This window comes from Equus quagga, chromosome 3 (assembly GCF_021613505.1).
Source record: "Equus quagga isolate Etosha38 chromosome 3, UCLA_HA_Equagga_1.0, whole genome shotgun sequence".
NCBI classification, from domain to species: domain Eukaryota; kingdom Metazoa; phylum Chordata; class Mammalia; order Perissodactyla; family Equidae; genus Equus; species Equus quagga.
The window spans coordinates 33,269,383-33,389,523 of NC_060269.1; the positions used below are offsets into that span (position 1 = coordinate 33,269,383).

The 120,141-nt window shown below is 35.7% G+C and overlaps 2 protein-coding genes across 3 annotated transcripts; one reads left to right on the top strand and one right to left on the bottom strand.

Moving 5' to 3' along the window:
- Window positions 1–7,397: 7,397 nt before the first annotated feature.
- Window positions 7,398–90,441, bottom strand: ANAPC10 (anaphase promoting complex subunit 10). Of its 2 annotated transcripts, none has more exons than XM_046655657.1 (5): window positions 90,296–90,441; window positions 88,766–88,892; window positions 75,111–75,201; window positions 48,123–48,243; window positions 7,398–8,099 (listed from the first exon to the last, which is right to left on the bottom strand). In XM_046655657.1, the coding sequence occupies exons 2-5, from the start codon at window positions 88,878–88,880 to the stop codon at window positions 7,869–7,871; spliced, it is 558 nt and encodes a 185-aa protein (XP_046511613.1). In that variant the 5' UTR covers window positions 88,881–88,892; window positions 90,296–90,441; the 3' UTR covers window positions 7,398–7,868. The 2 variants fall into 2 exon arrangements, with proteins under 2 accessions (XP_046511613.1, XP_046511614.1); XM_046655658.1 differs by having other exon boundaries at window positions 90,339–90,353.
- Window positions 90,442–90,540: 99 nt separating this feature from the next.
- ABCE1 (ATP binding cassette subfamily E member 1) lies at window positions 90,541–119,128 on the top strand. Its single transcript, XM_046656946.1, has 18 exons — window positions 90,541–90,678; window positions 96,936–97,069; window positions 98,174–98,259; window positions 100,698–100,795; window positions 101,792–101,909; window positions 102,275–102,412; window positions 102,575–102,644; window positions 102,887–102,983; window positions 103,917–104,006; window positions 108,951–109,072; window positions 110,950–111,171; window positions 113,789–113,848; window positions 113,947–114,005; window positions 114,822–114,932; window positions 115,011–115,153; window positions 115,282–115,404; window positions 116,850–116,961; window positions 118,604–119,128. The coding sequence occupies exons 2-18, from the start codon at window positions 96,967–96,969 to the stop codon at window positions 118,649–118,651; spliced, it is 1,800 nt and encodes a 599-aa protein (XP_046512902.1). The 5' UTR covers window positions 90,541–90,678; window positions 96,936–96,966; the 3' UTR covers window positions 118,652–119,128.
- Window positions 119,129–120,141: the final 1,013 nt, after the last annotated feature.

A 120,141-nucleotide genomic window follows, 5' to 3' on the forward strand; every position in this document is an offset into this window, starting at 1 on the left:
TCAGCAGATCAAAATAGAGAAAACGTACCCAAAGTGGCCTGAGAGAAGACAAGTTTAGAGTCGGAAAAATAGTGCTTATCATGAAATTCCAAAGGGCCAAGAAAAGACAGAAACAAGAAGTGGCCACTGGCAGCTAAAGGACTTCAGAAGTAGAATCAGGAGTAAGAATGGGTCTAGCAGACCAGCTGAGACCCAGTTACATACGCAACACTGCGCTGGAGCTTCTCTTTTACTAGGATGCTCATGTCCTACTTCTGGGAATGAGCACGTGTCTTAAAGAACTGACAAGGTTGTTCAGCATCTATTTCAGCTTACCACATTAGAAAGTTTTATCAGATATCTTTTCCTCTTTGATAAGATTGAAAAACACAAGAAATAGAGTTTGGATATCTTCCACGGGCTCAAAAGGACAAACAGTGTAGTTAATCTAGCTAAAAAGGTTGTGTTAGCCCCCATCCCTTGTAACAGAATTTGTGGAATTTAGAAATTCCTAGTGCTATGTGAGGTAAAATTCCATATAGCTGCTATTACAGTAAGGTGTTAGTACATAGAGGATAAAATACAAGGCTGAAAACGGGATTCTTTAGAACTTTGGTAACTTTAGTTACCGGACATGAAGTGCTGCAGAACTGGCGGATCTCTTCCCAAGTCCAGCAGAATTCACAGGGAAGAGAGAAAAACAGCCGTTCCTCTCCCATAGATTTCTCAGATCAAACCATATGAACCGAAGACAAAATAATAACACTAATACCGCTCCTTTTTATTGAATATTTGCCAGGCAGCGTGCTAAGCGCTGACATTTCTTATCTCACCTTGTCCTCTGAGGTGTACTGCTATTATTTTCAGTCTGCAGAGGAGGATGCCGAGGCTTAGGAAGGCTGTGTGTGGCAGATACCATTCACTGTCTATCTAAAAGACACTCTTCTTCCACGCATAGAAAATAGTTTTTTTATTTTTTTCAGGGAGAATGTGTTTAGCCCTAGAAAATATTCATTTGCCTAAGTCAACGAGGACAATCCTGCTCCCCGCTTTCCCAGACAAACTTGCCTCCCTTTCAGATAGAGGTGGCCACGTGACCCAGTTCTGACCAATGAGATACAAGAAGTATGCTGGAGATTTCTGGCGAACTTTTTCCTTCCTGATAGATGATGGATATGGCCAGTGCTGCTCTTCTCCCTTCTCTCTCAAGTGCTAATGGGATAGCTAGGACTATGGCAACTATCTTTCGACCATGAGAGAATGATCTAAAAATTCTCAGAAAGCCTCTGTTATTAAGCTGTTAGACCAATGAAGCAACCATGGATCTCCAGACTTTTTTTTTTTAAAGATTGGCACTTGAGCTAACAACTGTTGCCAATCTTTTTTTTTTCTGCTTTTTCTCCCCAACCCCCCCCTCCCCCGCCCCCCGCCCCAGTACATAGTTGTATATTTTAGTTGTGGGTCCTTCTAGTTATGGCATGTGGGACGCTGCCTCAGTGTGGTCTGATGAGCCGTGACATGTCCGCGCCCAGGATCCAAACCAGCAAAATCCTTAGCTGCTGAAGCGGAGAGCATGAACTTAACCTCTAGGCCACGGGGACGGCCCCTCCGGACTTTTTAATGCACAAGAAATATAAAAACTTAGTCCCTGTGGTAGGGATTTCTGTAATTCATAGTTAAATATAATCCAGACAGTCATTTTATGAAAATGAGATATAAGATGTGAAAGTATGTGAATGCATGATCTTATAACAAAATAATGCATATTTACTGCATGCCTACTATGTCGAGAATTGTAATAACGCAAATATAGAAGACTGATCCCTTGTCTTCAAGAATTACTAATATACACAGTATAACATTCATATGCTAACGTAGTTTTGGCAGATTACATAAATGCTGAGGGAATTTAGAATAAAAGAATGAACAAAAATATACAGGATTAAAATCAGAGAAGTAAAGGCATTCAAGGGAGTCACTTTTGAACCAGTTTCTGTTCAGGTAAGTGGGATCAATTGGTAGAATAGTGACAAGATTGAAGGTCATTAGATGCTACATATGAAAGAGTAAAAGTAAGAATGAGAGAGTTGTGTGCATAAAACAGACAAGAATATCTGCTTGGCTAGAGCAAAAAGTCTGAGAACAATGAAAATAAAGTTATCAGAGGCAAGGAAGATGCATGGTGTTGACAGGACGCCAGAGGACTTCAGGTCTATTTATGTAGGTAAATTTGTACAGGTAATGTGGAATTAGTATAGATATTTACAAAAAGCCATGTGATGGAATATTGTCAATATTTTTATCTTAGAATAAACTAAAGACCAAATGGTCCAGCTGGGAGCTTCCTGAAACTGGCCTAGACTGATTTGAACGGGGTGAAACTACAAGTGATAATTGATGTGGAGAAAGAAGATGTAAGACTTAGGGTTATTGAGTATGGAAAGATGAAGGAGAGGAGTCAAAATTAGACCAGATTACCAATCTAACAATTGACAATTTCAAGAAAGAAATGAGGAATTCTATTGTAAACAGCCTGATGACTCAGAAAAAAATCCCTGAAGAACAGGTTCCTTGTACCTTCTATTAGCTACTGAATCCTACCTTAAAAATAGGCACTATTTTAAAATAAATAGTAAAGTTCTTTTCCTTTGTCTACAGTAAACACCTGAGTGTGTTATAACTCAATAGCTGGATGGCTCATTCTCGCTTTACTGAAGCTACTCTCCATTTCATTTTGTCACCATATCTATGTAACACGTGATTCTTATAAATTTTAACAGTTGAAAAACAAACAGCTGGCTGAACTCTCTGCTTCAGTCTTTTGGATACTTTGCTTCTTGGTAAGTGATCAGTATTTTGATACTGCTGTAGTAACAACAGGAAATGATCTGTTAAAATCTGGATCTCCAGCTATAGATGAATGCCAGGGTAAAGAGGAGAGCTAGTCTCAGAATAAAATCTATAAAAACAGTTTGGGGAGTTATTTCCAGGACCACAGGGAGAGAAGTGTAATTTGCTCTCAACATCGGAAAAGTAAATGCATAGTGGAAGAACATCTTATGGTGATCATTGTACTGCATCAGTGGAAAGCTTACAGCCACAAATGTAGTAATTAAAATGATTGAAATGGTACATGCTAGAGCTTCAATTATACATGATGTGAAATACCATTTCCTGAAATAATTCACTTGGAAAAAGTTTCATAAGCAGGTAGAGCACTTCTAAATTGGTCCAACTGTAATTTCGCTTATGTTTGCAAAATACAAAGTTGGTTCCATTCATTAGAAAAGACAAGAGAAGACAAACAATGGTGGTGGGATTAGCCATAGATAAAGGAAGGACACTTTCACATAAAATTGAAAAACAGACTGGTTAATAGTACTAAAAAAATCATTTTAACTTCTCATATAAAATTGCCACGGATTATAGATATTTTCTTAGATTTATATTGGGAGGTTTTCTAAGTAATTAGCCTAAAGATTTGTCCTGTTAATAGAATTAATCATTATCATGATAATTAATAAACTAATCCCTAAGGCCTTCTTCTTCCTCTCTCTAAGGCTTTCTGGACACCACTGCACAGAAACAGAACCAACCAAATGGCAGACTATGAAGCACAGAGAGCTTCCTGTAGCAGGCTGGTAAAGGGAGCTTTGTACAGCAAACATGTCCGAACACCATACTTTAGGGAGTCATAGTAGAAGTGGGGAAAGCCAGAACAATGTGGACAAAGGAAGATAATCTTGGTTTAAAGATCCACAAAGCAAAAGTGTCCACATACAATCACAACTACAAAGTTATTATTTTCCCTAATGCTTTAATGTAACATATTTTGAAAATTTTGTCATACTAAAAAGGTAGTTAATGAAATAAACTAATAACCAAGAGTTCAATTAAAAATAAGATTTTATTAAGAATTTTTTAACTCTAACAATTAAGAATTGTTAGAGCAGTAACAATTTTCTAGAACACTAGAAACATAAATATTTGTATTTGATTTGTAAAATTTTATACTCACGAAGATTTATTCTGTAGTGTTTTAATCTGTACTAAATTAGTAGTCATAATGGCTAAAAGAACAGAAGGCATGGTGTCTAAAATTAGTTTTCAAGATTGTCTGTGTTTTAATCATTGAAACCTTCCAAACAAAAGTAATATACAAAACATCACTTGATTCTGAATACACAAATCATCTGTTTCAAATTAATTTTTGTTACTCATATAAAAGAAATGATAATCCAGATTCAAGAATAGTCTTGAAAAGTGAAGAACTAGCTGATATTACAAATAGTCTTTCTTTCCAAAACTCCACGTCCCCCACAATGTCTTCTTTGGCTTCACCTCTATCTTCCTGAACAGGAAGTCAACTCTCTCTTCTCCTCTACACTACATCAATCAATGAAGAGATCTTAGCACTTTAATTTCTGATTTGGTTGGTTAGAGACCTATTATTTCCCCTAGTAGGCTATAAGCAACTGAAAAACGAGGTCCGCATCAGATTTATCTTTGTTTCCTTATTATATCTAATTCAACACCCAATATCTATTAGTCTTTTTAGAGTTGTGTATTTATGAGTGTTCAATGATCTGCTGTATTTTTAAGTTCCAGTCCTATAAGTTTCTTGTGACAATACTTCCTCAGCAAATAAACTAATTTTGAAAGTCTCATACTTAGATTACATGTGAGATTTAAAAATTTAAATCTTTTAACTGCACAGTTTGTCCAATACTCAAAAACATAAACTAGATTACAAGTGAATTAGTGAATTTGCTGTCATTTTTTTAACTGTTAAAGGCTTTTCAATCTCAATTTTTTATTCTCAGATCCGATACAGTAAGACTTATAACTACTTCATATCTAGCATCTTTGGGTAATTCCTATGTGAAACAGGGAGAATAAGTTATTTTAAAATTAGCTATACTGAGATATAATTTACATGCAATAACTGCACATATTTAAAGTGTATAACTTGATAAGTTTTGGCATACATATATACCTGTGAAACCAGTACCCCAATCAGGATAATGAACATTTCTATCATCCTCCAAAATAGCCCATCCTTTCTTACTTCTCCCCACTCCCTATCCTAAACAACCACTGATCTGCTTTCTGTCAATTAGTTTCCACTTTCTAGAATTTTTAAAAAAATAGAATCTTATAGCATGTACTCTTTTTGTACAACTTCTTTCTCCCAGCATAATTATTTTGGAAATTTATCCATGTTGTTGCGTGTATTAATCGTTCATTCATTTTTACTGCTGAGTAGTATTCTGTTATATGGATATACTACAATTTGTTTATACATTCTCCTGTTGATCAACATTTGGGTTGTTTCCAGTTTTGAGGTATTACACATCCAGCTACTAAGAATATTCATGTACAAGTCTTTGTAGGAACAAATGCTTTCTTTTCTCTTGGGTAAATACCTAGGAGGAGAACGGCTGGGTCACATAATAGGTGTATGTTTAACTTTTTCAGAAATTACCAAACTGTTTTCCAAAGTGGTTATACATTAATTATACCCTCACCAGGAGTGTGTGCTCCAGTTCCTCCATATCTTTGTCAACACTTGGAGCCATCTTTTTAATTGAAGCCATTCTAGTGGCTGTGAAATGGTATCACACTGTGGTTTTTAATTTGCATTTCACTAATGTCCAAGGAAGTTGAGCATCTTTTCATAAGCTCATTTGCCAGTCGGATGTTTTCCTTGAAGTGACTGTTCATCTTTTGCTCACTTTCAACTGGACTGTTTGTCTTCTTACTGTTGAGTTCTAAGAGTTATTTAAATATTATAGATACAAATCCTTTGTAGGATATATAATTTGCACTTTTAAAAGAGAAATGCAACTGCTTTAGCAAATTACGCTTTGTTAATGTAATGCATGGTGTACCTGTTTTAAATAATCCTTATAATACGGGGAAGCACTATCTCCGTAATGTTCAGCTACCAAATTTCCCCATGCCTTTAAGATGGTCAGCCAGCTAGCATAAGAAAAATAGGGGAAGAGAGTAGAAGTACAAAATATACTGATTTTCTCAACATTCTTCTTCATCTCTCCTGATGGTAGGAGTCTCTTAGCAAACTATTAGTAGTAGGAGATAACAGCCAGGATCGCGCAAATGATAATTAGTCCTCTTCCTTTTTTTCTTTTAAGCAAACTTTTAAAAAGCAGTTAGCAAATAGTAACATTATTACTAATAAAACTTTCTGTACTTATTAGATTTCTCTGTGACTTAGACTAAAACTCTGTTGTTTACATGAATGTTTTCCTTATCAGACTAAAGAAAAACATCTAATACAGTGCCTAGTACATACTGCTATTACTTTTTTGATTCTTTCCTTTTAATTCCTATCCATGTGTTTTCCTTCAATCTTCTCTTCTACCCTTCCGAGAATCTCACGTTTATACTCGAATTAATTTGCTGATCCCAAGTGATTTTTGGTTATTGACTTTTGGGTAACCCTATAGATCACCTACCACGTTTCTTACTTCAAAAGACAATAAAATGAAAATGACAAAAAAAACCTCTTTGTGGAATTCATAGGAAGAACAGCAGAGGTTCTGTTGAGTCAAAAAGTGAAACCTTTTTTTAATAGTATCCACATAAGTTAGTACTCTCTGCTAGAATAAAACAAACACATAATTATTTTTTAAACTTTGCCATTTAAGACTTCAGTCTACCCAGTAATGCAAGAACCACCAAAGAATCTTTCCCAAACAAGAGCCAATCTGGGAAAGTTCTGTGGCTAAATAATCATCCTCCCAAAAAGTAACAGATATAGGGAAAAAGAAAAAAGTATACAGAATCAAATCTACTCATTTTAAACCATGGAAAGAAAACACATGTAAGCTTGTTTAAAATCTTTTTATATATAAAGAACAATTTCATACATTTTAAAAATTTTCATGAGACCTATTATCCCTCAAGGAATGCTTCAGTGTCAGACACAAATTTGAAACTAATTGTTCTATAAGCTGCACTAGAATTAGGATACACAGCAGATTATACTGGCAATCTCGGATATAGTATCAGGATATAGATAAGTATATTTCATGGAACTAATTACAACACGATTAACTATATTCCCCAAATTAGAATGGTTCTCATCAGACACCTAATACTAAGCTTATTTTGACACAGTTTCTAAAAAGGCCAAGTATTAAAAGAATAAACTTCCTCTGGATAGAAAAAAAAGAAGAAGAATTTTGACCTATTAAAGATAATATCTGTTGATAAAACAGTTTTGTTCCCAAACAGGGGCCAGCCTGGTGGCATAGTGGTTAAGTTTGTGTACTCCGCTTCAGCAGCCTGGGGTCTGCAGTGGATCCTGGGTGCAGACCTACACACTGCTCATCAGGCCATGCTGTGGCAGTATCCCACATACAAAAAACAGAGGAAGACTGGCACACACATTAGCTCAGGGACAATCTTCCTCAAGCAAAAAGAGGAAGACTGGCAACAGATGTTAGCTCGGGGCCAATCTTCCTCACCAAAAAACAAACAAACAAAACCATAGTTTGTTCCCAAACATGCAGTAAATCATTACTCTAATGCATGATCACTATATGAAATAATCACCTGGTTAGTAAAAAATCAGGTATATCTTGAAATTTTCAGTTCAACTGGTTTTCTTTTGATATAAGAAAAAATTTAATGACTGGCTTCAAATCCACTTCTGATAATGTAAAATATGTGGGCTTTATTATGTTAAAGAAAACAAAGATAATATAACCCAAAATTTCTTTATTAAAGTTACAAAAAAATACTTTTCAATGCATACAAAATTGTAAAATAACTGATGCTTTTTTCAATAAAGATAACAGATATAATATTTACTGAAAAGATAAAACAAAGATATGTTTAATGACTTTTGTTCTGTTTTAAGGTCACCTTATTGAACGATACATCATGAAATCAATAGTTGTACATCTAGGAAATTTACCAATGGAGCTCTCTTCCACTGGTGTGTATATTTTAATTTGTCTCATGTGGGTGTCTCTTCCATTTTGGTGATTGGCTAGAACAGCAATCTGTATCATGAATGTACGAGTTGGCTTCTTATGATTATCAGTTAAGGGAACGTGAATCCAGCCACTTGGTTCCACCAATTCCAGTTGCTGCCAAGAAAAGAAAATCAGATTATGTTTTCACCCAATGAATATAACTTATTATAATGAATGCATTCTAAAGTTAACTTATAATTAACATTTTGCTCACTGTGATAATAACCATTATCAGTTACCAGGCACTATTACCATGGTCCCTTTTTACATTTGCTTAAGCATTTTACAGGTACCATCTTAGTAGACAAAATAAAAATAGATGTATGCAGTCTTAGTGTTTATAGAAACTTAAAACATAAACAACATACAACAAACTTATAACATACCAGTAGAGTCAGACATGTATAAATGTATACAGCCAATGGAAGACCTCACTGATACAAGTAGGAAAAGAATCTAACACTAAGCTTCTGGTATATTTTATTTCAAGAACCATGCCTAAGACATCTAATATATAACAATATATCACATTCTATATAAATTACAAGAATATTAACAAAAGAAAATCAGTCATTAAATAAGCATCAGGCAAAGCTTTGTTCTTGGAAAATAGTGATTTATCTCATCTGGATGATAATCTAAACCTAAGATCTAGATTTTTAATTTTTTTCAATAAGAAATGCCAGATACATTTTTTTAATTTTTAATTTTATTTTAATCAAGAGTCCAAACTGTCCTTCCTTAACAAAGGAAGGAAAATTATAAGTCAGAAAGTAAACCTAAGTTTCTAAATATTTTCCTAAAGTTATGAAGTAGTTCCTAAAAGATAAATATTGATTTTTAAATTTTCTTAATTATTGAACACATATGAACTATACGCATCACAGGAAATATAGGCTTATCTTATCAACACAGCCAAACGGCAAAGAGTGTCAAAGAATCTGAATCTGGATTCCATCAGTCACTCTAGCAAAACAATTAAGTGAACACTGCTGTACCTTCTTCTTTTCCTCTTCCCCCCTCCTTCCTTTTCTTTATTTTCTTCTTTCTTTCTCCTTTTTCTTCCTTTCATTCTTTTTCATTCTTTCCTTCTTTATCTTTTATTTCTTTCTTTTCATTTTATGGAGAAGGAGGGTAGGTAGAAAAAAGCAAAGATAGTGCAAGAGAAAGAGAACCGGAATCTTTAAAAAAAGGTAGTTATTTCTAAGATTGAATGATTTCCTCCTTTTAATTACAAAACGTAAGAATAAATGATTCTCTATCACTCATGGTACTTTTAGTAAGTGGCTTTTTATCAAATTCCATTAGCACTAACTTAAAATGAACAAGGCAGAGACCAGATATATCTGGTTTCTATCACTAACCTTTTATTCATTCAGGCAACAAATAGTTACTGATACTTAAAATGTTCAAGGTATTGTTCTAAGTATAGTTAAGCATACAAAACATTAATAAGGCCTTGTTCCTAACCTTAAAAAAAGCTTAGAGGCAGACAAACAACTTCTCTGGCTTCATTCAGTTTCTTCATGTATAAAATAAAGGGATTGGACAAGTTGCCACCCAAGATCCCTTCCAGCTCTGACATTCAATGATTCTAAATAAAAGAAGACAGATGTGGTAGGTAGAATAATGGACCCCCAACGATGTTCCTGTCCTTCCCCAAAATCTGTGACTATGTTAATTTACATGGCAAATGGGGCTTTGCAGGTGTGATTAAGTTAAGGATGGGAAAATTATCCCAGATTACCTGGGTGGGCCCAATGTAATCACAAGGGTCCTTATAAGAGGAAGGCAGGAAGACAGAGGAGGAGATGTGATGACGGAAGCAAAGGTTGGAGTAATGTGACCATAGACAAAGAATGTCAGCAGCTTCTAGAATCTGGAAAAGGCAAGAAATAGTTCTCCCCTGAAAATCTCTAGAAAAGAATGCAGCTTGCTGACACCCTGATTTTAATCCATAAGGCCCATTTTGGACTTCTGTCCTCCAGAACTGCAAGATAATACATTTGCGTTGCTTTAAGCTACTAAGTGTGTGGTAATTTGTTATAGCAGAAATAGGAAACTATTACAATAAATACATGTGGGAGTTCAGAGAAGGGAGAAAGTACTTCTGGTTGGAATAATATATTCTCCAGGTAAATGTACTATAATGAACCTCAATGATGAATAAAAAGTAAAACTAAGATTCTAAATTCAATTCCTTACTAATAGAGAATGTTTTTGACAAATTTAACCATTATTTCTGATAGACTCAATGTTATTTTCATAGCATATCTTAAATGCTTCAGTGTACTAAAAGTTATATTAAGATTTTTATAGCACATATGCTTTTTTGGAATGATATGTGAAGAATTATAAATGTAAATTATTCAATAAATACTATTAGTAAACTACTTCTTTAGAACATATCATAAGATTTATTTATCACAATCACTAAAACTACATTACAAAGTATGTATAATTATTAACATCTCTCAAATGCCTTCACAATCAACTATACTGCCTATACATAAACACCAACTCATGTGTCTATTTCAGTTCTGTTGTGCCCAGTTTAAAATTCTCAGTCATCTCTAAAGTTATTATTCTAATATTGCCATAACTTAACTTATTTCATAGATTCCAAAAACTCAAGTATATGTAACATATATAATTTTTATGATTTGTAAATGTTTGATTAGAAGGTTAATATATTTTAAGCAAAAAAATTATTTATAATATTTTTATATTTTAAACAGAAAATTAATGAAAAGTAATATTTTGCCAATTTAACTTTCTTTTTCCCCGCATTTCTGGTTTGGACCTCAATAAACAAAATTGGCATCACCATTAATATGTAAATTTTTCTATATTCTTTTTTGTTCTTTTTTTCTACCATCTCCCTTTTTGGCTCTTTTCTCCATAGATTTACTCAATTAACATTTTTTATTGGCATGTCTACTATATGGAAAAAATTCTGCTAGCCGTAGACGAGGGCATGTGTTGGCAAACTTTTTCTGTAAGGGACCAGACAGTAAACATTTTAGGTGTTGTGGGCCATGTGATCTCTATTATGACTACTCAACTCTGTCTTTGCAACGTGAACACAGTTATAGACAATGTGAAAGTGAATGGGTGTGGCTATGTTCCGATAAAACTTTATTTACAAAAGCAAGCCACAGGCAAGAGTTGATCCATGGGCTTCATTTTGCTGACCCTTGACACAGGGAGTAGTTATTGACGGAGCCTACCCTCAGAAAGGTGAGATAAGTTTGTGAAATAGATAAGCTGTCTCAGTCAGGAGACATACAAGTTATTTTTAGAGAGAAATCACTAAGTAAGAATCAAGTTGTTAACAGGAGAAATGAAGAGGCCAAGGAGAACACTAAGGTCTCATGGAGGGAACAAGTACAAGAAGTGCAGTTCTAAGGCTGGGGGAACAAAGGAAAGAGGCTGAGATTATTAAAACTGGGAAGTTTAGAAAAGGGGTCCAGTGGAACTGAAACTCAGATCTCTGAAATGGGAGCTATTTGGCTGGTGTTACTGTCTCTGGAAGAAGACCTTTGTGAGGGTGGTATATAGACCTCTGAGGAATGGGTGCCGACTGGCTAGCGGTGCTAGTATTTCTGATGCGGGGCTTCATGAGGCTGGTACTGTGAGCGTTATAAAAACTACAAACTGGACTCAGGGATTGCTGTGGGAAGGAACTGCTGCCATGAAGAAACAATGCTAGAATGACGGGAAGCAAAGAGGATACAAACAGAAAGAAGGAAGTCCCTTTTTCCTCTTCCTGCCTTGCAGTCTCCCTCGAGTGCCCCCTTTTGTCAGAGCCTAACAGATATGCAAGGGCTCCATGCATATCACATCTCTACTGGCAACTATTATGTGCCAAACAATGTTCTAAGGACTGAAAATACAGTGGTAAATAAGACAAATCATACCTGAAAGAACTACTCAAAGAGGTACAAATAGAATTTAAAGATGATAATAAGACCTTATGAAAGAAGTCATAATGAAAATACTAGCAGTGAGGAAGAAACCCAAAAAAAACAGTTAACCAAAAAGAATAAATTAATATGTTTATAAGATAAAATGTAAAGGTCAATAATAATTCCTTGAAAAGAATGCTAGGATAATAACAACAGCAAGCTCTTATATAGCACATACTATGTGCCAGGTACTGCTCTAAGTGCATTACATAAATTAATCTATTTAATCCTAGCAACGATGCAGGTAATATTATTATCCTGATGTTACAAATGAGACAACTGAGACACAGAATGGTTAAGTAACTTTGCTGAATCACAAAGCTGGTAAGTGGCAGAACTGTGATTCAAATGGGCAGTGTGATTCCAGAGACTATACTTTTAAACACAGAATGTGTTTTACACAATGTACAGATAATAACTTAGTAGTAATAATTTTATCTGAAATCCTATACTATACAAATAAAACATGAAGCAAAGGAAATATGGGCAAGAGAAAATTGGCTGAACTCATCACAATGCAGTTTCCTTTATGTCACACATAACTATACATATACACATATGACATAAAGGGAACTACAAAAGGGAACAATAATAGAATTAAAAGTGGAATGCCAATTTCAAAATCTCTAGAGAGGAAGAAATAATATTATTTATTGTAAAAGAAGTTTTAAAAAAGGACATGGCAGCACGATATATAAAGAGCATAAAATAAGTTGGGAAAAGATGCGTACATCAAACACTGCTTTAAAAAAGTTCAGGTTCTGGGGCCGGCCCCATGGCCGAGTAGTTAAGTTTGCCGGCTCCGCTTCGGCGGCCCAGGGTTTCGCCAGTTCAAATCCTGGGTGTGGACACAGCACCACTCATCAAGCTATGCTGAGGCGGCATCCCACAGGCCACAACTAGAAGGACCCACAACTAAAAAAAAAGAAAAAGAAAATGCACAACTATGTACTGGGGTGCTTTGGGGAGAAAATGAAAAATAAAATCTTTAAAAAAAAAATTCTAAAAAAATAAAAAAGTTCACGTTCTCTTAAAGATATGCTAGTGAAATGTGCCAGTCACAAAAGAACAAATACTGTATGATTCCATTCATACGAGGTATTTAGAACAGTCAAATTCATAGAGACAGAAAGTAGAATGGTGGTTGCCAGGGGCTGCAGGGAGGGAGGAAAAAGGGGAGTTATTGTTTAAGGTGTATAGAGTTTCAGTTAGGGAAGATAAAAAAACCTCTGGAGATGGATAGTGGTGATGGTTGCACAAGAACATGAATATACTTAACGCCACAGAACTGTACTTATCAACGATTAAAATGGCAAGTTTTATCTTATGTATATTTTACCACATAAAAAAAAAAAAAACTCAGGTTCTCTGTTCAAAGTCAAAAAAAACTCAAACCATGTGGAAATACTGGAATCCTAAAACACTGCTGGTAGAAATGTAAAATGGTGCAGCCACTTTGGAAAATCACTCACAGTTCCTCAAAAGATTAAACATAGAGTTACCAGAACCCAGTAATTCCACCCTTAGGTATATCCAAGAGAAATGAAAACATAAGTTCATGCAAAAATGTGCACACAAATGTTTGTAACAGCATTATTCATAATAGCTAAAAGATGGCAACAACCCAAATGTTCATAAACTGATGAATGGCTAAACAAAATGGGATAGATCCATACAATGGAATGTTACTTGGCAATAAAAGGAAACGAAGCACTGATATATGCACAACATGGATGAACCTTGAAAATAGGTGAAATAAGCCACTCACAAAAGACTGCATTCTGGATGATTCCATTTATATGAACATCCAGAGTAGGTAAATCCATACAGACAGAAAGTAAATTGGTAGTGGGTTAGGGCTGGGTAGTGGGGAGGAGGTTGGGAAGTGACTACTAACTGGTACAGACTTTTTGGGGGGGGGGGGGCGATAAAAATGTTCTAAAATTGATGTGGTGGTGGTGGCACAACTCTGTGAATACACTAAAAACCACTGATTATACATCTTAAATCAGTGAATTGTATTGTATGTGAATAAAGCTGTTATTTTAAAAAACTCAAAATGTAACTACATATCATCTAAAAAAGCGCAAATCTGTGTTTTAACACAGGAATTAACAAATATTCTAAATACAAGCAAATGGTATAAATATATTTGACAGATGAAACCAAAAAGAAAGCAGAGCTAAATATTAATTAGATTCTAAAGTTTTTCTGGGGGAAAAAAAGGAGGGGTTTGAAGAGTTAAAATCTGAAAAAGAAAAATGGGGGTAAGGAATAGGGCTGATAATTCTAGACAGCAAAACCTAATATAAAGCTACATTCAATAAATGGTATGGTACTGCATTTCAAATCAGTAGGTGGTATCAGTGAGGATACATCTGACTGTAGGTAACACAAATCTAACTCAGTGAGGCTTAAACAATGAGGAAATTTATCATCTCACACAATAGGAATGCCTGAGTTAACACAGTAACAGAGTAGGTCAAGGATGCTATCTAGGACTCAGGTCCTTTCATCTTTTCATTCTTCCAACGTGGGTGGGTTAGTATTGTCCCCAAGCTAGCTTCCCTTACAGTCACTAGATGGCTGCAGCACTCTTCCAGAGGCAGAAATCAAGTACTATTCCTCTCTTGGATCCCTTTTGAAGAGCAAGCACACCTTTGCAGAAGCTCTTATTAAATATCCATCCCTAAGTCAATCATCAGCAGAGAAGCAGGACCACCATGATTGGTTTGGCTCAATTAGGATTCACTCCCTGGGGTTGGAGATGGTGGCAGTACATGGTTACTCTCTGGAGGAAATAGAGTAAAATTGGAATTCTATCAGAAAAAGAGTTAGAGAGAACAGTAATTGAGTAGAAAACCAACAGCTACAGCGAAGAAAGAATGGCTTAATCAAAAAATAGTACTGCAACAACTGGTTGCTTAAATAAAAAGTTTAGATTTCAACTTTATACCAAATACAAAAGTAGACTCCTAAAGAATTAAATATCTATACATACAAACAATCATAACAACATAAGTACAACAGCATTAGGAAAAATATATAGGAGTATGTTTATAATCTTTTGGTAGGGTTCACCATCCAAAGCAATTCACAAACCCAAATATGATGAAGGAAAAAAAACCAACAAATTTGACTACAGGAATATCAAAAAATTTTTATAAGACTAAAAACAAAGTAAAAACAAATAGTAAACTGGGGGAAAAAATTTGTAAATTTCACAACAAAGGATTGATATTTTAGTAACAATTATAAGAAAAAATAAACACTATTAAAAAAATCGACATATATCATGTACAGACCATTCACAAAAATAAAAGAGAAATGCAATGGGCCAACAAACACCAGAAAATTGTTCAATCAATCTCACTAATAATTAAATAGATACAAGTTATACACATAAAACACATATCAGATTCGCAAAGATTAAAATAATTAGGAACACTTGAGTATTGGTGAGGGAAATATATACTCTCATAGACTGATATGGAAATTAAATAGGTATAACCTTTCAGAAGAGTACTTTGGTTAACACCTATCAAAATTTTTAGAGTAACTCCACTTCTAGAACCATAGGAAAATACTTAAGACAAGGGCACAAGGATTACATGGATAACAATATTCAGAATTGGAAATAAGTTAAATGACCACCAATAGCTGGGTAACTGTGGTAGCCAGACCCCGAGATGACCCCTGGTAATTCAGGCTCTTGTGAAGTACCCTTCCACAATGGATTAGGGCTGGCTTTGTGCAACCAACAGAATATGTCACAAGTGACGATGTGTGACTTCTGCAGATAAGTCACAAAAGGCATTGCAGCTTTTGCCTAAGTCTACTAGATCACTTTCTGGGTCAAGCCAGCTACCATGACATGAAGACGCTCAAGAAGCCCCTTGGAGAGGTCCATGAGGAGAGAAACCTAGGTCCCCAGCCGAAAAGTAGCACCAATCCGCCATCCATCTGAATGAACCACTTTAGAAGTGGATCCTCTCATCCCAGTCAGTCTAGGTGACATACGACACTAACGGCATGAGAGACTCCAAGAGAGAAATGTCCAGTGAAGCTCCTTCCAAATTCCTGAACAGAAACCATGAAAGGTAATAAATGATTACTATTATTTAATACTACTAAGTTTTAATGTGATTTCTTATACAGCAAAAATGAAATATAGAGTGGTTAAATAAATTATGGTCCATCCATATCCTGGAATATCTTGTAGCAATTTAAAATGATGTATCTCTACATATATTTGCAGCTATTTACAGCTATATCTGGGTAATTTTAAAAAGCAAACTACTAAATAACATGCTTTGCATGATTTTATATATATATTTTTAAAGATTATTTTTGTAAGGATAAAGTCAAAATATAAATAGGCAATATCTAGAACAGTGAGAATACAGATCATTTTCATTTTATTCTAACTCTATGTATTATCTATGTTTTTCTCAATAAATATGTATTTATCTTATTAAAAAAATCTATTTTTAATTTGGTGGTGGTTGGCAGAGGGACTCAAAAGAGGAAAAGTTTTCAGAAAGTTTCAGTATCTAATTTTAACAACTCATTGATAGCATTCCTTTACTCCACCAATAGAATCATCCTTCTTGGTGTTTTCAACATCCACAGAGATAATCCATTTAATGATCCGGATTCTCCTTTCCTCAACTTCTTCACTTCCAACAATTTTTATCTCCACTCCACCTCAGTTATCCTTCCCACAGTTATATTCTACAGTTGAAATCTTGACTTCAAGCATCCCCATCTCTATAGCCTCCTAAGTCACCAGCTTTCTCTAGTGACCCCACTGCAATAGCATTAACCCTAGCAAAACAGCTAGACTATTGATTCCACCTACTTTTTTGCTGTTCATTAACCCACACAGTATCTTCAGTTCCCACTTTACCTCAACAACATCCTATAGTTAATCATGATTATCAACTCCTGTACACACTTTATTCAAATGTCCCTCTCTCATTGGTTCATATTTTTTGAGGAAAAAAACAACAATCCTGGTTAAACCCAACTCTCTGCCTATTGGAAAAAAATAACCAACTGTGCTGACTGGTTCCCACTTTAAATTCAAGACGACAAGTCTATATTCAAGTGTACATTTCTTTAGAAAATTTGCTTTCACTGTCTCTGGGATGGCTGTTTCTGAGCTGTTCCCTCAAATCCTAACACTTGGTCTAACCTTCTCTCTCTAAGTTAATATCTTCTTTCACTAAGAAAATAGAGCAATTAGAAAAAAAATACTATCTTCTCATCAACTGTTATACAGTAGTTAAACCGCTACTGCACCTTTTTGAGGCCAGTTCTTCTATTTACTCAACAGATCCCATCCTTTCTTTCCCAACCAAAGACTCCGCTCCCACAATAAACATCTCTCCAAATCATTTTCTCTTCCCGCTGGATCACTGTCATCAGCATACAAACATTCCATAATACTTATTATCTTAAAAAATTAAAAATAAAACCCTTTCTTAGTCCTATGTCCTCTTCCACCTACTGTCCCAATTTTCTGATTCCTTTCACAGCAAACCCCTTAAAAAGTTGGTTTTAATTTTTCACTTGCTAGTTATCTTTATCCCACTCCAATGTGAATCTTGTCCCTATCGCTGAAACCAATCTTGTCAAATCAATTCCCTCTCAGAACATGTCTTTGATACAGTTTATCATTATATTCTGGATTTTATCTAATGATGTGCTTGACTAAGACCTATTTATATTTTAAATTTTAAGGCTTTTAAAGCTTTACATATCATAGTTTAAACACAGTTTTGTATACAAAATATGTAACATGATTTACTAAAGATAGTAAGAAATGTTGTAAATGACAGAGAAAATAACTGGCAATTCAGTAAAGACAGATAAAATTAAAGATTAATAAAGTTAAAACTTATTAATGCTAAGCTAAATAGGATACTTGAAATTATGTGCTTAAAAATACATCTACCTGAATGAGCTTAGAAGTGGATCCTTCCCCAGTGGAGCCTGTGATGAGACTGCAGCCCTGAACAATATCTTAACTGCAGCCTTGTAAGATCCTAAGCAGAGGATGCAGCTAAGCTATGCCCAGACTCCTAACTCACAGAAACTGGGAGATAACAAATACGTATTGTTTTCAGCCACTAAGTTTGTAGTAATTTGTTAGACAGCAATAGAAAACTAATACACAAGGGCAACAGATGAATACTGAATATTGAAAAATTTATATAACACTGGTGAAAATTCTACAATAAAAAATATCTAGTGCTTTACAAGTGTTTATAACTAACCCAAATAGATAAAACAAACTGAGACCATTCCTAGTATTAATTTGAAATAAATATTTCTTCAATATTTCATTTCATTTCATTACTTGACCATGATCCTGTTTAGTCAACTTAATTTTACTTGTAAAATACATGTTTTAGGGGCAATGTGCATAGCAGGTATTCCACTGAGTGGCAGGAGAAGCCACATAATAGACCACAACTTCAGTACTGTCAGCCCAAAGCTTACCAAGTCACTTCTGAATGGGAGCTATCACCTTTCCTCAATATTCCTTCCTTGACATCAGCTGCTATGGTACAAAGCCCATGATGGTGAAAACTGTACGTAAATACAATCCATTAGTTTCTCCATGAAGGTTTCTCTCAGTCCGTCCCTGGGATCTTCTACTTCCTATCAGCAACCTCTAAGTCACTACCTGTACTCCAGCTGTGATTTATTTAAGAGCAGGTGTACCCCTCCAAGGATACACTGATTAAAAATACTAAGTCCACAACAAGCAAAGCTTACATTAAAACAGAAGTTATTCATCAATAAAAGTCATGTCAAATATTAAATACAAAGTTGTTTACATGTACTTTCTTACTGCTAATCACAGAGCCCTGGAAAATAAATGAAAGAAGAAACAACTACTTGATAGCTGATTCAAGAAAGTTATCCTCTGCTCCCCACTCTCACAACCTTCTCCTCCTTCATTAACCATAGCTGTGACTTGATGAAATTCTATAGAATCTCAGTATCAGAACTTTCAACACGTGAAGCAGAAGATTCTGGAATTTTAACCATTCTTTCACTTAAGAAGGAACACAACCAGTTAACAGCAATGATGACCTACTTGTAGAGAAAGGAAATCTAATATGATCCTAAAGAAACTTCAAAAGTTCCAAATGTGTTAAAAGTAAAGATATCACAAAAGCAGCTTAAAAAAGACAGAATCCGACTCAAAGAGCTCAGTATAGAAAGCAAGGTCTTTTGCCCTAGTGAAGAAGGCGACCGCCTAAGAAGGTGAGTTTGAGGTCAAAATCAGTCACCCTGCTATAGATGGTCAAGACATTTATTTTGGACTAGAAACTGTCACAAAAAGTTTCTATACAGAGAAATTTACTCCCAAAAGAGATCCTGGAGAGTTAAGACTATGTAGCTTACCTGTTTTAAAGAAAGAAGAACAAAAAAGAGAAGAACTAGAAAGAATGTTCTACTAATCTACATGAACAATTCTGAATAAATCTGAAGTCAATATCAACTAAAATTAAACAATAATTTCATCAAAAGCCCAAAATAGTAAAGAAATGTTAAAAAATTGCAGAAAATTTTTGAACAGCAACAACAAAATACTACTTCCCAAGTTAACTAGATTTAACTATCATTAAAAAGAAAACCAGTAAATATAAACACATGCATAAATACATAATAAAATTTCACCTTAGTTCTTTTACAAAAGCAAGGCTAAAAGTCTTATCTAAGTAATGAATAATCAAGAAATGATAGAAATAGATAAAAATACATAGTACGGTGGAAAGAACATCAGACCAGATGTCAAAAGAAGACCAAGATTTGAATTCACTTCTAGTCTTGAGTTTAAGTAAATTACTTCTCCTTCCTAGACTTTTACTTCTCCATCTATTAGGTTCAACCATCTAAAATTGTCATTTTTGTAGATCAAAAATAAAATTAGGGGTCCAGCCTGGTGGGACAACGGTTAAGTGCACACGTTCTGCTCTGGCAGCCCGGGGTTCGCCAGTTGGGATCCCGGGTGCGGACATGGCACTGATTGACAAGCCATGCTGTGGCAGGCGTCCCATATATAAAGTAGAGGAAGATGGGCACAGATGTTGGCCCAGGGCCAGTCTTCCTCAGCAAAAAGAGGAGAATTGGCAGCAGATGTTAGCTCAGGGCTAATCTTCCTCAAAAAAACAAAAAAATAATAATAAAATAAAATAAAATTAGGATTTTATTCCCTTTTTTTTTTTTTTTTTTTGCTGAGGAAGATTCACCCTGAGCTAACATCTGTTGCCAATCTTCCTCTTTTTTTTTTAAAGATTTTATTTTTCCTTTTTCTCCCCCAAACCCCCCAGTACATAGATGTATATTCTTTGTTGTGGGTCCTTCTAGTTGTGGCATGTGGGACGCTGCCTCAGCATGGCTTGATGAGCAGTGCCATGTCCGCACCCAGGATTCGAACCAATGAAACACTGGACCGCCTGCAGTGGAACGTGAGAACTTAACCACTCAGCCATGGGGCCGGCCCCCCTTTTTTTTTTTAATGTGAGCCACCACCACAGCATGGCCACTGACAGACAAGTGGTGTGGTTCTGTGCCTGGGAATAGAACCCAAGCTGCCGAAGCGGAGCAGGACGAACTTTAACTAGCAGGCCACTGGGGCTGGCCCTGTACAATTTTTACGCTTTCCTCATAGGAATGTTGTAAGATAATAAGTTTCATTATTGCTAAATCCATGGGATCCTTTTCAGCGCAAACCTTCTTATCCTTTCCATATAACTTGATGCAACCTCTTTATTGAAATGTTCTCTTCTTGTAGAATCCGTGATTTCACCTTCTTCAGGTATTCCCCCTACTTTCTTCTGTGTCTCTCTGGAGACCCCTCTGCCTGTTCCTTAAGTGTTACATTCCTCACAGTTCTGTCCGAAAACTAGTCTCACAATACAGTTTAATCCACACAACTGTCCTATACAATCGTATCCAGATCCATGACTTTCAGGTACCTCAAGTGGCTATATGCTGATGTTCAAAATTCACATGGAAAAGTCTGGACTTTAAAAGTGTCTCTTTTTAAATTCAAGACAATGGAGTAGTTTGTGGCATACCAATGTTCCTGCTGAAAATAACTACAGGTAAAATTCAAAAATCATCATTTTACAGTTATCAAAAGAGTTGCTAAAGCAAAAAGGACTAGACAGGGTCAGGATTCCAAGGAGGAGAAACCTCAGACAGGTTGCTGGTCTTTCTGCACCCACTTTAACCACAGGGCAGGGGCATTTATTCACTCTGGGATGAGGCAAGATGTGGAGAACTGTTGTTTTGCCCAGGTAGAGAGTTGCTTCTTGAAGCCAGAGAAACATGCAGAGCTAATACTAGCAGTCTTTCAGAAAAGACACAATTAGAGACTTCAAGAGCTTCAAGCACACAGTCTATTTTCCCCTCAAAATATCTGCCACAATGAAGTTGCCTGGAATTGGAGGCTGAAGGAATAACCAAGGGGTCTCTGAGAAGCACAGTAGAGTTTCTGACAATCTGTCAGGGCTGAGGAAACAAATACTAGAGTCTAGAACCTGCCAGGGGGAAGGACCCCAGCAAACACACCAGGTCCCTAAATGAAAGGCCTGCGTGCTATGAGGTAAGAGTATTAAAGAACAGAGATAGACGCAACCTTACCAAAACTGCAACACAGCCTTAACTCAACTGAGAGACTGAGAGCAAAGCTTCTCAATCTGTCTGCCTAGCACAAGAAAAAGCAAACTCTCTCTAGAGAAAAAGCAATGAGAATGAACAATCTATAACTATCCAACTAAATAGATGGCTCTCACAAATATGCTGAGTAAAAGAAGCCAGACACAAAAGAGTATATGCACAACATGATTCCATCTTTACAAAGTAAAAAATAAAAAAACAAAAACAAAAAGATTAAAAAAAAAAACCAAGTGAAGGTAACCTATACTATTAGAAGTTAGAATAACGGGTAGCCTTGAGGGAGCATAAGGAAACATAAAGAGGTTTCTGGATTCTTATCTGGTTACTGGTTACATAGGTGTCTTCAGTTTATGAAAATTCAGTGAGCAGTTCACTTATTATATGTAGACTTTTTTGTATCAATATGAAAATTAAAAATTAAAAAAAAAGACCCAGATCTTTCTGTTCTGTCATACTCTGTGTGTCTGTGACGTCTGCAGCAGCTGCAAGCATCATGTTCTCACACAAAAATGTTCAAAAAGGTTTTTTCCTCTTTTAATTACAGAGGAAAATATTTTCCAGAAGCTATCAGATCTCTCATTGGCCATGGTTGGATCACATGTCTATGTACTAGATGAAAGGGAAGTTGGAAATGGAGTATCAGGCACTTTCTGTTTTAACGGTGGAAAGTGGTCTCTGTTGGCAAGGAAGAAAGATGGAAGAATGTTGCATAGGTAATCAACACTATCTGCTACTCAGGATTATTATTAATAGCCACTTAACTAGTCTTGCTGTACTTTTGTTCTCCTCTAGTCTAAACTTGGATTAGCAACAGTCATTTGATAAAAATGTAAACTTGAAAAACTTTTCACTAGCTTCTCATGATAATAAGAATAAATCCATGATTCTTAACACAGATTGACAAGGCCCTTCATGATCTGGCCTCTACGTACCTCTTCAGCCTTAACTTGAATGGATGTTCACCTACATTTTAGCCATCTAATCCGAAATAAGGCAATAATTATACTGTGTAAGAAACTGACTCTAAAACTATCCCAAAGATCAAGAGATGGCAAAGAGGGATTAATTGTATGTCATTTAAAATGGGTCATCTTACACCATTCACAAGAATTAACTCAAAATGGATTAAAGACTTGAATGTAAGACCTGAAACCATAAAACTCCTAGAAGAAAACATAGGCAGCATGCTCTTTGACATTGACCTTAGCAGTATCTTTTTGAATGTCATGTTTCCCCAGGCAAGGGAAACAAAAGAAAAAGTAAACAAATGGGACTGCATCACACTAAAAAGCTTCTGCACAACAAAGGAAACCATCAACAAAATGAAAAGACAACCTAACAATTGGGAGAAGATATTTGCAAATCACATATCTGATAAGGTATTAATATCCAAAATACATAAAGAACTCATTCAACTCAATAACAAAAAAACAAACGACCCAATTACACAATTAAAAAATAGGCAAAGGATCTAAACAGACATCTTCCCAAAAAATATATATAGATGGCCAACAGACACGTCAGATGTTCAACATCACTAATTATTAGGGAAACGCAAATCAAAACCACAATGAGATATCACCTCATGCCCGTCAGAATGGCTATTATTAAAAGAAACAAGAAATAATAAATGTTGGAGAGGATGTGGAGAAAAAGGAACCCTCATCCACTGCTGGTGGGAATGTCAACTGGTGCAGACACTATGGAAAACAGTATGGAGATAGTCTTGAAAAAATTAAGAATAGAACTACCATATGATCCAGGTATTCCACTTCTGGGTATTTATCCAAAAAACATGAAAACACGACTTTGAAAAGATATTTGCACCCCGACGTTCACTGCAGCATTATTCACAATAGCCAAGACTTGGAAACACCCTAAGTGCACATCAATGGATAAATGGATAGAGAAGATGTGCTATATATGTATGTGTGTGTGTGTGTATATATATATATGTATGTATATACACATGCACACACACATACATAGAATGCAATACTACTCAGCCATAAAAAAAAAAGATGAAATCCTGCCATTTGCAACAACATGGGTGGACCTTGAGAGTTATGCTAAGTGAAATAAGTCAGATGGAGAAAGCCAGACACTGTATGATTTCACTCATATGTGCAGGATAAACAACAACAATAACAAACAAACAAACCACATACAGAGAATAGATTGGTGGTTACCAGAGGGGAAGGGGCAGGGAGGAGGGCTAAAGGGGTGATAGGGCACATGTGCACGGGATGGATGGTAATCAGTCTTTGGGTGGTGACCATGATGTAGTCTACACAGAAATCAAAATATAATGATGTACAACTGAAATTTATATAATGTTATAAACCAATGTTACTTTGATAAAAAAAATAAACTTTCAAAAAAAATAAAACAAAATGGGTCAAGTGTCATAAAGATAGATATTTATCCATATCCATATATATATATATACATATGTATACACACACACACATATGGAGATAGATATATGAGAGCAAAAATTTTAAAAATTAACCAAATTTAAATGAATTTCTTGGAAGACAAAAAAACAGAAGGGAGAAAAAATGAAAAAATCTGTGGCTCAATACAGGAGGTATCACAGCTAACAAATGTGGATTCAGAAAGAGAAAACAGAGAGGAAAAGTATGAAAGAGCATAAGAGCACTTCCCAGAACTGAAGGACAGGTGTCTCCTCCCTGATGGGATCCACTGACCACCTAGGGCAATGAAAGAAACACACACACACACACACACACACACGCATGGTATAGCATCCTGAAGTTTCTTAACATCAAGGATAAGGAGATTATAAAAGCTTCTACAGAGAAAAATAGGTCACATGCAAACAATCAGAAATCAAAAGTGGCAGTGAATTCCTCAACGTTTACACTGAAAACTATGAGGCAATGGAGAATGTGCTTCAAATTCTGATGAAAAATTATTTCCAAACTAGAATTCCATACCCAGCCAAATCATCCCTCGAGGGTGAGATTAAAATAAAGTTTTCAGTCATGCAAGGTTTTAACAATTTTACCTCCCACGTGGAGGATGCATTCCACCAAAAAGAAAGTAAATCAAGAAAGATGAAGATGGGATCCAGGAAACAAGGGATCTACCAAAAGAGAAGGTGAAGGAAATTCCCAGGATGATGTTGAAGGGATGTCTTAAGAAAACAACTGTTAGTCTGGGTGCTCGGAGAAACAGGCACCAAGACACGAAGAGATGTACCAGAAATTTATTACAGGAAACATCTGTGAGAGAAAGTGGGGGGAGCTGGGGAGGCTGGAAGAGCTGTCAGACAGCGATGCAGGTCTGACCCCAGGGGAAGGAGACAGGGAAGGAAGGTTGAATGGCTATGTGTTAGATTGCAGTGCAGTTCTAGGTAAAGTTCAGTAAGACCATCAGGGACTCCTTGCGCCAAGGCTGCCTGTCAGAAGGGGCCAGAGTCCCCAGGAATGAGCCTGCTTTAGCGCCTCTGTTGTACTCAGTCACTGGTTGGGGACAGATTGTGGGAGACAGGGCCTCGGCACACACCTGTTGATGGATTTCAGAGAGCAGCAGCTGGGACCATCAGTCAGCTACTCCCCACAGTCAGAGATCTGACAGGAATATTCTCATGGCTACCTGTGGTAGCTCGGTAATGTGTCACCTTGGCTGGCCTAAACTACAATTCCCAGGATCTCCTTTCCCACATGTTTCTGGTTAGAGGGACACAAGAGATACTTTCATGTAAGATTTGGAGGGTAGAAGAGAAGCAGCAGCCACTTTGTTTTTTACATCCAAGTTGAGGTAAGCACTCCTGCAGATCACACATGTTGTCACTATCTGCTGGCTCATCTCACTGTCATGGAGCAGTAGCCAGGCCTGTAACTGCTCCACCTTCCCCTGGATCCTCCTGGGGCTTCTCTAACTCCTGGGACAGATGTATGTCTGCTCTATGATAAAGGGCAACAGCTTCTTCTGCAGGACACTCACATCACAAGGTTAGAGGCAGTGAGAACTGCCATGGATTACAGTTCATCTTGTTTGTGCTTATGGGTTCCAGTTTGTCCTTGCTCTCTACCATTTTACATCTATCTTTACTTTTGAATTCCTGCCCTGTTGATTTCAAGCTCCAGCATCAGATATGAAAACAACAGCCTTACAGAATTGATTTAACCAACTCCTACTTGTCTAAGCTAACACCCCTGTTATGAATCCCTTATTATATACTGCCACCCACCCTCCCATACATGTATACATATGTACACACACATAAATGCTATAGACATCCCCCCTCACCAGTGCTCTGCTTCCCTGATTGAATTTCCACTGACACACTGACACAGTATCTGAGCTGGAGGTCCAGGAGGGGTATTGCCAAGAAAAAAGTAGGGAACTAAGAGAGCAATTGTGACTGTTTCAAGAAGTATTTTATAGATCTGTAAGAGAATTTAGGGATATATTAATAACTGGTAACATTTTAAAAATTAAGGAAACAATGCACAACTATTGATTCCAGGACAATAAAATTATGCCTAAAAAGGAAATTTAAGCATAAGACATGACATCAATCAGGTATAAACAATACTTAAGTCATCATAATAATGGAAATGTACATAACGATTTCAGCAAATACCATGAAAAACCATACTAGGAAGATGAAGAGAAGTATACGAGAGAAGAAATGGGATTATAGAGCTAAATCCTGGTGTTTCATAGGAAGACATCATTAGATCATGTCTTTAAATATGGATACGTACACACACATCACTTAGAATTGTAATATCTATTACAAGTATCTATGTACATATGTTATTTAGAAATATGAAAGCAAATACCAAAAAAAAAAAAAAAAAACAAGGCTAAAAGAACTAAGAGGATTGCTCCCAAGGAGTGAGATGGGCTGTGGGATAGGGAGAGAAGTACTGGTGTTCTAAATGCCACTGCAGTCCTTTCAGACTTCTAACCTATGTACATGTTTTACCATAGTAAAAATAAACTTTAAAAATTCCAAGTTAGTATAACTGAAAATTAAAGACTCATAAGCCTCATCAAGTTCACAAAAACAAACAAAGAGAGGCAGAAATACGATAACAACAAGTTTAAACCACTTAGAGTTCAAAAACAGGCACTAAACTATTGGCTTAGAGACACATACAGAGGTGGTAAAAGTATAAAGTAAGCTAAGGAAATTATTATAAAAAGTTAGAATAGAGGTTACTTCTAAAGGGTAAGGAAAGGATTGTGATAGGGAAGGGAAGAGGGTACACTGCCAGCTTCTGGGATGCTCATAACGTTCTGTTTCTTACATTAAACAGGTTACATGTAAACTGTATTTGTGTGTTTTACAGACTTTGGGGATGAGCGAACACTAAGCACACAACAAAAACGGTTGCAGAAACTCTAGCACACAGTTGAAGAACTTCTCGTGCCTTGTAGGAGGTTCAGCTTTTTCCTAGTCCTTGATATTCCAGGTAAATTATGATTTGCTGTTAAATGAGCTCTAAAGTAAATGAATGTATATTTAATTTATACTTTATATTAATCTTTTATCCCAAAGCAAAAATGAAACAGAATTTGTATGTATAATAGACATGAGAAAACCTTATGCAAATACACACAAATTTAGACTTTTCACATGCATGAGTAATTTTTAAGGTACAGCAAATTAAGTAGACTGTCATTCTATCACCTTAAATCTTAATAATAAATAAATACTCAAAACAAGAAAAGTTAAAGATAGCCTTTAAGTACACATGTCAGTAATATATCTACGGAAACAGGCTGTTTGATGGTCTACCATAGGATTATAAAGCTCTGAAAAATAGATGGGGAAATCAGGAATTTAAGATCCCAAAGAATCACAATAAAATATTTTTTATATAAATCACTTAACCACCAAGTAAGTAATTGCTTATTTAAAAAATCCAGTTGAAGCAGAAGGATACAGGGAGATCCAATTACCTTTTTAAAAAATGTTCAGTATAGCAATGAAGCCTTTGAAAGATTTTTTCACAATCAAACTATCTTCAAAACAACTGTTAAAAAGCTAAGGCAAGACCTATGGGAAGCATGTGACAAACATGACAGATACATCTGATTAAGAGACATCTAGAGATTTTTACTGCAAGGATATCTCAATTCTATGGAGATAATGAGTAAAAAGCAGAATTCTAACTGCAATATAGTCCTAAATACACTTTAAGGAGATGTGGAACTCTGAAGGGGACTGGAAAGAAAGGTAATGGAAATTACTTAGGAGTGAATGAAAGAGACATCCATTAATTAAGGCTGACTCCATTTGAGTTTTCTGGCTTTATGATTTTTTCTTTTCTATGAGACAATAAGTTAGTAACAACTAACATGTTTGGAGCACTTACTCTTTGCCAGGCATTGTTTTAAGAGTTTTACGTGTACTAATTTATTCGAGCCTTGCAACAGCCCTATGAGGTACACTATTTTCATCTTCATTTTATACACAAGAAATCTGAGGCACAGAGAAGCTAACTTTCCAAGGTTCATAGTTAAGTGGCAGAACAGGAACTCAGACCCCAGCAGATGACTCCAAAGCCCATGCTCTTGGATCTTTATCAACTCAAAGATATAAATGTATATCCAATAGTTTTGTGGAGCTAAAACTCAATTTCATGAGATTATATAGAAAGGCATATTGTGGATGCTTTTACAGCCTATAAAAACATTACCAATTTTCAAGGCTTTGCTCCTTTCTGCTACCATATATTGAGCTGCTACCATGTGCCAGGCACTTAACATATATTTGTTTTAATCATCCCAACACCACATTCCTAATTTATAGCTGAGGAACCTGAAGTTCATAGAGAGGTTATACAATGTGCCAAGGGTCACCTAGCTGGTGAAGGATGAAGCCAGGATTTGAAAGTCATTTCCCTGCCAAAGCTCTGAACATCACAGTAATAAAGCAGTCTTAAAGTATGTCTCTCTAGAATAAAAATAAGAGAAGAACATATATTCTGAGATGAGTACAAGTGAATAAATACTGGCAATTCAAAAATCTATATATGCTTTAAAGAGATGTGGAATTCTGAAGGAGATTGGGAAGAAAAGAAGAAAGTAACGCAACTGTGTCAAAGTCCCACAATACTCATTGTTTCCTATTAGTCATGGTACCTAGAAGTAAAGTATGACAATGGGAACAGATGAAGTTCTTGTTAGACGTCTAGGCAGAGGTGAAAACCCAATATATATCTCTATTTATATTAAAAGTTAAAATGCAAACATCTCTAGTATTCACAATAACAGCTTTTCAAAACAGCTGAAGTAGTCCCCCCACACACACTTTGCTTGCAAGATCTGTGATTTCCATTGGTCCCATAATTCATATATATAACATGTTTTGTTTATAAAAGTACAAAAAACTCGACCTCATAATTTACTTTCAGAAGTATTTATCCAAATCTAGAACTTCTGTCTAGAATAGGTATGGTAGAATTATAAAAATGAATATTTTGGAATACGAAGTAATGAATTTTATATTATATAAATTTTAAAAGCAGTGAACTAACTCTACTACTTATTGCTTAGATATTAGGAAGTTTGACTTCATTTTGATGTGAATTACTATCATTTTGAGAAAAATGTTAACTTGTTTCCTAAAACTGCAATCAGTGACAACTGAGTAAAAAAGCAAAGACATTTTTGTTCTATTCACAAGCACCAACAAACAGCTCAGTGGGGAAATGGCAGTGTGCCAGGTTGCCCTGTGAGCAATTAGGCTTCGTGGCAATCAGGAGACTCAGGCGTCTTAGGCCCTTAGAAAACGAGCATGTTAAGGACTTGGTGCTTTCACTTCCCTTTCCAAGAGGCACACGTGAGATATATCTTGTTTAGATGACCACCTCTCCCATCTATGGGACTGAAAGAAAGGTTAAGACAACTAAGAAGAAGCAAATTGAGGAGAACATGTGAGAGACTGGCAAGCATCATTGTCCACTAGACCTGCTAACTATATGTAATAACTGCTCTCAGATAAGACAGTAAACTCATTCTAATAATCAGAAGAAACAATAATTAAAAGATTCATACAATTATGAAATGCAAAAGTGCATTTTAATTGATCAAGAAAATCAGAGTGAAATTCAGAGGCAAACAAACCTGAAATTATCTCTCAATGAACAAACCTGAAATTATCTCTCAACGAAAAATAGTTGAAATGGGTAAAACCCAGTTTCAGCAAGGAATTTGTGTATTTACTCTTTTATTAACTTCTGCATGGAAAGTTTCTAAGAAAAAAAACAATGCTGAATGATTCAAATAAACCTTATGGGAGACTGTGGGTATCAATTTCATTTCGCTAAATTTAAACCTGAAGTTCCCTATTATCTGGTAAATGCTTTTTCTTTCTGATGTTTTATGAGTCTGAGTGAAAGGTTAAGACTGCCAACACACTGGACTACATTTTGCAAATTTGCTGTCTGTCTAATATGATACCCAGTAGCGTAAGAAGAATAAAAATGAAAGAAGTAAATAAGATTAAAAATTTTTAAAAATTAATCTAAGGATCCATAAATATACTTTCTAATACATTCCTTAGTTAGAATAATGTAGGATCAGTTGAAAAATTTTACTAACTCAATATTGTCAAGAAGCCACCATATTTATCTGAATTTCAAATGAAACATAGGACAAATTTATGATATTTTTATATTCATCTAGCCAAGATACACTTCACTTTATAAATAAAATAGATTTTAAAGGGCAAAAGTCAATATTTAAATCAATCCTTCTTCATATGTATCTTCAACAAAAGCTCATTATTTCTCCCTTTCAATACTGTCTCATTTCATTTAAAGTTTTTCATTATTTATAGTGCATAAACAGACATGCCTTTTCTCTACTTCTTGATGTGCCAGGGACAATCATGTAATATACATATATGACAACTTACCCTACAAACAGAAATCCTCACAAATTTAAAATATATGGACCAACAAAACGTTTCACTACACTCAGAAAACACAGAGTCTTTATTCCAAGAGGAACTTTCAGTAAAAAAAAAAATGATGTGTGAACAGCAGACACTGATGTTCACACAAGCATATTGCAGACAACCCAGCAGGCGGTTTTCTGTTTTTTTTGGATTATGCTCTGGAGGTGCTGGCACAATGGAATTTCAATACCATAATTGCTTATTTCGCTGTGTATCTTTAAAATAACAGGTAAAGGAAAAAAATCAACTACAAAAATAACAAAATGTTTTTAATTCTTCTTTTCAAAGGGTGCAATTTATAACCATTACACAAATAGAGAAGAAGCACAAAAGGGGGGGAGAAAGAAATAAAGTAATGTTCCAAAGGTTCAGTTTACAAGGACCTCACACTAAGTTTTTTTTCTCTGCAACTCTTACTAGAAACAGTATTATTTGTTAAAAATGCGCTAGCTGCCAAGAGCCATGGTCCATCTAAAGCAAAATGCTTAAGATGGAAATAGAGTGTTAATACAGAAAAAAGGGCAAGATTCGGTATACAAATTTCTGTAAAACCTATTTTTAAAAAGAATAATAAGGGGAAGTTTTGATTTGATATCTTTTTGACTGAAAAATAATTGCAATAACAGATAAAATACTAAAATATATAACACTGTGTTAAAACAATAAGATGTAATCAAATTTCAAACTTTCTAATTAAACCTTTTCTTTGTAAGTTATTGGGAATTCAACACTAGTCTTGGTTCACATGATAGAACAATGGGAAAATTTTCCGAATGGTTGAACACTAACTCTGACAAGTGTGGAGAGCCAACTACAATACATTATATGGTAGCATAACCTGCCACCCACGTTGCTGAGAGAACAGCTTTCAAACACATGCACTGAGCTGTAAAACCACAAAATCCCTTATTACACATTGTCTTTCTTACTCTAGGTGAAATATACCATCAATTCTTTCCATTATAAATCTTTTTTTATTACTATTTTTGAAGCCTATTTAACAATTTGACTGTCTTTTTCTTACATTGTAAAAGATGCCTTTTTAAAAAAGAAAATGCAACAGGAATGTTATCATCCTCCTATGGTATTATGATGAAGGCTGATATCTGCTGCAGTTTCTTACAGCTTATTTTGGGGACCCATATTACCTAAAATGAGTTGTAAGCTAAAGTTCTCTCTCTTTTTAATTTAAAGACCGAGCCCTGATATTAGTTCACCAAGTTTCTTAAAGTATTTGAAAACATTTGCTTTCTTTAAGAAAGACTGATACATTGCTTTGGCGGCTTTAAAAAAATACATGAGTTTCATCATCAGCAAAAGAAGAGAGAAAAACAGATTGTCAAAATTCATCACGGAGTGAGTGTTCTCTCTCTTTTTGTGTCTCTTCCCAACATTCCTCCCTTCCTTGGCACAAATCCAAACCTATACCAACCAACCAACAAACAAAAACAAAAAGTTATTCTAGATTCAAAGATACAATGGTATCCTAGACAGTGTTTGTCTTATATTGGTAAAACATGTAAATGAAGTAAGCCTGCAGGATGACAAACCCACGTCATCCTCAGTACAGCACTGTGCTTTGTCAAAGATGCCTTCTTATCTTGCAGCAAAGAGCTCACTGCAATAATGACTGTACAGATCTGTACAAAAGGGCTTGAGATACAGAACAATAAGGGTGAAAAAATAAAAAACTTAAAGACACTACTTTTACAGAGATTCCAGGACACTACTTTTTGAATATTCAAGATAGTTAAAGTCATTTCTAATATTGTGTTTCTCTGTACCATTTTGCCTGATTAATTTCTCTCCAAAATTCTCCCTCCTGTCCTTTACATTTCCCTCCCCACAACTCCAGCCCACCATGACCCACCTCCACTCACAGTCTGCTAAGTGAATCACAGCATTCCAGGACATAATAGTTTCTTCTGGGGTTTTCATTTGCAATGTTGTTCAAAGTGAATTTTATTTGTAAGTGTTTCTACTATACTGACAAGGTCAATTAGTCCTGTGAACTATTGGTCTTTCTGCCTGATAGCTTGGTGGATTATTCAAGTGGGACCATTCATAACCTATAACTGAATATGCTGCCAATTAACCTCAGAAACATGACAATACCGATATCTAATGGGATTTTAAGTTTACTTAATAACATACTATGGTAATGTCATTTTCCCCAAATTGGTGGTATATTATTTGATAGAAACACTACATTTTTGATGAAACTCTACATTCAAATTATTCAACTTGTAAGTTATGGTGTAAAAATTACATAGAGTTATTTCTATTTTAGGGAAGTTCAATATAAAAATGTTGGAGCTTTTTAAAAACAATAGTTATTATTAATATCAGCATGCCTACATTTGCTTATATAATTTATACAACTAAATAAAGAATAAGAGAATCCTTTAATATGCAATATCCAGTGCTCTTATCAAGATTTCTCTTAAGGTACAGAAAGCACTACTACTCTCTCAGTAGCTAATGTGGAAATTAATTTGTATTTTACTTCAAATATTCAAAAAAACAAGTTTTCAAATATTATTTTTTAAAAACACTAAAGACAAGAGAATTTGCATTAATTGAATGTTTACTATGTGACAGGCAACATGAATAAGTACTTTCCAAACTTTATCTTACTTAATCATCTCAGGAATCCAGTGAAACTGATACTGTTATCCCTATTTTATGCATGAGGAAACTGAGGTTTCAGAGGGGCTCAGTATGTCCCCAAGTTTCTCACAGTCAATAAACGGCAAAACTGAGACTTGACACCAGATCTGTCCAGTTTGTCAAAATGTGGTCTTTCAACATCACTCGGCCTAAAAAAATATGAGATAATCCCCAGTCATCTCCCAGTATCATCTTATAATAATTGGACCACAGAATACTGCCAAGCTTCAAAACCATTATATAAAAGAATGATATCCAATTACTACTGAGCAACAACTAGAAGGAGATGAAAGAATGAAGAAGGGTGTTTTGATATCCAGATAATTACATCAACACGAAAAGTTTTATTAACAGTAAGACAATACTCCAGTTTTTTTCATATCATTTCCAACGCAAAGGCACTCTCATATAAACGAATGTACATGCGGTCTACACGCGGCCCTGTACCCACACATTACCTGCTCACATACACACAAACTCATCCAAACTGTTAGACCCACTACTCCCAGTTTCTAAGCCAAAAGTATCGTCTATTATGTCAGGCCACAAAGAAGTGAAAAGCTATCTTAACACCACAGGTATCAAGGTATCAATTTCTTTGCTGAGAAGGATTTTTAAAACAAGTTGAATAACTTTTTCATGTAGTAATTTTTTTTTAAACTATCTGATCAAGTGAGCCAACTTAACATATATTCTAGCAAAATATGTATTGTGATACCTCTGTTTTTGCTTTACAAATTTCAAACAGAAGCAATTTGTTCAACTGTTAGGTCAAACTGCCCTAAAGGCAAATGCCTATTAACAGTAGCACGCCCTGTGCATTTCTAAAACTCAGTTACTACTCCCAACTTCCCAAATCAGGGAGGCTTCAGATTGGCTAAAGTAACTCTCAGGGCTTCAATCACTGCTATTCGTAAAACCATTTGTGCAACTAGGATAGACAGAGCTTATTTGAAAATATTGGCTTGGGTAAAAGTCATGACAGTCAAAATATGCATAAGTAATAAATTTTTAATGCCCATTTATACCCCCCAATTCTATAAATTTATTACTATAAATATTGTATTAACTTAAAAGAACACATCCTGGAGAGAAAGTATAAGGGATAAGAAGTAGACTTCAGAGTCATCAATGTTCAGTCAGCTTTGCTTATTTTTTAAATAAATTAAATCAAATCCCATAAGCATTTCAAGAGAGTACAAAATCAAAGGAAGTATCCAAGTGAGTAAACTATTACCTTAGTAAAGAAAAATCTAATATTTTGACAGAATGGATCAACATGTGATCCAACAGATTTTATGCTATTAACTGGTTCATATCAAAAAGATTAAAACTGCCAAATTATTCCTTTATAAAAGCCATAAAATAATAAAGCCAGTGATGCTATAGTTTCAAAGGATTAAGTCTATATATTCAACCCAATGCCAATGGAAATTTCATTAAAATAAAAAACAAAAAACTAGAAAACCTGCATGGGATGTATGCTCTGTCCAACTTTGGACAATTGATATTGAAATGCCAAATATGAACATCAAAAAATTTTTTAAAAAACCACTTTATACTTACATCTGGCAGTAAGGAATTGAATCCAAGACAACTTATCTACTCTCCATTACTAGAACATGCCGTAAGAATGATAACACATTTATCTAGCACTTTCCGACCTGTGCAGTCAAGTGTAAGGATAAGGCAAGCAGCCACTACAAAACTAAAGGAAAAAAGAAATCTGGAAGGATATAAACTTACATTGATTGAGAAACCTATTATTTATTTGATACATCGCAGATGTTTTTACACAACTTATTTAATCTTCACAATCACCCAAACAAGATAGGTATTGTGATTCTTCTTTTTTAAATAAACACATGCTCAGAAAGGACAGAGAAAGTGCCCTATATCACAAAATAAAGAAGTGATAGTACCAAGATTCCAGTCTGATCTGACAGACTCCAAAACCCACAACTAAAGGACCATATGGCAAAGACAATCTAGAAACATGTTCCTTCCTCTGGCTTAGGTCTCATCCTTCTGTCCTACTTTAAATACAATATTTAAAACCCAGATTGCAGATTATGAAACAGACTGGGTTTCTGCCCCTGGAAGCCAAGGTTAGAGAACTCCATGTTCAGTGGCAAGTACAATATGACTCTGGGGGAATAGCAGCAAGTTTCAAATGACTACAACTTCAGGTTAAACGGAGTTCAGTGAGTCATGATAACTCCGTGCTTCTGATAATCCTGATCTTAGTCAACAGAAAGGTTTCAAATTTGAATTCCATATCTGCCTTAGACAATTCTTGCTCAACACAAGGCAAGTCTTCATACAAAATAAGTATTTTAAAGCCAGGAACACCTCTCAATGCCTTCACTAATTTTCCTCAGAGAAATGATAAAATTTTAAAATGGATAAAGCTAATGTTTAAAAACAAGATTTTATAAATTAGATGAGGATAATTTTGATTTTTTATCCTTTTATTACCATAAATGTAATGCCGCTCTATTTTATTTTATTAGCTTTTTTTAAGGAAAATCAGCACTGAGCTAACATCTGCTGCCAATCCTCCTCTTTTTGCTGAGGAAGACTGGCCCTGAGCTAACATCCGTGCCCATCTTCCTCTACTTTATATGTGGGACACCTGCCACAGCATGGCTTGCCAAGAGGTGCCATATCCGCACCTGGGATCTGAACCAGTGAACCCCAGGCCGCCGAAGCAGAACATGCGAACTTAACCCTGCGTCGCCAGTCCAGCTCCCTACTTTAACACGGATTTTTTAAATTAGAGTAAAATAACACTATTTAGTCTAACATTTTAGAGAGTCAGAATGTCTATATTTTCAAAGTTGCTATCTAAATACAGATAAAATAGATATACTAATATACTAAAATCGTATATTAGTAGTTATGGCCATAAGTTTCTGTTATTATTATTTTATTGATTTCTATTATAAAACTGGAGATGTTTTCCTATAGAAGAAAATATTGGGGGACTCATTATTATGAAATCTCATTTGCTTAGAAGCAAGTATGTAGTCTCAAGGAAGAAGTAGGAAAAACAGAAGTTGCCAGCATACTATAATTATCATTTTATATGAGCTCAATATGCCAGTCAAATCCTAAGAAAACTTCTTATCCTGAGTGGTGGGGAGAGAGATGGACAGTATATTATATACTTTCTTTTTTGTTTTGTTTTGTTTTGTTTTGTTTGAGGAAGATTAGCCCTGAGCTACCTACTGCCAGTCCTCCTCATTTTTTGCTGAGGAAGCCTGGCCCTGAGCTAACATCCATGCCCATCTTCTTCTACTTTATATGTGGGACGCCTACCACAGCATGGCGTGCCAAGCGGTGCCATGTCCGCACCCAGGATCCGAACTGGCGAACCTGGAGCCACCGAGAAGCAGAACGTGCAAACTTAACTGCTGCACCATCACGCCAGCCCCCTCTTTTTTTTTTAAAGACTTTATTTTTTTTTAGAGCAGTTTTAGAGTCACAGCAAATTGAGAGGAAGGCACAGAGATTGCCCATATACCTCCTGCCCCCTCACATGCAGTACCTCCCGTTATCAACATCCCCCACCAGATTGGTACATTTGTTACAACTGATGAACCTACGCTGACTGACACATAATCACCCAAAATCCAGAATTTACATTAGGGTTCACTCATGGTGTTGTACATTCTATGGGTGTAGACAAATATATAATGACATGTATCCATCATTATAGTATCATACAGAGTATTTCACTGCCCTAAAAATCCTCTGTGCTCTGCCTACTCATCCCTCCACCACCCCTAACTCATGGTAACTCCTGATCTTTTTACTCTCTTCATAGTTTTGCCTTTTCCAGAATGTCACACAGTGAGAATTATACAGTATATTGCCTTTTCAGATGGCTTCTGTCACTTAGTAATATGCATTTAAGGTTCCTCCATGTCTTTTCATGGCTTGACAGCTCATTTCTTTTTTAGTGCTAAATAAATTGTGTGTACCACAATTTATTAATAATTTTCTATATCACAATTTATTAATCCACTCACCTACTGAAGGACGTCTTGGTTGTTTCCAAGTTTTGGCAATTATGAATAAAGTTTCTATAAACATGCATGTGCAGGATTTTGTGTGGATATGTTTTCAACTCCTCCTCTGAGTAAATACCAAGGAGCACAACCGCTGAATCACATGGTAAGAGTATGTTTAGTTTTGTAAGAAATCACTAAACTGTCTTCCAAAGTGGCTGTACCATTTTGAATTCCCAACAGCAATGAACGAGAGCTCACGTTGCTCTACCTCCTCACCAGCATTCGGTACTGTAAGTGTTCCAGATTTTAGCCACTCTAATATGTATGTGATGGTACCTTGTTTTAATTTACATTTCCCTGATGACATACGATGTGGAGCATCTTTTCATATGCTTATTTGCCATCTGTACATCTTCTTTAGTGAAGTGTCTATTAAGGTCTTTGGTCTATTTTTTAATCAGGTTGTTTGGTTTCTTATTGTTGAGTTTTTAAAAGTTCTTTGTATATTTTGGATAACATTCCCTTATCAGACATGTCTTTTGCAAGTATCTTCTTTCAGTCTATGGCTTGTCTTCTCCTTCTCTTGATATTATATATAGTCAATCCAAGGTATTTGTCACTATGTGATGTTTGTTTATATGGTGGCAAAAAATGGGAGCCTATGGAATACGTAAGACCCAGAGCAAGAATTTATACATTTCACTATCAAAAATAAGTAACAGAAAATTTACATAGCTACTTAGGAAACACCATATTAATTTAGAACAAGATAAAAGACTGACTCAATAAAAGTTGATAGCTTACATATTATCTGAACAATTTCCCTACTATTGTTTCAAAGTTATGGTACCACTTAGTTTGAATCTAGATCTTCTTCTCTCATCAGAATTTCCTTGAGGGTCTCCTCTGCCTAGTGCTTCTGTCCTACTTAATTAAGCCCCAGAGATCAAGACAAGCTGTGCACCATTCAGTTAGCTAAGTATCACTCTTAAGAATCACGAAGTAGAGGGGCTGCCCAGTGGCCGAGTGGTTAAGTTCGAGCACTCTGCTTCAGTGGCCCAGGGTTTCAACGGTTTTAATCCTGGGCGCGGACATGGCACCACTCGTCAAGCCATGCTGAGGTGGCATCCCACATGCCACAACTAGAAGGACCCACAACTAAAAAAAAAAAAAAAAACACAACTATATACTGGGGGGCTTTGGGAGAAAAAGGAAAAATAAAAAAAAGTAATAAAAAAATAAAAAAGAATTACAAAGTAGACAATTTGCTCTGAAAATGATGCTGAGATAGCTGGGCTACTGTTTTTGTTTTCTACCATCACCTATAATTGCAAACACGAGGAAAGCTCCCCTAAAACCTACAAACCCTTGTACGATGATTTTTCTTAATTTCCTTATAAAGGTAAAAATGGCCACAGGAGAAAGTATCGTCTTGTATTCCCAGAGTTTCTATTCTAATATTCTCACTCTTTTATTCTGAGATTCGAAATTTTTTTTTCTTAGAAATTTTATTCTCCAAATAACACTGTAAAGCTCTTTATAAAATCATTAAGCAAAATCAATCAGCAGGAAAAAAAGCAAATATTTACCCCAAAAGCATTAGCGTTAAAAGTATCAATCAAGGAAGTAAACAATTTTTAAATACATTTCAAAAACCTATAGTCAATCTATCCCCTGTCACTCACTAGTCATTTCCTCAGCTACACACTTCAATTTTTCTGAAAAACTTAAAGAAACATTTTGCTAATTTGTAATCTAATGTGATTGTAAGGAAAAAAAATGGAAGGAATATGTATTGTATATTGATTCCTAGCTATACCACTGACTTGCTGTGTGACATTGGGCAGCTCACTTCACCTCTCTGTGTCTCATTTGTAAAATAATGGGATTGTACTTGGCTAGGAGCTGCTAACTGGTGGCCCTTTGGCCACATCCAGCCTGTGGGCTTACCTTGTTTACCCAGCATGGGTTTTTCGTTTGTTTGTTTTTTGGTGAGGAAAATTCACTCTTAGCTAATATCTGTTGCCAATCTGCCTCTTTTTTTTTTTTTTTTTGCTTGAGGAAGATTAGCTCTGAGCTAACATCTGTATCAATCTTCCTCTATTTTGTATGTGGGACGCCACCACAACACGGCTTGTGGTATGGTGTAGGTCCGCACCTGGGATCCAAACCCACGAACCTGGGCCACCAAATTGGAGCACACTGGACTTAATCACTATGACACAGGACTGGCCCCTCCCAGCATGTCTTAAAAATTGGGAAATTTCACCTTCAAATCCAGATTTCTGATTTTTCTTTCAAAACTGTAAGATTGGCAACACTAGGCCTACATTCCCATGTGTCCCACAAAGGCTGAAACTGAAGAGCAGCTGTCCCCTTTGGATAAGGCACGGACTTTTGGTGTTATGTTACCTGCCTGATTTCTTAGCATCTAAGTTTTTCGAAGAAATAGATTACCTCTAGAGTTTCTTTCAGCTCTAACATTCTCACATTTAGAGTGAGCCATATAGCAAAAGGTCCATTTATTCCAAGTCCTAGCTTTATTTGAATAAAGGGATAATAATAACGTCTGACCACCACTTGAGCTTTGGAGAGACAAAATGAAATAGTGAGTAGAGACTGCTTAGCACAGTGACATGCATGTGTAAAGTGCTTAATAAATAACAGAGGTAACAGTAAACAAATTACAGTGAACATAATGACTCAAAAACAATTCTATGATGGTCAATTCAATCTAAATCAAAACTGATGTCCTGATTTTTCTCTTCTGAATGCAACACTGCTCCCACCAAAAATATCAACTGCAAGATTTGCTGCAGCTCTTTCTGCTGTACTACTGTTCTAATTAGGGCCATTTTAGTTGCCAAGAATAAAGATTAACTCAAAAGTTTATACAGGAAGAGGGGGCTTTCTGAGAAGTTTACATATCCATGGGAAGCCAGGAAAACACCAACAACCAGGTATCAGGTCAGTAAACGAAGAATATTGGGGGCACCAGCCACTTGTTCAACTCTATTTTTCTCTCTCCCGGTTATCTGTCTCCGTCCTTGCATCCACTCTATTCATTCCACACCATCCTAACTCCTTCCATGTCTTACATATTCTTCTCACTTTAAAACTTCAGTTTGCACATGGCCCTTCACCTTACTCACCCTCTCCATGTCACTATCTCTGTGCATCAAGTCTTGCTGCTAAGCTGCCTGTTTCATTTGAGTCATATTTTTGAGAGAGGCAAAAAATTAAAACAGAACTACCATATGACCCCCAAATCCCACTTCTGGGTATACACCCCAAAAACTGAAAGCAGGATCTCAAAGAGATATTTGCACATCTGTGTTCACAGCAGCATTATTCACAATAGTTAAGAGGTGGAAGCAACTCAAGTGTCCATCAACAGACAGATAACCATAATGTGGTATATACATACAATGGGGTAGTACTTAGCCTTAAAAAAAAAAGAGAAAATTCTGTCGCATGCTACAACCTAAATGAACCTTAAGGACACTGTGCTAAGTGAAATAAGTCTGCCACAAAAAAGACAAATACTGCATGAGTCCACTTATGAGGTATGTAACGTTGTCAAATTCATAGAAATAAAAAGTAGAATGGTTACCAGGGGCCGAAGAGAGGGGAAAATGAGGAGGAGTTGTTTAATGGATATAGATTCCTAGTTTTGCAAGATGAAAAAGTTCTGGAGATCTGCTATACAACAATGTGAAAACACCTATCACTAGCAACCTGTACACTTAAAAATGTTAAGATGGTAAATTTTGTGTTTTTTATCACAATTAAAAATTTTTTTTTTAATTTTCTGAAAGAAGGAATTGGATTTTCCCCAATAATCTTTTTGAAGCAAACTTCACAAGCATGGGTCACTGGCAAGCCCGTGAACTGACTGCTGGTATATTTATTTGACAACTTTTTATTAAATGCCTACTGCTTCTGAAACTGTGCTAGATTCTCAGCCAGGTGCCCACCCTTGCCCTGTTCAGCTGGCCATCCACGCTCAGTAGGCTTTCCTCATATAAAAGGGGTTGATAATCTCTATCTCTAAAACCATGTCATTTTCACTTTTATATTTCTATTATACCGTATTCTGCCATAGGGTTAAAAAAGGGTTTTTTAATTTTGTTTTTTGTTTTCTTTGCCCTTGGCTGTTACTACTGTCACTCTGCCTAAAAGAAACAGTGCAGCTCTTCCATAACTGATGCGAAAGAGCACTTGAAAAAAGCGACCTTACATACAGCACAATGAATGCTCTTGAAAGGAACCTCATCAACTTTGAAGTTTACTTTAAGTACGCATCAGCAGGACCAAACCTTCCAATGCAAAGCATTACGAAACAAAAGAATCCCCTTCAGAATCTTCTTACTTGGCACAAATACTATGGTAGGAAAAGATGGAATTCTCCTATTAACAAAAATAATTTCATTAGTCTCAAATCTAAATTTAGAAACTATTACTCCAAAGAGTGATTAAAATACTTGCAAGAACTGCCTTAATTCAGAATTGCATTAAATAAATTGCAATGAAACAATGTAACACATGCTTGATATGAAAACATGTAACACACGCTCGTGAAGGAAACTTTTCAGTCCCTATCTAACTGGATACTTCTGATCATTCTCAGCTCCTATGACAACATATTCTCTTGATTTTCTTCTCATCTCTGGCAGTTCCTCTCAGCCTTTTTCATTGGATAATATTTTTCTACCCAATACTTGAATGCTAGCATTTCCCGAGTTGCAGCCCTGGCACTCTTCTTTTCTACTATACACACTCCCTCAATGAATCAAAACTCACACTGAAGCTTCTACTTACACACTGATGGTTCCCAAATCCACACTCTTAACCTAGACTTGTGTCTTCAGGTTCAGACCCATATACCCCACTACCCACTGTGAAGCCCTCCACCTGAAAACACCAGAAATCAGTGACAAAACTTAATCTCACGAGCTTAACCTTTCTCTCTATCCCCAGTCTCAGTGTTCCTTGACAAGGTATTCCATTTCTGATTAACGGCAACATTCAACCAGTTGCCAAACCTGAGAATTCTAAATGCCTTCTTCTACCTACTTAAACCCCCTACACATACTCCTGGTATAACCCAGGTGGCAATCAGTCACAAGTCCTTTTGATTCCACTTCAAATACATCCCTTCCTCTTGAACTTCCCTGCCACAGCCCTAGTTAATTCCTCATAATCTTCACCTGGATACTACCTGGTCTTCACATTGCTCCAACTCCAGCATTCCCAAGATTAGACTTTATTGATGTTTCCTCATTTAAAGTCTAAACTCCCTATAAGTCTGACGGTAAGCACAATCTAACTTTTGCTTACATATTTTCACTGTAGCAATTATATATTTATTCCCTACAAGAACGTAAACTCCTTATGTACAGAGGCCATATTACCATCACAATAAATGTGTTGAATGAATAAATACTTCTCCAGTCTTTCTTGTCATTCTCTTACACCTACCCAGCTTGCAGGCATACTAAACTACTTGCAGTTCTGCCATTATGCCATGCCCTCACTCTTTCACACCTTTGTGCATGCTGTGCCCCCTTTCAGAATGCCTCTACTTTCTTCTTCAGTTGAACAATCATCTCTTTCAGAAAAACTTTTTAAACCACTGCTTCGAATATTCCATTGTGTTCCCACAGCCTCCTAAATGCATCTACTAGACTATATTGTAACTGTTGATTTATTTCCCTGTTTCTTCCACTAGACCATGACGTGCTTAAGGGCAGAAAAAGTGACTATCTTTGCTGTATCTCCAGTACCTAACACAGTGCCTGGCACTTAGCAGGCCCCTAAATAAATATTCACTAAATAAAGCATGAATCTATCTTTTATGGGAATGTCAGACTATATCTCTTAAAAAATGTAAAATCCAAGGGGCTGGCCCCGTGGCCGAGTGGTTAAGTTCGCGCGCTCCGCTGCAGGCGGCCCAGTGTTTCGTTGGTTCGAATCCTGGGCGCGGACATGGCACTGCTCATCAAACCATGCTGAGGCAGCGTCCCACATGCCACAACTAGAAGGACCCACAACGAAAAATATACAACTATGTACCGGGGGGCTTTGGGGAGAAAAAGGAAAAAAAATAAATAAAATCTTTAAAAAAAAAATGTAAAATCCAAGTTTATGGTCAAACAAAAAACAAGAAGTAAAGGAATGTTTCTCTCTTAAAGATATGATATTCTACTGTGCAACATATTTCAGTTCCAAAAGGAGACATATCCCAAATGAATAGTTACATCAACTCCATTTTGGAAATAAGTAATGTATATAATCATGAATAATTTTTTAATTGCATATTTTACTTTTAAAGAGGGATAAGAGAGGACAATACTTCTGGCCTAAAAACTGTGTATCACATCAAAACATTATACACTCATTTCAAAGATTCCTAAAAACTAATTTAAAAAAATATATTGTCTTTTAGCTAAATTCAATAAAAACTTTTTTTCCAAAGGCTCAATAAATTAAACATTCTGTCTTACCAGACCAATTTATGTTTGTAGATATTACCTAAGTCATTCCACTTTATATCAAGTTGTTTAACATAGGCCCCTCATAAGAAAGTAAATACAAGTCGATTTTAAGATCAATGGATAGAATCAGAGCCTTTGTCTGCATCTTCTTACTCTACCCCACACATTAACGGAGCTCAAATTATAATAGTAAATGTTATTTTAACAGAAGAGCTGACTTATTAACCACTTCTGTCAAAGGACCATATATGGACTCCCACAGCCATGCCACTGATTTAAGACACAAGGTAGAGCCAAAAGGCTCGCCCACATGGAAGAAAGGCAAAATATCATTACAGCTTAACACTGAAGACTTGTTTCAAGCCTCCTCTTAAAAAAAAAATCACTTGGTAACAGCTTTATTATCTGAAGACAAAAACAAGGCTTAAAATTCACTTAAGTGCTCAAACTTGTGCTCCATCAATATTTTATCCTTTTGTGGCCACAAATTTTAGAAGCAGAATACTAACAATGAACGAAAGGACAACTTTCACATACGCTAAAAATATCTGCTTAACCTTAAGTTAACAAGTTGTTTTTTGTAGAACTGTACAGAAATAATCTTGAGAGTAGTCACTATACGTCTAATAAATCACATCAGTCTCAGATTTAAGTACAAAAATTTCTACAATAGTTTTTAAAAAGAGAAATAACTAGTTAGCAAATTGAAAAGTATTTTAGGTTTTCTTAAATTTCAGCTGGAGATGTTTTCTAAAATGTTAAAATGGTCATATGTAAGATATACTAGTATTCTTTGGTTCCTTGCTCTAGATGACAAAAAATTGCCTACACACATATTCTCCCCTCTGAGAGCAAAGAAAAAGAACATTAAACCAAAATATAAAGCTAACATACAAAGGATTTAAAAATTTAAAAAGCACTGTATCTTTATTTGAAAACTTCTCTTAAATAACTTCCTGAACATGAACAAAACTTCCTGCATAAAAGTAACACAATTGAGATGAAGTATTTGAAAAGATAATGCAATAAAGATTCTGAAATGCTAAATTCTCATTTCTATATAGAAATAGTCTCTTGTGGAGAAGCAATAAATTATAAATATCTTATAAAGTGTTCTTAGGTTGTTGGTTTCTGATTTGTGTAGGATGGATAATTTTGAAAACAAGAAAGTAGAATGAGCAGCAGAAATAAATTCAACTTTGGTGTCAAAGATGTTCTATGTGGTCAAAACCAGTTTTAGTATCTTGAAACCAGTAAGCAGAAAGTGTAAACTTCATTTCCATTTTAAGTCCCTCCTCAGGTATAGAGGCTAAAATATGCATTCTAGAACAGTAAAGGAAGGGCCTAATCTCTTTGTAGAGATTTTTGAACAGAGGTAACAAAATCTAGACATAACATCATGCTTCGTAACTGAACTGAAGGAAAACATATGATAGAAAAAAATGACTTTGGGATAAATAGGGTAGCCATTACGTTTTCTCACCCTGAACTACAATTTTCTAAAAGTTACACTAGAAATCAATAATAAAATTACAGAAAATAGGTTTTTAGAATGTTTCAAGTAAACAAATCCATAATTTCTAGTAAAAAAGGAAAACCCATTAAAACACTCCAATACACACTACACCCTCCAGTGGGCAAACATCCATGGAAAAATATAAAAAGATTTAGTTGGATTTTCCACTCAGTTAAATCAGTCCTATAACTAATGAAATGATGGTTCTAAAACCTCATAAAAGTTCACACTATTTTCATCACTTGTCTTAGTATCCGAATTAGAAGCAAAGATTTTTTTTAAATAACAATTTAAATCTTATAAAGGACTAATGTAAAAAAATAAAATCATGATCTGCTTATCTTTCCTTAAAAAACAAAGTGCTATCAGATTCTTATTTCTTTAACTTAGAAAAAGGTAAACAGAATAAATCACATATAAAAACGTACAATTAAAAGATAAAGTATCCTTTATATCACGAGCTGCAAAGGCCGGCACTAATATTTTAAAGCAAAATCCAAAAATTATGGTTCCTTAGTGAGAACTGTGGCAGAAAAGCAGTATGTTCATTAAGTTTTTCAGGAAAACAACTTACATTATCACCTGGTAATATTCAGTATTACTGGTCTCATGAGGCTATGTGGTCACTACACAGAAATATAAACACACTTAGAATAAAATTAAGAGACTACCTAAAAGAGCCCTTATTCTATATGGGAATGTTTCAGCATTTAAATGATATAATAGTAGCAAAGACTAGATTAAAAGTATTCCACAATGGTCCAATACCATTTCAAGTTTCTCCAATTTACAACACAATACAAAATACATATTTAATACATAAATCTAGAAATCATGTATGAAGATGTACATTTCCCAAAATGCATCAAAGAATTTTTGAATATATATACTCTAGGAAAAACTAGCACAACTAAGACTCCCTGAGGTCTTGAACTTAGTACAACTAGGATACGAGACTAGCAATTAAAGGATAACAGTGACATCTAGTGGACATTTCAAATATATACCACACGTATGTTGGATGAAAACATTTTATTTTCAGCGTTTCACATATTTCAACCTGCCTGAGGAATTACATGACAAATCTTTAGTTTTAAACCAAAACAAGATGACTTTGCTCCCAAAAGGTTTCTCAATATGAGTTACCCAATCATGTGATAAATACAAAATATTTAAGAATTAAAGTATAAGAAGTGAATATCTCATCTTTAAAGCATTAAACACTAATTACATGTATTAGATAGATGACTCAACGAAGGGTTAGCAAAAGGTCCAATATAATCATCATAATAAAAAGAACTTTAAGATTCTGAATGAAAAAAGCACTGGGGTGAATGAGGAAACTTACAAAGAAAATTAAGAGCTTATCTATTTATGCATTTATTCAAATATGGGAAGTATGTATTAACCAGTATGGGATCTCAGATGAAATAGGAAATGTGTCTAAACTGAAAGAAGAATATCTTATCTACAACAATTTTTCAAAAACAAATTAGTTCTCAAGAAAATTTATAGGATTGTTTTTTAAAAGTAAATGAAGATAACTTTATGAAACAAGACCAGGCAGTCATCTCAAAAAGTGACAAACTTACCTCAAAGAAGGATGAAAAAACAAGCCAAAAACAACATCTGTGGAGAATGTCCTTACTCTTATTTGTCAATACATAAGCAAATTTCACAAGAGAACAACACTGTGCTTAATGAGAAAATAATGAAAGTATACATGATTTTTATTAAGTATTTTATTACTAACTCAGGGAAGAAATATAAATGCAGAGACAGGATCTTAATATAAACAGTAAGTCAAATAAGAGTCCAGGCCACAAAGTAAGTGGAAGTCTTTCAGAAATCACAAGTGCTTCCCAGACCTCTCAAAACCACCTAACTCAAAAGATTTGAATGATTATTTGAGCTCAACGATTTTCTGACAAGAAAAAATGCTAACGCCAGAACTTAACAAGTATACAGTTCAAAATCATTGAAAATATCTCTGAAATATAAGTATTAGGGGACTAATAAAATTCAGGTCACAAAAGCCCTGTCCTAATAACTTCAAAAAGTTATAGAGAGGATAAATAAATTGTGGTATATTCAAACAATGGGCTACAACTCCATAAAATCAGCCAAACTGATCTATGGGATAAATGAATGAATGAATACATAAACAAACAAAATCACAACAACAGTTACCTCTGAGGGTAGGATGGAAATGGAGATAGACTGGGAAAAGGGATATGAGGGAATTTTCTGGGGTGATGGAAATGTTCTATATCTTAATAGGAGCTGGAGTTAAACAAATGCATTTGCCAAAGCTCACCAAATAACATACTTAAGATCTCTGCAAAATTTATATAAATTTTACCTTAAAAAATGAACGTTAAGCAAATATTAATAGCTCCAGTTATCATACACCATGCTGAAGTATTTGGGGTGATATGTACAGATATCTGCAACTTATTTTGAAATGCATGTAAAAATTACACGGATTGATGGACAGATTATAATAAAGTAAATATAACAAAATATCAACAATTAGAGAATCTAGGAGGTAAGTATATGAGGCTCACTATATAATTCTTTCAGCTTTTCTGTATGTCTGAACATTTCCATATTAAAATATTGGAAGAAAATAAAGATGACAATCAGAATTCAAAAGAAAATTAAAAATATTAAAAAGAATTAAAAATGTTTTCTTAAATATTAACAATTTTCCCTTTATATATTAACATTTAACCTGCTAATCTAATGTCAAATGAGATTATCCTCTAAAGAGCAACAGTTACAGGATAACATATTTTTAAAAACGTGAAAGACATACCCGAATTTCTTGAAGGTTGTGAAAATTATTTCCTACTCTGACTGAGATCTTGCTTGGAGTATAGCTTTCATCAGATTTGTAGTCCGCATAAATACATAATGTCTTCACAGTTGTTTTTCTTCTAAAAGCAATTAAGGTAAAAACAACATGCCCTTTATCATGTGGAAAGATTATATCCAAAACACCTTCTGATTTTAAAAATCACAGTTTGCTAAAACAAGTATTTGAATCAACAACTTCCAAATCCTTTAATTTTAACAGGATGAAAATGAAGAACATGTAAAAATACAGATACATATTTACTTATATAGACGTCTCTTATCTAGAACATGGTCAAGAACCAGATGTGAGCAAAGAAGGAAGAGTTAAGCCAAAATAGGTACCTTAGAGTGCAAACAACATAAAGGATTTCAGTCCTCTTGATTTGTATTTCAGGCAAAGAAATTATTCTAATAAGCTTGGGGTCTTTTACTAGTTAATTACTTAATTTCCTATGTTAATACTTGAAAATAACTACCTAAGTGAGAAATTAAGTCAAGCAAAGAGAAAAGTACTTTTTTAAAAACAGGAAGTATAATCTATTACTTAATGCAAAAAACAGAATTCTGTTGTTTTTAAAATACATATCTTAGGAAGATAAGCAAAGACTATATAACAGAAAATTAATCTCGGAAAAAATCCAAGTGGCCAAAAACCATGAAAATGTGTTCAATCTCTAATAATCAAAGCAACAGAAATTAAAAGACACATAGACATTAGTTTTATCATACTGGAAAATATCAAAATGACTGATAATACACAAATTTAATTAGAAAAGGTACTTTCATAGCCAGTTGAAAGCTGGCTGTACTTTCACAGCCTTTGACCCACAAATTCAACCTCTAAGAATACACTAAAAGATAATAAAACAACTACTCAGAAATGGATCAGATAAATGTTTATTGTCCTGCAGTTAAATTACTAAAAAATTATAAACAACCTAAATATCCATTTCAATAGGGAATTAAATAAATTATAATATATCCATTTGATAAAATACTATACAACTGTTTAAAATAATCATGCAGATATATAATTACAGTAGGAAAAAAGCAGACTATAAAACAGTATATACAAAGGAGTATATTTTGGGGAAAACTAAAAAATTTTTAAAGAAATATAAACCTATATGTATGTATGGAAAAAGACATAGAATCATACAAAAACAGAAAAAGTGGCTACTTTAGTGGGGTGCAACTATGGGAAATCTTTATTTTCTTCTTTATGATTTCTATAATTTCTGAATCATTTTTACAATAAGCAAGTGCTATTCTGTTGATTAGAGAAAAAAACAGATAATTTTAAACATCAACCAAAAAAACCATTAAGAAGTCTATTTAAATGTGCTTTAAAAGTTAAGTCTGGTATAAACTGGCACTAACTTAATAACAATGAGCTCCTTGAACAGAAGCAGTCTGTGTCAAGTCAGCCTATAAAAACAGCAGGGGATCTGCGGCTCTTAGCGAGGGGACCAAACTTCTGTAGACTGAGGTATTCATCAGAAAGGAATGGGGAAAGTTAAGGACTTTTCCTCAAATAATAAAGGCAGATCAAGATGTAAAATGCTAAATACCGAGGAACTGCTGACAGGATAAATACCATTACCAGGTTTTCAAAAGAGGCCAGAGGTATCAAACTGACATCTTTCTCCTTCTGCTGGGCCAGGAAGGAGGCATGAGTGGGAGCAAAGGAAGAAGGAGAAATTCTGGAGTGCATACCAAAGATCTCTTCCCTGAAGAGCCCTGAGCGGGCACTGAAAGGTCTTTCTTATTTTGGAGAGATCAAAGATCATGAAGATTACTCCTGAGGACTTTTTTTCTCTTTTTTTTAACAGAAGCAGATCTAAAGGACCAAGCTTTTTGCTCAGAACAATTTTATTTCCAAGTTATTAAACCCAATAACTTAGTCATTGGAAACTACAAGATGATCAGGGTGAGGTTAGAAAGGCAAAGAATAATAACACTAATGATTATAAAAACAATAGCAAAAGAGGCAAATAGCAGGTGAATATTCTGTATCTGGCCCAGAAGTAATGCTTAAATATATTATCCCATTTACTCCCCAATCTTGTGACACAGGAACTATTACCACCTCCATTTTACTGATTTTCTTTTTCTTTGGAGGAAGATTAGCCCTGAGCTAACATCCACCACATCCTCCTCATTTCTGCTGAGGAAGATTGGCCGTGAGCTAACATCCATGCCTATCTTCCACTACCTGTGGGACACCTGCCACAGCATAGCTTGATAAGTAGTGCATAGGTCTATGCCCAGGATCCAAACCAGCAAATCCCAGGCCCCTGAAGCGGAGCACCTGAACTTAACTGCTACGCTACCAGGCTGGCCCCTGATTTTTTTTTTTTTTTAAATAATAATGCTCAGTGGTTAATAACTGGCTTAAGGTCAAAAAGCTAGCAGGTGGACACAGTCAAAGTTCAAAGGTGTGCTTGTCTGCTTCACGTGATCTTAACCACTATCCCCTTCCTATTAATTAACTGTACTTAGCTTATTCAACAGTCAGTGACACCAGTTTACAGTAAGATGCATAGTTCTTTAAATGTTATCTACACCATGGGTTCTCATTCTAAGGTCCACATATCCCCAGAAATCATATATAATTTATGATACATACATAGTTTTATTATATTTGCAAAAGAAACTGTAACCAAACCAAAAGTTTAAAATTATTCCTCTAAAAGGTACCCATAAAGCCTTTTAAAATGATTTATCAATTTTATCTCACAGTAAATTTATAAAAGAATATTACATAGAAAATCACGCTGTTTGTCAGTAGCAATGCACATGGGAAGATGGAATGCATGGATTATGACACAGCAGAAGCTACTCAAATTATCATAATAATAATAATCACCATACTCTGAACGCTTACTACATGCCAGGCATCACGCTGAACTCTTAGAATGAGGAATAGCATAGGAAGGGAGAAGGAAGAGGATAATACTGCCCCATTTCTGATGACATAAGGAACACTCCCAGCCTCTCTCTATCCCCTCCCCCACTACTCCCTTTCTGCTGAGAAAGAGCTGCTGGCAGGAAGCAAACATTTGCTTTGATCCTTCATGTCACAGATTTAATAGGGACAGGCTCTACTTGGTCCAGCACTTTCATAACTGGATGGGTAAGTCTGTTTAATTCTAGAGTTCAATATTAGGAAACACACTTGACTGCAGACACAAGCCCCTTTCTCAAAGATCGTCTTTGTCAGTTTTATAAGGGTCTTATTTTGTTCTCCACCTGCTGATTTGGAACCCATGAAATTGCAACAGAAGACATTAGCAGCAGATACTCCTAGGTGCCAACAACCTAACAGCCCTTTTTTCTTTCTTCATAACATCCAGCTGAAAGACTATATTCCCCAGCTTCCCTTAAGGCTGGGTATGACCATGTGACTAATTTATGGCCAGTAATATTTAAACCAAATGGCTGTGTGTTATAAAGAAAGTTTCTTTAAAAGGAAGACATGTCCCTTTTACCTTTCCTACCTACTCCTTCCTGCTGCCTGGGATATGGACATGATGCGTGGAATTCCATTAGGCATCATGGATCATGAGATAATCTTAAGAATAGAACCCATGAGGTGGAATGGAAAGAGAAGAAATGTGGGTCCCAATACACTAAGAGGCTACCATACCACTCCTGGACTGCCAGGCTCCTCTTATAGGAAGAGGTAGAAGAAATAAATTTCCACTTCGTTTAAAACACTGTTATTAGAAGCTCTATTACTGCAAGTTCTCACTCCCATTTAAAGTAACATTCTTATGTCCACATTACAGATGAGGAAACTGAGGCTCAGATCAGGTTAAGCAAGTAGTTCTTATTTACATATCTAATAAAGCACAGAGCCAGAATTTGAATCTAGGTTTGCATGACTACACTTACATAAAAGTAACTACTAATTCCTGAGGTACAAGACTTAAAACTAAAAATAAAATAGTCATAAAATTCTGTTTATCATTTCATGTTAACATGCTAGATACATTCTTACCAAAAAACTGTGACATAAAAGAAACATAAAGAGTCCACATATTTGCCTAAAACAAAAAGCAAACAAATCATTTAATATATAAATGACTGAATTCTCCTTTGTTTCTGGTACATTGATGGAAAATGCCCTCTTTGTGTAAAAGTATGTTTCTAATCAATGTTAATAAGATGCTAAAATGAAAGTTTTCACTGAAGATTAACACAACAAAGACCTATTTTAATAGGACCTATTTTCATAGGACATATAAGAGTTTAATGTAAAACTTTCAGCAGATATAAACAAACAGACAAAAAGTCAGGGATGTCTGCCCATGAAGGAATAACTGTCACAGGACTTGCCCTCCCACCATAAACAAATAGAATACTAGACAACAGATACAAAGCACTGTCTGTAGACACTGAACGACAGGCAGCACAGGGCTATGAGGCCTGAGAGAAAGCAAACGGATGAGGTGAACCCTATGAACAAACGGGCTTTCTGACTGATGGCAATTTCTGGACTGCAGTGCAGGGAGGGAAAAGTCTAACAGAACCTTCAGTGTCACCAAGTTGAGAAAGGAGCTATACTGAAAAAAAACTCCAGCAATCTGCACAGAGTCCCTTGAGCCTTTGACTGAATACCAACCAGCACACACATAAGGTGAAACCTGACAAAGACATGCAAAGAACAGCAGTTGCTGGGGAAAGAACAATTACTGGAAGCAGTAAGCCAAACAATTCCCGGAGGTCACATAGGGTAGAGAATCATTAGGGGTCCCAAGAACCAAAGTGGAGAGTCCAAATATCTCTTCAAATATCTAGGACATTCATTTGAGATCCCCGAAGGGTCAAGCCCTAGTATACCATGAGGCTAATTTTGCCCAAGAGAAGTGATCTTAAAAAGTGGTCGAGGGACCTAAGGGGGACCTCAAGACCCTTTCAGGAGATCAACAAGGTCACAACTATTTTCCTAATAATACTAAGATGTTATTTGCCTTTTTCAGAATCATTCTGAGTACAGAGTGAAGTTTTCCAGATGCTATTTGGCACAGGATGTTGCAAAAGATTTAATGAAGAAGCATATATGAGACTCCAGCCATCTTCTCTTAAGCCAGACACTAAAAAGATTCACAAAGTAAAATAACACTCTTCTCACTATTTTTGTTTGCTTTGGAAGAGACAGTTATTTTTTCCTTAAAGAAAGTTATTTATGTTAACATATAATAGGTTAATTACCTAATTTTGATGAATAAATAAATACTTTAAAATTCCTCAGCTAGAATTTCTAATATGGTAAATACTGATAGATATAAAAAATAAAAGATCTTCAGGGGCCAGCCTGGTGGCACAGCAGTTAAGTTCACACATTCTGCTTTGGCGGCTCAGGGTTCGCCAGTTTGGATCCTGGGTGCGGACCCATGCACCACTTATAAGCCATGCTGTGATAGGCGTCCTGCATATAAAGTAGAGGAAGATGGGCATAGATGTTAGCTCAGGGCCAAACTTCCTCAGCAAAAAGGGGAGGATTGTTGGTGGATGGTTAGCTCAGAGCTAATCTTCCTCAAAATAAATAAATAAATAAATAAATAAAAATAAAAGATCTTTGGAGAACTCAATAAAAGTTTAAAGTGGTACTGAAACCAAAAACTTGCAGAACTGCTGCCCTAAAGCAGGGATCAGCAAACCACAACTCACAGGCCAAATGCGGCCTGCCATTTATTGTTGTAAAAAAACTTTTATTAAAACAAAGCAATACTCATTCACTTACATACTATCTACAGCTGCTTTTGCACCACAATGACCAAGTTGAGTGGTTGCAACAGGCTAAAACATGGTTTGCAAGGCCTAGAATATTTACCATCTATCCTGTTACAAAAAGTTTGCTGACCCCTGCCCTAGAGTAAAGGGTATTCTAGACCCACCATAAAAAGCCTTAAAATCAAGCCTCAAAAAGGTCAAGTTGATTCTTAAGTAACTTAACTGTCTGCCAGAACAAAGTCTAAGCCTCTTTAAAGAAAAACTCCAGCACTCAACAAGGTAAAATTTACTATATCCAGTATCCAGTCAAAAATTACTATGAAGAATCAGAAAAATATGACCCATAATGAGGAAAAATAAGTCAATAAAGACAGATATAGAAAAGACAAGAGATGATGAAATTAAAAGATAAGGACTTAAATAGAGAAAACATAAATATCTACCTATAGGTGTATATAACAAACCACTTTAAAACTTAGCGGCTTAAAAAAATCATTATTTTGTTTAGGAATCTTGAATTTGGGCAGGCCTCAGAAGGGAAGGCTCCTTCACAGTGTCAGGTGTGAAGGATCTACTTCCAAGATGGGTCACTAATATGGCTGGCAAGTTGGTGCTGGTTGTCAGCTGGGAGCTTAGCTGAGGCCTTGGGCTCTGGTTCATTTCTTTGTGGGCTTCTTCATTTGATGTAGGTTTTCTTACAGCATGGTAGATGAGTATCAAGGGAGAGAATCACATAAAAAGAGAGTGAACAAGGCAGAAGTTGTATCGCGTTTTATGACCCAGTCTTAGAAATAAGTGTTATAACATCAAAACTCTATTAGGCAAGAAATTCACAAAGACTTGACAATTTCAAGGGGGAAGATAGATGTCCTCTCTTGATTAGGTTGTAGGAGAGCACGTGTAACTGGAAATAATGTGAGCACGCTGGAAAATATGTCATAAATATGCTCAAATAATTAAAAGAAAACATGAACGCAATTAGAGATGAAAGATTTAAAAAAACAAATAGGATTTCTGGGCATGAAAAAGAAATCTGAAATAAGAAATTCACTAGATGAGATTAATAGTAGTTTAAACATTGCAGAAGACAGTGAATATAATGATATAGCTATAGAAACTCTGCAAAATGAAGCATAGAAAACAAAACACTCTCATCCCTCATTAAAATGAATAGAATATCAGTGGTCTGTGAGACAGTATAAAACAGAATATGTAATTAGAATCCCAGGGAAAAGGTGAATGAAAGCATTTCAAAGAATTATAGCCAAAATTTTTCCAAATTTGATGAAAACTATATACTCACAGATTCGAGATCAGTGAACTATAAGAAGGATAAACACAAAGAAATCCACACCAAGATAAGTCATAATTAAGCTGCTTAAAAAAAAATAATGATTAAGAAAATCTTAAAAGCAGTGGTGGAGGGTTGAAGGAACACACTATATAACGAGAAACAAAATAAGAATGACAACAGACTTCACACTATGATGGGACAGTGTCTTTAAAGTGTTAAAAGAAAAAAACAAATAACCTAGAAATCTGTACCCAGTGAAATATATTTCAAAAATGAAGGCAAAATAAAGACATTTTCAAAGAAACAAAAGCTATGAGAATTTATCACCAGCAAACCTGCACTATGAGTAACATTAAAGGAAGTTCTTCAGGAGGAAGGAAAACACCAGATAGAAAGGGAATCTATGAAAAGAAATAAAGAGCAATGGAAATGATAAATATAAAACATTTTTCACATTTTACAATTTTTCTAAAAGATAAATATTTAAATGAAAAATAATTACTATATACTGTAGGCTTTACAACAAATGTAGAAATAAATTACACAACAACAACAGCATAAAAGACAGTGTGGGAATGGAAGTAAATAGTTGTAAGATTTTTGTATTATATGTGAAATGCTATAATATCATTTGAAGGTAAAGTACGATAAGTTAAAGATGCATATTGTAAATCTTAGAGCAACCACTAACATTGTTAAAATAAACATTAAATAAATTTTTTAAAAGTATACTTAATAAGCTAATAGTAAAGATCAACAAAATTGATAAATCTCTAGCTAGTCTGACCAGGGAAACAAACAAACAAAAAGAAGACATGAATTACCAACACCAGGTATAAAAGAGAAGATATTACTACAGTTCCAACAGAAATGAAAGGTTAATAACTGAATATCAGAAATACCTTTAGGTCAACAAATCAGACAATTTAGATAAAATGGACAAATTCTTTGAGAAACACAAATTATCAAAATTGATTCAAGAAGAAATAGAAAATCAATTAAAGAAATAAGACTTTGTATGTAACAAACACTCCACACAAGAAAACTCTGGGAACAGACAGCTTCAATGTCAAATACTTCAAACATCTAAGGAAGAAATATCAATTCTAAATGAACTCTTTATAGAGGAAGAAACACTTCCCAACTCATTTTATGGGTCCAGTATTACCCAAAAATAAAAATAGACTAGGATATTATAATAAATGGAAACGATAAATCAATGTCCCTCCTGAATATAAACATAAAATTCTTCAACAAAATATTAATAACTCAAAACCAGTAGCATATAATAAAGGATTCAAAAACCAATCAATGAAATATGTCACCAAAGGCACAAAGCAACATAAAAAATAGACAAATTGGACTTTATCAAAGTTAAAAACTTGTAGAAAGGCAACCATGGGAGAAAATATTTGGAAATCACATATCTGATAAGGGATTCATATCCAGAATATATAAAGAACCCCTAAAACTCAACAACAAGAAAATAAAACAAACAAAAAAAAATTCAAAAATGGGCAAAGAACTTCAATAGCTATTTCTCCAAAGAATATATCAAATGGCCAATAAGCACATGAAAAGAGGCTCAACATCACTCACTAATCATTAGAGAAATTCAAATCAAAAACATAATGAGATACCACTTTGTACCCATTAGGATGGCTATTATCAAAAATATAGAAAAAAAATGTTGGCATGGATACGGAGAAATTGGAAATCTTGTATATTGCTGGTGGCAATGTAAAATGGTGCATCTGCTATGGAAACAGTATAACGATACCTCAAAAGATTAAACATAGAATTACCACTTGATCCAGCAATTGCACTTCTGGGTATATGTATAAAAGAATCGAAAGTCAGGACTCAAATAGATATTTGTATATTCAAGTACATAGCATTACTCACAATAGCCATAAGGTGGGAACAACCCAAACGCTCATCGACAGATGAATGGATAAACAAAATGTGGTATATACATATAACAGAATGTTATTCGCACTTAAAAAGGAATGAAATTCTGATACATGCTACCACATGGATGAACCTTGAAAACATTATGTACGCTAAGTTAAGCTAGACACAAAAAGACAAACATTATATGATTCCATTTATATGAGATACCTAGAACAGGTAAATACATAGAAACGGAAAAGTAGAACAGTGGTGACCAGCGGCTGGGGAAAGGAGGGGTGGGGAGTTATTGTTTAATGGGTATAGAGTTTCAGTTTGGTATGATAAAAAGCTCTGGAGATGGACAGTGGTGATAGTTGTACAACAAAGTGAATGTACTTAATGCCACTGAACTGAAGATTTAAAAATAGTAAATGTTATGTATATTTTACAATAAAAAAGCAATCAAATTCACTATCTCAACAGACTAAAAAAGAAAAATCACATGATGATATAAATAGATGCAGAAATGGCATTTGAGAAAATCCAACACCTATTCATTAAAAAAGTCTGAGCACACTTATAGAAGGGAACTTCATCAACCTGATAAGCTGAAAGGTTATATTAGTTTCTGCCTATTAAGGATGAACAATCCTCCGCAGGAAGCTGGATGTATCACCAGAGGCCTAGGATTTGAGGAAGGAATAAATGATAAAGGACCCTCATCAACAGAACTGCAGGTGAATCATCCATAGCATCAAGTGATTGCAGAAGTAGATTGTCTCAACCCACAAAAGCATCTATAAGACAGAGTCAGCTTTAAACACAGAGCCAAGTAGAGAACACCAATGCTAGACCACCAAGATAGAATTGGCAATTATGAATTTTTCTTCTCCATTCCCATACTAGCAAGCCTGGAAGCTCAGAAACTAGTAAAAAAAGATGGGAGGAAACAAATAAAAGGTAGGGAAAGAGAAGCAAACCACACCTTTCTTCTTCCACTTGCAAGAGATTCAAACTTAAGGAGAGGAAGAAACTTCACAAGTCTGAGGCTTTCACTATTAGCTAGAATTACTCATTAACTTCATTATTCACTGAGACTGAATGTTTTCATTTCTAATCTGTTTTGCTATTTGAAATGCACAGAGATCAGAAGTGGGTGGAGCAAAATGGGGGGTGAGCTGACCCGGGATTCTCTCCCCTCCAAAATACAACAAAAGATTGGAAGAACTGGATTTTAGAGAATAAACATAATGCCAGCTCGTTAGAGACCTACAATACCAAGAAGGCAGAGATCATAAACCCTACTTATAGCCTCGGAGGTGCTGGAACGGTAAGAGAGAATGTCGCTCCCTCCCCTACAGTCTGCGATTGCTGTGGCGCCGGTGGGGAAGGAGTGGGGGAGGGGCCGCGTGACCGGGGGATCATCCAGGACTCCTGCCGCTGATTCAGTGGAGACCTGCTGACAGGGGGGAAAGCTTCCGTCCGCGGGGACCCCATAAATCAAGGGCCTTGGGAGACCAGAAAACAGAACTGATCTGAACCCAGACCGGCGCGTGTGAGTAACAGCCCCTCCCCCAGGCAAAGCCAGTGGGCGCAGCCATCTTGCCCCAAGGCGGAGAGTTCATAACATGCGGCTCTTGACCCCCATCTAGTGGCGACAGGCTGTAACTGCAACCGAATTCTACCACCATGAGAAAAAACCGCTCCTCTACCATCCAGCAATTTATAAAAGCCCCAGACCAGAAGGAAAACAATAAAAACACAGAATTAAGTCCTGAGGACTTGGAATTAGGTAAACTAAGTGATAATGAATTCAGAGCAGCTATAATCAAAAAACTCAATGAGGTAGAGAGAAAGATAGAGAAACAAGCCGAGTTCTGGAGTTACTTCACAAAAGAGATTGAAATCATAAAGAAGAATCAAACAGAATTACTTGAGATGAAAAACACAATGGACCAGATAAAACAGAATACAGATTCCCTGAATGCCCGTGTAGACAACATAGAGGAGAAAATTAGCATAATCGAAGATAGACAGGCTGAATGGCACCAGACAGAGGAAGAAAGAGAACTAAGAATTAAAAAGAATGAGGAAAATCTCCGAGAGATAATGGATTCAATGAGGAGTAAGAACTTAAGGATCATAGGAATTCCCGAGAATATGAAAAAGGAAAATGGAGCAGAAAGGGTGCTTAACGAAATTATTGAAGAGAACTTCCCAAATCTAGGGATCAACGGAGAAATGTGTGTAGAGAAGGGTTTTAGATCTCCTAGATTTGTCAATGTAAAAAGACCTACTGCAAGGCACATAGTAGTAAAGTTGGCAAATAGGAAAGATAAGGAGAGAATACTCAGGGAAGTAAGGAAAAAAAAGAGAATAACCTATAAAGGAGCCCCTATCAGACTGTCAGCGGATTTCTCTACAGAAACCCTACAAGCTAGGAGAGAATGGAGTGATATATTCAAAGCTTTAAAGGATAAAAATCTTCAGCCAAGAATACTCTATCCAGCAAGAATTTCCTTCAGATACGAGGGAGAAACTAAATCTTTTCCAGACAAACAAAAGTTAAGGGAATTTGTAACTAAAAGCCCTCCATTACAAGAAATCCTCAAGAAGGCTCTCATACCTGAAAAAAGAAAAAAGGGAGAAAGGGGACACAATCCACAGACTAGGGAGACCGATGGATAGAACCAGAACAGGATAGCAAATATTCTATTATAGCATTAGGGTAAAGGTAAGGAAACTACCAAAACAAGGACGATCTTAGCACTCTAACTACAAATTAATAAGACAAGTTGGAATAAAAAATGAAAATAATTATTTAGGAGGGGAAGAGCAAAGGGTCTAAATCAGTATTGGTGAAGTAGGTAAGAGACCACCAGAGAACAGACTATATTATACACGAGATTCTAAATACAAACTTCAGGGTAGACACTAAAATAAAGTACAGAACAGAGTCACAAATCATAAATAAGGAAAAATCTAAGAAACCCAGCATAAGAAATTGCAGTATTAAATGGGTAGTCTAAAGCAAACAGGAAAGGAAACACAGGAAAACAAGATAATGAGGGACAGATTAACAGCATTAAGTCCACATGCATAAATAATCACTCTCAATGTGAACGGATTGAACTCTCCAATAAAAAGACACAGAGTGGCAAAATGGATTAAAGAACAAGATCCAACAATTTGTTGCCTCCAGGAAACACACCTCAGCCCCAAGGACAAACACAGACTTGGGGTGAAGGGGTGGAGGACAATACTTCAAGCAAATAGCAAGGAAAAAAAGGCAGGTGTTGCAATTCTTATATCAGACCAAGTGGATTTCAAAATAAGACAGGTAAAGAGAGACACAGAGGGACAATATATAATGATCAAAGGGACACTTCATCAAGAAGAAATAACGCTTATAAATATCTATGCACCCAACACAGGAGCACCAAGATTCATAAAGCAACTATTAACAGACCTAAAGGAAGATGTTAAAAACAACACAATAATAGTAGGGGACCTCAACACCCCACTCACATCAATGGACAGATCATCCAGACAGAAAATCAACAAGGAATAGTGGAGCTAAATGAAAAACTAAAACTATTGGACTTAATAGACATATATAGATCACTCCACCCTGAAAGAGCTGAATACACGTTCTTCTCAAGTGCACATGGAACATTCTCTAGGATAGACCATATGTTGGGAAACAAGGCAAGCCTCTACAAATTTAAAAAAATTGAAATAATAACAAGCATATTCTCAGATCATAGTGCTATAAGGCTAGAAATTAATTACAAGAAAAAAGCTGAGAAAGGCACAAAGATGTGGAGACTAAACAACACACTACTGAACAAGCAATGGATCATTGAAGAAATTAAAGAAGAAATCAAAAAATACCTGGAAACAAATGAAAATGATAGCATGCCATACCAACTCATAGGGGATACAGCAAAAGCTGTATTAAGAGGAAAATTCATCACAACACAGGCACATCTTAGCAAACAAGAAAAATCCCAAATAAGCAACCTTAAAGCACACCTAACTGAACTAGAGAAAAAAGAACAAATGAAGCCCAAAGTCAGCAGAAGGAGAGAAATAATGAAAATCAGAGCAGAAATAAATACTATTGAAACAAAAAAGGCAGTAGAAAGGATCAATGATACAAAGAGCTGGTTTTTTGAGAAGATAAATAAAATTGACAAACCACTAGCCAGACTTACAAAGAAAAAAAGGGAGAAAGCTCAAATAAACAAAATCAGAAATGAGCGAGGAGAAATAACAACAGACTCTGCAGAAATACAACAGATTATAAGAGAATACTACAAAAAACTATATGCCAACAGAATGGATAACCTAGAGGAAATGGATAAATTCTTGGACTCCTACAATCTCCCAAAGCTCACTCAAGAAGAGGCAGACAATTTGAACACACCAATCACAAGGAAAGAGATTGAAAGAGCAATCAAAAACATCCCAAAGAATAAAACCCCAGGACCAGATGGCTTTCCTGGGGAATTCTACCAAACTTTCAGAGAGGATTTAATACCTATCCTTTTCAAGCTATTCCAAAAAATTAGGGAAGATGGAACACTTCCTAACACATTCTATGAGGCCAACATCACGCTGATACCAAAACCTGACAAGGACACCACGAAAAAAGAGAACTAGAGGCCAATATCACTGATGAACATAGATGCAAAAATTCTAAACAAAATTTTGGCAACCAGAATTCTGCAATTCATCAAAAGAATCATACATCATGATCAGGTGGGATTCATACCAGGGACACAGGGATGGTTCAACATCCGCAAATCAATCAACGTGATACACCACATCAACAAACTGAGGAATAAAAACCACATGATCATCTCAATAGATGCAGAGAAGGCATTTGACAAGATCCAACAGCCATTTATGATAAAAACTCTGAACAAAATGGGCATAGAAGGAAACTACCTCAACATAATAAAGGCCATATACGACAAACCAATAGCCAACATCATAGTCAATGGGCAAAAACTGAACGCCATCCCCCTGAAAACAGGAATGAGACAAGGATGCCCTCTATCACCACTCTTATTTAACATAGTACTGGAGGTTTTGGCCAGAGCAATCAGGCAAGAAAAAGGAATAAAAGGAGTCCAAATAGGGAGGGAAGAAGTGAAACTCTTGCTGTTTGCAGACGACATGATCTTATATATAGAAAACCCCAAAGAATCCATTGGAAAACTGTTAGAAGTAATCAACAACTACAGCAAAGTTGCAGGGTATAAAATCAATTTGCATAAATCAGTAGCATTTCTATACTCCAGTAATGAACCAACAGAAAAAGAACTCAAGAATACAATACCATTCACAATCGCAACAAAAAGAATAAAATATCTTGGGGTAAATTTAACTAAGGAAGTGAAGGACCTATATAATGAAAATTACAAGGCCTTTCTGAGAGAATTGGATGACGACATAAGGAGATGGAAAGACATTCCATGTACATGGATTGGAAGAATAAACATAGTTAAAATGTCCGTTCTACCTAAAGCAATCTACAGATTCAACGCCATCCCAATCAGAATCCCAATGACATTCTTTACAGAATTAGAACAAAGAATCCTAAAATTCATATGGGGCAACAAAAGACCCCGAATTGCTAAAGCAATCCTGAGAAAAAAGAACAAAACGGGAGGCATCACAATCCCTGACTTCAAAACATACTACAAAGCTACAGTAATCAAAACAGCATGGTACTGGTACAAAAACAGGTGCACAGATCAATGGAACAGAATTGAAAGCCCAGAAATAAAACCACACATCTATGGACAGCTTATCTTTGACAAAGGAGCTGAGGGCATACAATGGAGAAAAGAAAGTCTTTTCAACAAATGGTGCTGGGAAAAATGGAAAGCCACATGTAAAAGAATGAAAATTGACCATTCTTTTTCACCATTCACCAAAATAAACTCAAAATGGATCAAAGACCTAAAAGTGAGACCTGAAACCATAAGGCTTCTGGAAGAAAATGTAGGCGGTACATTCTTTGACATCAGTATTAAAAGGATCTTTTTGGACACCATGCCTTCTCAGAGAAGGGAAACAATAGAAAGAATAAACAAATGGGACTTCATCAGACTAAAGAGCTTCTTCAAGGCAAATGAAAACAGGATTGAAACAAAAAAACAACCCACTAACTGGGAAAAAATATTTGCAAGTCATATATCTGACAAAGGCTTAATATCCATAATATATAAAGAACTCTCACAACTCAACAACAAAACATCAAACAACCCCATCAAAAAATGGGCTGGAGACATGAACAGACATTTCTCCAAAGAAGATATATTGATGGCCAATAGCCACATGAAAAGATGCTCATCATCGCTGATCATCAGGGAAATGCAAATCAAAACTACACTAAGATATCGCCTTACACCCGTTAGAATGACAAAAATATCTAAAACTAATAGCAACAAATGTTGGAGAGGTTGGGGAGAAAAAGGAACCCTCATACACTGCTGGTGGGAATGCAAATTGGTGCAGCCACTATGGAAAACAGTACGGAGATTCCTCAAAAAATTAAAAATAGAACTACCATACGATCCAGCCATCCCACTACTGGGTATTTATCCAAAGAGCTTGAAGTCAGCAATCCCAAAAGTCCTATGCACCCCAATGTTTATTGCAGCACTGTTTACAATAGCCAAGACGTGGAAGCAACCTAAGTGCCCATCAACAGATGAATGGATAAAGAAGATGTGGTACATATATACAATGGAATACTACTCAGCTGCAAAACAGAACAAAATCATTCCATTTGCAATAACACGGATGGACCTTGAGGGAATTATGTTAAGTGAAATAAGCCAGCGAGAGAAGGATAATCTGTGTATGACTCCACTCATATGAGGAATTTAAAAATGTGGACTAAGAACAGTTTAGTGGATACCAGGGGAAAGGTGGGGTGGGGGGTGGGGAAAAAGGGTGAAGTGGTGCACCTACAACATGACTGACAAACATTAATGTACAACTGAAATTTCACAAGATTGTAACCTATCAATAACTCAATAAAAAAAAAAAAAAAAGAAATGCACAGAGAGAGAACTATATATATTACTCAAAAATGTAATGGCTGTCCCCACCAAGTTCTCACCCAGGGCAAGGAAAGAACTTGCCCCTGATTCAAAAGAACAACGAGGTATAAAAGTAAATGCTACTTTGTAATTGTGCACTACAAGTCTACCTTGATACATCAACAACATAAACCAACTGTTTCTAAAATCTATGCACTCACCTAGTTGAGAAATTGTGACAAGAATTAAGAGTTGCTTATTTTCTCTGCGAAAAAGAAGATCTAAGAAGTCAAATATTGTGTTTCATCTTAACAAAATATGAAGTCCAAAGTGAATCTTTTTCTAGCTTACTTGTAATATAATTTTTTTCAACACAGAAAGTCCTTTCTTTAATACATAATGTATTTATCATAACACATACGAAAATCAAATGGAAGAAAGTTGAACACTGGGCTTACATAATGGAGGTATGGAAGTTGGTTCCTAAGACCTAAAAAATTTACCCAATCCTAAATTACACCACGTGTTTTAGTTATAATCTTTGACAATAAATTCCTAACATTTCCTTTAATTTTTTTTCTTTTTTGTTCATAATTCAATGTGCAGTTGACTGCTAAAGTCCAATGAATATCTGGTTGAGGTTAATAATTTCTAATGTAGTCATAATTGTCTTAAGTTACTAAGCTTAGTACCTATTATTTCTAAAATACCTAAAATTTCTAAAAGTGCTGGCATCAGCACTTTGATTTTTCCATTTTTGCTCTACTTTTTAAAAATAAGGGAGAAATGCAATAAACTATTCAATAACTGCACAAATACTCTTTTACAAAGATGTCTAAATGCTGGAACTGTACTGCTACCATGCAATAGATCCTAGTGTTCATCTGTTAACTGATATTCTTTAAAAACCCACAACTAATCAAAAGAGATGACTGAGTAAAAAGTATAGTCTTTACAAAATTATAAAGTATAAAAGTTATGGACAGTCTACAATTTGGAGGGGAGAGGAAATTAATTTGTAGGATTTGGCTTAAGCAATTCAGTCATCCATGTGTTGGTATTTATGTGCGTATATGCTATTATTAAATGTATAAAGTACTTTTTGTTCAAAGTGTTTTAAATGATAATGGAATTTGTGGCTACAACATTCCCATTCAATTAGATTCTAGGAAATATGGATTTCTTTTTTTGAAATTTATAATTTATCTCCACCATTAAACTGTGAACCTTTCTCTTCAAAACAAAGCAAGTTAGTAGAACTTCTCAGTATTTTTCATAACATTTTTCCGTTCTTCACTATTTCAATAAATTTCTTTATGACATAAAAATCATTATGAGTGGCGTATATTTCTTATTACTATGATAAAGATGACAGTCAAGATCACATTCAATAAAACTTGCAGGAATTTTGATGGAGGCAGACCAAACACAAGTAGAAAGTTTATTCTGTTCCTGCTCAGCTTAGTATTTCAGTATTTACTCTTCTAAACTGTCAAGTAAGTACTTAAATGTTCCATATTGACATAAATCACACTCCAGGTTTTCTTTAGGAATTATTAACAAATTTCAAAACTGTTCCCAAGAGTACCACCCCTTTACAAATAGAAAATAATTCACTATATCTTTCATAAAGGCAAAAAGCTTCCCTATTTTCCATTTAATTACAGTATTATCCACTCAAAGAACATTTCATTTTCTTATGATATTTGACCCTTCCCCATCTTTGCCTTAGCATTTTTTTTCTAATTGCCAAGCTGAGATTATTTCTTTTTAGAGGGAAGTCATTTCCCTTCATTTATTTATTTAATAGATAATAGTTTCAAATTTATGCTATTCAAATTTTTATAAAGATCATTTCTTTGCAAATTTTCTGCTTGGCTGACAGAACAGTATATTCCTCTTAAGAAAAGGAGAGAAGTATCAAAGTTTTCCAAATAAAAGTGGATATTCAATGCATGAGCCCTACATGATATTTCAATTGCTAGTGTGTCTATTCTTGAGTTTAGAGATATTTAAATTATGTTGATATTCTAACATTCAAAGCTATTTTACAAAGAAGCACAGTAAACACACAGCAAAGTGAAATATAATGTACTTTAACTAGACATAATCAGAATCATAAGCCTATAGAGCTAAAAATAAGCTTAGAGAGTTGTGTGATCTAACCACCACTTGTACCAGGTAGACACCCAGGTACAAAATTTTCTTGACAGGTAACTCATTACATTATCTTCGATCAGTTCTAATTTTTAAAAGCTCTCCTTATACTAAGCCATAACTGGTCTCTGTGTAACTCTCATCTTTTGGACAAAGCTTTTTCTTATGAGGTCACACAAAAGAAATCTAATCTTCCACAAAGTGGAAATCCTTCAAATCCAACTTTTTTATTATGTGGTTTAGTTTCAACTCCCTAATCATTCTACACACTTTCTTCTGAGCACACTCTAGCTTTCTTTATCAGTGTTAGAGGGGCAAGTCAAAAGGAACACACACCAGGAGGTCTTCCTAGGCACTATGCTTCTGTTACTGCATCCTAAGATCATATTAGCTCTTGTGGCAGCCACATCACACTGCTAACTGAGATTAAACTTACTGTCAATTAAAATTACTAAGCACTTCGCACTTCTTAGTTTGTGTTCCTTTCACATTTTGAGGTGCGTTTTTTTTGGGGGGGGGCAAGGGGATGCAAATTAAATGTAGAATTATAGCTTAACATTATATTTCACCTATTTGGAATATAATAGTTTATTAGCCACTAATATAAGAACTAGTATCTAATGTTTTGATTTTAGAAACCATTTTAAGAAATACAATAAAACTTTTATTTAAAAAGAACTTCAGTGCTTTCCCTTTCTGAAATAGCTTTCCTAAAGCTATTAGAAGAGACCAAGCAAGACAGGCACCTGCACAAAAAGGGGATACTGGAGCCTGTTCAGAGCGAAGAGTGCGTTCACACGAGGGAGGGGGAGCAGCGTAGTACAGTGTCAGAGCCCATGTGAACTGAGCAGAGATTCTGAAGAAGAGAGCAGTCAAGTATGAGTGTCAGAGCCCAAGTGGGGCGATAAGGGCATGCACACCACGAAGTGGCCCAATGCAGAGTGTAAGAGCCTGTGGGAGGTGAGAAGTCATCCATGTTGTGGGGCAGCCTATCGTGGAGTGTCAGACCCCGAAGAGGGAAAGAGAGTATCCATATCAGGCAGTGAGGTTCTGGAGCCAAGAGAGTGAAGAAGGTGGGCTGGCATGCAGCATCAGAGCCCAAGCGGGCTGAGGAGAACATCTACACGAGGGAGTAACCGATGTAAGGTGTCAGAGCCTGGGCCAGGTGGAGGGTATCTATAAGTGGGGAGGAGCAGAGAGAGCGAAATGACAACAGCACAGGGCAAGTTGAGAGCATAGGTGGCGTGAAGGGGCATCTGTGTGGGGGAGGGAATAATGAGAAAACTGCAAAACTGGTTACCATACAGCAGATTAATGAAATAATACAATAGGAAGGACAGGAGAACCAGGTTCTCATTATTGAAAAAGGAACTTAAGAGGAATAGAAAGGGAGAAAACTAGAATAAACCCTGTTTATTCTTGATTGGAATTGGAATTGGAAGTGTTGGTATGAATTTATGGTGTTCTATGTGTGTGTGTGTGTGTGTATGTGTGTGTAGGTAGACAGAGAAATAAATACAGATGTAAATATGTTTATGCATGTATATGTGTTACATACATATATTCCCTTACTCTGTCCACTGAGAAGGCTCAGGAACAGCAACTCCAATAACCATGAGCCCATCCAACACCAGAAGTGGTTTCTAAGTACTATTCTCTACTAAAATACACCAGATCTCCTTGGAGAAATGGCTGATTCCAGGACTGGGGCAGGGAATCTTTGTGCCAGAACATAAGAAAGTGCTCAAGTAATCACGCGGACATGTCAAAAAGCAGTAAGTCAACTTGAGGGAAAAAGAAATGAAAGGTATCCAAATTGGAAAGGAAGAAGTGAAACTCACACTGTGGATGACACGATTCTATATATAGAAAACCCTAAAGAATCCACCAGAATACTATCAGAAATAATCAACAACTACAGCAAAGTTGCAGGATACAAAAGCAACTTACAGAAATCAGTTGCATTTCTGTACACTAATAACTAGCAGAAGGAGAAGTTAAAAATACAATCCAATTTATAAGCACAACAAAAAGAATAAAATACCTAGGAATACAGTTAACCAAGGTGAAAGACCTATACACTGAAAACTATAAGAAATTATAGAAAGAAATTGAAGACGACATAAAGAAATGGAAAGATATCCCATGCACATGATTGGAAAGAATAAACATAGTTAAAATGTCCATATTACTTGAAGCAATCCTCAGATTCAATGCAATCTCAATCAGAATCCCAATGACATTCTTCATGGAAACAGAAAAAGAATCCTAAAACTTATACGGAACAACAAAAGACCTCAAATAGCCAAAGCAATCCTAAGGAAAAAAAGAACAAAGCTGAAGGTATCATACTCCCTGACTTCAAAATATACTATAAAGCTATAGTAATCAAACCAGCATAGTACTGGCACAAAAACAGACACAGAGATCAATGGAATAGAATTGAAAGCCCAGAAATAAAACCACATATCTATGGATAGCTAATCTTTGACAAAGGAGCCAAGAACATACAATGGTGAAAGGAAAGTCTCTTCAGTAAATGGTGTTGGGAAAACTGAACAGCCACGTGCAAAAGAATAAATGTAGACTATTATCTTATGCCATACACAAAAATTAACCCAAAATGGATTAACGAGTTGAATGTAAGACCGGAAACCATAAAAATCCTAGAAGAAAATACAAGCAGTACAGTCTTTGACATTGGTCTTAGCAGCATCTTTTTGAATGCCATGTCTACTCAAACAAGGGAAACAAAAGAAATAATAATAAAAAACGGGACTACATCACACTAAAAAGCTTCTGCAAGGCAAAGGAAACCATGAATAAAACGAAAAGCAACCCGTCAACTGGGAGAAAATATTTGCAAATTATACATCCAACAAGGGGTTAATTTCCAAAATATATAAAGAACTCATACAATTCAACAACAAAAAAACAAACAACCCAATCAAAAAATGGGCAGAGGATGTGAACAGACATTTTACCAAAGAAGATTTACTTATGGCCAACAGGCACATGAAAAGATGTTCAACATCACTAATTATTAGGGAAACGAAAATCAAAACTACAATGAGATATCACCTTACACCTATCACAATGGCCATAATTACTAAGACAAAAAATAACAAATGTTGGTGAGGATGTGGAGAAAAGGGAACCCTCATACTCTGCTGGTGGGAATGCAAACTAGCACAGCCACTATGGAAAACAGTATGGAAATTTCTCAAAATATTAAGAATAGAAGTACCATATGATCCAGCTATCCCACTAATGCGTATTTATCCAAAGAACTTGAAATCAACAATTCAAAGAAATTCATGCACCCCTATGTTCACTGCAGCATTATTCACAACAGCCAAGACATGGAAGCAACGCAAGCGCCCAGCAGCTGATGAATGGATAAAGAAGATGTAGTATATATATATACGTGTATATATATATACATACACCATATACATACAATGGAATACTACTCAGCCATAAAAAAAGACAAAATCGTCCCATTTGCAACAACATGGATGGACCTTGAGGGCATGATGTTAAACAAAATAAGCAAGACAGAGAAAGACAAACACTGCATGATTTCACTTATACGTGGAAGATAAACAAACACATGGATAAAGAGAACAGATCAGTGGTTACCAGAGGGGAAGTGGCGGGTAGGCAAAAGGGGTAAAGGGACACACATGTATGGTGACAGACAAAAACTAGACTATTGGTGGTGAGCATGATGCAGTCTATACAGAAACTGGTATACAATAATGTACATCAGAAATTACACAATGTTATAAACCATTAAGACCTCAATAAAAAAATTGAAAAAAAAAAAAAGTAATAGTTGACTTGAGGGGACTCCCACTGGCCAAATCTGGAACAATTTGAACATTGACACAAATAATGATAATAACAGATTTTAAGCCATTGAGTAAAACAGGAAACTCCAAGTTCATACTGATCTTAATAATTTTGAATAACATGAAAGTAACTTTCCAGCCAAAGCTTGGCAGAGACCACCTTAATCATGTGATAGAAGTATAAACATCATCAGTAATGGGACAAAATCAAAATCATGTACCACTCTTGATAGGATGCAGTGAAAAAAGGATATAGCATCACTTCTGTGCTATTTTTCTCAAAGATCTATGACCTGAAGAAAGACTGAAGAAACTCAAATTAAGGGACATTCTTTAAAATAATGGGCCTATAATCTGCGAAAGTGCCAAGATTATGACAGTCAAGGAAAGAGTGAAGAAATGGTCCAGATTAAAGGAGGGTAAAGAGAAGTGACAACTAAATTCAACCTGTGATTCAACTTTATTGGAACAATTAGTAGAATTGAACGAGGTTGTAGAATTAAACGATAATAATGTACCAATGTTAATTTCCTAAGGATGTATTGTGGTTACGTAGGAGAATGTCCTTGTTTATAAGGATGACATACAAAAGTATTCTGGAGAGATGAAACATCATATTGGCAACTTATTCTGAAATGATTCAGAAAAAAGTTGTACTTTACTTGAAACTTTCCTGTAAGTATGAGATTATTTTAAAATTCTTAATGAATTCCCTTTTTTAAAAACACTTGTTTAAAAATGTGTTCCTCAAGACACAGGGATGGTTCAACATCCGCAAGTCAATCAACGTGATTCACTAGATTAAGAAAATGAGAAACAAAAACCACGTGATCATCTCAATAGATGCAGAGAAAGCATTTGACAAGATCCAACATCAATTTATGATAAAAACCCTCAATAAAATAGGTATAGAAGGAAAGTACCTCAACATAATAAAGGCCATACATGACAAACCCACAGCCAACATCATACTCAATGGACAAAAACTGAAAGCCATCCCTCTCAGCACACGAACAAGACAAGGGTGCCCACTTTCACCACTCTTATTTAACATAGTACTGGAGGTTTTGGCCAGAGCAATTCGGCAGGGAAAAGAAATAAAAGAAATCCAAATAGACAATGAAGAAATAAAACTCTCGCTGTCTGCAAACGACATGATCTTATATATAGAAAACCCCAAAGAATCCATTGGAAAACTGTTAGAAGTAATCAACAACTACAGCAAAGTTGCAGGGTATAAAATCAACATACATAAATCAGTAGCATTTCTATATGCTAACAATGAACTAACAGAAAAAGATCTCAAGAACTCAATCCCATTCATGATCACAACAAAAAGAATAAAATACCTTGGGATAAATTTAATCAAGGAAGTGAAAGATCTATACGACGAAAACTACAAGACCTTCTTGAAAGAAATCGACGACGACATAAAGAGATGGAAAGACATTCCATGCACATGGATTGGAAGAATAAACATAGTTAAAATGTCCATACTACCCAAAGCAATCTACAGATTCAACGCCATCCCAATCAGAATTCCAATGTCATTCTTTACAGAAATGGAACAAAGAATCCTAAAATTCATATGGGGCAACAAAAGACCCCGAATTGCTAAAGCAATCCTGAGAAAGAAGAACAAAGCTGGAGGCATCACAATCCCTGACTTCAAAACATACTACAAAGCTACAGTAATCAAAACAGCATGGTACTGGTACAAAAACAGATGCACAGATCAATGGAACAGAACTGAAAGCCCAGAAATAAAACCACACATCTATGGACAGCTAATCTTTGACAAAGGAGCTGAGGGCCTACAATGGAGGAAAGGAAGTCTCTTCAACAAATGGTGTTGGGAAAACTGGACAGCCACATGTAAAAGAATGAAAATCAACCATTCTTTTTCACCATTTACTAAAATAAACTCAAAATGGGTCAAAGACCTAAAGATTAGGCCTGAAACAATAAGTCTTCTAGAAGAGAATATCGGTAGTACACTCTTTGACATCAGCTTCAAAAGAATCTTTTCAGACACCATAACCCCTCACATGAGGGAAACAATAGAAAGAATAAACAAATGGGACTTCATCAGACTAAAGAGCTTCTTCAAGGCAAGGGAAAACAGGATTGAAAGAAAAAAACGGCCCACTAATTGGGAAAAAATATTCACAAGTTATTTATCTGACAAAGGGTTAATCTCCATAATATACAAACAACTCACACAACTCAACAATAAAAAATCAAACAACCCAATTACAAAATGGGCAAGGGACATGAACAGACATTTCTCCAAAGAAGATATACGGATGGCCAATAGACACATGAAAAGATGCTCATCATCACTAATCATCAGGGAAATGCAAATCAAAACTACACTAAGATATCAATAAAATCTTTAAAAAAAAAAAAAAAGGGGCTGGCCCCGTGGCCGAGTGGTTAAGTTCGCGCGCTCTGCAGCAGGCGGCCCCGTGTTTCGTTGGTTCGGATCCTGGGCACGGACATGGCACTGCTCATCAGACCACACTGAGGCGGCGTCCCACGTGCCACAACTAGAAGAACCCACAACGAAGAATACACAACTATGTACCGGGGGGCTTTGGGGAGAAAAAGGAAAAAATAAAATCTTTAAAAAAAAAAAAAACTACACTAAGATATCACCTTATACCTGTTAGAATGGCAAAAATATCCAAAACCAAGAGTGACAAATGTTGGAGAGGCTGTGGAGAAAAGGGAACCCTCATACACTGTTGGTGGGAATGCAAACTGGTGCAGCCACTATGGAAAACATTATGGAGATTCCTCAAAAAGTTAAGAATAGAAATACCTTATGACTCAGCCATCCCACTACTGGGTATCTATCCTAAGAACCTGAAATCAGCAATTCCAAAAGTTCCATGCACCCCTATGTTCATCACAGCATTATTCACAATAGCCAAGTAATGGAACCAACCTAAGTGCCCAGCAACTGATGATTGGATAAAGAAGATGTGGTATATATATACAATGGAATACTACTCAGCCATAAAAAAGGACAAAGTCGTCCCATTCACAACAACATGGATAGACCTTGAGGGTATTATGTTGAGTGAAATAAGCCAGACAGAGAAAGACGAACTCTGTATGACTCCACTCATAGGTGGTAGTTAACATATGGACAAAGAGAACTGATCGGTGGTTGCCAGGGGAAAGGGGGGTGGGGGGAGGGCACTAGGGGTGAAGTGGCGTACCTACAACATGACTAACAATGATGTACAACTGTAATTTCACAAGGATGTTAACTTTCATAACCTTAATTAAAAAAAAAAAAGAACTGAAAAAAAAAAAATGTCTTCCTCAAAGTCCTGGGTTTCCCTAGTGAGGGCAGGGGCTGAGTTAAGTGGGGAGGGCCTTGAGTTTCTGACTGTTTTAATAAGAATAACTACATCTTTGCTGAGAAGCAGCTGAGTACTGACTAGAAACCATTTGTGAAGTCAAGCCTTCTAGATCAAATGCAGGCTCTATACCACAATGTATGATCTTAGTAAGTTATTTAATCTTTCTAAATTTTAGTTTCTTCATCCGTAAAATGAGAAAAATGATAGTACCTACATCTTACAAAACTGTTTTGAGGATTATTAAGAAATGATATATATTAATAACTATTAAATATTAAATTTAAACTCTTAAAGAGATAATACAGTACCTAACGCTTAATAAGTGCTCAATAAATGTGACCTATTTTTACTATTATTTGTTCAGTACATTGGCCTTCTGTATAAAATTGTATTTGCTAAAAAAACCCTGCTATTCCAATATAATACAATTGAATTAGGACACTCATTATACAACTTTTAAGTGATAGCCTCTGTTGTCACAGAGAAGAAATTTATCCTAGGCTACACAGCATAATGCTTAAAAGCACAGGCTCTCAGGTCAGAGTGCTTATGTTCAAATTGCAATTCTGCCACTCACTTGCTGTGTGTAATCCTCTGCTTCTGAGACTACAATATAAGGATAAAAATAGCTGTAACGGTTAAATGAAATAAATGGGTAAGGTATTTAGCAAAGCATCTGGTATTTTAAGTCTTTAAAAAAAAAAACAGCTGCTATTTTTATTTCTGGTGCCTACATACTTAAGATTCTAAGACAGGAGTTGGCATACTACAGCCCACTGGCTGAACCCTGCCCACCACCTACTTTTGTAAGATAAAAGTTAATTAGAACAGCTAAATGCAGTCATTACGCATTGCCTACGCGTGCTTTTATGCTATGACGGCATAGCTACGTAGTCGCAAGAGAGACCAGATAGTTCATAAGACCTAAAATGTTTACTATTTGGCTTTTTCACGAGAAATTTGTTGATTTCTACCCTAGGACAACAAAAACAAACTAAAAATACAATGCTATAGAATGTTAAAATAGATGATATAAATGGAGCAAAACAACTGAGTTAACTGGTTTCCACCTATGTCAATAAATTTAAAGCAGTTGACAAACATATGGCTGTTTTCCTTTCCCCCGAAAATGAATAAGCATTTTCAAACTGAAAACATCTTTAGAGGTTCTAAGTTAAAATATTTTTTTTCCAAATGGAATTACAAATTTGAGAACTTACGTGAACAGTCTATAGCTAAAGAACGTACTATCATCACTCCAAGTGTACTAAATGCAATACATTAAGGTATCACATTGGGTCATAAGCAAAGCATATTTTTCTGAAATAAATCACTGAGAAACATCTATGTAAAAGGAACTGTGTAAGGAATCATAAAGAATTCATAAAGGATAAGACAGTAAACTTAAAACATTTACAGTCTAGTTGAGCAGAAAAACAATCTCTAAGGCTGATAAAAAGCAGAATTAAGAGCATTTCACTATAATTTCCATACTCTTTAAATTTTATGTAAATAAAATAGATTTATTGATCCTCTTATAACCTACACAAATTGAAAAATTCAAAAATGTATTACCTGAATTGGATATTCACTAAATGAGGCTGGGAGCCATCTGATTGCCAATAAGTTTCTAGATTGTCATCTCGTAACTGATCCACACCAAATCCTAAAAACACCACAAGTGATGATAAATTCTCATGAAAAAGAAAGAGCTATATATTCAAAATATAAAATTACCATATATATTTGTCCAGAAAGAGCTATATACTCAAAATATAAAATTACTATATATATTTGTCCAGAAAGTCTGATATAAAAGATGGTCAGTACTATAAAACTTAAATTAACCAGGGGCCAGCCCCATAGCCAAGCGGTTAAGTTTGTGTGCTATATTTTGGCGGCCCAGGGTTTCCCTGGTTTGGATCCTGGGCACGGACCTAGCACCACTCATCAAGCCATGCTGAGGTGGCATCCCACATAGCATAGCCAGAAGGACCTACAACTAGAATATACAACTATGTACTGCGGGGCTTTGGAGAGAAGAAGAAGAAAAAAAAAAGATTGGCAACAGACGTTAGCTGAGGTGCCAATCTTTAAATTAATCAGAATTCTTCCATCCTCTTAATCAGACTTCAATTCTCAGAAGAAATATCACTTGCACACACTAAATCTTACATTAGGACCAAGTTTTCTTGGTTGTTGGCTTTAATCTTTGAAGAATATCTTCTAAATATACTCTAAAGTCAGTATGTATTTAAACCCAATTTCTTACAATTTCTAAAAATGAATGATCCCTATGTCCTGCAAAATCCTCAAAAATAAACCAGATGTATTAAGTTCAACATGCCATACTTATTTTGACAAGAAAAAGGACAACTTAGAAATACTTTCAAGTCATATACATTTTGAAACCAAGTGTTTCTCATTAACATCCTGATAAATCAAAAATTAAATTTACCCAGAATCCCATATCACCTAGCCATTCCAGATAACTGAAGTAAAACTATCCTGTATTGTTTTTTCCTGATTAAAACCATAATCATTCATACAAATTATAAATATAACTTAACAGTATAGATTTTTCAAAAAAATTTAAGGGAGAGATTTGATTTACACTTTATTTTCTGAGTAGTATATTCATTACAGATCAAATTCAAAAGCACAAAATGAGGGTGGTAAAAAGTCTCTATCCCTCCACCACCTAGTTCCCCTCTCCAAATATAATCAATGTTGTCAGTTTCTTACACACCCTTTCAGACACTAGACACATATACAAGCAAATACATACATATATATTCTTTCTTCCCCTCTACACAAATGATGGTGTACTATATATAGTTCTAGATTTTGCAGGTTTTTTCTTTTCACTTAACATGTGGAAGATTATTCCATATCAATAAATTAATAATAACACTAATATCACATTTACTATGTGCCAGTCACATTCTAAGCATTTTACATACATTAAACCATGTAATATTTATTAAGTCATATAATAGCTCAGTTAACCTAAATATCTTCCACATTTTTTAAAGATTATTCAGTATCCCATCGTCTGCAAATATCAGAATTATATAATCAAACCCCTATAGGACATTTAGGTTGTTTCCACTGTTTTCCTTTTACAAACAATATTGCAATAAACATCTACCTATCTATAATCCTTAAGCGCATGTTAGCATTTCTGGAGGACAGAGTTCTAGGAATAGAATCCTGGGTCATTTGAATCTTTCATTTGATAAATATTGCCAAATTCTCCGCCGAAATGCCTCTTCACCAATAATGTACAAGAACACCTATCCCTCTAATGTGGCTCGCAAAAATTGAGATGTTCTGAAATCTTTATACTAGATTTTGAAGACTTACTATTAAAAAATCAAATATCTATTTAATAAGTTTTTATATTGATTATATGTTGAAATCATATTTGGAACATAAAGAGGCAAATAAAATAAATTATTAAAATTAATTATACCTGTTTCTTTTTACTTTTTAAATATGGATACTAGATAACTTTAAATTACATATGTGGTGTACATTATAGTTCTATTGGACAGCACCGCTTTGTACTCATGATAAAATGCAATCACTCTTGTAAATATTTACTAACCTGACAGGTGAAAAGTTGTATTTCATATTTATTGATGATTTATATTTCTTCTTATAGAAAGTAACTATTCATACCCTCCTAAATTTTCATTGGACTTTCATCTTTTTATTGATTTATAACTCTTTCCTACAGTATTATGGATATTAACCCTTTGTCCATGTGATTCAAATACATTCTCGCCAGTCAGAGATTTGTATCTTAAATTTGCATATGCTGGGGGCTGGCCCCGTCGCTGAGTGGTTAAGTTCGAGCACTCTGCTGCAGGCAGCCCAGTGTTTCGTTGGTTCGAATCCTGGGTGCGGACATGGCACTGCTCATCAAACCACGTGGAGGCAGCGTCCCACATACCACAACTAGAAGGACTCACAACAAAGAATATACATCTATGTACCGGGGGGCTTTGGGGAGAAAAAGGAAAAAAATAAAATCTTTAAACAAAAAAAATTTGCATATGCTGCCTTTACTGTACACAGTAGCGAATAAGAGAGGTTTTCCCAGAGGAAATGATTTTTGCACTGAATTCTCAAGTAGCAGTAGGCGTTAGATAGGTAAAGAGGTACAAGGGCAAGGTTAAAGAGCATTTAGCAAAGAGAAAAACATGTAATGGCATGGATCAAGAAAAATGGCATCTAGAGGAAACAAAACTTTTTGGGGGGAGGGAAGATTAGCCCTGAGCTAACATCTGTTGCCAATCTTTCTCTTTTTGCTCGAGGAAGATCGTCGCTGAGCTAACATCTGTACCAAGCTTCCTCTATTTTGTATGTGGGATGCCACCATAGCACAGCTTGCTGAGCAATGTGCAGGGCCACGCCAGGGTTCCAGGTTCTGAACCCAAGGCCGCCAGAGCAGAGTGCGAGAACTTAACCTCTACGCCACCAGGCTGGCCCCCAAAGGTAGGTCCTTCTGGGAGGAAAGGCTACAAATTGGGGTGGAGCAGGAAATGAGTCAGAGAGGGATGAAAGGAGTCAGATCATACAGACTCTGGAGCACTAAGCTAAGGAGTATAAATTATCTTGAAAAATACACCAACCTACTGAAGAAATTTTAGCAGGTAAGTCATAGGAGCAAGAAATAATAAGATCAGGATCTTTAGATAGCTTGGTGTCAGGCAAAGAGAAAGTCATTGTAGTAATCCAAGTTGCAAGTGATCATGGTCTGAATTAAGATAGTGACAGAGGTAAATGTTTAAAAAATAGCTTTCTATTTCACCTAAGAAAAACTTCTTAAAATGTAAAAACTAGGCTCTCCATTACTCACTCTGTAACTCTGAGACCTGTGCTGTACAGCATGGTGGCCACTAGCCACATGTGGCTATTGAACTCTTGAAATATGGCTAATCCGAATTGAGATTTGCTCTAAGTGTAAAGCACACATTGGTTTTTAAAGACTAGTATGAAATGTAAAATAACTCATTAATAATAATAGTCTAGTTATATTGAATTAAAAACATTTTATCACAATTAATTTCACCCATTTCCTTATCTTTTTAATGTAGTTACTAGAAAAATTAAAATTATATGTGTGACTTGCATTATATTTCTATTGGACAGTGCTGCTTTAAACCATGCTTCTATTCTTTCTTTATGCAATACTGCTGGCTAATCTAGAATATTCAATTATGCAAGTTACAAGGTAAAAAGCTGTTTTGCTACCAATATGGAGTTTTAAGTTTTAAATCCCGTTATCTTTTTACTAGTTTGAGTTCCCTAACAGAAGATAACTAAATCACATGATTCTTACTTAAGAGCTCCACAGTTAAATGTTCTGTTGATTAAAAGGTTTTTTTAATTTATTTTATTTTAGCTATTTGGCTAGTTTTCTTTCTCTCTTTTTTTTTTTTCCTTTTTCTCCCCAAAGCCCCCCGGTACATAGTTGTATATTCTCAGTTGTGGGTCCTTCTAGTTGTGGCATGTGGGACGCCACCTCAGCATGGCTCCATGAGTGGTGCCATGTCCTCGCCCAGGATTTGAACTGGCGAAACACTGGGCCGCCTGCAGCGGAGCGTGCAAACTTAACCACTCGGCCACGGGGCCGGCCCCTCTTTCTCTTTTATTTCATAACTTTACATGTGTATAAGCTCAAAGGATTTCCTAAAATGGTGTTTGTTCTTAACAAGCAAAATAAATATTAAACAAAAAACCTGAATAACTTATCCAGAATAAGAAATGTCCTGTAACTCATGACTGATCATTTTAAATTTGTTTCTAAGATATTGCTTATGAAACTATAACAGTGCAACTAAGTAGGTGCAGTCTCTTCAAGAACTGAGTAGTCTAAATCTGTACCTCTGGAATATTAAGTATGATTACCAGTATTTACTTCCTCAATATGTCTCACAAATAGAACCTCTTACAAACACCCGTTTATGTACCAGTGCCATGTCTCATAGAGTAGACTTCTTTTCCAAAGCTTCCCACTCAGTATTATATGTGAATTCTTTTAGTCCAAACAGAAGCTGTGACAGATGTGTGATAAGTGCTTTGACAGGTATTATGATAATGTACACAAATAACATTGTTACCCAGAAAAAAACTTTTATATGTATAAGATGTACTGACTCTTAAGGTAGTGGTTCTCACAGTATGGTCCCTGGACCAGTAGCATCATTGTCACCTAGCAACTTGTTAGGAATTCTAGACCTACTACATCAGAAACTTTAAAATTAACCCCTTTGAGAGTCTGTATTTTAACAAATCCTGCAGGTGATTCCGATGCATGCTAAAATTTTAGAACTATTACTCTAAGGTAAGGTTTCTCAACCTTGGCACTACCGATAGTTTGTGCTGGATAATTCTTCGTTGTGGGGGGTAATTTTCTACGTAGCTCACTGGCTACTTCTCCATAGTGCACTTTGTTGAATCCTATCCCTGCTGTTCTGTCAGATCCTTACATCTCGAAGTGCCCTGAGGCTTTACTCTTTAAATACATTCTCTCCCTAGGACTCTATCCAGTCCCCAGGTTTAGAATATCATCAATATACTGATGACCCCCAAATCTATATCTCCAACCCAGAGCTTTCCCCAGAACTCTAAGCTTCTATAGTCAATTACCTACTAAGCACCTCACTAGAATGCTTATGGGCATCTCAAAACTAATGTATCTAAACCAAATTATTTACTTTTTGATCCAAAATCTATTTATTCCCCCCTCCCTCTTTCTAAATTCTGGAAATAACACTGAGTTATTCAGCCAGACACTTAGGAGTCATTCTTTTTTTTTTTTTTTTTAAATAATATGTCCCTTCTGCCCTTCCTTTTTCAGGTAACCATTGATCTGTGTTCTGTTGCTATCTATTAGTTTGTATTTTCTACAACTTTCTATAAATCGAATCCTACAATGTGTACTCTCTTTTTGTTTGGCTTCTTTTTTTTTTAAATTTATTTATTTTTTTATTTTATTGAGTTAATGATAGGTTACAATCTTGTGAAATTTCAGTTGTACATTAATGGTTTGTCATTCGTGTTGTAGGTGCACCACGTCACCCTTTGTGCCCACGCCCTACCCCACCTTTCCTCTGGTATCCACTAAACTGTTCTCTTAGTCCACATTTTTAAATTCCTCATATGAGTGGAGTCATACAAAGATTATCCTTCTCTCGCTGGCTTATTTCACTTAACATAATTCCCTCAAGGTCCATCCGTGTTATTGCAAATGGAATGATTTTGTTCTGTTTTGCAGCTGAGTAGTATTCCATTGTATATATGTACCACATCTTCTTTATCCATTCATCTGTTGATGGGCACTTAGGTTGCTTCCACGTCTTGGCTATTGTAAACAGTGCTGCAATAAACATTGGGGTGCATAGGACTTTTGGGATTGCTGACTTCAAGCTCCTTGGATAAATACCCAGTAGTGGGATGGCTGGATCGTATGGTAGTTCTATTTTTAATTTTTTGAGGAATCACTGCTCATCAAACCACGCTGAGGCAGCGTCCCACATACCACAACTAGAAGAACCCACAACGAAGAATATACAACTATGTCCCGGGGGGCTTTGGGGAGAAAAAGGAAATAATAAAATCTTTGAAAAAAAAAAAAAAAGAATATTAGAAACTTCTGAAGCAGTCTAGCATATAGAAAGCTGGAAAAAGGCATCACCCCCATTCAAACAACAAGAAAAGTCTACACAAACTACAAACTCATAATTTTGCTGAAAACATGAGAGCTTTTAACCATGCAGCAACCAAACAGCCTGAAATCCAAGAAGAGGCAGCTCCTACCCTCAGGAGAAAAAAACATCGACAGCCTGTCCTAACTGTAGGTGAACATGGGAGGAAGGAAGAGCAACCAAATAAACACATAAGAAGAAATCAGGTGGAACTTTAACAAACTGCTAGAGGCCAAGTGTGGGCTAGCATAAAACTATAGCAGCCCTAGGAGTCCCAAATACAAGGTAAACTCATGTTGACTCTCAGACTCTTCTCCAAGGGCCCTCACTGTACACACAAGAGAAAGATTTGGGGGAGAGCAGGAGACTGGAAAGCCTACTTCAGTGGTTCATGCATGGAAGAGGGGACTGAGTGCCACTGCAGGAAATGCAAAAAGCCCTACTCTCCTTCCCAAACCCTTCTCTCCTACAAAACAAAGGACTTAAGCTGCTGAGGGAGGAGCATCAAATCTGCTGACCCCAGGACACAGATACAGACCCATGCTTGCTGGGAAAAGAGTAAAAGAAAAAACCCTCTACACCTGGGAGAGAGGCAGGAAACAGTCCTTCGTCTGGGAGTGGGATAGAAAAGTCTCTCCCACAAAAGACCAGCGACAGATAGAAGGCAGAGTTTCACTAACATAGGTAGGAGGGACCAAAATGATAAGAATGCCCCACCCTGAAAGCTAGGCACACAAGGGCTGTCTAAGATTGAAGCTAGACAAGGAAAACAGAGAACAAGCCCTGCCTCTCATCCCCGGCACTGAGTATTACGAAGGCATAGCATTCTACTGCTGGAGGCAGGGCAAGAGCATGGAGAGAGACACCTCTGACACACAGGGGTACAGAGACAGCTGAAAACTGAGAGTGGAGGAGGAACACTAAGATAATTCCTCTGGCACAACAGCCTCCACCATAAGCACTGAGCATCTTTAGAGGAATTTGAAGTCTATGAGGTACTGAAGGTAGCCATAGCAAAAAAAAAGAAAAAAACCCAAACCCAGCTGAATTCCTAACTAATTCAATCCCCACTATAAAGGACTAACAGTAGAAAAGAGGTATCCATTTCAATGTATAAATACCATCTCTCTCAGTATCTACTAATCTACATGTGATATTCGGCATTCAATAAAAAACTGATACACAAGCAAGAAAAACAAATATTATCAAAAGACAAAGCAATCAACAGAAATACATTCAGAGGCAACCCAGACGTTGGAACTATCAGACAGGGACTTTAAATAACTATGATTAATATGTTAAGAAATCTAGAGGAAAAGGTAGATAAAATGCAGGAACAGACAGGGAATTTCAACAGATGAAAACTCCTTTAAGAGTCAAATGGAAAAGCTATAAATAAAAAACACCATTCAGAGCTGAAAGATTCCTTAGACAGAATCATCAAGAGACTCAAAAAAGCCAAAGAAAGAAGGAGTAGACTTGAAGCCAGGCCAATAAAATAACATAAAGCAAACGCAAAGAGAAAAAAAGAGTGAAAAAAAAAATAGAGCACCTAAAAGCTACGAGACAACACCAAATGGTCTAGCAAAATCAAATAGTCTAGCATATGTATAATTGGATTCCCAGAATGACAACACAGAAGGAATGGGGCAAAAGAAATACTTGGAAATGATGGCCATGAATTTTCATAAAATATTGCAAGACATCAAACCAGAAGATTCAAGAATCTCAGTGAATCTCAAGCAGGATTAAACACACACACACAAACATATTGCATGTCATAGTCAGATTGCTGAAAATCAAAGATAAAATCTTAAAGACAGCCAGGGAAAAAAGTCACATTAGCTAGAGCAGACTTCTCTTCAGACACTATGCAAGCCAGAAGATAATGGAATGACATCTTTACAGAAGGAAAAGGAAAAACCAACCAACCTAGAATTCCACACAGAAAAAATATACCATGACAATAAAAGCAAAATGAAAACTTTTTTCAACCAAACATTGCTAGGAGACCTGCAATACAAAAAAATGTTGAAGAAAGTTCTTCAGGCAGAAGGAATGTGATATCAGACAGAAACCTGGCTCTATTCAAAGAAATGAAAAGTTCTAAAAACTAAACTAAACATAGAAGGTATTTTTTTTAATTTTATTCATTCCAAAATATAACGAACCTTTTAAAACAAAAGTAGCAACAAAATATGCAAAAGTAAAACGTATGACAAAAATGGCATAAAGGATGGGAGAAAGAAATTGGAAGTATACTGTTGAAGGATTCATATACCATACCCATAGCGGTATAATATTACCTGAAGGTAAACTGTGATAATTAAAGATGTATATTGTAATCCTTAGGGCAACTGCTCAAAAATTTCAAAAAGGATATGTCAATAGTGGAGATGAAAAAAAATCATAAAAAATACTGAATTTATCCAAAAATAGGTAGAAGAGGGAATAAACATCAACAAGAAGAGAATAAAAAAGAAAACAAATTCCAAGACAGTAATTCTAAATCTAATTACATCAATAGATATATTAAGTGTAAATGGTCTAAACATTCCTAATTAAAAGATAAAGAATGTCAGATTAGATAAAAAAGCAAGACCCAATAATATGCTATCTATAAGAAATCCACTTCAAATGTAAAGAAATATATAGTTTAAAAGTAAAGGGAAGAACTTCTGGTTTCCAGTCTGACATGTAAAGAGCTTAGAAGATGTCATTCTCATCTTTACAACAACAACAAAAAACTGAACTAACTGAAAACCAGTAATTCTTCTTAGGTCCAACAGAGAATCGAGGTCACATCACAAACCACCACCCAGAAAACTGAAGAGACAGGTGAACACACAGAATCATACCTTAAAAGGAGCAGAAACTGCCACTGGAGTCAGCAACTGGTAGGAAAAACTTAAAGAGTAACTGACTAATTACTAATTGACTAATTGCTGGAGACTGAGTGCAGACTAGCTTGAGAGAGAAAAACTCCTGGAAGCCCAGCCTTAGAGAGAGCTCCACATTTTCATGAATTTTACCTCTCGGAGCCCCACCTACTCCAGCCTCCTCTAGCCTTCCTATCTCAACTTAGGGAAGAAGAAAAGGTGAGAAGCATTTATAAAGGTCACAACCATAGACACTGGCCCCCGAAAAGACTGAAATCTAGTCACAGGATTACAGAACACTTCTATTCCCACCATATCAACAGGGCTTCCATATAACATCAGGAGGTTACAATTGAAAGAATTTTAGCTTAGGCTCCGTTTAAGGAGTTTCTAGGGAAATCTAAAGATAATTGGGAGACAAAAACAAGGACACTAATGGAATTTTAGCCTCTGAATCTTAGCCCTTACCTACCAGACACAAAATCAGTAAGGATATGGTTGAATTGAATAGCACCATCAATCAGCTGGATCAAATTGACATTTATAGATTACTTCATCCAATAACAGCAGAATACACAAGCTTCTCAAGAATACACAATTCTTGGGGCCCGGCCCAGTGGCATAGTGGTTAAGTTCGTGCACTCCGCTTCAGCGGCCTGTGGTTCACCAGTTCGGATACCAGGTGCAAAACCATGCATCACTTATCAAGCCATGCTGTGGCAGGCATCCCACTTATAAAAAGGAGGAAGACGGGCACAGATGTTGGCTCAGGGCCAATCTTCCTCAGCAAAAAGAGGACGATTGAGGCAGATGTTAGCTCAGGGCTAATCTTCCTCAAAAAAAAAAAGAATACACAATTCTTCTCAAGCTTATGTGTAACATTCACCAAGATGGACCACCTTCTGTACCATAAAACATACATAAAAAAATACAAAAGAATAGAAATCATACAAAATATGCTCTCAGACCACAATAGAATTAAACTTGAAATCAGTAATAGAAAGATAACTGGAAAATCTCAAAATATGTGGAGATTAAATAACATATGAATCAAGAAAGAAGTATCAAAAGAAATTTTAAAATATTTGGGGGCCAGCCCCGGTGGCCTATTGGTTAAGTTTAGCCCATTCCACTTCAGCAGCCCAGCTTCTGTTCCGGAATGCAGACCTACACCAATCGTCTGTCAATGGCCATGCTGTCGTGGCAGCTTACATACAAAAAGAGGAAGATTGGCAACAGACATTAGCTCAGGGCTAATCTTCCTTAGCCAAAAAAAGAAAAAATATTTGAAATTGAATGAAAATGAAAATACAAATTATCAAAAATTGTAGATTGCAGCAAAAGCAGTGCTTAGAGAGAAATTCACAGCACTGAGTATATTAGAAAAGAAGAGAGATCTAAAATTAATAATCTAAGCTTTCACCTTAGAAAACTAGAAAAAGAAGAGCAAATTAAATCGAAAAGAAGCAATAATAATCAGAGCAGAAATCAATGAAACTGAAAACAGGAAACTAACAGAGAAAAAACACTGAAATCACAAGCTGGTTCTTTGAAAAGGTCAATAAAATCAATAAACCTCTACCTAGACTAACCAAGAAAACAAGAGAGAAGACACAAATCTAATATCAGAGATGAAAGAGGAGCCATCACTATTGATCCTATGGAAAATAAAAAGAACAACACAGGAGTATTATAAACAAGTCTATGCCCACAAATTTGATAACCTAAATAAATGGACCAATCCCTTGAAAGACACAATCTACCAAAACTCACATAAGGGGAAATAGATAATCTTAATAGGCCTATATCTATTATAGAAATTGAATCAAAAATTAATAACCTTCCAAAAGAAATCACCAGGCCTAGATGGTTTCACTAGCGACTTCTATCAAACATTTAAGGAAGAAATAATACCAATTCTCTACAATCTCTTCCAGAAAATAGAAACCGAGGGAATACTTCCTAACTCATGCTGTAAGAGCAGCATTACCCTAATACCAAAACCAGACAAAGACTTTGCAAGAAAGAAAACTTAAAGAACAATATCTCTCATGAACACAGGTGCAAAAATCCTCAAGAAAATATTAGCAAATAGAACCCATTTATTAAAAAGAATTATACACCACAATCAAGTGTGATTTATTCCAGGCATGCAAAACTGGTCCAACATTCTAAAAATCAATTAATGTAATCCATCACATCAACAGGCTAAAGGAAAAAAAGCATATGATTGTTATCAACAGATGCAGAGAAAGCATTTGACAAAATCTAATGCCCATTCAACATAAAATCTATTGGGAACGTCCTCAACTTTACGTATCTACAAAAAAACAACAGCTAACATCATACTTAATGGTGAGAAACTAGAAGCTTTCCCACTAAGATCAGGAATAAGACAAGAATGTCCCTTCTCATCACTCCTATGCAACACCATACTGGAAGTCCTAGCTAATGGAGTAAGAGAAGAAAAGGAAATTAAAAATACAGATTGGTTAAAAAAAATAAAAACAATAGAACCCAGCAATTCCACTCCTAAGTATTTATACAAGAAAAATGAAAACAAATGTCCACACAACTTGTATATGAATGTTTACAGCAGCTTTACCCATAATCACCAAATATTGGAAGCAACCTTATCTTAGTTAACTATTGCTGCAAAGCAAATTACCCCAAAACTTAAGAACTTAAAACACCAAACATGCATTATTGCACAATTTCTATGAGATAGGAATTTGAAAGCAGCTCGGTTAGGCAGTATGGCTCAAGGACTCTCATGAGTTTACAGTCAAGGCATCTGAATGAATTGTCTGAAAGCCTGACTGGAGCTGGAGGATCCATTCTCAGATGACTTGCTCATATGACTGTTGACAAGAGGTCTCAGTTCCTCATTGGCTATTTTCAGGAGGCCATGGTTCCTTGCCACACCAACCTCTCCACAGGACCCCTTGTTTCCTCACAAAATGGCAACTGACTTCCCCCAGAGTGAGTGATCCAAATAAGGGCAAGGCAGAGCCACAACGTCTTTTATGATCTCGTCTCAGAAGACACACACCACTACTTCTGCCATATTCTAGTGGTCCCAGAGACCAACCCTGACACAATGTGGGAGGGGGTCAACAGAAGGGCATGAATACCAAAAGACAAGGATAACTGGAATCATTCTGGAAGCTAGCTACCACAAACCTAAATGTCCATTAACTGGTGAATAAACAAACTGTGGTACATCCATATAGTGGAATAGTAATCAACAATAAAAAGGAACGAACTACTGACACATGTAACAGCAGGGAAAAATCACAAATGCATTACGGTAACTGAAAGAAGACAAATCCAAAAAGCTACACGGAGTGATTAGATTTATATGGCATTCTGGGAAAGGCAAAACCAAAGGGACACATAACAGAGCAGAGGTTGTCAGGGGCTTGAGGGGGACAGAAGACTGACTACAAAGGGACAGGAGGGAATTTCTTTGGATGGTGGAAATATTCTGCATTTGATTGTGATGGTGCTTACATGATTGTTATGTGTTTGTTAAAATTCACAGAACTATACACCTAAAAAGGGTGAGTTTTATTGTAAGTAAATGATACCTCAATAAATTACTCATAAAAAGAGAGAGAAAGGAATCTTAAGGGGAAACAGAAGAATCTTGGTTGGGAAGAGAGTTTATGTGTAAATAATAGAAGTCTCTGAAGGAAAAGCAACTACTAAACCAATAACATTATAATTAAAGTTCCTCAAGCTAAAAAACTTTCTCAGAGATTGAGTCTACAGACTGAAAACGCCCATCAAATTATAGGTTAGACAAATGAGAAAAGATACGTAAGTATCCTGGCATATCCTGGCTTGAGCTCTAAGAATAGACAGCAAAAGCTTAAATGCTTCCAGAAAGAAAGAAAGTCACTTAGAAAAAAAGAGAGACTTTTTTTTTTTTAAAAGATTGGCCCTGAGCTAACATCTGCTGCCTATTTCTTTTTTTTCCTTCTTCTTCTCCTCCCCAAAGCCCCCCAGTACATAGTTGTATATTCTAGTTGTAGGTCCTTCTCATTGTGCTGTGTGGGACACGACTTCAGCATGGCTTAATAAGCAGCGCTAGGTCCGTGTCCAGGATCCGAATTGGGAAACTCTGGGCCACCAAAGCAGAGTGTGAAAACTTAACCACTCAGCGAAGGGGCTGGCCCCAAGAGGGACTTTCACAGGGCTTCTTCTTTGCAACATGACAAAAAGGAAATGATGAAATAGCATCGACAAATTTTTGAGAGAAAAGGACTGCCACCTAAGTATTCTATCCCAACCAAAAGTAAAATAAAGTCATTTGGGGATATATAATCACTAAAAAATGTTATCACCCACTCATCCCATCTACAGAAATAGCCAACAAAAAAATGTTAACCAAATAACTGAATCAGAGCAGAGATAGAGGAGGATAAAGAGGAGACCTTATGACGTACGCAGTTAAACTGAAGTAGATATTAGTAAAGTAATTGGGAAGAGAAATATAACAAATGAAAACTCAACTAAATGTATTTTAGAATTAAAATAAAGTGTTGAAACAACAAAAATATTAAAGTTCGTCCAATGTACAAGGAAACTGTAAGTAGTTAATACAAACAGCTTTTTTGTCTTGTTTTACCTGGTTTGCAAGATGAGAGTGACCAAACAGCTTGTGACCCAATTTCCCGTACTGTTCCAGTCCTTTCCAACTGCTTAGGGTCAGCACCAGGAGGTGTCTTGTTTGGTGTGGTCATTTTAAAAATGTTCTATGTAGAAAAAAAGAATATTCACATTATACCAGGATCTGAGCATCCTTCTACAAAAGGTAAAACTAAAAATTTAATAGCAAAGTGGATCACTAGTATGCCTTTGATATTAACCATTTATTTCTCAAATGCAGTCAACCTAACTCAATCATTGTAATTTAAAAATCTTGGGAATTCAGTTTTTGTTTCTAAAATATAATATATTATGACGTACATGTCATGCAAAGCAGCAGAGTATAGCAGTTGAAGGAGACAAGATTGGGGTGCTAGCTTCAGCCTCTTCTTTAGCCTAGACTTTGGGCAGGTGTGGGATTTATTTCCTTTCCTGTCAAAGGGGCTGAGTTGATCTATAATTCTAGAAGGCTATGAAGTTCTATACCTCCATGAGTAAAAATTCTGAATTCAAATTAAGTTTTTCCCTAGAAAAGTCAGATTGAAATACTCTTATTCCAGGAATATGTAACTACTGGTCTCACTTTAAATAAGCCATTAAGTGATGCAGAGAAAGAAATCACATCTCCCCACTAGTTGTCGAAAGTTCCATTTATATGTGCTCTGACCATAGAAGATAAAGTCAGAAAACTGGCTTCAAGGTCTAGAAGTGAGTAACTGGCCTATTCTAAAGCAAATGTTACTTCATCTTTCACATCTCATTAGTTAATCTGGGTAAGTCCAAGCAAACGTGAAAAAAGATACCTCTTGGATAGTAAACAGCATGTAAAAACTACTTCAGTAGTGTAAAGTTACAGCTAACTGAACATCGTTATACATACTACTATAAACCTGGCCCAACAGTTCTGTATACCATCTCCTCGACACCTACTCTTAGATCTCAATTGTTCCCTAATCTCCACACAAGCACTTGATATTCATTAAATAAGAACAGAGCCACTGGCCTGTAAACTTCAGAAAGGCCTGAGACCTAAAGTGTCCAGTTACAATTTACGAAATGGATGAGCGAATAGGTTGTCATAAACTCAAGTATTCGCGACCTGCAAGTTAAGTAAGGTCTAGAGTAAGACAATTAAACCTGCGACAATCATTACAAGCTGAATGACCTGTCATTGTCAAATGTCCAAAAATGTCAAACTGTCCAAAAAAAAAAAGGCCCATCTCTACACTGGAGCAGAACTCAACTGCCAGACCTGGTACTGGACGCCACCAAGTGGATAAAACACCGAGCTCGGAGAAGACTAGGCTCCTGGCCACACAATTCAAAAGGAGCTAAGAAGAGGAAAACCACAGCGAGCAGGGTCTGAACCAGACTCTGTGGGTCCTGCTTGACACTTCTGCTAGATGTGCTAGAACGGGCAATGGCTAACTCCACTCCTGACCCACAGGCCTTGAGGAGATCGGGAGCGGAAAAGGAGACTGAGATTGGGGAAGAGAACGCATCTGCTTACGCTAGAACCATTCTCCACGTCGGGAAAGAGCCCAGGAACTTACAGCTTGCAGACCCGGTTCGCCTCAACTCAGGTTTTTGGGATCCCCTGCAGCTCAGCGCCACTCCCACTCAGCGTCTCAGGACAGCCTGGCCTCCCGAACGACGTTTGGAGTCGCAGCACAATGACGTCAGCTCTCGCTGTCTCGCCTTACCTACCTCCAGGGCTCCGCCCGCCGCGCTCTGTCGCGCGTGCGCACTACGTCCCCATGGCATGCGCGAGGCGGTGGCTGGGTACCGCCATTTTGGCCGGCGGCCGTAGGAACACGCTGTGTGACTGAGAAGTGAAAGCAAGAGCTGATTTGGTCTCTACGCTCCCCTCCGCGAGGGGATCGTTTTCTCCAGGTACGTGAATAGCCCGGAGGTATTTGGCTGGTAGCTGTGGTCTGCCACGTTTTAAACACTGTAGGGACGTTGTCCGACAGCGTTTAGTTAGGCCTCAGGTGGCGGCGGCGGAGGCGGCAGCGGCGCGTGGCAGCCGGCTCGGGCGGGACAGCTGGAACCGCCTGATCGCGGGCGCCGCCGAGAGCTTCAGACACCTCGCGCTTCCCCTCCAGCTGACCTGGCTCTTGGCCGCTGTTGCCCGCTATCCTCGCTAAGGGCTACGAGAATGGACCTAAGTGCCATCTTCTCAGCGATCCAACCTCCGCCGCCTCCACTCCTCCTTTACCCCGCTCCTACCCTAGAGCTGAACCTTCTCGAGAGGGAGGCACATTCAGAACTAAACAGCATCCCCTACACCCCTGCCCTTCCCCTGGCACAGTAAATGGATATATTGTCACATGTGTGTATTTGATTATGGAAAGTCGTGGCCTGTTCTTCCACCGTTTGGTGATTATGGAATGAGTCACGGCATCTTGCCGCCATGGACTCGAATACTCCGTGTCCACTCCCAGTTTTCATAGAAATGATCGCCAGACGTCGCTCTGCTGTCCCCCTAGAGTGACATGTCCTCAGCTATAACTGGAGTTATCCCAAGACATCTGCCAGTTGAACGCCTTTAGCTTTTTTGTTGTGCTTTTATAGCACTTAGCATTTTTCTCCTTAGTGATTTATCCGTTTTCGTCTTTATTAGGTCTTAAACTCCTTGAGATCAAGGGTGGTGTCTTTACTCAAAATACCTTTATTTTCTCGTGAGTAGTTCGTTCGTTGTAGGCACGATGGCCAAAGCCGATTCCCACATCCCATAAACTACATAGGCCTGTCTTCTCTTTTTTTCTGTAGTGAAGTCGGTAAGACTGAGAAATAACTGTTAAAATAATGGGTTTTTTTGGTTTTTCTTTTAACCCTCTCTTCCATAGGACTACCAAGTAGGCATTTATGATAGTGGCGTTTGTGCTGCAGTCTTCAGTGCATCTGTTCCATATACTGAGAATATTCATTCTCTACCAGCTACCTGACAGTAATGCTTTGTCAGTGTTAACCAAGGGCTCTTATCTGTATTTGAACCAAAAGGGTTTGTGTGTGGGGGCGGAGGGGGGGGGGCCGGGGGGGGGGGAGAGGAGGGGTTAGTTAAAAACCTTGTTCTCCCTGGAAAAAAATTTTTAGGAAGAACATTTAGGGGGAAATAAAGAAAGCAATATTAATTTAGTGTCCCTTCTAAATTAAAATTCTGAAATAAGAGTTGTGCACCACTCCCGACTTACATGTTTTATTAGACTAATAATCTACAGTAAGTATAGGTTAGAATGTTTCACATGATATCAAGCATCATTTGTTAACAGCAGTCCTTTAAAAGCTTTGACACAGCGTTATAATAATTTGGGTCATAGACTGCAAATGCTTTCCCTGTATGCCTCACTTCCTTTTTTCCTCCCAGCTGGAAGAATGACAGTGAGGGTCATTGTTTGAGTACCTATTTTGAACACAGTTTGTTTGCAGATTTGAAATACATTTAAAACCGTCTTTGTTCTCAGGAGTCTGTTACTATACTCTTCCCTTCCAAGCTTTACTGTGGTGTATCCTTCTTGAAAAAGAAAGTGGGATCCCCCTTCCCCAATTCTTGAAACTAATGTAGAAATTTAATTAATAGTGTTTACACAGTTAATTCACAGTTCTACAAAGAATCTATATTCATTTTCCCTAAATGTATTATAATTTATCACTGTTTTTTATGTAAATCAGCTTATTAGCCATTTCTGGTATGTTTTTATTCTTCTGTAAAAATTTTCTGTTACAGTCACTTGGTTTTTAAAATGGTTTGAAATGTTAGATGAAACATTTTATAGTTTGGGAGAAATAAGGTTTAATTTAAGCAGTTTCATGATAAAAGATATGTCCTGTCAAGGAGAATTCATTATACTCATTCACCAGGTAATTTGTATGATCACCAGTTTTATTTTAATAGCTAACTAAAGAATCTTCAGTTTTTAGGGAGTTGTCACTTCCAGAGTGATAGCTTTTTTGTAGCAATTCAAAAGTCATTTAATTTCTTCCTGTTCTAATCTTTATGAGGCCTAGACTAGTTTTGAGAGGTTTCAAAGGGGTAATGTGAACCTCTTAGTTAGCATAACTGTTTATAGCATAAATATTTAGTCTCCTTTTGGGTGATTTTTTTTTTTCAATATATGCTTTAGTGGGTAACAGTCACAATAAAATATTGGTAACTTGCAAGATTTCTGAAGTTATAACCTATAGGAAAATTATTTACTTTATTTAAATTCATTTTCTCATTCATTCATTAGAAATGTTTGAGCTCCTACTATGTGCTAGGCACTGGTCCAGCTACTGGGATAAATAAACAGACAAAAATCTCTACCCTCATGGGGCCGGTCCACTGGCATAGTGGTTGAGTTCGTTTGCTCAGCTTCAGCAGCCCAGGGTTTGCAGGTTCGGATCCAGGTGCGGACCTAGCACCGCTTGTCAAGCCACACTGTGGCAGCATCCCACATAAAATAGAGGAAGATCAGCACTTATGGCCAGTCTTCCTCACACACACAAAAAAATCTCTACCCTCATGATGGAATACATTCTACTTGGGGAGGGAAAAATATTGTCTGTGTATGTAGAGAAAAAGAGAATATATGATACATATATACACACGCAGGATAAGTGTGTCCATACACCATATATATACGTATATGTATATGAAATATACCGTACATATGTATGACGTAGTATGTGTACTATGTATATACTATATATACATATATATGAAATATATACTCTGTCACATAGTATAGGGACAGAAAGGCAGTTGGGTATGTTTTTTGGTTATATAGTTAGAAAAAGCTCACTGAGAAATAAACATTAAAGACTTGAGGGAGTGAGCCATTTAACTCACAAGTGGAAATAGCATTATAGGCAGAGGGAACAGAAAATGCCAAGATCCTGAAGCAGGAGCATGTCTGGCATGTGCTAAGAACTAGCATTATAGGCAGAGGGAACAGAAAATGCCAAGATCCTGAAGCAGGAGCGTGTCTGGCATGTGCTAAGAACAGCAAGGAACCGTTGTGGCTGGAGCAGAATGAACAAGAGCTAGAGTAGTTGGAGATGAGATCAGGAAGTTAACAGAGGTTGATCAGTGCCTCATTGGTTATTTTAAGGACTTCAGCTTTTACTCAGTGAGTAGGGAAGCCATTGCAGGATTTTCAGTAGAGGAGTGCCATGATCTGCTTTACACTTTAAAAGGATCATTCTGATTCCTATATTGAGAATGAACTGTGAAGAGTTGGAATAGAAGGAGGTAAGAGTAGAAGCAAAGAGAGAGATTAGGAAGCTATTAGAGTAATGCTGATAAGAAATAATAATGGCTTAGACCAGAGTCATGAGAAGTCAGATTCTGGATGTATTTTGAAGGTAAATTTGACAGAATTTGCTGTTGTGGCGTGTGAAAAATAACTTCAAGGATTTTGAGTAAATGGAAGACTGAAGTGGTCATTTAACAGAATGAACAAGGCTGCTAGAAAAGCAAATTTGGGTGGGGATTTTAGGAGCTCAGTTTGGCAAATGCATATTAGACCTTTAAAAAAAGACGTTAGGTGGGTGGGTAGATAGATATACAAGTTTAGAGTTAGAAGAGGTGTCCTGACTAGAGAGAGAAATTTGAGAGCTGGCAGCATATAAATAGGATTTAAAGCCATGAGACTAGTATAGAATACCTTACAGAATGAGGATGGATAGAAAATATGACCAAGTATTAGAGCACTGTCAAGTTTTAGGAACCTAGGACATGAGGAGTGACCAGGAAAGTAGAAGGAAAAGCATTATTAGTGCTGTATACCAGAACCAAATTAAGGAAGGGTTTCTATCTAGTAGGAAAAAGTTGTAGTTTGTGTCAGACGTAATAGGTTAGATAATAGGGTAAATTAAGGACTGGTAATTATAACCATTTGTTTTAGCCAGATAAAGAACAGTTATGGCCTGACTAGCTGTTTTGATGGAATGATGGGCACTAAAGCCTGGAATGGATTACAGAGAAATTTGAAACACTGACTACAGGCAACTCTTTCAGATAGTCTTGGCTATTAGCAGAAGGAGAAATAAAGCAGTGGCGGAAGATGGGGTCAGATAACAGAATGTTTGAATGCTGATGGGAGTAACCCAGTGGAGAGAATGATGGTGTGAAAGACAAAATAGAGAATTATTGGAACATTCTCCTTAGCAGATGCCTTTTAGTGTGCAAATGGACTTAGCTAAGGAAATACATATAGTGTGATTGCTGGTTGGCATAAGGGTTCACTTGAGATGACACTAGTCTACATGGCTTTGTTTTTTTTCTCTACCCATTTTCAGCTGTATGTGTGCAGGTGAAGAATTGTGTTTTACCAGGGTTGTAGTTAAGGGCGTAAATGATTGACAATGGAATTTGAGCTGGATATGGAGGGAAATGAAGATACTAAGCACTGAGGGACAGTGGAAATGTGGTAGAATCAAGAGATAGTGATAGTAGATCTGGGGAGTGGGAGAGTTCAAAGAGTTGTTGGATTGTTGTGTACCAGAGTGGTGAGCTGAAAAGATAGGAGTAGTGGTTGGAGAATGGGGTATTTGAAATGGAGTTTATGGAAAGATTGCAGTTATTGGTAATGATGAAGTCAAGGATTTCTCCCAAGGAATGGGTGGCTCAGGTAGGGTGAAAGACCAAGATCGTTGGAGGAGAGAGGTTCATGAACCAAGAGGACAGGCTATTGGTGGAAGGATCATCTATGATTTTCAACATGTTGAAATCACAAGAATTATGACAGGAGTTGTAAAAGAGAGAGTGAAAGTTAGCCAAGGGCTGAAATCTTCAAAGAATGGGAGGGAGTGATGTAATGGTGAGTAATGACTAAAGCAGTTGGATGATCTGAGAGGCAAAAAGCTGACTGTTTTTAGTGAGGAGAGAGAGAATAATAGTCTGGGAGCAGCATTGAGGAGCAAGATCTCTTAGCTCCCTCCAAGCCTAATGATATTGAGGGGTGTGAGAAAGGGTTGAGAGTTCTACAAGGAGAGAATCAGTCTGTCAAAGAAAAATCAGGATTCAGGATCGTAGTCATTGATAGAAAAAGCCAGCAGAATGTCTTTGTTGATGGATAGTCTTTTGACTTCAGGGTGTTTCATTACATATTGGAATAAACCGAAGTTTTAAGGCACTTTTTAGAATTATTTACTTTAATCACCATCCTAAGAATATTAATGTCTGTCACTAAGCCCTATATTGTGAAAGATTTTTAAGTTCACTTTGACCTTAGCTGTGTAATTGATGGCACAATATCAAGACATAAAAGCTTTAAAAGTGAGCACAGTCTATAGCTAGAGTTACTTGGTCTCCTTTTCATTTCAGTGCTGTTAGCATAAAATTCATTTGGCTGTATTACAAATTCCCAGAAAAGTGAAGTTTTCACTTTTTCTAGTTGATCGACATGACAACCATAACCTTAATAATTTTTGGCCATTTGTATCAGTAGTGTCATAGTCAGGTGGGTAAGACATGAAGTAATGCTTAGTTCGTGGGAGGGAATAAACATCTTTATCTTAGGTATTAGTTTTCACGTCAGGTCTTTCTATTCTGTCTTTTAGTCTGTATTCATACACTGGTATCAGTATTAATTACTGAGGCCTTATATCGTTTTTTTCCATCTCTCAAGTCTAGGTTCCCACGTCCCCGTTGCTCATTTTCAGTTTTCTTAGCTATTACTACTTCCTTTCTTTTTACATAAGAGCTTTAGACTTGGTTTGTCTGGTTTATTTCTTTCCCCTTGAGATTGGGTTAAGTGTATAACCTCAGGGAAGATTGAAGTCTCTGATATTGACTATTCTCTATTGTAAAAACTGAGACAACATGTTGTTCTGTTTGTTCAGGTCTCATATGTCTTTCAGTGGTGTTTTGAAAGTTTCCTCAAATGTGCATATATCTTGTTAAGTTGATTCCTAGATCTTTTCTTTTTTGTGACTTTTGAAAAGAATGTTTTTTTCTTTCTTTATAAAAGTCTTCTGATGAATGGTGTATCTGTAAAATTCTGTTTTCCCAACCTTACTAAATTATTTTATTGCTTTTGCTAGGTTTTTTTTCCTATTTCCAGATAATCATATCTGAATGTAGTGATAATTTATGTCCTCCTAACTTTATTTCTCTTAATTAATTGCATTGACTGTGCCATAATTTTGTTAATTTTCTTTAATAGGAGAGCTGGATATTCTTACTTCTTTAGAATTATGGCAGATAAATTGACGAGAATTGCTATTGTCAACCATGACAAGTGTAAACCTAAGAAGTGTCGGCAGGAGTGCAAAAAGAGTTGCCCTGTGGTTCGAATGGGTAAGCTATTCTTTGGATCATTTAAGAACAGAGGTTTCAGAAGAAATAAATTGGCTTCATAGTTCTCCAGGTTTTAGCATATACTTTTTTTCCCCATTAGTTTCTTTAAAATATAAAGATAAGACCACATTTTTTTCTAAATTTCTCTTGTTGCCTTATGATTAAATGATCCTATTTTTTTAAACTGTATTGTTTAATATATTTTAAAGTTGCCTTATGATTAAATGATCCTATTTTTTTTAAACTGTATTGTTTAATATATTTTAAAGTTGACTAAATCTAAAATCAAACCAGAGTTCAGGTTACTGAGATTCTTACTGTTCTGCAAAATCCTGTAATTAGTTTAAATCATCGAGAGAAGGCTGCCAATATGTTTGTATTTGATAGTATTCTCATTTTAAAAAACAAGAAAGAAGAGCTTAATAAGAATGACAATTCATAAGGATTTGCTGTGTTTTCAAGATTAAATTTACAATTCATTCTTTGTAAGGGCTGTGTTAGTCTTTAAGGGCTGTGTTAAAGTAATTGTTACTTTAATGTACTCGGGAGGTGTAAGTTTATTGAATTGTAAGAGAAACTTTAGATGTCATCTGTTATAGTCTACCATGCTATTCAGAAATTCCATTATTAATATTCTTAATGCCAAGTTTAATTTTGTCTGTATATTAGATGGCTACATTCCTTTCTGGAGCTTCACTGCTTTAGCTAACATATTTTATTCCTTTCTCTGATGTACATTACCACTTCCAAGGCATATTTTGTGAATTAAATATTCAGGTCAGTCAGCTTAAAAATAAAACTTAGAGGATCTGCTATATTTTCACTAGCATATTTTCTTTTCCAGTAGTAAATTAAACAAAATAAGCATATTGGAGTCATCTCTCTCTTGCCTGACAAGAGTATTCATACAAGTAATAAATTCAGAAATCTATCCCCACAAAACACTGATTTAAGACATTATCTCAAATGTATTTCTTTGTGTGGCCTTTGTTTTTGAAAATCTGCTTCTGTATGAAAATTTTGAACCAGAATTGCCTAAATAACAATGTTCAGAAAATTAGAATGTCAAGAAAAATGACTTAATTCTGTCTTTTCCTTTGCCAGGAAAATTATGCATAGAGGTTACACCCCAGAGCAAAATAGCGTGGATTTCTGAAACTCTTTGCATTGGTTGTGGTATTTGTATTAAGGTAAATGCTTATTTTATTTATTGGATCGAATTTCTAACATGGAGATGAAATCTGAAAACTCTGAATACATTATAACTATTTTTTAAGGGGCAAAATATAAAACAATAGGAAAATGGTGTTCTTATATCAATAATCTAATATTCTTGCTCTTTTAATTAGTTAAACCACCTTATTTAAAAGTTATCCTTGCCATACTCGACTTTGTAAAGCCATTTCCAACCGAAATTAATTTCTTTTTTTTCACCCTTTTATGAGGGCATTCTCCAGCATGTCTTTACCAGAACTTTTTAGAAATATAAGTACAAAAAATATGAGTCATATTACATGCGTTTTTGGTCTGTATTTAATTTTAAATTGCACCTTTTAAATAGAAATGCACACAGCCAAAAATTTTTTGATTTAGCCTAATCCTTAAGTGCTGCTTCTGCTCTATTATACGTGCTTCTATGTTGGATTTAACCCAATAGTGAATTTTTTCAAAATACGTCAGTTTTTGTTGCAGTGAAGAGTTTGATTTGGGCTTTTGACTTAAGAATGATGGATTTCCAACTTTATTTCATAAAAGATATTTAAGAGCCAGTGCATAAAGTTCTTAATTAAGATATTTTTATTTGTAGATAATGCATTTTAGAGAGGAACTTTACCAGAATAGGGATACCACCCTGTTATTTATTCTAAAAAGGCTTATGTGTATTTTACATTGGTTTCTGAATCCTCGGTGAAATTTCTGAATCCTCGGTTAAGTGTCCGGAAAAATTTCATTGGTACCTGAAAGTGTTTCCCTTGTTTTGAAAATATAAGCAGGAGACATTCCTTCTTATTAGTAAATAAGAGATTTACTAATCTCTTATTATGTACCTGCCAATGTTCTGGGTGCTGGAAATCTGATTTTGAACAGTATGTTATCTATTTTTTTTCTTTGCTGCTATTGAAAATTGAAATTCCAAAATTTGGGGCATGCACTTCAGTGGCTGAAAAGATACTAATGTGATGAATCTTTTTGGGAGTGGGAGTAATATATACCCCCAAACACTGAGATACTTAGATATGAACCTCATATATGGACAGTATGGATATTTTTTCCTTGTATATTTAGAGAAGTTTAAATTATTGTAGCCTATAAGCATTTTATATGCATTGATGGAATAATAGAGAATTCTGTAAATAGAGATAACCTCATTTGCAGAAGAATATTTTATGTAAAAAATCAATAGTTTTTGGGGCCAGCCTGGTGGCACAGCGGTTAAGTTTGCAAGTTCCCCTTCCATGGCTTGGGGTTCACCTGTTCGAATCCCAGGTGCGGACCTACGCAATGCTTGCTGGCCCATGCTGTGGCAGGCATTCCACATAAAATAGAGAAAGATGGGCACGGATGTTAGCTCAGGGCCGGCCTTCCTCAGCAAAAAGAGGAAGTTTGGTGGCAGATGTTAGCTCAGGGCTAATCTTCCTGGAAAAAAAAAATTGAAAAAAAAAATGAGAAAAAGAATTAGTAGTTTTGGTTAGAGGGTGGTAATTACTTTGTTAGATAATGAGTTTTGTTTTTGTTTTTTAATTCTCCATATTCTTTTATGAAATGAGAATTCACTGAAATCTTTATGTGCAGAGACTTTTTAATTGGTCCCCTGAACTCAGTGAACAGTTCTGCTAAATCTCTAATCTGAGGCTATTCTTTTTGGGTGTACCTTTATCTGTCCAGTTATAGTTATCTGTACTCCTGAGAAATTTTTCTAGCAACAATACCACTCTTAAATGACCTTCCAGTTGTTGCCATTCTTGTCCCTTGGGCATTTATCTGATTGATAGTCAACTGTTATTTGAATAAGTTCAACTTTTTTTTTAATGTGAATTTACTTAGTTGCCATATGAAGCATCTTTTTCATATGGTGTGGTTAAAATTCACAATGGAAAGACATTAATCCTTGCTCTGTGCACTTATCATGCTAGCTCTTGGTGGGACATAAATAGGCCAAAAAAAGGTACAATCCATGACCTTAGAGGACTTTACAAGGTAGAAGAGGAGGCATACAAAGACAGGAAGAAGGAAGTAGAGGGAAAGCATCTGTCATGGACTGAATATGAAATCGTATACTCAGTAGCCATGTTTTATCTTGCCTTAGCCTTCTGTCTAGTAATGTAGAAAACACACACATAGACCAAAAATTGCTCAAGTTCTGTAAGGTTTTTCATAAATATTAAACACACATTAAATGTCTAAGATTAGGCCAGTCACTAAGGGGAATACAAAATTAGTTGATAGGATTCTTGCCTTCATGGAACTTAACTTTTATTCTTTAAGTGAAAAAGAAAAGGAAATGAAACAATACTTTACATCTTTGTGAAACTCCCATGTTTGGAAGATTGCATATGAAAAATTCTTAATCTATCCATTTTAGTCATTTGTATCTTTCTAAAAATTAATTCTTTACTTTAAACAACAGAAATGCCCCTTTGGCGCCTTATCAATTGTCAATTTACCAAGCAACTTGGAAAAAGAAACAACACATCGATATTGTGCCAATGCCTTCAAACTTCACAGGTATATTTTCAAGTCAACATTTCTCTTTACTTCAGTCAAGAGTAAAATACATTTGGAATTTTCAGAGAAATGCAAAAATGGAAAAAAGTGGTATTCATCATCCATTAAAGAGAAATACAATATTATCATGCAGAATCATATTAAATATGTCAGTGGTTCATTCTGGCTAACATTAGAATTACCTGGGGGTCTTTTTTAAATTGCTAATGCCTAGCCTTCAGCCCAGTTGAATTATGTCATATCTCTGAATGTAGAGTCTGGACCTCAGTAAGTTGAAAAAGCCCCCAAGTGAATCTAATATACAATTGGATTTGCAAATCACAGTTATTTAAATACCCTTATCCCCAAAATAACGTTTAATGGAATTTGTGTTTGATTTTATTTATCTATTAATCTCATGATCTACAGAGAATATTACTCTGAACTTGGAGATAGATTGTTAAATCACAGGAGTTCTTTGAGATTTAATCTGCTGAACACTAATATTTTGAATCTGGGAGTCTAGATTTAACTAATAAAAAGGTATTTCTCAACCTGCCAGCTTTAAGGGGCCTACTGCAGCAGGGAGAATAAAGTGGAATATTTCTGGTTGATGTGGCACTTCTCTCCTTGTAAGTAAGTGGCAGGTCAAAATTAAAAAGAGACAGTGTGAGGTTGCACCTGCTATGTAATTTTGTAGCAAAGCATTTTGTTATACATTAAAACCAAGCCTTATATGTAAAGAAGAATCGTTATACTTTAGAATGGACTTTGAATGAAAATTGAGAAAATAAAATTTGGAGTAATATTGGTTATGGATGCATTTCTAACAATTAACAGTTTAAGTTAATCTTGGCTGTCTTTTTCTTTTTTTCTAATAGCCAATAATATCTGGCCTATATCTCTTAGCTTATTAATGGATGTGTGTGGAGTGCAAGTGGATTAAAATAGATCATTCAGATATTATGGTACTTTTTCTGCCTAAGTCTGAGTTTTATTTTTGTACGCTTATGACAGGTTGCCTATTCCTCGTCCAGGTGAAGTTTTGGGATTAGTTGGAACAAATGGTATTGGAAAGTCAACTGCTTTAAAAATTTTAGCAGGAAAGCAAAAGCCAAACCTTGGAAAGTATGATGTATGTATTACCGTCTTATAAAAATGAATGTCTTGGGTTGGTTTTATGAGACTTTGAAGGAGCGTATGTGTGATTTTTCTTTTACTGTCCTTGTTTTCAGGATTATTTGTGGAATTAATTCTGAGAAACTGCATATAGATGGAAGTCCTTGCTTTTTAATTAAAATCTGTTAATGCTACATAGCTAATAATTCTGAGCATCCTTAAACTGTTGAGTTGGTATGCCTTGATTTGAAATTAAATCCACTTCTAATCTTAAGTTAGATGCCAGAAGTATTCTATTTGGATATATGTTCTATTTTGTATAACAGCCGTCCTCTTTGCAATTGTGTTGTTAAATTCATGTAATTATACCTATATTTCTAGGATCCACCTGATTGGCAAGAAATTTTGACTTACTTCCGTGGATCTGAATTGCAAAATTACTTTACCAAGATTCTAGAAGATGACCTAAAAGCCATTATCAAACCTCAGTATGTTGACCAGATTCCCAAGGCTGCAAAGGTCAGTTTGCTTTTTAGGAGGAATTTATGCATTCTAGATATAGGTAGAGGTATAAAAGATATATCAAAGAAAACTTATTTTACTTTGTAACTCTTTATAATATTGGAAGAATTTTAATATTGATAGAAAATAGTAGTAACTCCTTCTGGTATATCATCACAGGGGACGGTGGGATCTATTTTGGACCGAAAGGATGAAACAAAGACACAAGCAATTGTATGTCAACAGCTGGGTAAGTGTTTATTTTGTGTATGTTTTAATAGGGCCTGAACTTAACTCATAAAAGTAATCTTTGTATGGATTACTGAAATAAATGGGAAAATTTCTAGTAATTGTCATTATTTACTTTATATGTTATACAGTTTTCAACTGAAATATCATTCAAACCCAGAATGACATGAAATATTCATTTTACTTAGAAGAGATAAAATAAAACTTACAACATTGAAGACAATGCCTCTATGTTCTTTGTAGATTTAACCCATCTAAAAGAACGAAATGTTGAAGATCTTTCAGGAGGAGAGTTGCAGAGATTTGCTTGTGCTGTCGTCTGCATACAGAAAGCTGATATGTAGGTTTCTTTATAACTTTTGTACATCTTAATCCTTATTGTAGAGTTTGTATTTGTAATGCTGCTAATAAAGCAGTAGTTTTGAAAGAAATTAATGGAAATTGGATCTTAAGTTTCTAATTTTTGAGGTAAGAGGTTGAAGCAGTTGTACATCCATTGTCCATTCGCCTTGTTATTCCCGCAGGAGAAAAAACTAAATAAATAAATAAAGATAAGTACTTTACAACTTATGGGTTCCAGAGTTTTTTAATATGAAGTCACTTATTATTTAAATTCTTTTTGTATATAAGAAGGATATTTTTTAAGACTTAAGCTCTCCAACCAGACCAGCATGTTTTTTAAATACTTTAAGTAGAACATGAGGTTTTTTTAGGTTACCCCAAGTCAAGGTGACATGCCATGTGGGAGAGAAAAGGGAAATGAAAAAGGCAAGTTTCCTGCCTACCTTCTACTGCCTCTCTTCTCCCAGATATTTATTGCTCCCGTCTTTTTCTGCATTTCTACTCTGGCATCCAATGCACGCTAGCTCTTCTTCACACAAAGTATTCTGTAATTTTGTGCTATGCCCTCCTTTCCAAAAACTGTGTTTGCATTAATGCAGCTCACTTTAGTTAATAAGAGATAAGCTCTCTGAATTACTTCTGACTATATCAGGATATTTTTCCTGAGGAGATAACATTTGGTAAATTAACCTAATCTGGGAATCTCTCTCCAGACTCAATATGCAGTCCTGCTGTTCATAATTTCTTTTCTTCTACTTCTGAGCAAAATACAAAAGTTTTTACCATTACAGGGTGGACTCCTCAGTAGTATAAGAGGGGATTTTTGTTGTTGTTAAATCAGAAACTATATTACAGTGCTTTAAAATGATATGCAAGGTAGAATTGTCATATTTGTCTCTCAAATTATTGTATTTGTTTTTCTTTTTCATAGTTTCATGTTTGATGAACCTTCTAGTTACCTAGATGTCAAGCAACGATTAAAAGCTGCTATTACTATACGATCTCTAATAAATCCAGATAGGTAAGTACAGATTTGGTATATGCCTGTGTTACTTTGTTTGAGGAGTTTTACAGATTTCTAAAGATTAAACAGGGACCATCAGTGTCATATACACGTGCATGTTTTCCATCTTGGTTATTTGGAGCTACCACTTGAATTTACCTTCCTCTATCTAGAACAGAGGTTCTTAATGTAAGATTCACTTAGTACCATGCCTGGTTTCAGAGAGCCTAGGAATACTCTGAAATGATACGCAAATCCAGCATATATGTATGGATTTCTGGGAAGCAGATCCTTAGCTTTTACCAGATCCTCAAATGGATATGTCACTCAAACACACAGAAAATTTAAAACATTATAAGGATCACCGGAGTAATTCTGGTTCAGGATCTTTCTGAGCACAAGAGAGTTCTTATAACCTCTGTTAAGTAATCACAAAAACCCTGTATTTATGGGGTGCCTTTGTAGTTTGGAGAGTTTTTAAATCCATTATCTCATTTGAGCCTCTCATAGTAATCTTACAAGTTAAGATGTTTAGGTGGTATTCCCATTTTGCAGATGAAGAAGTTTAAGGTCAGACAAGCTAGTTATTTGTTCTAGGTTGCAAATTTACTATATGGCAAAGCTGTGACCAGAGCCCAGGATTTTTTATGCCTCTGCTTAGTGACTGATTTAATACACGGCTGATCTTAGAAGAAAGCAAGAGAAATCCCTAAGGATCAAAAACCAAAGAAAACTATAAAGAGAAGAGACAAGGACATGGCTTTCCTGAGGGATGATGCTCATCTCTGTATTAGGTCTTGGGCTTTAACAACCACTTGTGGGCAAGAAGCAAGGCCTTAAGTTGGATTATCACACATGTAATGCAAGGACTCTCAAAGGACTGCTTTCTCAGCAAAAGCACAAGCACATGAAGATGTCAAGGAAGCATATGTCTGCCACTCACTGAGCTCTTCGGACTTGGAGCGATGGCTTCCCTTCAAATCTATTCATGGACCAGCGACTCACTTGGATATGGAATTGAAATTTATATAACCAGGGGAGTCTAAGAACTCTTCCATGGCAAGAAAGTAACACAAAAAGAGGATCCTAGAATCTTTAGTCCTATTGTACCAAGCAGAAGCAAATATAAAACCACTCTGGAGGGGTATGCCCTCAACCCTGGTCACACAAGATTCCTAGAGGTAGACTTGTGAGCTCAAATCCACGGTTATAAATGACAGGAGGAAACTGTCTGCAAATGAGTCAGTAGACAACAAACAGCAGGATTAGACCTTCAGGTGACATTCTCAAAGAGACTATAACATAATGTTTAAAATAAATAAAAACATAAAAGGATTCAAACCCTAAGAATATGATACTACAAGCAATAGGTAAATGTTCAAAAAAAACCCATACAGATCTAGAAATCAGTATAGTCGTGACATTTGAAAGCTCACTGGACAGATTATAGATAGGTTAGGGACAGCAGAGAAGAACATTAGAAACCTGAAAAAGTTGATCTGAACAAATTACCAGAATGCAGCAGAGAAAGAATGAGTTTGAAATATGTAAGGGAAGTTCAGAGACATGGAGAATGGAATGAAAAGACTATTTACATGTAGCTTAATAGGACTTTGAAAAATAAAGCCATGAAAAACTTATGATTCAAGGAGCAAATGATTCACCTACATGCTTTGAAGTGAAACTTAGTATATCAATGATAAAGAGACAACCCTAGTTGGGCCAAATAGTACCCATAATTTTCACTTCATAGATAGCCTGGGCGTTATGATAGGCTCTTGGGGGAATGTAAGAATATGAAATGTAGGGGCTGGCCCAGTGGCGCAGCGGTTAAGTGCACATGTTCTACTTCGCGGCCCAGGGTTCACTGGTTCAGATCCTGGGTTCAGACATGACACCCCTTGGCAAGCCATGCTGTGGTAGGCATCCCACATATAAAGTGGAGAAAGATAGGCATGGATGTTAGCTCAGGGCCAGTCTTCCTTAGCAAAAAGAGGAGGATTGGCAGCAGATGTTAGCTCAAGGCTAATCTTCCTCAAAAAGAATATGAAATATAGTCCCGGTCTTCAAGGACTTTACAATCTGGTAAAGGAAAGAATACACCCTAGCTGCTTTTTTGATATGTTTTTATACCTCTTTATTATACTGAAATGAAAGTTATAGATATCTGCCTGCACACACAATTTTTTTTTTTAACATCAAATAACATCCTAACCATAATAAAAAGGAGAACTGAAAGGATAGTAATCTACACCCAGGTGACCTGTATCTCAGTATGTAAATATTTAGGCAAATCACTACAGTCCTATATTTGACAGGGCAGTGACTTTAATTGTAATAGGGATGGCACATCAAAACAAATTAGATTGACAGAGTCAGTGAAATTATTGTTAGACATTTTTACAAATGTACTGGTTCTTATTTATAGGTATAAGGTTAAACTAATCTCTGTAGTGATTGATGATAAAAAGTTACAGGAAGTATATGTGCATCCTGAAATTCTGCATGTCAAGGTATACTTTCAGTCTTTAATGCTGTAAAAAAAATTTTGAAGGTCATAAACAACAAGAAAGAGAGGATAGATTGGAGAGCGGAATAATAATGCAATAGGTTTTCTAAATTTGACCTCTAAGAAGATCTTCAGTGATATTAAAAACCAATAAGTAACCCAAAATTAGTTGTAGAGTGTAAATATTCACAGCATAGATTTCTCGTTATGCTGTAGATTTCTGTTTCTTGCCAAACCCTCAGAGAATAGAATAGCTCACCTAAATCTTTTTTACATTTTGGGGGACTTTTGCATAAGCTTCATTTGAAGGTAGGGAAATCAAGGAGATTTGACTTTTTTCTTTTCAAAGCAAATTAAAAACTAGTCGATAATAGCATGCTGCTTTACACTGGGCTTTGAAGATTTTAAGGATAAAAAGTAGAGAATTATTCCAGATAATGGAATATTGCCAACAAAGACACCAAGGCAGGATGAGTATTGGCTCACTTGAGTGATTTGCTGTTTTTATTGATGCTTAGCACCCTCATGGTAGAAAACATATCCTCTTAATATTTCCTGTTTATATTAAGCTTGCCCCCACCTTGTTTTATATTCCTGCTTTTGTCACCTGAGACCTGGATTACTGTGATAGCTTCCTAAAAAAAAAATTCTTGCCAGATTAATCTTTCTGAAGTGTTTTTTTCATACCATTCTCTTATTCTAGAACTGTGCGGTAGCCTCTAGCTGTATGTTGCTATTTTAATTTTAATTAAAATTAAAAATTTATTTCTTCAGTCACACTAGTCACATTCCAAGTGCTCCATGTTCCAAGTAGCTACTTGCTACCACGTGAGACAACATGGGGATAGAACATTTCCACAATCACAGAAAGTTTTACTGGACAATGCTGTTTAAGAACCTACCAATTTCCCCATTGCCAATTAGCATAAGTCCAAATTCTTCATTTTGTCATTCAGCAACTTTATTAAATATCTGTTCGGTACATAGCACAAGACTAAAGATCATAGAGGTGCTAAAATGTATTATAGTTTGTCTTCAAGGTGTTTTATGGGCAAGTTGTAGGGGTACTCACAAATAACAAAGTCCAAGTATCAGTTCAGAGTTACAAGAGTTCAAGAGTGGGGGAAAGAAAGTTCATCTGCGTATTAGGGAGGGTGTTCCTACAAAGGTAGGATTTGAGATGGACCTCAGAGGGTTAAGGCGGATTTCAGCAGGTAAGGATTTAGGCATGAGACCATTTAGGAGAGAGAATAGCCCTTAGATACAAATATGGAAAAGTGGACTATTCAGGAAACAATGAGAGATCCATTTTTCAGTGTGTCCTACATATATATGAAATAAGAGAAAATAATAGCTGAAGTTTTGGAAGATTTTGAAAAAAGTCTTAAGGATGTTATATGTTTCATTTGGAGCTGCAGGCCACATCTGAGGACCTGAAGAAAATGAGATTTGTCAAAAGTCTGTTGCAATATTGGAAGGAACATAATGAGAGCCTGAACTAGAATTTAGGCAGAGGAAGAGAAGGGTGAAATAGACACAAGACATTGTTAAGAGTTCACACACTTGACAATTTAAAATATAGATCACTGTGAATAAAATGTCACTTTTTATGGGAGTGATGATTCCATTAATACAAATCTGGAGAATTTTTATTTGTACAGGAAGCTGATAAATAAAGTTGGAATTTGATATGTTTGCAGGACATTGCTTTTTGAACAAATTGAACTAAGTTGAATAGGAATAAAGTGCTGCATAAAAGCTTCATGACTTGTCTAATAGTTTCTACACTAACAATACTTTTTCTTATCACTTCAAAAGTCATGTCATATCCCATCCCATTTATAAAGTGCTCCAGTACACACTAACCTATTTCCTTTCTGACCTCTTGGTTTTATCTGTAGAACATATTTTGCTATGTCATCTTTTGCTGTTGTTTCGTATCTATTCCTTACTTTCCCCAGCAAAATTGAAAGTTCTCTGGTTAAGGTTCTCTGTCATGTTTTTTATGTATCCTCTACTATAGCTAGCATGAGACAGGACAAGTAGAAGGGCTTAATGCATAAGCCCTTCTTGAATTGAGCCCATGTTGAATAGCATAAACGGTTTAGGCTACATCTGCTTTAAGTCTGTTATATTTGTTTCTACTTTGTAAAGTTTAAAAGTACGTTCTTTATTAGCAAAACACATTTCGTGTATCCATAAACTCTTTCATATTAACTTGTTTTCTTTTAGTTTAGGTAAACATTTTGAAATATGAACATTGATAATGAGTCTTAAAGAAAATGTTTTATGGCTTTTGCTTAATATGGTCTTTACACTTAATTTAAAAATACATCTATTTTCCTGAAGTTTATTCTATAGTAAAAAAAGTTGAGTTTTAATTATAATTGAATATAATTTTAATTATGTATGTTATATTACATTTAAAAATAAAAATCTATGTTGATTTTCAGATATATCATTGTGGTGGAACATGATCTAAGTGTATTAGACTATCTCTCTGACTTCATCTGCTGTTTATATGGCGTACCAAGTGCTTATGGTGTTGTCACTATGCCTTTTAGTGTAAGAGAAGGTAACTTGAAAAACTGTTTTCATAAATGCTGTATTTTTTTTTCACTCTGTTGCTTAGAAAATATATTATTGTTGATGTTAAGTAGTTACATGTTGCTATAATATTATTTATCCAAAACTCCAGTCTTATGGAATTTACTCACTGAACAGAATGTATATGTAAGGATATATACATATATATATCAGTTGTTATACAAAACCTCTTTTTGGAGAATTTTCTGTTGGGGTGGGTGGAAATGCTTTATCAACTTGCTGTATTAAAAGTTTCTTTTATATTTTGACTTCAGCATCATTGGCGTCTTCAACTTTTATCTTTGACAGGCCAATACCAGTAGTGAAACTCTTAAAATTCATTTAGTGCTCATCTTGTTTTCATGTTTGAAATTTATCTGTATCTTAAGTGTGTGGGAATAAGACTGTCCAAAAGTCTAATAAGACTTTTAGGCACTTTGACTAAATGGCCACTAAGGCTTCTTCCAGTTTATGTTTTAATTTGGGGTATTAATTTTTTAACCTCACACTTAAAATTTTTAAGTAGTCCAAGATCAAAAACATGCTAGTTTTGGCAGAGTAAATGTATCTATTTATTTATTCTGTCAGCAAATATTTATTGAATGCCTATGTTTTAGGCTAAGGATACAGGCCCCCTGATGCAGCTCTCAACTCCAGATGAAATGAGTAACAGTCTTAGGCTTTCTTTCAAGACCTTCCAAAACTTTAGCTACTAACTTTTTCTTATTTCACTTTTGTATAGAAACACTTTAAAACAATCTTTTCATTGTTTCCCAAATAACCTTTTTCATTTTTGTGTGTCTGCCACTGTGGATTTTAACAAGTTGTGTGGAGAAATTCTCATGTACAATATTTTAGTTTACTTTCAGTTACTAAAATCTGTTTAGATAATGGTGCTTATCTTTGAACAGTAAAGCCCAAAAAAATGTTAAATGAAGTTAGTTCATTATTATAAATTTCTTACAAACCTACAAAATTAATCTGAAAACACCACAGTAAATTGTAACCTCAGTATGTAGTTTTGTCTCATGTGAAAATGAATACTCTAACTCAAATTGTTTATTTGAAAAATTATTTCCCAAACTATTTTGTATCATTTTATGTCAATCTAGGAAAATATTCCATTTTTACTTGTCATTTTTCGTATAATATTAGTTTCAGGTGTACAACATAGTGATTAGACATTTTTATACATTACAAAATGATCAGCATAAGTCTAGTTACCATCTCTCACCATGTAAAGTTATTAAAATATTATATAACTAGAAGTTTATATCTCTTAATCTCCTTCACCTATTTGTTCTGTCCTCCTACTCTTCTCCCCTCTGGCAACCACCGGTTTGTTTTCTCTATCTTTGAGGCTCTTTCTGTTTTGTCGTTTGTTTTGTTTTTTGGATTCCACATATAAGTGAAGTCATATGGTATTTGTCTTGCTCTTTCTGACTTATTTCACTTAGCATAATACCCTCTCACTCCATCCATGTTGTCGCAAATGGCAAGAATTTAATTTTTTTTATGCCTGAGTGATACTCCATTGTGTGTGTATATATATATATATACACACACACATACCACGTCTTTATCCATTCATCTATCAATGGACACTTAGGTTGCTTCCATATCTTGGCTAGTGAAATAATTCTGCAGTGAACATAGGGCATGCATGAGTTATTTAAACTTGCATTAGATACATAAAACATCATGTTATCACTGCATGTTATCATAAATCCACAGAAATTTAAAATCTATGTGTAGATTGCTCCCAAGAGAGTTTAGGATTTTGGCTTATATGATAATTTCTTGCTGTATAAAATGTTTAATCTTTAATTGATCTTTACTAATCTCTTGTCAATGATTTTCCGACAGGCATAAACATTTTTTTGGATGGCTACGTTCCGACAGAGAACTTGAGATTCAGAGATGCATCACTTGTTTTTAAAGTGGCTGAGACAGCAAATGAAGAAGAAGTTAAAAAGATGTGTATGTATAAATATCCCGGGATGAAGAAAAAGATGGGAGAGTTTGAGCTAACAATTGTAGCTGGAGAGTTTACAGATTCTGAAATCATGGTGATGTTGGGGGAAAATGGTAAGTTTTCCTTATTTTGTGATATTTGAAAGTCTGTTCTTTCTATCCATTCGTTTTAACTATTCCCTGAAAAACTTTGACTCAGTCAGTCTGGGAGCTGGATTGAATCCATACTTTTTTGGGGGGTGGGGGGGCGGTTATGATAGTTTACAACGTTGTGAAATTTCAGTTGTAAGTTATTATTAGTCAGTCATCTTATAGGTGTGCACCTTCACCCTTTGTGCCCACTCCCCACCTCCCTTCCCCCTGGTAAGCGCTAAATAGTTCTTTGTCCATGTGTTTATCTTCCACATATGAGTGCAGTCATACAGTATTTGTGTATCTGGCTTATTTTGCTTAACATAATATCCTCAAGGTCCATCCATGTTGTTGTGAATGGGACAATTTTGTCATTTTTTTTGTATTGCTGCAGTGAACATAAGGGTGCATAAGTCTCTTTGAATTGTTGATTTCAAGTTCTTTGGATAGATACCCAGTAGTGGGATGGCTGGATCATATAGGTATTTCTATTTTTGGTTTTTTGAAAAATCTCCATACTGTTTTCCATAGTGGCTGATACCAGTTTGCATTCCCACCAGCAGTGTGTGAGGGTTCCTTTTTCTCCCTAACTTCTCTAACATTTGTTATTTTTTGTCTTGGTTATTATAGCCATTCTAACGGGTATAAGGTCATGTCTTAGTGTAGTTTTGATTTCCATTTCCGTGATGATCAGTAATGTTGAGCATCTTTTCATGTGCCTATTGGCCATCTTTATATCTTCTTTGGAGAAATGTCTGTTCATATCCTCTGCCCATTTTTTGATCAGGTTGTTTGATTTTGCTGCTGTTGTGTGAATACTTTATATATTATGGAGATTAACCCTTTGTCTGATATAGGATTTGCAAATATTTTTTCCCAGTTGGTGGGTTGTCTTTTCGTTTCAATCCTGTTTTCCCTTGCCTTGTAGAAGCTCTTTACTCTGATGAAGGCCCATTTGTTTATTCTTTCTTCTCTTTCCCTTGTCCGAGAAGACATGGTGTCCAAAAAGATCCTTTTAAGAGCAGTGTCAAAGAGTGTACTGCCTGTATTTTATTCTAGAAGTGTTATGATTTCAGGTCTTACCTTCAAGTCTTTGATCCATTTTGAGTTTATTTTTGTGAATAGCGTAAGAGAATGGTCTACTTTCATTCTTTTACATGTGGCTGTCCAGTTTTCCCAACACCATTTAATGAAGAGACTTTCCTTTCTCCATTGTATGTTCTTTGCTCCTTTGTTAAAGAATAGCTGTCCGTAGATGTGTGGTCTTATTTCTGGGCTTTCGATTCTGTTCCATTGATCTGTGTGCCTGTTTTTGTACCAGTACCATGCTGTTTTGATTACTGTAGCTTTGTAGTATATTTTGAAGTCAGGGATTGTGATGCCTCCAGCTTTGTTCTTTTTTTCTCGGGATTGCTTTAGTAATTCAGGGTCTTTTGTTGCCCCCTGTGATTTTTAGGATTCTTTGTTCTATTTCTGTGAAGAATGTCATTGAGTGAATCCATACATTTTTCAGTGTAGTTGACATTTGGTGACATTGTATGATTTAGTCTCACTGTCATTCAGTCAAGTTCATATTTCCTATTTTGGTTTGTAACTTTCAGTGAAAATAAGATGTTTTTCTAAGCTGGTTTTTCTTTATATAAATTGATAGAGCATTTATTCGTCTTGGAAACTGACTAGGAAGGAGAGGATAAAGATAAATTGGTAATTCAGAAGCAATCGAGTTTAAAATTTTTTCCTTACACTCTTCCATTTGGAGCTTTTCTTACTTTAAATTTAGGCTAGTCTACTTTTGTAAATAGTTATATCGCCAGCATTTTTTTTTTTGGGCTGAGGAAGACTGGCCCTGGGCCAACATTCATGCCCATCCTCCTCTACTTTACATATGGGACGCCCACCACAGCATAGCCTGCCCAAGCGGTGCCATATCTGCACCCGGGATCCAAACCGGTGAACTCTGGGCTGCCAAAGCAGAATGTGCACATCTAACCACTGCACCACTGGGCTGGCCCCTCACCAGCGTTTTTTAATATTAGATTGCTGTCATAAATATAACTGTGAGATGAATTTGAGTACCAAGTATCTGGTATTGCTTTCATGATTTTAAAAAAAGATTTCAGTTGTATACTTACAGCTTACAAAATTGTAAAAGAAAAACTTTTTATGAGGATTGTTGCAATGTATCAATCTTTAGTTAATAGAGGAATTTTTAACTGCTCTGAAATTAACTTCAATATTTTATGTAAATGGACTTTATAAATGATGGTATCAATCATAACAGCAGTATACTCTCTTAATAAATTGTGTGCATTATTTTAACTAAGTCTTTTAAAAGTAACCCAGGACTTAGACTTTATAGACCTACCATTTATTAAAATGGTCATTATAAGCTTTAACTAGTTTATATTTCTCCTAATTAGTCTAGAGTGATACTGGAGAACTGAATCATACAAGTATTTTTCTATATAACTTTCAGAATTCAGTAATCTCAGTGTATATCTTTAAAACTAATTTCTCAATTAAAACTCAGTAGTACATAGTGATTTACTCTAAATGTGAAGCCTGTTTCAAGTCAGTTTGTTGTGTGTTGTATTGCCAGGCACCGGTAAAACGACGTTTATCAGAATGCTTGCTGGAAGACTCAAACCTGATGAAGGAGGTACTGTTAGAACGTTGAATACTTTTACTCTTTGCACATAGTAAACTTTAAAGATCTGGGCGGTTTTCAGTATTTTATTTATTTGCCGTATTTTGCAGGAGAAGTACCAGTTCTAAATGTCAGTTATAAGCCACAGAAAATCAGTCCCAAATCAACTGTGAGTTATTATTCTGTTCTTTGGTTATTAAAGAAAAGTTTTTATATATGTATATATATCTCTGTCTATCTATATATGTGTATACACACACACACACACACACACGTATAGCTTTCATCGTATCAAAATTCTTCTCCAAGTTAGTTTCTGTACAGTTTTATATCCATAGAAGATAGTGTTATTTAGCCATAAAAAGAAATAAAATACTGATAACATGTTACAATATGGATGAACGTTGAGGACGTGAAGTTACGTCCTTCTGTTTCTACAGGTGTTGTAATGAACTTTTTAACTACAGTATCTACACTCAGTACCTCAACACGCACTCTGTTAGGCCTATTTGAGATACCTTAGCTTACAATAAAAATCTCATTGTTGATACTTTCTATTAGCTTAGCTTTTAAGTTTTCCAACTCAGCCCTCTCCTGAGATAATAAACAAAAGGCTTCTTAAGATTTGTCTCGATCACATTATCATGCATTTTGTGTTATCTTACTGATTGCATAAGGTTATTGGATACTCACATTGACCTTGAGAATTATTCCTATTCTCAAAGGATTTTTCCCCAGAAACATTCATCATTTACTACTTTCAAATTTTAAGATTATTGCTTTTTTTAGTTGTCAGACATGGTGGATTTTTAATTAAAACAATCTCAAAAGATGCCATAGATGATGGATAAGCATAAAAACGCTATTGATATCTCTTGGTGGCAAATTGATATACTTTTGCTCTGGAGCTTAACTTTGTCAAGATTTATACTTAGAGTAGTTCTGTACTGAAATAAAATTTCAATGCTTTTTCCATTAAAAACAGGGAAGTGTTCGACAGTTACTACATGAAAAGATAAGAGATGCTTATACTCATCCACAATTTGTGACTGATGTAATGAAGCCTCTGCAAATTGAAAACATCATTGATCAAGAGGTACTCTAAAATAATTATTTTTATTGTTTTAAACTTTGGATGTCTCTACATAGTTTGCTAAACTTGTTCTCCAAATAGGTGCAGACGTTATCTGGTGGTGAACTGCAGCGAGTAGCTTTAGCTCTTTGTTTGGGCAAACCTGCTGATGTCTATTTAATTGATGAACCATCTGCATATTTGGATTCTGAGCAAAGACTGATGGCAGCTCGAGTTGTCAAACGGTAATGTCCTGCTCTTAAGAGTATTACTTTTGATTATATGTACTGGCATACAACTGTGCTTAATACTAGCATTTGACTGTTTCATGATATAAAACTTTAAAAGATTTCAAAATCCTTTGTTTTATTAGTTTCATACTCCATGCTAAGAAGACAGCCTTTGTTGTGGAACATGACTTCATCATGGCCACCTATCTAGCAGATCGAGTCATCGTTTTTGATGGTATTCCATCTAAAAATACAGTTGCAAACAGGTAAACTACTTTCTAAAATATTCAAACCTAATTATAAGTTCTAACAATTAGAAAATTATTTAAAATTTCCAATAAGCTTTATAAACAGTCATACCATTTTAATTTTTAAAAAGGAAAGAGCCGGAAATCCTAGAAATGATTCTATGACTCCCAAGATTATTCATATCAAATACTGGATGGGCCCAGGTAGAACAGTAGTTTTCAGACTGTTCTCCTGACTCAGGAGGATAAGCATGCAGAGCTCTGGACCCCTTACCTTTTCTTTCAGATTAACTTTTGTCTGCTTCATTATTTGGATTTCCAAAACAGGTTAGGATTTTGTCTTTGCAAATAATTTTTTGAAAACCATTGATGTCACGTATGACAAATAAAACAAGATCCACTTGATTACATGATTCGCCTAACTAACACTGCTAGTGGTAAAGCTCATAGTAGACCCCAAATATCTGGTATTGGTCTACAGCAGAGTTAAAATGAATGATTTTACCTTCTCACCTTTTTTCCTCTCGTTTTTCCCTGTTGACTTAATTGAAAGCACTTAAAATATAGAGAAGCCTAACATTCAAATCAGTTTATAAGAAATTTCCTATACTTTTAGTGCTAAAACCTTAGATTAGGTCGAACCATGTGAAATTACTGATATTTGACCATTTTTGACCTATGAAAACAGCAATTTCATGTGATTCCAGCTTAATGGTGTCTAGTATTAGAGAGTGAGGAATGGAGTTGCCATTTGAATAATTCTAAGAAATAAAAGTGCCTTGCTGAGCTCTTTCCCAGAATTCCATTGTTTTCATTTTAAATTTGTATATGAATTATTGAGAATTACATATTTCTTTGAGAGTTAGGGAAATTTCTTAGACTTTATAAAGCATATTCATTCAAATAATGATCCTCCCTTTCTATTTATAAAATGCTCAAAACATTCCACGTGTATGATGTGATGTAGCCTGATTTAAGAACTAGTTTGGGTGAAGAAGATGAATAAAGCATAGAAATTTAAAAAGGACTTCTTACTACTGAAAACCATTATGTTGTACATATTCCCTCCAGTGCCAAATTCCTAACATAAATATTACTTTTTCTGTTAATTCTCTTCTCCCCTAAAAAATATGAGATTTGAATTTTTGTAATCTCCTAATGAATGGTTTTTTTGTTTTTCTAATATAGTACGTCTGTCTTAAATATTTCTTTTTCCAGATCAGAAACACAGGTTAAACTGTGTGTTTTGCACAGAAATATTATAGCCAAACAAACAGTTTACCTTAAACAAAGACCTATCTCAACAGAGAATTTATAATATGCTGTTATTGTATTATTATCGAGATGACTTATGATTGGGGAATTAGAAGGAACAGTGATTTTTAATACTCTTCATCCCAAAAAGTAGTTAAATTTGGGTGGTAAAATGTAATCACAATTGATAGATCTTATTTTTTCCCTAGTCCTCAAACCCTTTTGGCTGGCATGAATAAATTTTTATCTCAGCTTGAAATTACTTTCAGAAGAGATCCAAACAACTATAGGCCAAGAATAAACAAACTCAATTCAATTAAGGTATGTAGAAAAACTATGTTAAATTGCGGATAACTTCTCACTGTAAATAATTGAAAGGCATGTTTCAAATTGGAAGCCTGTTTCATTAAAAATCTACACATATTTCCTTAATTCTAAGATTCGTGTTTTCCACGTTAATCTGGTGGCATGCTTCAGTCTGGTAGGCAGCAGTGTGATGTAGCTGCCATTGCTGCATGGACTCAGGCAGAGCTGCTGATGTCTCGTTGAATCGTAACCACTGTTGTACTACATGTGTTGAGTTTAATTGCCATTTAAAATGTCTTCAGAAAGATTACACTAATTCAATATTGAAACAAAGAAGTTTTTGCAAGTACTTTAACCATTTCTCTTATATATTTTTCTTTTTGTGCGTGCACAAGAGCAACACAGGATTAAAATGTATATTTTAAGAGTCTAAACAAGCTCCTTAAGTGAACATAATATTCTAAACAATGGAAAAGCATTTTGTCAGTTTAATTGGCAGTTTTTTTCTTTCTTTGTGGTACATAAAATAATTGTGCACCTTATGCTTGATATAGTGTGTGAACTATGGTTTGTTTTTTAGAAGGCAGTAATCTCTTGGGCACTCAAAAAAAGAAAAAGTGAATGAACTCTAAAAAAGCATTTCTGTGTTTTTAGTATCCCCTGTAGTGCCTACTTAAAATGCTATTTACATTTCCTGGCCCTCTAGCCATCATCCTTAATATTTAGAAGCTTTAGAAGTCTGCTATACATAATGTGTAGCATTTACTAGTTTTTATTATTTTCATATTTGTACTTCTTCAGCTTTGCTACTAAACTGTGAGCTCTTGGAAAGCAGAGACAAGGTCATCGTACACATCGTGTCTTTTTAAGCACCTAACACGATGTCTGGATGCCTTTAGCCTTCACTGTGTATTTTCTTTATAAATGATTTATGTTACTCTCGCCAGGATAATGAAATGACAAGTTCTGACTTTAAATTGAAGAGTTTTCCCAGTTTTGAAAAGCTAATAAGCAGAAAAGAGGAACTAAATTCCAGAACACTTATTATGCACAGCTTAATTTTCCTAAGAATGTCTTCTGAAGCATTCATTATAAACACTTTGTATTGTCATTTTCTTGTGTAGATACTCATGGTGCAGTCCCCAGGTACACCTATTCATCATTTCTCTATGCCTAGTCATATCAGACAGTCATACCATAATCCTAATGAGGGAGCAGCTAGGCAAGTAGGTCGATGGATCATTACTGGTCAGTCTGTAAACAGTACTGGGAAAAGTTATTTTTAAATACGTTTTGTGTAAGTTCTCAAACTGACAGTATGTTGGACCAGCTTAAAATTAAAATGCTGAAAATGAAATTGAATAGTTTTCCTGGAAACAGTATTTTATATAACAAAATTTTATATGTGTAAGTAAGGCGTTATATGTAAAGGGGATTTGCTTGAGATGGACCAGGAGAGGTGTTCTGGGAGTAGGGATGGGTCGCAGAGGTCATAATGTTGCCTTTTAGTAGTGGACCCAGGAATATCGAGAAGCAGACAGTGAGTACAGAGGAGGTTGTACAGACACTGTTGTGAAAAGTTATACTGTGGGTAAGTCTACCCCTACGTGTGGAAGAATGGCGTTGATTTTTGTTGCTTCTCTATTTTATTTTTTAGGATGTAGAACAAAAGAAGAGTGGAAACTACTTTTTCTTGGATGATTAGACTGAATCTGAGACTATTGATAAGCCATTTATTAAAAGAAACATTTATTGGGATTTTGTCATAGAAAACTTTAATCAGGTTTTATGCCTCACATACTCTGGAGCTTGAAGTATAGTTTACTTAATGTAACATCAAAAGCCAGTTGTGTTGTAAATTGTAGTCTGAATACAGAAAATGCCCCATTTCTGTTCTAGATAAGCCCCTTTTTGTGCATAACAGTCTAAAATGAAGACATTTCAAGCTAAACAAATTACCTCCAAGTTTTCATGATGTATGGGAAGATTTTTAATGGGTGTATAATATTCATGTACCAAATGCTCACCAGTTTTGCCCCCTTTTAAAAATCTTGAAAAAAGATTTCTGTACTTACATGGTTTCCCAAGTATGACAATATAATGAAACTGCCCTTATTTTAAAAGCCGGTCGAAGACTCCACTGATGAAATTTGATAAATAAACATCAGGATTATATTTGTTATTTGTTTTCAGTCTTTGCACTATATTATCAGTGTGTTTAGGCTTTCAAAGGAAAATTACTACAAAACACCACTTTTGGGAAATGGCTCTTTGTTACCAACTTAAATATTGTTTACGATGTTTTTGGTGCTGCTGAATATCTATCAGAAAAATCATTTCAACACCTCTCTCCCCACCACCTACCAAGAAAAAACCCAACTTTAGTCTGAATTATTCAATTTTAGATTTCCATAAGATTGTATATTCTGTAATTATTCTCAAGGTCATTCTTTAAACATACATTTATGTAATCACTGATCAAGATTTAGGAAAAAGCATTTTAAAGAATATTTGTTTCCCTCTAAAGTACAGGCTCAAAATCTTTAGAGTTGGTGCCTAAGCACCTGTGTATTTTTAAACTTTCACAGATTTCTTCTGATGGGCAGCCAAGGACTATGAGCCGTTTACCTAAAGGCAACATTAATGCAAATGAATCCCCAGATAGCAATACAGAGTATCCTTTGGTACCAGATATATTCATTTCTAAGTCTGGATATAGGGGACATTATCTAAATCTATTTGACTTTTTGTTTTTTGCTTTTTGAATTTTGGATAGTGTGTAGTAAGAGTTCTGAAAACTTATCTTAGGTTCCTGAGTTTGAACAGTGGGATACCTGTAATGTGAAACCACTTCCATTTCTATTTCTGATTATACTAGTGCACTGAACTGGAACTAACAGAGTACAAGTGAGGAAAAGAGTTTACTAAATAAATTAATGGAGCAAGCAAAATAGAGAGGAAATTTAGAAGTTATTGAATAGACTTTTAGAGCTCCTTGAAACTGTAGAAGCTTTGATTAATATGCAAACAGTGGATAGAAGGTATGGTTTAACTGCACCCCATTAGGCCTTTTAAAAAATTAATTTATATGACTAATCCATAAGTACATGTTTATTGTGAAAAAAGCAAATATACAGAAATATGTAGACTAAAAAGTTATGATTTCCCTTTACATTACCCTCCCAAAGGTTACCT

Coding starts and splice junctions, on each gene's coding strand:
- ANAPC10 (XM_046655657.1), bottom strand. CDS start 88,880: ATGACCACACCAAACAAGACACCTCCTGGTGCTGACCCTAAGCAGTTG. Junction 75,202..88,765: donor ACTCTCATCTTGCAAACCAG/GTAAAACAAGAC, acceptor TGGTGTTTTTAG/GATTTGGTGTGGATCAGTTA. Junction 48,244..75,110: donor TTAGTGAATATCCAATTCAG/GTAATACATTTT, acceptor AATTGCTTTTAG/AAGAAAAACAACTGTGAAGA.
- ABCE1 (XM_046656946.1), top strand. CDS start 96,967: ATGGCAGATAAATTGACGAGAATTGCTATTGTCAACCATGACAAGTGT. Junction 100,796..101,791: donor AATGCCTTCAAACTTCACAG/GTATATTTTCAA, acceptor CGCTTATGACAG/GTTGCCTATTCCTCGTCCAG. Junction 114,006..114,821: donor AAATCAGTCCCAAATCAACT/GTGAGTTATTAT, acceptor CATTAAAAACAG/GGAAGTGTTCGACAGTTACT.